The 144,179-nt window shown below is 34.9% G+C and overlaps 1 protein-coding gene and 1 pseudogene across 1 annotated transcript; one reads left to right on the top strand and one right to left on the bottom strand.

The window, feature by feature from the left end:
• The first annotated feature begins 18,085 nt into the window (after positions 1 to 18,085).
• FSIP2 (fibrous sheath interacting protein 2) lies at positions 18,086 to 110,385 on the top strand. The gene is made up of 24 exons (XM_046018219.1): positions 18,086 to 18,184; positions 18,526 to 18,651; positions 21,966 to 22,127; positions 23,132 to 23,221; positions 24,771 to 24,910; positions 26,224 to 26,365; positions 27,083 to 27,193; positions 30,451 to 30,571; positions 33,738 to 33,827; positions 44,291 to 44,403; positions 45,189 to 45,231; positions 46,424 to 46,530; positions 48,831 to 48,894; positions 54,998 to 55,055; positions 59,140 to 59,176; positions 61,435 to 67,829; positions 67,878 to 70,333; positions 72,310 to 81,854; positions 84,544 to 85,038; positions 86,787 to 86,887; positions 100,512 to 100,558; positions 103,715 to 103,758; positions 107,325 to 107,394; positions 110,249 to 110,385. Exons 1-24 carry the CDS (start codon positions 18,086 to 18,088, stop codon positions 110,383 to 110,385), a joined length of 20,793 nt encoding a protein of 6,930 aa, XP_045874175.1.
• Positions 110,386 to 116,797: 6,412 nt separating this feature from the next.
• On the bottom strand, positions 116,798 to 117,595 carry LOC123950946 (annotated as a pseudogene).
• Positions 117,596 to 144,179: the final 26,584 nt, after the last annotated feature.

Raw genomic sequence — 144,179 nt, forward strand, 5'->3', positions numbered from 1 at the left:
ATATAAAGTAGCATGTCATCTGTGAAGAGAAAGAGTTTGACTTCTTCTTTGCCAATTTGAATCCATTTTACTTCTTTTTGTTGTCTGACTGCTGTTGCTAGGACTTCTAGTACTACGTTGAACAACAGTGGTATTGTTAAAATGTCTATATTACATAGAGCAATCTATACTTTCAATGCCATCCTGATCAAAATTCCACCAGCATTTTTCAAAGAGCTGGAACAAACAATCCTAAAATTTGTATGGAACCAGAAGAGACCCCGAATTGCAAAGGAAATGTTGAAAAAGAAAAACAAAACTGGGGGCATCACGTTGCCTGATTTCAAGCTTTACTACAAAGCTGTGATCACCAAGACAGCATGGTACTGGCACAAAAACAGACACATAGACCAGTGGAACAGAGTAGAGAGCCCAGTTATCGACCCTCAATGCTATGGTCAAATGATTTTCGACAAAGCAGGAAAAAATATACAGTGGGAAAAAAACAATCTCTTCAATAAATGGTGCTGGGAAACTTGGACAGAAATGTCTAGAAGAATAAAACTCAGCCATTCTCTTACACCATACACAAAGATAAACTCAAAATGGATAAAAGACCTCAACATGAGGCAGGAATCTATCAAAATCCTAGAAGAGAACATAGGCAGTAACCTCTTTAACATCGGCCACAGCAACTTCTTTCAAGACATGTCTCCAAAGGCAAAGGAAACAAAAGAGAAAATGAACTTTTGGGACTTCATCAAAATCAAAAGCTTCTGTACAGCAAAGGAAACAGTCAACAAAACAAAGAGGCAACCCACGGAATGAGAGAAGATATTCACATATGACACTACAGACAATGAGCTGATATCCAAGATCTATCAAGAACTCCTCAAACTCAACACACACAAAACAGATAATCACATCAAAAAATGAGCAGAAGACACGAACAGACACTTCTCCAAAGAAGACACGCACATGGCTAATAGACACATGAAAAATGTTCATCATCATTAGCCATCAGGGAGATTTAAATCAAAACCACATTGAGATACCACCTTACACCAGTCAGAATGGCCAAAATCAACAAGAAAGTAAACAATAAGTGTTGGAGAGGATGTGGAGAAAGGGAAACCCTCTCACACTGTTGGTGGGAATGCAAGCTGGCGCAGCCACTTTGGAAAACATTGTGGAGATTCCTTAAGAAATTAAAAATAGAGCTACCCTATTGCCCTGCAATTGCACTACTAGGTATTTACCCCACAGATACAGATGGAGTGAAAAGAAGGGCCATCTGTACCCCAATGTTCATAGCAGCAATGGCCACTGTCACCAAACCGTGGAAAGAGCCAAGATGCCCTTCAACAGATGAATGAATAAAGAAGATATGGTCTATATATACATTGGAGTATTATGCCTCCCTCAGAAAGGATGAATACCCAACTTTTGTATCAATAGGGATGGGACTAGAGGAGATTATGTTGAGTGAAATAAGTCAAGCAGAGAAAGTCAATTATCATACAGTCTCACTTACTTGTGGAGCATAAGGAATAACACGGAGGACATCAAGAGATGGAGAAAAAAAGTGAGTTGGGGGAAATTGGAGGAGGAGACAAACCATGAGAGACTGTGGACTCTGAGAAACAAACTGAAGGTTTTGGAGGGGAGGGCAGTGGGGGTTGGATGAGGCTGGTGGTGGGTATTAAGGAGGGCATGTATTACATGGAGCACTGGGTGTGGTGCATAAATGATGAATTCTGGAACACTGAAAACAAAATAAAATTTAATTTAAAAAAATTAAAAAATTACAATACATTTTTTTATTTTTATAGGAATGTAAAAGCTAACTCTAAAATTTATATATAAATGCAAAGATTGTTTTGAAGAAAAAAACAAATCTGGAAATTGTACAATACCAGATAAGTCTACAGTTATTAAGAGTGCGTGGTAAAGGTGCAAGGATAGACAAATAGCTAAAAGAAACAGACAAGCAACACACTGATTTATGTCTTGTCACCTGATTTATACCAAAGGGCCTCTGCACTAAAATGAGAAAAGGTGATCTTTTCAATAAGCAGTGTTGGATCAGTTGGAATCTATGTGAAAAAAGTAGAGTTTTCACCCCCACCACACACAAACATCAATTCCATGTAGATTATAGACATAAATTTGAAAGTGAAAATAAAAAGCTTTTAGAAGCTAACATAGGCAAATATCTTTAAGACCCTAGGATAGGCAACAAACCTCTGAATAAGTATATAAGAAGTAAGGTATTAAAGGAAAGATGGATAAATTTAATGTCAAAAACTAAAAGATTCTGGGGGGAGGTGGGGTTGGGAGAGGGGGAGGGGGTTATGGACATTGGGGAGGGTATGTTCTATCGTGAGTGCTGTGAAGTGTGTAAACCTGGCGATTCACAGACCTGTACCCCTGGGGATAAAAATACATTATATGTTTATAAAAAAAAAAAAATTGGAAGGGGAGGTGAACCATAAGAGACTATGGACTCTGAAAAACAACCTGAGGGTTTTGAAGGGTCAGGGGTGGGAGGTTGGGGGAACAGGTGGTGGGTAATAGGGAGGGCACGTTTTGCATGGAGCACTGGGTGTTGTGCAAAAACAATGAATACTGTTACGCTGAAAAAATAAATAAATTTAAAAACAAACAAACAAACTAAAAGATTCTATTTATCAAAAGACACCTGAGTTAAAATCAAGCTAAAACTGACAGAAGATAATTGCAATACATGAAAACAAGAAAATACATATCCAGTTACACGAAGAACTGCTAAAAATCAATAATTAACAGGAAGATATCCCAGTAAAAATTCAAAAAACCTGAACAAACTCTTCACAAAGGAATATACACAAATGACCAAAAGCATGTGAAAAAATGTGCATCATTAATCATCAAGAAATGAAAATTAGATACCAATGCATGTCTACCAGAAGCCTAAAATAGAACAACTGATTATACCAATTTTGGGTGAGGATGTAGGGAACTAGAACTTTTTATGTTACTGGTGGGAGTGCAGTTTAGAAATCCACCTAGGAAAATAGTTTGCAGTATTTCCTAAAGCTAAAAATACTTGTCTGCTGCTCACCAATTCCATACCAGGAATATATATGTGCATCAAAGAGCGTGTGCCATAATTTTTATAGCATCATTATCTGTAATATCTCTAAACTAGAAAGAACCCAAATGCTCATCAATAATAAAATGGAAAAGTACAGTTTGCTATATTCATACAGTGAAATACCATTCAATGAATTACTCATATATGTATCAACAGGGATTAATTTTACAAACACAATATTGAATAAAATAAGCCAAGCACAAATGATACATACTGTTACACTCCATTTATGTAATATATAAAACATTCAAATTTCATCAATAGTGACAGATGTAGAATATTTTTCTTGGAGAAATCATTGATAGTGGGCTGATAACATTCTATATCTTAATGTAGGTGACAGTTACACAGGTGAGTTAATTTTGTAAAACTCAGAGACATATGCCTAATATTTGTGAATTTTACTAGATACAGAGTACGCTTCAATAGAAAACATTAAGTGAACAATAAGAAATCAAGACCCAGCTTCTGCAGTTTGGTCAGCTTCACTGTAATTTGTAGTTCAGCAAAGATTGACAGCACTAAGTCAGCAGAAATCTTCTATTTATTTTAATAAGTTAAAGAAGCTGTTATAATTCTTTTGAAAATGAGAATCAAAAATGTGAAATGTGAATTGATGTTAATATATAATGCTCAACATTTAACTAAGAAAACATTTTTTTAAAAATTTTGCATCTTACAATTTTAAGATTATCCTATTCATACTCAAAGAAAGACTGCAACTTTGACTGACTTTTATACCCAAGATACAACTACAAATACAGGAGGAAAACCTGGAAAGGAATTACTAGCACAGTATCACATTAAAGTTCTGATCACTTATTATTTGACTATTTTTATTTCATTTTATTATAAGTACATACTGCATCACTTTTCCTAGAAATAAGGCAAAATGCTTATTTGATCAAATATAAAGAAAACATAACTGTGCTAGATTATCTCTTAGCACTTGTCTCTATCAGAAATTTTGGTAAGGATAAGAATTACTATTTCTGGAAGCTTCCCTAAGTGGCTCTAGGTTAGAATTTGCGATGCAAGTAATCTGTGTGAACTATGGAAGGCAGAAGTGAAGAAAAAGCCATTATTTTCAGAGATCAGTTAAGATACTTTAATCAGAGTGACTCAGCAGATGACTTTATAGGCTCACAATGTCCCATTGTGGCAGACTTTTTAAAACTCTCCATGAAATGCCTCTTCATGTCCCTATCTTTTGGCTAAACATATCTCATTTTTGGATTTCCTTTTGCATACTAGCTTTTCCTCACGCTCCAGTACTTTACGCTAAAGTTGTTAGTTATTGTTTCACTGATCTGGAGCATTCCAGATGTTCATACTAGCTCATCCTGCTTTTGTGTAAGCTCTAATTCCTTTTATTAAATCCCTCACTCCCATAAAATTTTAGTGGCTCAGTATTGCCTACTGAGAAACCACTTTGGTATTTCACATATTAAAGTACTCTAACTTTACTGCCACATTTGTGTATTTTTTATTAAGAAAAAGAGAACAGGATAACTTATTGACAGATTATTTAAGTACTTCAAAATAATTTAAAGATATACAACTCAACAATGTATGAATGGTAGCAGGGAAAGAATATTTTCTGTATCCTATATGCCAACTTCAGCTTTCATTATTGTCTACATTTAATAATGCAACAATCTTCCTACTTACAAAAGTGACTTGGGGTGGCACCTGGGTGGCTCAGTTGGGAGTCTGCCTTTGGCTCAGGTCATGATCCCAGGGTCCTGGGATCTATTCCTGCATGGGCTCCTTGCCCAGCAGGGAGCCTGCTTCTTCCTATCCCTACTTTTCCTTCTCCCTCAACCTGCTGCTCCCTCAGCTGGTACTCTCTCTCTCTCTGTCAAATAAATAAATAAAATCCTTAAAACAAAAAGTGAGTTGGTTTCCTTTATCAATCTATCTTTTGCAAACTGCAAACTATAACTGTAACTAAGATGTATTTAGTTTTGTGAAATGCAAAACTATTGATATCCTCTTGCATTCATTGTGGTCTGACAACTTAGTGGAAAATATCTTCTTAGCAAGCATACTTCAACAAAAAACCTACAAACCACAAACTACTACTATCTGGGTATTCTACAACAATGAAGCAATGAAAGGAAGAAATAAGGAAAGAGAATGAGTGGGAGAGGGAGGAGACAGGAAAGGAGAGAGAATGAAAGAGGATAAAAATCAATAATGTGAAAGATTTAGATAATTCAATTTATGGTAACATTGCTATGCTGAAGTAATACACAAAATTTTGCTGTTAATTTGACACTAACCTTCTTCTAAATGTTTAATTCAATGGTACATCACTAAGAGTTCACATTTATTTAATAAGATAAATAATATAAAATAAGATAAATAATATAATATAATATCACATTTCAATTACATTGTTTAATATTACCAACTCAGAGAAATTATAAAATAATTATCACTATTTTTATAATACCAATAATCACCATATTAAGGTATATTTATAATCTACAGTGTTGCAAAGCAAATACATTTTATTACAAAACTAAACCATTTGTGAGATGAAATTATATGTAAAGAAAGTTTTTAAATTGCACATTTTTGATAAAACATAGTGCAAGCATCTGAACATTAAAAGCTAATTTAAGCAAATCAATTGCTTTATGCTTCCTACAACTAAACAAGGAAAAGAAACATATCTGGGGAAATAAGTTTAATAAGCTATTATCCAACACCCTAAAATCTTCCATTGTAAGGATTGTTTTTTAAGACATAATTGTTTCTACATAATTAAGTACCTACAGAAGTAACAGTTTCAATGATTACCAAGGTTACCCAAGGCAAACACAATAAATTTAAAATGAGAACAAATCTGAAACATGTTTCCAATATTTTGATCCATCAGAGACTAATAAAATCATACTTGAAATGAAGTACCTATGTAAACGAGGGCGCATGGAATATTCAATCCATAAATGGCAAACTTCCTCTGAATTTTCTTCTCTTTCTCATTTTAAAAATTTTATTTTCTGTACCTTCAAGATCTTAGCAAGAAACAATGCCTCTAATGGTCTTTTAAATTTGGCCAGAATTTTGAAAGGGCATTATTCCCTTTTCAATATGTACTCCCTGGGCCAGAATGAAAACACTAACAGGACATCTTTATGAGTCCATAATTGAAACTAATTTTACTATTACTATTTATGTAAAAATATCAAAGAAATTAAGAAGCAATATTTACAAAGCAGTAAAGGCCTTTAATAAGGTTTAGCAACAGAGACCAAGTCATCTAAAGAATCTTAGTAAATAGAGCGTAAACTAATTTTACTGATTAAAATGTACATATTATTCATGTTAATGGGTAAAAATGGATTAATCTATTAAATTTTTAAAAAGAAAGTTTTAAACTGTCCACCTCCCCGACACACACAAACCCAACTATTTTCTGAATGTAGGAGACATATCTAAAACAAAATAATTCAAAAATAGGCAATGACAAGCATATACAAACACTAATGATGATATATAAGGAGTGAGCTGCTAACATCAGACAAGGTAGAATTCAGACAGAAAGACTTAAATAAGGGGGAAGAGAAATGTGAGATTTTTTTTTTCTACAGAATGTCTTCTAACGTCATTTTTATCCCCCCTTCATTACTTTTGAAATAATACTAAAAATAAAACATTTCTCAGACTGTTCACTAATTATGTGAAAGAGCTAACCATCCAAACAAACAAAAAAGTCCCATAACTGATAAGTTGCTTCCTGAAATAACCCTGCCATGTTAATATAAATGACCAGCTAGCAGAAGATGAGAAATAAGTAGTAATATTCTTAATTGGCACTTATTCTGAATACTTACAATACCAACTACATCAAAAGGTGAAAATTATTCCACGTTGACAAAAAACAAATTCCTTTTAATTCAATATCAGAAGGATTCAAAAGTAAAGATATATAACCACAATTAGAGGCACTTTATTTAAATGAATATATATTCTTCAAAAAAAAACCTGAAAAAAAAAAAACCCACATTTCCATGGTGATTGCACTCACTGTAAAAATGTGTTTATTGGGAAAAAAACTAACATTAACTTAATGCCAGTTTCAGCCTAATGATTAGAACAGATCCAAAGTTACATGATTAGACAGCAAAAAGTATTATACTCTCTTAAGCTGTATGATTTGATAGTAAATTGACAGAAGACTTGACGTATAACTTAAAGCTCCCATTAATCCAATTTGTAATTTTGGAAGATTTCACTTTACCAATCCCATTTATCCTTACTTATAAAATAAAAGTATTCATTTAAATAATGTCTAATAACATTTTCTGTTCTAGTATTTTGAAGGGTTTTCTTTTTAGAGTCTTTTATTGAAATATAAATGTTCGAAATCAATTATCTTGTGTTACTTTCAAACACTCCTTCCTTAAATTCATAATACACACATTATATAGCTTATATATTTATGTAAGAAAACTATGTTAAGTTTATATCTATAATTAAAACAAATTTTCATAAAGTGATACTCCGATTAAATCTGAAACACTATTTTCTATTATTTTCTCCTTTATATTTAAAAACATTGCCTTGATCCAGAGTTAATTTCACAAGTTACCAATAGTTTTTGTTTCCTCATTTAACAAAATAGCCACATTTATGCCCACCAATAAGCCCAGTACCTTAATCTGCAGATACTGGCAGCTTTTATAACCATCCACGCATGAATGCTGAACAAACACGATTAAAATATTTTGATTCAGTCAAAGAAAGTATGCAACAAAGTTATTACTACAGATTTAATGATGTAGCTACTTTTGAAATAATGAATGAGAGAAAAGAATGACAGGCCATGACACAGATTTTTACTGTTCTATAGCTTATATTCTTAATATTATAGCTTATGTTCTTAACATTATATAGGAAAACAGTAATTCAGGAGTTAAAAATGTGGGATGCTATCTAAAAGGAGGCCATATCAATTAGAAGGATCACCGCTCAGAGACCAATGACTTAAAAAAAGAAAAAGGAACAAAAACAGAGATATTGTGAAGTAAACACTGGCAATGTCTATTTAAGAAGTGATGAAGGAAAAAAAAAGATAAATGATTCATTCGTTTACTGAAGTATTATTTGTTGAATACATACTATTGAGTTTTTTTCTCCTTAATAATAATTACTGGGCACTGTTCTAATTATTGAAGAGTACACTGAAGAAGACAAACAAAAATCTTCCCTAAAGAAATTTCATTTTCTGAGATATACCCATGTCTTCACACAGTTTTCCTTCTGTGTCTGTGTCCTAATATCTTCTTCCCATAAAAATAACAGTTATATTAGATTAACATCCATCTTAATCACCTCATTTTAACTTAAGTAGCTCCTTAAAAACCCTCTCTTCAAATACAGTCAATTCTGAGCCACTGATGGTTACGATTTCCACATATGAATTTCAACTTCAACCTGTAACAATGCCCAAAGTTTTATGGTGGTTGATCATATAAGCACCTGCTGCCTAGTATATACCAAATTTCCAGACTCCCACCCAGAAAGCATACATAAACCATATTGGTCTTATAGGCAGTCTAGGCACAGTGAACCAGTGTTATCAGTTCTTCAACAGTCAACTGCCAAGTTCCCCAATCCCAGTCAAGAGGGAACCTTTCAAGCAGACTTTTTTTAAAAGTACCAATATCAGATCTACTGCATTAACTCTTTTATACATAGTCAGGCTGACAAGTTCAGGGTTATTTTTAATTTGGAATACATTTTAGTCCAAATATATAAATATGTTTTATTACAATTACTAAATTTTGCATTGATTTTTAAAAAAACAATGTTTACATTATTTTGCAAGTTAGTCCATAATAAGCAACCTGGCCACTACTTTCATTTTACTTATCCCATAAGCTTATGTAAGTTTTAAAATAACAGAAAATTATCCAGTGAATTTGCTTAAAGTCAGCAGAGTAATGGTTTCAAAAAAAAAAAAAAAAAAAAAAAAAAAAAACCCAGAGAGGAAAGAATATCTATTGTTTCTGAAACAAAGAACATTAGAAAAACTAATTTTAGCCATTTCTTGAAACCACAATCTATGAGAAAGGTTTATACAGGATAAAAAGAAGCCACTAACAGCAGGCATACACCTTATCAAGTCTCTATTTGTGGGAGGATAAATCAATGTAACTGCTTTGAAGGAAACAACACTATCTATAAGACATTTGGATGAAATCAACACACTTTTAATCCAGAAATCTTTGTGACAGAAAAAATCTAAAAACTCATAAATAGGAGACTAATTTAAAAAACTACAGTAATTACAGCATTAAATAGGACTTTTTGCAGTTCAACTTTTTAATAAAATCAGAATAGGCACAGCACCTGCAGTGCTAGCATCTAAACTAACACAATAAGCAATTACTAAAGCTACAGTGACTGGAAGTTCAATCTTTACATTCAGCAAGTTTAAATCCATTCATATGTGATTTTTGAAACTTTATTTATTCACTGAAAATATTGCTTGCTGACAAAACTTGCTCAAATGCTACTGTTGAATGTCCAAGTTAAGTCACTGAATATGCCAATACAACAAAGATAACCACATGTTTGAAGGCTGCAATGTGCCAGACATTCACTAAAAAAAAAAAAAAATACAACTAAACAAAACTCATGCAACAAACATCTGAGAATCTGGACACTTCTTATCAGTGTTTTTGAAATGTGTCATTAACATCTTTTTTTTTTAAGATTTTATTTATTTATTTGACAGAGATCACAAGTAGGCAGAGAAGTAGGCAGAGAGAGAGAGGAGGAAGCAGGCTGTCCGCAGAGCAGAGAGCCCCATGTAGGGCTTGATCCCAGGACCCTGGGATCATGACCTGAGCTGAAGGCAGAGGCTTTAACCCACTGAGCCACCCAGGTGCCCCTGTGTCATTAACATCTTAAGACAAGTGTATCAAAACCTTGGCATGATTTAATTTCAAGTCGTCAATTTTATTTTTGCCAACATCAGAAAGTTATGGTTACAATGCTAATGCTTGGTCTGCTTAATTAAACTTAAGAGTTTAGTGTAACTTAACATTAAAAGCTCACACTACCCTGAAACTAAGAATTTCACAAATACGGTGACATTCAACATTCAAGTGCCAGTGTTTTTATACTGTCTTTTGGTCAAGTTTCTTTAAACTTTCAAAGAATCACTTTTAGGCTTACAAAAATAAACATTTGTCAAAATATTTAAATTAAATTAAAAAATTAAATCAGTGTACTCATATGGAATGATCTTCAAAATATATCAGTTAAACATGGAACATGTAGAACTCTAAACACTAAATGCTTGATAATATAAATTTGTATATGCTGGGGAGGAAGAATTTCCTCCACTCTTCAAAATCCTTCTAGCTGGACTAAGAATCAAATTGACATGAGACATATTAATAGGGGAAAATCAAATTTAGTAGCGTATATATGGGGAATCCACACAAATATGGAAATTCCAAAGTGGGGCAACATGATGCTTATATGAACTAAAAAGAGGGTAGGGGCCTGAAAATTTAAAGGTGAGAAAGATCATTAGGAAGGTAAAAGGAGATGCTTAGGGGCGCCTGGGTGGCTCAGTGGATTAAGCTGCTGCTTTCGGCTTAGGTCATGATCTCAGGGTCCTGGGATCGAGTCCCGCATCCAGCTCTCTGCTCAGCAGGGAGCCTGCTTCCCTCTCTCTCTCTCTCTCTCTCTGCCTACTTGTGATCTCTCTCTGTCAAATAAATAAATAAAATCTTTAAAAAAAAAATAAAAAAACATTTAAAAAAAAAAAAAAGGAGATGCTGAGAAACCAAAGGTTGACTATTATTCAGATAAAGTTTCTTAGCTAAAGAGGAATCTCTGTTAATAGCTTTCTTCCTGGTGCAGACAGCTGAGGGGGAGGTAAAGAGCTTTTCTTGAATCTGCTGTGTCTTGATTGCTTTTAACTCAAAATAATGTTCATGCCAAAGTGGCCCACTGAGCAGAGGGGCTTCCCTTGGCCCCTACACGTATATATAAAATGATACACAGACTACTGTTGTTTGATTCTAGGTTGAAAGACTTAGCATCTGGCAATAAGGGTAAATTATTTTACTTTATATTGTTTTGATTTTTACCCATACATGTTATTACTTTACCATTATAAAATTCTGCCTCCTGTGCTTCTGAGGAACACCAAAATGATTAATCAATTATTAGAAGGGTAAAATTTGAGGACTTTCATAGAAATCAATATGTCCTACACCTTAAGATAATGTTAAGGGTCAGACTGATAACTCAGATGTACAGGACTCAAACATCTTACTGAAAATCAAGTTTTACTAATAATTCCAAAGATACAGGTAATTATAGGCACAAGTGGAATCAAGAAGTCCAGGACTCCTAGTATAGTTCCCCAAGTTCTATCATATAGCATCAGAAGCATATGTTAACAGATGAGGTTTTTAGAAGATTTGCAGTTACTTAACTTTAGTTTCATATAACCCACTCAGCTTATAAGACACTTATATTTCATATTGAGAGGGTTATATTGATTATGTCACATTTTTCAACCAGGCATTATCCATAATTCCATATATTACAGTTTATCATTAACAATTCTAGACAATTAGGCACATCCTGCTAAAAGAATTCCATATAAAGTCTCTTTTGTTAGCAAAAACCTTTGTTGTTTCTGGGCCAGTAGGACTGTCATCAGTATGTTTATAAGGAGATTACCTCAGCTTACTTGCCGTCTTTCATTCCCTGGAGCACCCCCAGTAAAAGAGGAGATTGTATTACAGACCTGTAACATAACTTCTTTCTTTTCTTATGAGAAGCTACCTTGGACATATATCATCAAATATATTCACATTGGAATGAGAAGAGTGGTGGTTAAATCTTAAGAGCCAAGAAAGAAATTAGAATTTAATCTAATCCAGAAAGTGGTGAATTTACATTCACCTGTATTAAGAACAGAAAATGACTAAAATAGATAAAAGTAAACACAGATTTTGATTAACAGATGTATGGGGTCATAGTAATTTACTGTAGTATAGAGTTTAGAGATTATATCTTTAACAACTGAGATAGAATTAAGAAGAGAAATTGGTACATTAATCCTGCCCCTCAGGTCTTATTCAAGTTCTGTCATGGTCATAACAGTACACAGTATAGATAATGAAGTTAGTACTATGTGGTGGTTTTATTGTTGGTTTTCTATTATTCTCCCTAATTTTATACTAGTGCAGTCCAATGTGAGAAGTACATAAGTGCACAGTTTGTCAAGGTTCAAGGGTAGAGAGAACTGGAGAAAGGTGGTCAAAAGGTACAAAGTTCCAGTTACAAGATAATATAAGATAACCAGGGATATAATATACAACATGATGACTATAGTTAACATTGTGTGTAATATATAGGAAAGTTGCTAAGTAAGTAAATCCTAGAGTTCTCATGACAGGAATTTTTTTTCTTTGTTTCTTTTTCCTTTTTATTGTATCTATATGAGATGATAAATGCTAACTAAACTTACTGCAGTAATCATTTCACAATATATGTAAATCAAACCATCATACTGTATGCCTTAAACTGTTACCATGATATATGTCAATTGTATCTCAATAAAACTGAGGAAAAGATTTAAGACATAAGAAATTATTTAAAAAATGATGAGGAGAAAAATAACTGCTTACTGATTAAGAATTCCTTAGAACAAAGCCAATTTCAAAGTTTTATGATGACAGGCAAATTAATTTTTCCAAGCCCAAATTTCCTCTTTGTAAAATAGAGATTGTAGTAACTGTCTTAGAATGTTGATGAAAGGTTTTCATGATACACACCTTGCTAACTACCTAACACAATGAATGGTACACTGTGAGCATTAGTTATCTATTGTTATGTAACAAATTATTCCCAAATTTAACAGCTTAAAACATCAGACATTTTGTATCTCATAGTTCCTATGCCACAGAAATCTGGGCATAGTTTAACTGTTTACATCTAGTACAAGGTCTCTCAGAGGACTGTAGTCAAACTGTTGGCCAGGGCTGATATTTCAAAAACAAATTTCAGTTACTTGACTAATAGAGTAAAAATATTTATTTTACTGAATAAAACTTTCCAACAATTTCAAAACAATTTCCCCCAAACACCAAATGTATACATCATAATCCCATTAGTAACAGTGATTAAGATTGTGAGGGCAATTGTATTCCAATAATTAAAATGAAAAGAAAAAAATCTTAATAATTGGAGAGTCCAGTCTCTCAATGTCCTCAGTGTCTCTATGATTTTAAGCTAGAAGACAGGGTACTGTGCCTTGTACTACACTGAGCCGGGCAGATTGCCCATTATTAAAATTAATCATGCCCCCATTCACCAAGATCAAGTGGGATTTATCCCTGGGATGCATGGATGATTCAACATATGCAAATCAATCAGTGTGACACATCACGTTGACAGAATGAAATAAAAGAACCAAATGATCAGCTCAATAAACACCTAAAAATCATTCAACAAAATTCAATATCCATTCATGATAAAAACTCAATAAATTAGCCATTGAAGGGATATACCTGACATAATGTTATAAATGTTATCTATGACAAGACCACAGCTAACATTATACTCAATGGCAGAAGGATGAAAGCTTCTCCTCTAAGACCAGGAACAAGACAAGGATGCCCACTCTCACCATTCCTATTCCCCATGGTACCGGAAGTCATAGCTAAAGCAATCAGAAAAGAAAAGGTATCAGAATTGGAAAGAAAGAAACATAAATGTCTCTATTTGCAGGTAACATGATTTTATATATAGAAAATTCTAAAGACTCCACCAAAAAAGTGCTATGTCTAATCAATGAGGTCAATAAATTTGCATTATACAAAATTAATACATAAAAATTAGAGCATTTCTATATACTAACAATGAAATTTCTGAAAAAGTAATTTAACAACTAATATCATTTACGGTAGCAACAAAAACAATAAAATAATTAGGAGAAAATTTAAGTATTATTTACAGTATTATTGTTTACAATATTATTTACAGTATTATTTACAATAGCCAAGACATGGAAACATCCTAAATGTCCATCAATGGATCAATGGATGAATGGATCTCTCTCTCTCACACACACACACAGGAATATTATATAGTCAAAAAAAATGGAAATGCTACCATTTGCAATAGCATGAATACACCTTGAAGGCATTATGCTTAGTGAAATAAGTCAGACAGATAAAGACAAATACTGTATGATCTCTCTTATATGTGCGATCTAAAACAAACAAACAAAAGAAAAAACACAAAACTCATAGAAAAAGAGATCAGCCTTGTAGTTATCAGAGATGGGGATAAGGGGAAAGGGAATTAGAGAAAGGTAGTCAAAAGGTACAAACGTCCAGTTTTAAGATAATAAATACTAAGGATGTAATGTACCACATGATGACTATGGCTAACAATGACAGAGAACACACAGCTAACACTATATAGAAAAGTTGTTAAGACAATTTTCCTAAGAGTTCTTATCACAAGGGGAAATTTTTTCCCCTTTATTCTTTTCTTCCATTTTATTTATTGTATCTATATGAGAAGATAGACATTAGCTGAACCTACTGTGGTAATCATTTCAATCCAATCAAACCATCATACTGTATGCCTTCAATTTATACAGTATTATGTCAATTATTTCTCAATAAAACTGGGGGATATCTTTAAATTAATTAATAATTTCCCTATTAATGATACTCAGTCAACATGATGCTAATAATAAAATTGTCATTGATTGAACATTTCCATAGACCATGCATTTTGCTAAGTGCTTTTATCAATTTAACTCATTGAACAGTCCTATAAAATTTCATTTTTATTTAATATTTCACAATGATTTATTTGTGCTGCCACCAAAAACATATATATTGAGAATATGTGAATAAATATCCCAACCAATATTTAATTTGGTCCCCTTCTTTCTGCATAGTCCACACCATTTAACAAATCAGGAATCTGTATTCAGTGTCAGCTTTTCATCAAGATAAATACGATACTTTCTAAAATAATGCAAATATAAAATATTTAAATGGGTGAAATACTAGCAAAGAGATATACCTTATAATATTAAAAGATATTGTGTGGTCCTTGCCAGATGTTTTGTGTGTGTGTGTGTGTTTGTATGTGGGTGTGGGTGCGTGTGCACGCACTATTTAGCAATGACTAAAAGGTAATCAGGAAGTCAGCCTGAGTGCCTAATAAGCACTGCGCACTGTTGACCCAGGGGATCCAAAAAATGTAACTCCCATCAAAAGCACCTAGAGTCTTATTGGGAGCATAAGACCCAAAGAGAGTCATCAAGTAATGAGGGATAAGAGCCAGGCAATAAAAAATCAGGGGCTAATTTGTTCTGCTGTAAAGGCAGTGCTGTAATAATAATGATAGGGACAAAACTTCTCTTAATAGATTTTTTAATATAAATTTTCATTTTTTCTTTTGGAAAGATGAAAATTACTTTAAAAAATCTAAAACATTAGGGGTGCCTGGGTGGCTCAGTGGGTTAAGCCTCTGCCTTCGGCTCAGGTCATGATCTCAGGGTCCTGGGATGGAGTCCCACATCGGCTTCTCTGCTCAGCGGGGAGCCTGCTTCCTCCTCTCTTTCTGCCTGCCTCTCTGCCTACTTGTGATCTGTCTGTCAAATAAATAAATTAAATCTTAAAAAAAAAATCTAAAACATTAGTAAATAAGATACTTTACAGAAATACAGGAAAAACAGTTAACATTTGATAAGTTATGTATCTTGAGAGGATGGGTTACTTTAGTATTTGAGTCAGGTTTGTCAGCAATATAATAAGTAATGTTTAATCAGAAGCAGTAACTAGTCAGAAGCTAAGTAAGCTTTTACCTGGTAGAAACAGACCACTTCAGAAAGCATATGAGGGTGATACTTATTTATTCTTTTTGCCTACCTTTACTGAATCAATTATGGGAGGTTAGATAATTTTATTCTATCTAAGTTTTGGAATCATTTAGAAATCCATATACATCATGATGACTCTGATATCTATAATTTTTGTTATTTCTAGACAGATTCTTATTTTGAGCCCTCTGTCTAATCAATATCCTAATAAAGCCTTTTTGACATATCAATACATCAAACTTCCTCTATTTGCAGGATGTTCTGTAACTTTTTGTACTTGGTTGAATGATGTCCTCCCCGAAAAGTTAGTCCACTCAGAACCTATGACTATTACCTAGAAATAGAGAATTTGCAGATGTAATCTGGTTAAGATGGGGTCATACTGCATAAGGATACCAATCATTGGCATCCTTAGAAAATGTTACAACTAGTGAAGACTTGAAAAGCACCAAAGAACATCCAAAGTTCATCCCCTCTTGATGCTGGAAACCCCAAGATGTCCATGTAAAAAAAGCATGATCTAAACACCTAGAATATGAAAAGAACATCTGTAGAGAGTGTTCCAGCAATTCCAACCATTACAGCCATCCCAGCTGAGGCCCTGGACATGTGGCTAAAACCATCCTAGATGATCCAGCTCAAGCTGAGTCAACTCTGACTAAAAGAAATGTCAGGGAACCGAAGGTTGTGAGAAATAATCATTATTATTATTATTAGGACAAAAGAGATCAACTGAATGTGGGGGAATAAGGGAAAAAGGAAGTATCCAGTATTATATCACAGTTTCCAGCTTGGGTAGATCCTAAGAGTGCCATTGAGATCGGAAATGCAAGAATAGGACCTTAGTTCTGTACTGTTTTAGTGACAGGTAGGGTGAGATTTGAGTACACTGAATTTGAGATGACTGTGAGAATGCCAGCAGTGGACTACATCCCAAGGACTATATCCCAATTTTAAATTTAGGAGTCCCATGCATATGAGTGCCATTAAAACAAACAGAACAGACGTAAAACTAGTGCACTAAGAAACTGTCTCTGGGGCCATGACTTAATAATAACTGCCATTCTTCTTTAACCTTTGGAAAACAGAGGTCATTACTGGCAAAGCTGTTACAAAGATTCAATGTGGTGAGTGTTGAGGACGGTATCTGCAGTTAGTAAATTCTCAGTGAACAGTAGGCACTACTACTAAATGGCCCAGAAATAAGAAACAACAACAATGGGTTGAATGATATAGAGTCTCAGTCCACATTGCTGACAAATCAGATACATTCAATGCCCTCACTGCCCTATTCCCAGTGCCCCCTTTCAATGACTGGTTCCAAGGAGTCAGGCATTTGATAAATTCTGGCTGGATGGCTGACAGGAGGAGAAAGAGGGATCTAGGAAAAAGCAAGGGAGGCAGAGAGGAGGGAGTAGGAGAAAGAGAAGAGAGCTAGAAAGGAAAGAGGAAAACTACAGGAGGGAGGAGGCCAGGAGAAAGGCAGAGCCCCCAAAGGAAACCAAATACAGTTATGTGGACCTGGAGTGGAAAGAGGGCGTGGGAGCCTGGGGATGGCTGTGATCACAATTTCTATAAGGGGCACATATAAGAAAACCAGGCCTTTGTCCCTCGAATGGGCTCTACAATCACTCCTGAATTTTTAATATTTTTTTTTGCCTCTCCCCCGCCCCCCACCCGGGCCAAACCATAGCTCCTTGGAGGCCAGGAGAAATTAGCCAGCTACCCTCCCGCAAAGGTTTCAAAGTTCGGATTTGGAGTTTGTACGACTGAGAGGAGCTGGTTTCTGAGAGAAATAATATTTCGACTGTGGCCCTCGCAGACCAGGCCCCTAGAGCTGATTTCCCAGTGCAGACCCAGTGCAGGCCCAAGCCCTGGGGACCAGCCCTCGGGAGGGCCCCACCTTTCTGGGGCCCCCAAGTTCGGAGGCTGGAACGCCGCGAGGGTGAGGCCTCGCGGACGCGGGGTACTGGCCATTCCGGGTCCAGTCGCAACGGAGGGACGACGACGGGGAAAGGGGTGCGAGGGAAGGAGACAGGGGCGGGCGGAGGGGGAAAGAAGGGCCCAGGCCGACGATGGAGCTGTACCTCAGCGCCTGTTCCAAGGCTGCCAACGTCGCTGCCACCAAGACGGCCACCAGTAGCCTGGCCTCAGACAGCCAGCAATGCGGAGACGTGAGTGGCAGCTAGCCTGGCGTCGTGGTGCTACGCCTGGCTTCCCGCCCTCTAGGGCCCGGGCAGGGAGAGCAGCAGACGCGTCGCGCGGTTCCTAACCGCCCGCTTTTGGCGCCCTCGTGCGGGCGGCGGGCGGCAGTGCTCTCGGGCTGCTCTGGCCGCAACTGGCCCTGGCGCAGTGGCGAAGCGGGTGACCCGGGAAGCGGGAGGAGGGCTTCAGGGCTGTCTGGAGGGCGGGACCCTTCAGCCCTGACTATATAACTCTTGACTGGAGTAGGAGTACATTGGCCTAATACCTAATACTAAAAGGAAAGGCCAAACTCTCCAATTGCATCTGACAGGGCGTGCACAGAACCCACTTACCAGGGGTCGGAGCGGGTCAACTACTGGATCTGCCTCTTGGGGTCAAGCTGCCTCTGATCCCAGGAAGCAAAACTTTATACTATACTACGAAGTTAAGTGAAAAGGTAAAGTAATTTTTAATGGTCTTATGTTGGTTTTCTTTGCTCTTTCCTACTTGCCGTTATATTGAGGCACTACATCATAGAAAGCCCATTAGGGGAATTTGTGCTACCATACACAGGAAAAAAATAACCGGCCCCTCTCCTCACCTAGGATGGATACCAAGCAACTTCATCTAGTATAGTGTGCACAGTATCTTGGGCTAGAAAGTTTAGATTATTCTGTCTTAATTCATAACTTAACGGAACCACATTAACTTTTCTTTACAATAACTATACCTATTTAGTGAGATTTTGTTAAAAAATATTTGGTTGAAAGGTAAAAGCTGATTGGTGCTAGTTGGGCGTTTAATTGTTATGATTTCAACCAATAATAACTTGGACAAAACCTGCATTACAGAGCACTTTTCTATGATTTTGTTATGACTATTTCATATTTCTATTTCATACATTCAGTGAGAAAACAGTGACATTGAAATAAGTTAACATGTTTAGTATTTAACTAATGACTCCATGATTTGCCCCAACCTCCTCATCCAGCCTTTTCTCTAATCGAGAGCCTTAGTTTCTTCCACCGGGGGTCTCTTATGCCACGTAAGAGACATACCACATTAATATTTCTGTGCCTTTCTTTATCTTGCTTTCCAAACCTGACATATTGTCTCCTCTTCTGCCCAATCTGTGAATCTGAACCATCTTTCAAGGTTCTTTCTGAACTATTACAGCTCCCAGTTAGCTTATATTTCCTTAAAATTTGCATTGCCCTTGGTTTGTGTAATTTTACTCAACACTATAATTTTATAATTTTATAATGTAAATCACACTAGTGTATAGTGTGCCTACCTCAAACTTTCGTGTTTTTAGTCCTCAGCATTACCTCGACCCTTAAACATCCCCAGCCTTTGACTCAGTGCTCATGCTGAAGGAGGTTCAACACATTCTTTTTTTGAGTGGTTGTTTTGATCAATAGTGCAAAAAATTTTACAAGAAAGAATTCCGAATGACCCTTCTGCGCTCCTTCTATCTATGATGTCATCAGAAATTAGCAGGGTCCCTTGGTATTTGATACTTGCCTAATAAATATGATTACTTAAAGTTTTGTTTCTGAGAAATATATAATTCCCCCTTGTTTTACTACAATAGAACAAGCTAACGAAAAATAGGCCACCTCACACTGTTTAGCTTCCAACAAACTAACTTTCCTAAACCATGCTTGAAATCTCTTCAGGGTATAAACTTAGCCCTGTCTTTTGTCTGCTTAGTCAAATATATTTTTTGCTGAATTACCATTTCTGTAAAATATTAATTTACTTGTCAACTACTTTTTAAAAAGATGTTCTCTCTATTTTTTATTACATTTATTCCCCCCTAAACTATCTTCATGTAATCATAATCAAGCACCTGACTATCTCTGTGAAGACTGACTTTGTGAGATCCTTCTTTTTCTTTCAGTACAATCTCAAAAAAGAGATGGTTTATGTTTACACATTAAAGATTTTTAAAAGAGAAACCAACCACTTTAATTGACAATGGGATACACACCCTGGCTCTAACGAATGGATATGTCTAGAAGGTGTTCCTAGTTTACACATCAGTAGCCCAAGTTTGGTCCTGAGAAACATAATGCCCTCACAGCTAAAGTTCAACAGCTAAGAGATGTTGACAGCTAAATGTCAACATCTTTAAAAAAGAAAAACAGTTCATTCTTGAGTCATGATTGTTGATCATTCCCCTTGCAAGAAAGGTATGGGTTTTATATCTGGTCTTACTGAATTCAAGACACTGTCCTAAGAGATTCTTCCCTTTGCCTTCTCAGGGAAGCATTTGGTAATGAGGGAATTCTGTTTTACAATGTATATATTCTTGGAAGATTGGGTTAAGCAAGAAGTCAGAAACTTATCAAGGAATCTTTAAATGGAAAAGGAAAGCTGGCATCCTGTCATATTCCTGCAGTCTGCCCCTTTACCCACATATGAACCATCCTCCCACCTATAGCTTGAGGGAGTTCTTTGGAGGGTCCCACCCATCCAGGCTCCTTAGTGTTCAGAATCCAATGGAAGTGGCTCCTGCCAGACTGAACACAGAGGTCACAAACTGGTACCTGCAGCCGGACCTGGATTAGTGAACAATGCGGAGGGGCTTATCAGGGGAACTGAATGTCTGCCAGCAGGGCAAGTGCTCTCGGGTTTGCCACGTCTTCTGCACATTCCAGTTGTCTTTCCCTTGAGCCGAGTACTGTTTTGACTGTACTTTAGACTAACTTACACTTTTCTGGCCAGGAAAAATTAAAGGAAAGTGAAAAGAAAGAAAAAAAGAAAAGAAAGAACACAAAATATTAGGACAGTTTCCTCACCTACTTCATCCTCCACTTTTTCCCTTTCAGAAGTTCCCAAAAACCCATTATCACTATCCTGCAATTGGAAAATGGGCTGAAACACACACACACATACACACACCACACAAACCCACCTCACTTTGGTAATGTTTTAATTTACAAATGGATGAGATAATTCAGCTGTTTCCTCTAATGTAACAGATAGAGAAACAAGACTATTACCTGCTATTTTCCTTCGTTTACAGGCTAATGACTACTGTATAAGGTTGTATGTGGTCTTTACACATATGAAGAAACCTCAATCCTTATCAATATCTTTTATAATTAGTTCTTCAATATGTTGAACTTTATAATACCGACCTTGATTTTTTTTTTCCCTGACTGTACCACTCTCAGAGACCACTGGGTTTCTTGCCTTAAATAAGACCCTAACACAAAATAACCTTTATTCATTATATTTAATATCTAAGTTTTACTTCTACTTTTTTGGCTAAAGTTTCCATGAATCTCGGTGAAAGACTTTCTTATTTTCTTCATTTTCAAATTATTGATATATAATAATCATAATTATTATTATCCCTTTATCCTTTTAAATCTAGTGAGAACCTTGACCTGGAAGTGGGAAAAGGAAAAGGAAGAATCATAATTTTCACTCTCTTTATACATTAAAACAAATTTCATCCTATTTCCTTTCTTTTCCTTCTTTCTTCTCTGACCCAAGAGCCAGAGACTGATAGTGATCTGGGAGGAATTAATTGAGTGAAGGTAGGTTTTTAGAATAATTCAGGTCAGTGGGGAAAGGAAGTTAGGATAATATAAATTTATGTTGCCTAATGCAAATTTTTCTGTTGCTGTCTCTTCCCCACTTCAAATTCTTCTTGCATGCTTTATTTTCAGTGAACAATCTATCATTTCAATAGATTAACATTTAAAAGTGAAATTCATTAATTTTACCATTATAATATTTTAAAATCTGTGTTTGCAGCTTTTTCAACCTTCTTACGGTTTTAACCTGACTGATCCTTATTGTCGACTTTTGGAAAACCAATATAAAAGTCTTCATGATCCACATTTAAGAGCATACTATAAGCGCAAAGATATCCTGAGAAGATTAAAGAAAGGTGGCTATATCACCAGCAATAATAAAGTGGGTTGAAGATTAATTATTTTTAATCATTATAAACCTCCAAGACTTGACAAAGCTTGCTTCTGTAGCTCACTGGGGGGTCTGTATCACCTCTAACTTGGTCATGAGAAATACTTAATGGGAAATTTTATAAATTACTCAGTATTTGGGTTAAAGGAAAACAGACAATAGTTTTTTCTAAAAGAAACTACTTCTTCCCTCATCTTTTTTCTTTATAATATCAAAAGATGATAACCAAATAATTTGAGGATATAAAGGTAATTTTCCCAGATGTATAGTAGTCCTCTTTCTCTGTCTCTAAGGTCACTGTATGCTTGTCAGGGATTATGTCCCCTAAGCTTTTCAAAAACTTGAGATAAAATAGGAACCTAATAATAGATAGAATCTTGATGAACTATATTCTTATTGGGATAGAACATTATTATTACACTGGGTTTTATTATGTTATGTTAGTCACCATATAGTACATCATTAGTTTTCGATGTAGTGTTCCATGATTCATTGTTTACATTTCTTCTAATAACTCAGTTGTGTGTTCTAAATCCCCTAGCATGGAATAATGCATATTAATAAGGTAATGATAACTGGTTAGAAATTTCCTGTTGAGTAAAAGTTGTAAAGAGTTACTGCTTACAAAATTGTTAGCAATTTATTACTCTTAATACAAAAATATTGTCAAATGGTATGCTATTACAGTTTTTCCTCAGAAAGTAATTGCAGGGTGCCTGGGTGACTCAGTGGGTTAAGCCTCTGCCTTCGGCTCAGGTCATGATCTCAGGGTCCTGGGATCAAGCCCTGCATCAGGCTCTCTGCTCAGCAGGGAGCCTGCTTCCTCCTCTCTCTCTGCCTGCCTCTCTTCCTACTTGTGATCTCTGTCTGTCAAATAAATAAATAAAATATTTTTAAAAATAAATAAATAGATAAAAAGAAAGTAGTTGCTATGATTTTTAAATATTTGTATTTATATATTTTTGTCATTACTATTGTCTTGTTTTATTTTTTAGATTGTATGTACCTTGAGAGAATTGAATAAGTACAGGCAGTATCTTACCAGTTTAAAGTTAGACTTTGAAAGAAACTATATAAGAGATCAAGTAAGTTAAACACTTAAATTTGGTTTCTTTACATAGGGCTTAGAATAAAGTGTTATTTGTATGCAAAATATTTTCACGTAATATTTTTACCTTTAATTTTGACAAACTACTTTTTCAAAATGAAAATTTAGAAGAGGAATAAATAATATTTTGAGATTGCTATATTAAGCCAAGAAAAGAAAAGGGACCAAGTCATCTATTAATAAGCCGATAGTAGTTTGCGTAATTTAGCAATTAAATTACTACTCAGATATGTCATTTCTACCTGAGCTAAGAGCAATAGGACGAGTCTATTGTGGCAGCAAGATTCTTCAGCTGGAGACCCCAAAGCAGCTTTTGTAACAGGAAAGAAGGAGTATGAACAATGACAATGTCCTCTTGGTGACTGGAAGAATATGTACACTGTGCATGCGTACCCACACACATGCAGCTGTGTTCATTCAATAAAAAATGTTCTTTTTTTTTTTTCCATTTTATTTATTTTTTCAGCGTAACAGTATTCATTCTTTTTGCACAACACCCAGTGCTCCATGCAAAACGTGCCCTCCCCATTACCCACCACCTGTTCCCCCAACCTCCCACCCCTGACCCTTCAAAACCCTCAGGTTGTTTTTCAGAGTCCATAGTCTCTTATGGTTCGCCTCCCCTCCCCAATGTCCATAGCCCGCTCCCCCTCTCCCAATCCCACCTCCCCCCAGCAACCCCCAGTTTGTTTTGTGAGATTAAGAGTCATTTATGGTTTGTCTCCCTCCCAATCCCATCTTGTTTCATTTAAATGTTCTTAAATGTGAAGTGGAATGATCTGCTGTAGAGTGGGTATAGACAGTGACTTCCTTTCAATTTTTGACAGTGTGTGCACACATGCACACGTGCATGAGTGAACTCAGGTTTTAAGGTCAAGAGAGTTCGATAAAAATGAGAAATATGTTGTGTGTGTGTATGTTTATAAATGTATGTTCAAAGGTTAAGAGAGTTATAGAGGGGCACCTGGCTGGCTCAGTCAGTTGAGCATCTGACTCTTGGTTTTGGCTCAGGTTATGATCCCATGGGTGGTAGGATTGAGCCCCACTGTGGTCTCCACATTCAGCATTGTGTCTGATTGAGGATTCTCTCCCTTTTTCCCTCCTCCCACTTGTGCACTCATGCTCTTTCCCTCTCTGAAATAAATAAATCTAAAAAAAAGAGAGAGTTGTAGGAAATAATGACTTTCTTACACTATTAAGCTGTCTATATTTTACCCAGTTTCCCCCTTATGTCTAGAGCTTCTCCTCCCCTCCTTCCTTATTATCATTTAATTTGTTCAGAATAGATAGAAAAATAAGATGAAATATTATCCTTTATTTTCAGAGAAAGATCTTTATTTTGGGGTGGCTATCTTGTCTATAATAGCTAAACAGAATTAGCTATTCATGAAGTACAGGAATTTTACTAGCATGTGATAAGACAGTTTTATTTCTGGGAATGTAAAAATAAGATTTTATATATACATAGTCAAATTTACATACATTTATGTTTATGTGTATATATGATAACACAATTTTTTTTATAGGAAATGCTTGCAAAGCAAGTAAATAGACTACAGGAAAACAGTCAAATACCTAGACGTTCTGATGTTGCACGGTTCCAAAATTTTTTGTTACAGGAAGATACCCAATCTATTAAGGATCAGGAAAGATTAATAAGGCACAGGTGAGACTGAAGTTAATGTGTATTGCATTTATATATTGTGGACCCAAATATGTAGGAAGATACTAGGAAGAATTGAAGGTAAGATTTTTAGAGAACTAGACACTACTTAACTCCACTACCGTCCCCACTATGGAGAGGAAAGGAGACCAAGAGGTTGGGAATTGGGAAATAATGGTGGCAAAGCTGAAAAGAGAAATTTTTGCCAGGGAAGACAGGGTTGCTGCGAGTCCAAAAGGTAATCTAAGCTGATAACTGGAAAAGCAAAATTAGATCCAAAGTCCTTCCTATTGTAGGAGATGGAGGAAAATTATCTTTAGCACATGCTTCTACAGTAGCTTCTTATGATCATCTTCAAGGACTGACAGCATTAAGTTTGAATAAATCAGTGAAAAGTCAAAAAATGAAACTTTATCTAATGCCAGTATAAATATGCATCGTCTCTAAACTGTCTTAAGTTCTTTGGATATTACCTATTAACATTCAATCATTACCATTCTGTGATCAAGACCATTTCTTAGGAAGCGAAGGGATATTATTGGTCTTTTTCCTCCTCCTTCATTAAAGTGAGAGATTGGGCTACAGTGCCTGACTTTTTATATTCCATATTTTTATTTCATGGTAGTTCCATAAAATAGATTGACATACCAGAGACCCAGACTATTCATTCAAAGCCTGGTAAATGACAGCAGACCTAGTACATGTCTTTTTCTTAGGAAACTCAGATCTGTTTTTTGTGTTTTTCCAGATTTGAAGTCAGTGTTTCAGTTATTTTAGCTTTCTTTGCAAACCCATATTCCTAAATGTACAAAGTTATGAATACTTACTGTGCAAAATGTTTTTAATAAATTTGCTCCACATTTTATCATTGGTCATGCCATAATAAGAGATCTTTATATACTAGAGAGATTTGTATAAGGAGTAAAGTATGGTGAGTTGGTGGGTCAGGCTGGCTTAAAGGTCCATGAGCAGAGCTGATAGAAAAACTGTAAAAATTCCTGTAATTTAAGAAATAAAAAGCAGGGGCACCTGGGTGGCTCAGTGGGTTAAAGCCTCTGCCTTTGGCTCAGGTCATGATCTCAGGGTCCTGGGATCCACCCCGCTTGGCTCTCTCCTCAGCAGGGAGCCTGCTTCCCTTCCCCTCTCTCTGCCTGCCTCTCTGCCTACCTGTGATCTCTCTTTGTCAAATAAATAAATAAAATATTTAAAAAAAAACAAACAAGCAAGAAGGTGGTTTGGGAGTATCAAAGTGGAGATGATGCCATTATAAGGGACAGAAGCAATTCACCTTTACTTGTGTTTGCACTTTTACTTAGATATTTGGATATGATAAATAGGGAATTAGAACAACTTGAGCACACAGCAGAAGAGCAACGCCTACTTCGGATGGATAGAGAAGAAAGACGACAGAGAGAATACACAAGGAGAAAACTTAGTCTTCGTAGAAAAATTGAAGAGGTAAGATAATAAATTTAAAATATTTAGAGAAAAATTGTATACAGTTGCTTCATTTGTAATTAATTTACTTCTCCATCATACTTCTTGAAGTAATTTCAGGTCTGAATCATTTATCCACATTAATCTTTTTTCCCAGCTGTAATGTACAAGTTGTTAACATAAAATAATGAGGCTGACACCACAAACTATTTATCTGAGCCAACATCTACTATTAAAGAGATGATTGTGAGGGGCGCCTGGGTGGCTCAGTGGACTAAGCCGCTGCTTTCGGCTCAGGTCATGATCTCAGGGTCCTGGGATCGAGCCCCGCATCGGGCTCTCTGCTCAACAGGGAGCCTGCTTCCCTTCCTCTCTCTCTCTGCCTGCCTCTCTGTCTACTTGTAATCTCTCTCTGTCAAATAAATAAATAAAATCTTAAAAAAAATAAAAAATAAAAAAAGATGATTGTGAAAGTCACTAGACACTTTAACTCCCCAAAGTCCTTATTAGAGGGTGGAAAATTCTTTAAATTTAGCTTTAGTAAAAAATAACCACGCCTGCATTTGTAATAGGAGTCTTTAAGAAAAGCCCATCCTAAAGCCAATGTATGACTTTAATTATGCTTGACCAGATTTCTGTTAGGCCCTTTACTTGTTCTAATTTGCTTGTTGGTGGTGGAAAGAATACAAAGGTTTATTGTGAACAGGTACTGAGTACAGTAACATTCACGCTCTCTAGGAATGGAAGAATAAAGAGATGTTACTTCTGACAAGGATTGGAGAAGATGTTAAAAGAGAAGCTAGGATAGAGGACCAACGGCGTAGAAGCAGAGAAGAGAGTGACAGGAAGGTAGGGTGAGCTTTAACCTCTAACTGGGGCTGTTTAAGAAGCTTCTGCCAGCTTTGTTTTTTGGTAGTACAGTTTGTGAGGTAACAAACAGCCAGTTACCCCAAATGATATGCATTACACAAAACTGAAAGTTACGAAGTTCACTATATTTTGTGCTATTATATTCTGACGATAATCTGAAAAGTACTGCCCTATTTGATACAACTGCTTTTAACTTTATCTCACACCATAAACTTTGTTTGTAATTCCTCTAGAAAAAAATGATAAACTGATTTTTCTGACACTCAGAATTTCTCGGAAAAAGTTCTCATATTTCCCTACCAGATAATTTTTTTTAGAATAACTGTTTTTAATTTTAAATACTACATAATATTTTATGATTGTAGAGTGTAAACCATTTAAAGGGAAAGAAAAAAATAATCTGTAATCCCAGCATCACCCTATTATGTGGCATACACACACATTGTGTAATATTTCTATGAAAATTTATTACAATAAATAAATTGTTATTATGCCTTATAGGGTGTTTTGTAGATTGTTTTTTATTTAATAAAATAACACTGATAACTATCCATATCACTTAATGTTGGCCTAAAATTCTAAGTAATTTTAGTAGCTCATTGTTGACAAACCCAGATGTGGCATAAGATACACATACTTCGGTTATATTGATACATACCACTACATAAAATTTTTTTTAATATTTTGAATTTAAAGATGTATGATAAGCTTTTATTCTAATTTTGTTACATATACCTTTTAGTATTGTCAGTGCTGGTATGGTGAGCTCAGCTTATTCCACTCTACCGTAATTTTTATTTTCCAGTATTTACCCCTTTTTTCAGTGAGCGTTCTCTCCATGTTGATTTTTTTTTTTCTTCTAGACATCTCTGGAAGTATCTGATTTGGAGAGAAACAGAATGTCCCATGTGTCCTCTTTTTTATCAAGTCTCTGATACCAATTACTATTCAAGGAGTTCTGGCCAATTTTAGTGGCAACTAATGCAATGGGACAAGTTCTGGCACTGGGAGAGCCCATTAGACATGACCACTGATGTTAGGCCTGGTAACACCACAGGCTGCCTGAGCCAGGTTATTGGCAGAGCTATTTGAATTCTAGATATTTCCAGTGGAGTTATTCTAAATTGTTTCTTTTGAATTGTGTTTTAATACAAGAGGTTAATCTTTTTCACATTGACATGTTGTTTATATATTTATATATATATTTACTCCAAAGTATGCGCTTAAATTACAGTTATCAAAATCTTGAAAAGATTTTGCTTTTGCATCTTTATCAAAAATCAGTTGTATAGACTGATTTCTGGACTCTTTTCTGTTCTTTGACCTATTTGTCTATTATACTGTCTTGATTATTATGCATTTAATAGTTCTTTAAATTAGTAGTGCTGAACTTCTAAGTCTATTCTATTTTAAAGTTGTATTGGCTAAACTAAGCCCTTTACATTTTAATATAAATTTTAGAATCAGCATTTCAATTTCTACAAAGAAATCTTGCCAAGATTTTGATTAGAATTATGTTGATTCTATTGTCAATTTGGGCACTGTTGATGTCTTGATAATATTGAGTGTTCCAACTCATGAAACAAATATCTCTCTCCATTTATTTAGACTTCCTTAATTTTTGCAGTTTACAGGTATTACACATCTTCTGATAGATGCATCCCTAGGTATTTCATAATTTTTATGTTATTATAATTGGTATTTTTACCAATTATTTTAAATTCTGATTATTTGATGTTAGTATATAGAAAAGCATATTTTTATATTCATTTTGTATTTTTCATCGACAAAATCATTTATTCTAGGAATTTATTTCTAGATGCCAATTGATATTCTACATAAATGATTATCTTGTCTTCAAATAAAGGTGGTTTTATTTCTTCCCTTTGGATGTGTATGCATTTTTCATTTATTTTGCCTGACTGCACTGACTATAACCTCTGTTATAACATAGTGTAGAAAAAACAATAATAGACATTATTATCAAATACTTCTTTTGCCCTTTCTCTCTTCTCTATAGGCATATTAGGCTGCTTGATGTTGTTCCACACCCCACTGATACCCTTCATTTTGTAACTTTTTTCTCTCATTGTTTCCTTTTGGATGACTTCTTTTCCTGACTGTGCATTAATTAATCTCTTCTTCTGCAATGTCTATTCTACTATTAATGCATGTCTCATATTATTCACCTCATACATTTAAAAAATTGATTCTGCTCCTTTTTATACCTTCTATGTCTTTTCTTACATTTTAATAGTCTTAACTTTAATTCTAACATTTGTGTCATTATGGGTCAGTTTTGATTGACTGATCAATCATTTTATGGGTTATATTTCTTTGCTTCTTTTTAGGCTTGGTATTTTTTGACTGGATGCCAGATATTGTGAATTTTACATTTTGGTTGCTGAATATTTTCATATTCTTTTAAATATCCTTTAGCTTTTTTCCTTGAATGTAGATAATTTCTTTGGAAACAGTTTGATTATTATAGGTCTTACTTTTTAAGATTTGTTAAGAAGGTCCAGGGCCATGTTTAATCTGACACTAGTTATTCCCCACCACTGAGACAAGACCCATTCTAGAAACCAACACAATGTCCTATGACTTACAAAGTTCTTCCAGAGTGGCTGGTGAAAATAGGCATGACAGATGGGTGCCAAGCACTCTTATCCCTAATGCTTTAGTACTGTTCTTTCTGTGGCCCTACTTAGTTTCCTCACACATCTGTACCAATCCATCTGTTGCTGAATACTCTAGGGAACCCTTTGAGGATCTCTAAGGTTCTTTCTCTGCACAGTTATTTCCTTTCTGAGACATCTAGGGTCAATATTAGCCTGGAGATTCACAAAGGGAAGACACATGTCATGTATTACGTGTATCTCTGGTAGGCCTGGGTGTTTTTGGTTAAGTTACTCAGGAATCCCTCCCACTGAAGATGATTTAGAAATTCCCTGAGCTCTGCAGGATAGCTATGATTAAGAGACCCCACCTCATCTGTGACTGGACCAGTTCCCTGAAGGTGTACATTAGGTAACTGTATCTAAGTGTTCATGTTTGATCACAGATGGAAATTTACCCCTCACGGCCCTCCTAAATTTGTACCATGTAGCTTTACAAGTCACAAGACAGGAGTGACTTTTGATTTCTAATATATACTCTCAAACTTTAAGTATTTCTCTTTCATTTTTAAACAGGAAGCTGATGTTAACTTATATGTATACATATTAATATTTTAGAAACAAGCCCTTCTAGAGAAAAAAATGGCTTATCATTTACAAAAAATGCAAGAAAATGGCTTTAAAGGAGAAGAGATGAGAAATGACACATTTCATTACAGAGGACAAGGTGGAACATATTGTGAATGTAAGAATATTAAAAGCTGATAGAGCTATGTAGAAAATGCTTATTTATATATTTACATAAAAATCTTTTTGTAAAATTCTGTTTGCTTACAATTGCTATCTGCTTTGTGCTAGGCACAGTTCTAGGCATTTCTCTATTATGGTTCAAGCTGAAAAGCAGACATATATGTAAAATCTAAAACAAAGTAAAATAATCTCATCAAGTGGTTCAGTAGACAAGCTTGCTTATACTGCAGTTCTAACCAACTTACATATGCTTAAAAAAGTGTATTTTTAGCATAAAATAATGGACTTTTTAGCATAAAAAATATAAATGAAACTTTAAAAACTTGTGTGTAAGATAATTGCTATTATATAATAACATGGTAATCTACTATGTTGCCAGCCAGAAAGGGCAATACCAGAGGCAAACGGTTGGGGGTTGGGGGCAGGAGGTTGGGGAATAAGGAGAGGAGGAGGTAGAGAAGAAGGGAAAGTAAGGAAGAAAAGAAAAAAGAAGGAAATGAAGAGTTTAAAGGAGGGACATCCAGTCATGACTTCGCCATGCCCAATCTCTACCAGCTTTCCTTTATTTATAACATTATAAAGTATAATGAGTTTATTAAATTAAATAAATTAATGATATTAATTACAATTTCATGGCCAGAATGCAAAAATGTAGACTTGCTTTAGTTATCATGACTATGCTGTCATTTTCCATCCTATCAATCCTATCTCCATCCCATCAATCCTGTTTCTAGGTGAGAGCCTCCTCATGTTTCTCCAGTAGATTACTAACTAGTTTCCATCGGCTCTTTTTTCTACCTACTTCAAATCCATTTTTCATGTTGCTACTAATTAGACTTTAAATCTGTCCTGAGTCTTTCTTCCAGCCCCAAAATGTAAAGATCCCCATTACCTCTTAAATGAAGTTCAGACTTCATTAGTCATTAGTTCATTAGTCAACCATTTATCACCATTGAGAGCCCAACCCAAACCTAACTTTTACACTTCATTTCACACTACCTCCTTGAAGAAGGTAGCTACCACCTAGGGCTGATGTGCTTAGGCTCTGGAGCCAGACTGCCGAATCCCAAGCCCTGCTTTCCCATTATCTAGCCATGTAAATAGCTTGGACAAATTACTTAACCTCTGTGATCTAAGTTTCATCACCTGAAAACAAAAATAATATTCCTAGGGGCACCTGGGTGGCTCAGTGGGTTAAAGCCTCTGCCTTCAGCTCAGGTCATGATCCCAGGGTCCTAGTATCGAGCCCCACATAGGGCTCTCTGCTCAGCCGGGGGCTTGCTTCCTCCTCTCTCTCTCTGCCTGCCTCTCAGCCTTCTTGTGATCTTTGTCAAATAAATAAATAAAATCTTTAAAAAAAGAAAAGAATATTCCTAAATTCTCATAAAAGTCTCAAAAGCACTAGCCCATAATAAGCAGTCAATTTATTTTATTGTCCAATCAAATGAGACTACTGACTATTCCTAAAACACAAGTAACTTTTCTTACTTCTGTGCCTCTCTTCGTCCAATTTTCTTAGCCTGGAGTGCTGTGCTCACTGTCCATCTTACCCTATCCCACAGTTCCTTTAGCTCCACAATAAATGACACTCCACAAAGTCTTTCTTAATAACCCTAATTGGAAGATCCTTCTCTGGGACTCCTAGCTGGCTTAGTTGGTTAAGTGTCTGCCTTCATCTTAGGTCATGATCTCAGGGGTCTGGGATCCAGCCCCACATTGAGTCTCTGCTCAGCAGGAAGGCTGCTTCTCCCTCCGCCTGCCAACCCCCTGCCTGTGCTCTGTCAAATAAATGATCAAAATCTAAAAAAAAAAAAAAAAAGGAAGTTCCTTCTCCTTTAAATCCTTTATAGTACTTTGTATCAGTCTCCATACACTCATTACATACTTTTCGCTATTTTAATCATCCATAATATTCTAACTCCCACTTTTGTGTTCACAGAACAAAGAGTACTATGTGTGTGTGTGTAAAATATATATACGCTAAATGGACTAATTCAACCTATTCAGCTCATTGAGATAATGACAACAATCTCTTGCTTCAGAAAAGAAACCACTTTAGGGGACCCTGGGTGGCTCAGTCAGTTAAGTGTCTGACTTTTGATTTCAGCTCAGGTCATGATCTCCTGGTTGTGGGATCAAGCTGTGCTCGGTGTAGAGTCTGTTTCAGATTCTCTCTCATCCCCCCTCCTCTCTCAAATAAAGAAAATGTTAAAAAAAAAAAAAAACAACTCACTTTAGTAACAATATACATCCTTACATCTTCAACTGTTAACTTTCTCACTTAGTAGGAACAGAATTTCAAGTAGACATTTTAGACATTTGTTACCTCAGAACCCCTCTTCTAAAGAAGATGTAAATGAAATTTAATTTCTATTACCAAGGTGACAGAAGAATATCTATTTTACAAATGAAATTGAATTATACTTCCAAGTAACATTGTCATCTTCCACTAAGTTGACAGTTTCCAGAGATACACAGAGAATGAGAAGAAGGGAATATTAGGTGAATTTTCCCCAATGGGGAGACAGATCACACTCACATTTTACATCTCTAATGAAAACTTCTTTGATGAAAGTGTAATTGAGTACACTTGATGTGAGGAGCTTTTGCCCTCCGTAAATGGTTAGTAAAAGGAAATACGATTACCTTTATCACAAAGGAAGAATATGTATGCAGTTGCTTATGCCAGGCTGGAAGGCACACCCAAGAACCTACAATAGTCACTATGGACTAGTGGGTCTTAAGCCAGTAGCTATGTTGGTATGCATCCCCCGCCACAGACAGGAAATGGTATGTTACACTTGGTCTGTGTGTCACTTTTCTCTGTACAAGAAGAAAATTATGTCTCTCCAAGTATATCTTTTATCTGTGGATAATGTTTAAGAGTAATTGTGTATGTATATAAATATATATAATATATATTAATAATATAATTAATAATATATGTATAATGATAATAATAAAACTGAAGGATAATGTTTCAAGAGTAATTGTCTTCCCATTTCACATCTTTCCATTTTCTCCAATACTTCCCCACAGTGCCATATACAAATTAGCATAAGGCTCACTTCCCCTTGGGCATGAAGAAATAGTCTATCTTGGGTAATTCTGTCATCACTGTTATTAAAAATAAATGTTTTATTACATTTCTTTAGCTTATTCTCCAAAGAAGAAAAAGAAGACTTACAATAATATAGACTTAATTTACACTGTTGGTGACCAGAGAGCAAGAAAAGAAGCATATGGTAATTGCATATTTTGATAAGAAATACTAAGTAGTAATTTGGAGAAAGACTGAGCTTGGATAGCATCTTTTGCTTAAATGCTTTCAATGCTTAAATCTTCTGTTTTTTGTTGCCAAATAACTGATTTAGAGTGATGTGTACCAGTAATGACACAATCTCTATTGCTTTCAGAATCTGATCTCTAGTTACTGATTTAGTGTTCTTTTTTTTTTTTTCCATTTTATTTATTTTTTCAGCGTAACAGTATTCATTCTTTTTGCACAACACCCAGTGCTCCATGCAAAACGTGCCCTCCCCATTACCCACCACCTGTTCCCCCAACCTCCCACCCCTGACCCTTCAAAACCCTCAGGTTGTTTTTCAGAGTCCATAGTCTCTTATGGTTCACCTCCCCTCCCCAATGTCCATAGCCCGCTCCCCCTCTCCCAATCCCACCTCCCCCCAGCAACCCCCAGTTTGTTTTGTGAGATTAAGAGTCATTTATGGTTTGTCTCCCTCCCAATCCCACATTATGTCATCATTTTAGAAAAATCAAATGAGTCTATTGCTGTTAAAGAAGCAGTATATGAAACCTAACAAATTGCAAAATAGTTTTAATAACATTCAAAATGATTTTAGAAAACTCTTAAGTGGGTCAGAAATTAACTCCAAAACCACTGTGAACCCTATTTATTATTTATCTCATACTGTGTTACTTGATATTGTCTAGTAGGCTCATGGATAAAACCAGGAACCCAAATTACAACATAAAACTCCTCTAAATAATACACTATCAAAAATATGAGACTATTAAAAGTTGAACAATATGAACCTCCTCCCACTATCAAGTTTCCAGGGAAAATTTAAGTATAAAAGCTAAAAATCCAGATGGGATCAGGAGGGAGACAAACCATAACAGACTCTTAATCTCAGCAAACAAATAGGGTTGCTAAGGGGTGGGGAGGTAGGGATAGGGTGGTTGTGTTATGAACATTGGGGAGGGTATGTGCTATGGTGAGTGCTGTGTAATGTGCAAGCCTGATGATTCACAGACCTGTACCCCTGGAGCAAATATACATTATATGCTAATAAAAATAATTTATATACATAATTAAATATTTGAACTTTAAAAGAAAAAAAAAAGCTAAAATTCCCTTGGCCTTACAAGTTCAAATCTAAAGAAAAAAAGTCCAAAATCTTTCCTCCCTGATAATGCAATGTGATCAGTCCCATCAAGACTTAGAAACCGGGGAGTGACAAGGTTGCTTTAGTGGAAGCTGTCTTCCACTCAGGACCACTGAGTTAGAGTTAATTCAATATTAAGCTTCATGGGTCCTATTTTTAAAGTTCAATGATTTTTTAAGACACTGTAGTTATTACAATATACAAAATTATGACAACACCAGCCCCACCTCTACTAAATATAGACAATAAAACTAAATTCTCAGTTTCTACAGCAGTTATCTCACATAGAATAATCTTCTAAAACTCTAGTGTTTAATGCAACACAGACTGGTCCTATTGATGGCAAAAATTCTAGTGTTATTAGGAGAGGATGGTAGATGGAAAATATTGTTTTCAGCCTTACCAGGATACCAGTCTGTGACAATTGTTCAGGGATCAAACCTATAAATTTCCTTTTGCTGTCATACCTTCCTCCCTCCCACTAACAACGCTAGGTAACCACTGAGTATTCTTCATCACTATAGTTCTTTTCTCTTTGGAGCAGGTCTTATAAGTAGAATCTTAAAGCAGACATTTCATAATGTCTTCATTCAGTCAGTGTTTGAAATTTACTCAAGTTATTGCATGTATTGATAGTTTCCCCTTTTTGTATCTCTGAATAGTACTCCATTGTATGTATGCACTAGAATTTGTGTATACATTCATTGTGTATACATTCATTAGCTGAAAGAAATTTTGGTTATTTCCAGGTTTTGGTGTTTATGAATAGAAAAATCAGAAGTATTTATAGTCAGCTTTTTGTCTAAACAAGGGATTGTCAAGTCATATGGTAAACATATGTTTATATTTATAAAGAGCTATCCAGCTGCTTTCCAGAATGCCTATAATATTTTGCATTCCCAGGGCACCTGGGTGGCTCAGTGGGTTAAAGCCTCTGCCTTCCACTCAGGTCATGATCTCAGGGTCCTGGGATTGAGCCCTGCATCCAGCTCTCTGCTCAGCGGAGAGCCTGCTTCCTCCTCTCTCTCTGCCTGCCTCTCTGCCTCCTTGGGATCTCTGTCTGTCAAATAAATAAATAAAATCTTAAAAAAAAACTTATAAAAATATTTTGCATCCCCACTAGTAATGCATGAGAGATTCATTTGCTATGCAGTCCTGCAACCATCAGTATTGTCAGCAATTTTTTAAAAAGATTTTATTTATTTGGCAGAGAGAGAAAAAGAGCACACAAGCAGGGGGAGCAGTAGGTAGAGAGTGAAGTCACCCAAAAGACACCACCCAGGTGTCCTAGCAATTTTTTATTTTAGTCATTCGAGTACATGTAGTGGTGTCTCATTGTGATATTCATTTGCATTTCCTTAATGTCTAACGATGATGACCATCGTCTCACATTTGTTTGCCTTTCATAAATTCTGCTTGGTAAACTATCTGTTGAAGCTTTTTGCTCATTTTTAATTTTTGCTCATTTTTAATTTTTGCTCATTTTTAATTTTTGCTCATTTTTAATTGGGTGGTTCTTTTGAGTTTAAGGAGTTATTTATGTATTATGAATACACATCTTTTTCAGATATGTGATTTGCAAATATTTTCTCTCAGTTATTTCTTTTTCATTTTGTTCCTCTGATCAATTTATGCATCTATCTCTTTGCCAGTACTGTGCTATCTTAATTATTGTAGCTTTTTACTGTCTTAAAATCAGGTACATAATTCTACTATCTTTTCCCTCAAAATTTAAGAACTATTTTAATTCATTTGCCTTTTGCATATAAATTTTATGATCAGCTTGTCTGCAAAAAATATCCTGGGATTTTTGAATGAAGTACATTAGATCAATCTACAGATCATTTTGAAGAGAAAAGAAATCCTTAAAGGTTTTGGTCTTCCAGTCTTTAGACAATATCATATCTCTTTCTGTTTCTTTAGGTTGTACTTGAATTCTGTTGTCTTTTTATAGTTTTCAGCATAGAGATCTTATTGTGTTATATTTATATATATATTTATATATATTTATGTTGTGTTATATTTATACGTAAGTACTTCATTTCTTTGGTACTATTATACATGACATTTTTAAAATTTGTTTTTCAATTGTCCGTGACTATTTTTTTTTAAAGATTTATTTATTTTAGAGAGAGAGTGAGTGTGAGCCAGGGGAGGGGCAGAGGGAGAGGGAAGGAGGGAATCTGCCAGGATTCTCCCTGCTGAGTGCCAAGCCAGATGTGGAGCTTGATCTCACCACCCTGAGATCATGACCTGAGCTGCAATCCAGAGTAGGATGCTCAACTGACTGAGCCACCCAGGCACCCCTGTCCATGACTATTGTTTTACTATGTCTCCTTATACAGATTTTTTTTTTTAGTGGTTGGTCCAGTTAACAATATACTTAGCTTTTCACAATCAACTATTAATAGATATTTTACCCTTTAAGGGGAATGTGGAAATTTTGCCATTATATATGGCTCTTTATCCCTCTTCTCTTTGTTACAGTTTGTATTATATCTACATACATAAAACATCCACTCAGACAATAAATTTTTAATCACTAAGTAGAAGACTAGCCTATTATATTCACTCAGAGAGTTACCGTTTTCAATTCCCTTTAATTTCTGATATGCCAAGTTTCTTTCCAGTATCATATTTTTTCAGTCTATAAAATTTCCCTAAGGATCTCTTTTAGAACAGATTTTCTGGCACTGAATCAACCTTAATTTCCCTTCATCTAAAAATTTCTTTATTTTACCTTCATTCCTGAATGATAGTGTTTGTATTTGATATAGAATTGTACATTGACATTTTTTTCCAGAACTTGAAAACTCTTGTTCCATTTCATTGTGTTTCCATGGTTCTGATGAAATATGAGCCATATTTGAATTGTTGATCCTCTGTAAGATGACATTTTTCTTTGGTTACTAAAATTTGGGGGGGTGGGAAATAGTTTTTAGCAACTTCATTATGTCTTGGTATGGATTTATTCTTTTTTTTTTTTTTTCTGTTTTAAGGTTCACTGAATTTCCTTAAGCTGTTAAGTTTGTATCTTTTGCCAAATTTCTTTAAAGCAGATTTCCTTCTCCCACAGAAAGAACTACAAATCTGGTGCAAATCTGGCAATTGTCTAATCATTATTTTTAAAATATGTTTACTACAAACTACATATATACATGCAGACATAGATACTGTTAAAATATTTTAATGTAACTTATATGCTGTTGTATCCAGTCTTATGTGACTTGCTTTTTACACTCAGCATTTCAGAAGTTTTATCTCTGTGCTGCCTCACATTTTTATTTCATTTAACTATTGATCTTATCCCATTATGTGAATATACCACAATTTATACATTTGTTTTTCTGTTGATGAAAGTATCTATTATTCGGACAATATTGCACTAAACATCCATATGTGTGTGTGTGTGTGTGTGTGTGTAAAATCTCATGGTACTCACAGAGAGGAGATTCTTTAGGGGGTATAAGCCTAAATATAGGATTTCTGGGTCATGTTTTCCCTTCTGAGAAGTTAACTTTTCAAATCTTTTGTCCATTTTTCTACTGGGTTTTCTTTTTCCTATGGATTTTTAAAGACAGTTAAAGCCATACTAGACATTTGTCTATTATATACATATATATAGTATAATAAATAACTTCTAATTTCTATTCTTTCCTTTAATCTTTTGATGATAGAAGTTCTGAATTCAATAAGACTGATGTTAATTTTTTTGTCTTATTTATAGCAAATATTTCCAGTCTTAATGACTTTTTTAGCTTTTCTTATTAAACATTTCAAGAATAAATAAAAACCAGCAGTACCCTTAATGTGTCTATCATCAACTTCAACAACGACTCATGAATAATTTTTTGTCTACACACTCAACCTCTCTTCACTGCCTTGTTTTTCCAAAGCACAGCCCATCAATATGTAAATATGTATCTAAAAGATAAGGATTTTTTAATGCATAACAACAAAACCATTATCACATGGCACAAATAATCCTTTAATATAATAAAATATTTAATCCCGATTCAACTTTCCAATGATCTCATAAATGTCACAAAAATAATTTGTTGTTAGTTTGAATGTACATTGACATGCACTGCAATAATTTGTTATGTAACCTAATAGATTCTCCTTTCATATACCCCTCTCTCTCCCTCCCTGCTTCCTTTTATTTTTTTTTTAAGATTTATTTATTTATTTGACAGACAGAGATCCCAAGTAGGCAGAGAGGCAGGCAGAGGGAGAGAGAGGGAACCAGGTTCCCCGCTGAGCAGAGAGCCTGATGTGAGGCTCCATCCCAGGACCCTGAGATCATGACCTGAGCCGAAGGCAGAGGCTAAACCTGGGTAGCACTGAGCCACCCAGGTGCCCCATCCCTGCCTCCTTTTTTAAAATTCATTTGTTGAAGAAACTGAGTTGCTTGTCCTGTGAGTTCCTCACAGACTGGACTTTTGCTGATTGTATCTATATGTAAACAATGTATTTTTTTTCTGTATTTCCTGTAAAGTATTAATTAAATCTATACACTTTGGGGCACCTGGGTGGCTCAGTCGTTAAGTGTCTGCTTTCAGCTCAGGTCATAATCTCAGGGTCCTGGGATTGAACCCTGCATCTGGCTCTCTGCTCAGCGGGGAGCCTGCTTCCCTCTCTCTGCCTGCCTGCCTCTCTGCCTACTTGTGATCTCTCTCTCTCTGTCAAATAAATAAATAAAATCTTTAAAAACATTTTAAAAATTCTATACACTCTCAGATTTTTTTTTATGAGGTGTAAGTGACATATAACATTATCTTAGTTTCAGGTGTACAACATAATGATGTTTGTATATACTACAAAATGATCCCACAATAAGTCTAGTTTCCCCCATCATGATGTAAAGTTACATAATATGCAATACAATATTGTTGACTATAGTCACTGTGCTGTATATTACATTCCCATGACTTACTTATGACTGGACGTTTGTATCTCTTGACCCACTTCTCCCATTCCTCAACCCCAGCCATGCCCTCTCTGGCAACCACCAATGTGTTCTCTGCATCTGTGAGTTTGGTTTCACTTATTTGTTTTATTTTTTAGATTCCGCATATAAGTCATATTCCACATATAAATTCCACATGTAAATCATATGGTATTTGCCTTTATAGATTCCACATATAAATCATATAGTATTTGCCTTTATCTGATTTGTCTCACTTAGTATAATACCTTTTTAAAATATAAAATGGTGTCATTCACAAATAGTGACAGTTTTACTTCTTCCTTTCCAATTTGGATTCCTATTGTTTCTCTTTTTTTGCCTAATTGGCATCCCAGTAAAACTACCATAGATCCTTTAATCTATCTTTTTAAATGTTTGTTTTTTCTTTTTACTGCTGTGTTTGGGTGTGAGTTCCATTGCCCTATATTCCAGATCACTAGCCCTTCCTTCTGTTTCATCCAGTCCGCTGTTGAGTCCCTATAGTGTCCTTTTCATTTCAGATATCGTATTCTTCAACTCTATGACTTACGCTTGACACTTTCATATATTTTCTCTCTCTTTGTTGATCTCTCTGTGTTCATCCATTCTTTTCCCAAGATCCGTGAGCATCTTAAACCGTGACTATTATCTTGAACTCTTTATCAGGAAAATTACTTATCTATTTCATTGAAGTTTTCTTTGGGGGCTTTTCTTGTCTTTAATTTGGAACACATTCCCATTTCCTCAGTTTGATTGATTCTTTGCTTCTATGTATGAGACAAAACATCTCTCTTTTCCAGTCTTAAAAGAGTGGTCAAAAGAAGACTGGGGGTGTGTTTCACCTTTTGTCTGTGCAGCATCCTGCCAAGAACTCTGATTGCTTCAGCCCCAAAGGACTCCAAAACAGAGGGCCCCAGTGATAGGCATTGAAAGGGTGTCCCCTGTAAATTATGTGTACTTGCTGGCTTTGGCAGGGCCACAGGGGAGCGTTGAGGCAGGCAAGTCCGCCCACTGGCTTTCATGGGGCAGGGCCATAGAAGCAGTGCTAACAGGGTTAAGAGAGTTAAAAAATAGTATTTGGCATCGCTAGCACTTAGAAATGTAGGAGAGTATAAAAATGGCACCAACCAGCACCTCCTTCCCTGGAGAGAGTTGGAATAGACCTCTGCCTGTCCAGCAAATGCTTTAAGAATAGCTAGTGGAGGGGCGCCTGGGTGGCTCGGTGGGTTAAAGCCTCTGCTTTCGGCTCAGGTCATGATCCCAGGGTCCTGGGATGGAGCCCCGCATCAGGCTCTTGCTGAACAGGGAGCCTGCTTCCCTTCCTCTCTCTCTGTCTGCCTCTCTGCCTACTTGTGATCTCTGTCAAATAACTAAATAAAATATTAAAAAAAAAAAAAGAATAGCTAGTGGATCTCCTTCACATATGGTCTAAATGCATTTTCAGCCTGCTGCTTTCGTGCTGGATCTCAGGGTAAGTAGTCTGTGCACAAGCCCTTTAGGAACAGAGTTTCAGTTTCTCAATGTCCTTTGAATCTCCTAGACATAAGCCATGTTGACTTTTAAAGACAAATGCTTGAGGGCTCATATTTCCAGTGCAGGTCCCAAGGTTACAGAGCTCAGACTCAGCGATGTGCTCGATATTTGTGAAATCCTTCTAACCTGTGGGTTGCTGCAATAGGGGTGGGGTTCTCAACTAGACCATGTCTCTGCCTCTCCTCTCAACCAAATGTGGCCTTTTTTTATCTCTTTTTCAGAAAGAATTGTTCTAGATGTAGCTGGAGATTTAGTGTGTCTAAGGGAGGAGGTGAGGTCAGGGTCTTCTTATGCAGCCATTCACAGGTTCTGTTTCTCTAACAAGACTGATTCATAGATAGTGGTTAGTCTTTCCATCAGGCAGCATATATAATATCTCCTTTTCTTTCTCCTTGTAATGTTAGCAGCCATTTATGTTCAAGGCCTAGATCCATGAATAAATTACGGGTTGCAAAGTTGGGACATTTTAATTCTATCATTCCTTCCTCATAGATTAACTGTAATACTTGTATAAAATAAACTTTCTCTTAATTACTATTTCGCTTCAATGTGGTGTACAGGATACTTCAGAAAAGCAGATTGATGCTTAATATTTTACCACCATTTATCAGTTTCAAAATAGTTAATTGTTTCAGTAGCATCCTCCAACAGTGAGCAACCAGTTTTGTTTTATGTCATTATGAATTTATAGATTTAAATAAATTTAAAGTGCTTCAATACAGTTCTCCTGCTGTGCTTATTCATGTTGAAAGTTTGATAGCTTTGGTGAGTGGGATCTCCGTTTAAGATAATTCTTGAGTCCTTTGTGACATAACCCTAATGATTTTTTTTTTTACTTTTTCTTTTTTTTTTCCCATTTTATTTACTTTTTCAGCGTAACAGTATTCATTCTTTTTGCACAACACCCAGTGCTCCATGCAAAACGTGACCCTAATGATTTTTGATAGCTTCCTTGCTATCTGGGAAGACAGGATTATTCAACCTTATCTTGTACACATTCAATTGCTTCAGTATCATTGAGTTTTACTGGCATTTTTGCAAAGATAAAGTGAACATATATAGATGATAGATATACAGACAGATCTGTTTGTGGAAATTCTCCTGTTTTATTTATTTGTTCTTATGAGGATACAGTGTTCTTTTAATTACTGTAACTTTATAATAAGTCTTGAAATTGGGCAATTTGAGTTCTCTAACATTCATGGTTCTTTTAGGCTGACTTGCTTATTGTAGGGCCTTTCTATCTCTACATAAATTTTAGACTGAGCTTTCTAGTTTCTACAACATATTCTGCTGGGATGTCTTTGGACTCACTTTTCGTTTTCCTTTTCTCACTGGCTAGCACCTCCATGATAGTGTTGAGTAAAATGATGATTGTGTACAAATTAATCTTGTTCCAAAAACTTAAGGGAAAGGGATCAATATAAATTAGAGTATCATCTTTAGAGATCTGAAGATAACTTTTATCAGAGGAAGGACATATCCTCATATTCTTAGTTCACAAAGACATTTGATCATGAATGGGTATTGAACTTTGTCATATTTTTCCCTGCATCTTTTGAGATAACCATCTAAATTTTCTTTTTTACATTTTAATGTTGTGAATCATTTTGGCTTATTTTTAATGAGTAATGGATTAACTTCATTCATTATGCATTATCTTTATCATATATTGATATATATGATATATATATATGTCAATATCATATATTGTTAGATTTAATTTATTTTATTTATAGTTTTTGTATCTTTGTTAATGGGGGGATGTTGACTGAGGTTTTCTTTCCCTGTAATACCTTTTAGTGATTTTGGTATCAAAGTGATCTTGATCTCAAAGTATGAGCTGGGAAAGAAGTTCATTCCTCTTCAATTTTCTGGAAAAGCCTGTGTGATTTCTTCCTTAGATCTTAGGTATACTTCAGAAATGAAATCATTAGAGCCTGGAGCTTTCTTTCTAGACATGTTTCTAACATATTCAATTGCCTTTGTAGATATGTAGTTCTTCATATCAACTATTCATGAATGAGATTAGTTCGTGTTTTTTAAGGAATTAGTCACTTGTATATGTTGTTAAACTTAACTGCCATACATTTTTCATAATATTCTTTTATTATTATTTTTAGTATTCTCTATAGATTTTTGTTGTGCTGTTATCTCTAATCTTCCTGATGCTGAAAATTTGTCTCCTCTTTTTCCTGGTCAATCTGGCTTATCACTTTTATTGAGGTTTTCAAAGAATCAGCTATTAGGTTCATTACTTTCTCTCTTTTTTTCTATTTCTTTGATTTTCACTTTGATCTTTACTACTTTTCTTTCTTCTGCTTATAAATGTGGGCAAGAATGTGAAAGAATTGAAATTCTGATGCACTGCTGAATGATAAGTAAAATGTATAGCTATTTTGGAAAACAGCGTGGTGTTTCTTAAAAGTTAAACCTATACCTACCATATGATCCAGTCATTCCACTACTAGGTATTTACCCAAGAGAAATAAAAACTTATGTCCACACAGTTGACTCGTACATGAAAGCTCATAAAGGTTTATTTGTGAAAGGCCAAAATGGAAACAACCCAAATAGTAGGTAAGTGGATAAAAAAAACTGTTTTTTATCCATATAATAAAACACTTCTCAAGGGATGAAAAAAATTTTAATGGTATTGTAAAAGTTATTTTGATTGCAATGATAGCCTCAGAGTTGTAGACATATTTTAAAATTTAAAAAAAATTCAATTTAAATAAGTGTGGTTTGTTCTATTTCAATTACACTTCAATAGGTTGTTTTTAAAAAACTATGGTGTGTCTCTCTCATTTACTTTCAGGACCTGAAGCAAATGTTACTTATCAATCTTTAAGTAGTTCAAAGACTGTTGTCAAAAAACCAGCAACTTCAGCTGGCCAGTTAGAAGTGCGAGTTAATGGTACAGAACAAAAGGTATAATATTGTCCCAATCTTTTGAATGATGATTATTTATCTAGTTAATTTTTCACTTCTATGACCTATCTCCTTCACTAGCATGATACTGATTGGCTAAGGATATTATGATCTATTCATGAGGCCAAATCTCTCCTTCCGAGTATTGAGTCACTGTGTAATTTAGCAGAACTAATTCAAACATTTAGCAATTGCAATAATAATAGCCAAAATTTATTGAACATTTATTGTTGACCAAGCCCTCTGCTGAACCAGAAGGAAGGGAAAATGAGGAAATTGGGACACATACGATAAAAAGATGAATAAAACATAATCACTCCCCTTAAGGACCCATTGCTTGATGGGACAGACAGACACAGAAAAAATATCACAATGAAATGATGTTCTCAAAATCAAAATAAAATTTTGGCCAAAATTTTGAGAAATATGTTTGCTAAGCTATAGGCTGGATTGGAATGGATTATATTTAGACAGATTGATGACTCTAAACTTTTTAGAACCAACCACTGAATGGATTACTATGCCTTTAAGCAAAGTATGGAATACTAGAAAAGGAACAATTGTACTTTGCTACATAATGAACTCAATTTTAAACTAATTAAATTTGAGAAACCCTATAGAAGATAATCTAGAAGGTTGTTAATATATATTTTCCCTGAGGCAATTTTCATGTGAAAGTTAGGGGAGAAATAGGGGAAAATTTTTATAAATTTCATTGATTGACAGAGGCAAAATTTTTTTTAGAAGTACAGTTGCTAATGAATGTTTTTCTCTATACCATATAGAAAGATGGAGTAACCAGAAAATCAAGTACTTTTGATGATAGAGGTAAAATGAAAAATAGTCATACTTGTTATTTTGTTAAGTTCATAATCATGGTTTTATCATATGGTTTTTCAAATTGTTCTACCTGATTATAAAAAACCATGGTTATTTTGGAAAGTAAGGCATGGTATAAAATTATTTACGAATATAGATATCATAATTGGCTCATATATTTCAGTGATTTTTTGATGAGATAGCTTTTGTATTTTGCGAACTGTGGAAAAGTTAGGGTCCCTGCTGTGGCTGTTTATCGTGCTACAGCACATCACTGATATACTTGATTCAGTAAGGTACAGCACAGAGAACTTTCTCCAGGAAGGTCCCTGTACTCCACTGCCATCAATTCTCCGTAGATAATACGTCTTATTTCTCATCGCCCCTTCAGTGGACTACACATTAGCTAAATTTTTCTGTGCCTTGTTAGATTTCTGGAAGTCACTAAAAATATTTGCATACACATCCTACATATATATACAGAAAATATTAGACACCTCCATCCAGTGGCCAATGATTGCCTCAAATTCAATAGAATATCAAAGTCATCATCTTCCTGATCTTTCTTCTGTTTTCACCCAGGAACAAGATGTGAGTGATCTTTGACTCTCTTTTTTTGTATCTGCATCCCAAAGTTGCCACTTTCTGTCTAATCTATCTCTTTTTCTTTTGCCCTTTTCTATCTTTTTCATTCCCACAGTTTCTACCCTTGTTTCCTTCATTCTTGACTATTCCAGTAATCTTCCTCCATTCTCCTCCTCCTCTCTTTAATCCACTATAAATTTTACTGTGAAAGCATTCTTCTCTAAAACATAGCTTTGGTTATTCCCCTATCCAAGTAGTGACTGGTCTTCCATTGCAGACTGAATGAAACAGAAACAATTAATTCTGGCAGTGGTCTGTGTTTAATTATAGGCATTAAGCTGGCATAATGTTAAATAAATTAGGATTAGAGGTTAAGGATTTCAGACTTGTCTCTAAAGGCAATGGTGAACCATTGGAAATTTGCAGCCAGTGAACACTTAAAAAGGTCATGTTATTCTTGGAGATACTTCCTTAACTCAAATATATCCCTAATTGTGGTAATTTAGTGATTGTGGTGGCTCAGCAGAGAGCACTGGATAAGATATATTCATTAGCATTCACCCTTGCTCCAGAAATATGATCTTCTCATATGTAAAATTATCTCTTCTTTCTCTAGAGGCTGTATTCACCTCAGCTCAAAATTCAGTTATTTCACCTCAAACTTCACCCACAAGAAATTACACAAGAACTACACAGTCTTACTTGGATCCTCCAAAAGATGAGGTATATAATATTTCTCTTGCTCTAGGGGCGCCTGGGTGGCTCAGTGGTTTAAGTCTCTGCCTTTGGCTCGGGTCATGATCTCAGGGTCCTGGGATCGAGCCCTGCATTGGGCTCTCTGCTCAGTGGGGAGCCTGTTTCTCCCTCTCTCTCTGCCTGCCTCTCTGCCTACTTGTGACCTCTCTCTCTGTCAAATAAATAAATAAAATATTAAAAAAAAATTTCTGTTGCTCTAAATGCAAGTAGAATAAATGAATAAAAATTGTATAAAAATGAATAAAGTTGGTATAAAAATTTTCAATTTTTCAATTTTGGTATGAAGGGACCATACCAAACTGCTTCACTCCCTGAAATTAGTCATATTATAACAAAATTTTAATAGGACTCATAATTTTTCTAAATATAATTCACAGTACATACCTGAGCCTTCAGAGGAAGTATTAATTTGGCCTTTGATTGGGCTTTGACTAATACTGATTGTCAGGGACAATCATGCTATCAGTCCTCTTGGCTCTTGACCAGCCATCAGATTCCTGCTATTGGAAAGTTAACCCCAAAGATTCAGGGTATGTCTTCTGATATAAATTAGATTTTTTTTCCTCTGTGAGTTCCTTACTTATTATAAGAGTCAAAACCACATCATCCATTCCATTAGTAGCAAAGTGTTAACTGTTTAACTGTGCTAAAGAGTTAACATGATTTGAAAATGGCAGTTTATTAAGTTCTTTCCAATGAATTCTACTTGACTTGGGTAGGAAGTGGCATCATTTTCTGTTTCTCCTAACAAATAATAATTGACAGACTACATTACATGTAACTTCTAAGATATGTGTTTATCATAATATGCTTCTCTATAGTGCAGTTTTATTATAAATATTTTATAGTTCAGTGTTCTACTATGTCATTATCCATTTTAAGTATGCTAAGAGTCAAAAAAAATTTCTTATCAACTTCAATATTTAAAATCCTCAATCTGCCCAACAGATTGCAAAAGCTATGTCCTTTACTAAAATACGAATAAACAAACAAAAACTCCTGTAAAAACAGTATTTAAATTTTATTGCTGACCTTTTTTGTTCAATGTGTTTATTATTAAATTTCCCACCTATCTTGATCTCAAAAGTACCAAATGTCCAGAAGTTCCTAATTTATTATGAGAAACAGCGTGGCCATTTTATTATATGAAGTATTACACTCTGCTTCCAACATGTACACAGCCTACCACTGTCAGCAAATGTATTTCTAGCAGCCTATGTTCAGCTCTTAGACCTGGGGTGCAAAAAAGAAGCCTATTTGTTTCACTGGATTTACCTCCCTGAACATGTTGAGTTCTTGAACAAGTCTAGAGAATGACATTCCTCTATATTCAGAGAGCCTGTTCTGTGCTCCAGCTCTACTTAAACGTTTCTCCTATTGTAGCTTTGTTTAAAAACACACCTATTTTTTTGTTCCACAGAGTTGATTGGCTTACTTTCTAATCAGCGCATTCCACAGATGGTTTATTTTAGGATGCCAGCGAATACTACTGTGTAGGAAAGAGTTAACACAGCAGGCTTGAGACTGCTGTCTTTAGAAGGGCCTGCTTTCAAGGTTGCTCTTTGTCTAGTGTTGGGGAGGTTAGTTTTTCTAACAGTCCCTAAGTGATACAGAACTTTCCCTACCTGAATGGATGGTGCATTCTATTGCAAATAATGAGATTTTTGCCGACCATCTGATTTCTTTTTAGGAGGTTAGAATTTTGATATACATTAAGGCAGAGGGTGTCCTTATGACCAGTCTTCAATAAAGACTCAATAAAGACTGAGTGCTAACTTTCTAACTGATTTCTTTGGGCAGAAACACTGTACATGTTACTGCATTTTTTTTTTAATTGTTGGAGAAAAGTATGTCCTCTTAAGTGTGTTCTCTCACAGGAGGAGAGCACATAAGAAAAACTATGCACGGATTTTTCCAGACTCAGCCTATGTCTTTTACCCTTCCTTATCCTATAGGATATCCTTTTACTGTAATAAATCTTAGATGCAAGTATACAACTATATTCTGAGTTCCATGAGCCTTAGCAAATCATCAAATGTGTAGGTGGTCTTGTGGACCTCCCATGATACAACTGTGAACTTTTAACCTCTGTAAATAGATTTAATATAAATATCACAAAATGTGTGCATTTCTTAAAAACTGACATTTAAGAGAGGTTCTCAAAATCTTAAATTTCTGTATTTTAAATATATAAGTAATAGTTGATGCTCAAATGCTGGGGGAAAAACTCCCTTGAGGATGTTTGTTTTGTTGTTTGGATTATGTAGAAGGAGATAAATGCTGATTGGAATGAAAGAACAAACAAGAGATCAAGCTACTTCTGTGAATCAGGTAAACATCAGTAACAGCTATTAATAAGTTATGCAATCTCTTAATTCACTTTTTCAACTAATATTTATTGAACTCCTGCTTTATGCCTAGTATGGTGCTGAATATTCCTTGAATGTTTGGTACAAATCACTGGCAAAATATTTAACTAGTCCTGGCTCTCTTAGTGAGAAAAAATTTAAAGCTACAGATTCGATTAGATTTGAAATTATATATTTTGTTTCTTTTTAAGTTTGTTTTAACCACTATACTTTTCTTATAAATTTATTCATCTAAATTTTCAAATATCTTGGCATAAACGTATCATATATCCTATCCATATGGATCAGATTATCAGAAGGCAGTATAGCATAATAGGAGGAACATATATTCGGGCAAGACTACTTAAATTGAATCCACACTCCAACACTAAAAATTTATCTCTGGCCAAGTTACTTAATTTCTCTGTTCTTCGGTTTTTCAGGAGGCCAGAAATCTGCAGAGAAGCAGACTCTTGTCAGAGGTTTCTGCTTGGCCATAAGATTTTTAAAGGGGCTTAATCAGTTAAGGGAGTGCAGTAGTCTGTGACATGTTTTGATTACCTGGAGACTCAGTGATGCCAGCTACAGTTATTTCAGAGCTCAGAAGCTGTGCAAGAAGTTCTATTTCTTGGGTGTCCAGGGTGGATGTTCTGCAAGAAGGTCTGGTTTCCTGGTATCCAGGGGTTGTGCCAGACTACTCTGTTCCTTCTACAAAGAAGGGCAAGGTCTACAGATGCACAAAGGGAGGTCAGTAAAGTCACTGTGTGACTTTAAAAAACAAAAATAGTTTGCTGAAAGATTTTTGGGCTAATCAGAGCCCAGGTGGCTTCAAACGGGTTTCTGGCCTCTGTGGCCTGGGAGTGCTCTGATCCTTCATTCCCAAGGCCAGTGGTCTGCATATCTCAAAGAAAGTAAATTAGTAATTAGTTCTGTTAGGGATCAAGGACCTTAGATCAGTAAGCAAGGAGTGGGTTGATTTGAAGCAAGTTAACCTTTAAGACTGGCTGGAGTGCTGTTACATGAACAGTAATAATAATACATCATTCATATGATTCCTATAGCAATTCAATACATTAGTATTTGTAAAAGTGCTTAGAATAGTGTGTGGTGATATGTAAGAGATTTTTGAAATGTACTGTAAAATGTAATGTGCAATATTTTCATTTTTTTCTAGATTATATCTAAATTCCAATTTTTGTTACTTTGTATTTATAAATGAGTTTTAAAATTTCAAGTATATTGGATTTCTAGTTTCCTTTTTGTTATTGATTTCCAATTTAATTGCTTTGTGGACTGACATCATGGCCTTTATGGCACCAGATTCTTGAAATATCTGCAGAATTGCTTTATTGGCTTAGCACACATGATTAATTTTGTACATGTTCTGTGTGTTTGAAAATTATAAATATTATTAATTTGGTGGTACCATGTTCTAAATATTTCCATTCAATCAAGCTATTGAATTCTGTAGTTCATATATCTTATATATCATATATATATGTATCATATATACATACTATGTACTTATTTTTATTTACTCTTTATATATATACTATATACTTATTTTTATTTCCTCTGTTCTAAAAATTATAGGGAATGATTAGTTTATCAATTCCTCCATGTAGTTCTGTTCATTTTTTAATTTTTATTTCTTGATCTAGGTTAGCAGGCACATCCAGGACTATCCTGGTGAATTGAGGGGTTATTCACTTTTTAATTTAAATTTCAGTTAGTTAGCATACTGTGTAATATTAGTTTCAGGTGTAAAATTGAGCTTTTTGTTATTATGTATGACTTTTATCATAAGTCATGCTTTTTGTCTCAAATTTAGTAGATCTGATACTAACATAGCTATATCAGCTTTCAGTCTTAGTTTTTATGTGTAGATGTGGCTTTTGTAAACACTCTACATCTGCATCATCTTGTTTTATTTTTATTGAGTCTTGGAATTCGACTTTTATTTGAATTTAAACCATTTACATTTATGTAAATTACAACCTTTGGAAGATTTTTACTGCCTTATTGGTGCTTTTGCTTTGTTCTACTTTTTTATAATTTCCTTTAATTACTCCTTTCTTGCTTTCTTTTAGTGTTAAGCTTATTTTTTTCTTATGTTATGTAAGTCATCATATAGTACATCATTAGTTCTTGATGTAGTATTCCATGATTCATTATTTGCATATAACAACCAGTGTTCATTGCAACACCTGCCCTTATTAATACCCATCACTGGGTATGAAGGGGTATACCATCCCCCCTCCCTCTGAAATCCTCAAATTGTTTCCCAGAGTCCATAGTCTCTCATGATTCATCTCCCCCTATGAATCTTCCCACCTTCAGTTTTCTCTTCCTTCCCCTAAGGTCCTCCATGCTATTCCTTCTGTTCCACATATGAGTGAAACCATATAATTATCTTTCTCTGCATGATTTATTTCACTTAGCATAATCCCCTCCAGTTCCATCCATGTTGATGCAAATGGTGGGTATTCATCCTCTCTGATGGCTGAGTAATATTCCATTGTATATATGAACCACATCTTCTTTATCCATTCATCTGTCAAAGGGCATCTCAGCTCCTTCCACAGTTTGGCTATTGTAGATACTGCTGTTATGAACATTGGGGTGCATGTGCCCCTTCTTTTCACCTTATCTGTATCTTTGGGGTAAATACCCAATAGTCCAATTGCTGGGTCATAGGGTAGCTCTATTTTTAACTTCTTGAGGAACCTCTATTCTGTTTTCCAAAGTGGCAGTAGCAACGTGCATTCTCACTAACAGTGTAAGAGGGTTCCCTTTTCTCCACATCCTCACCAACGTTTGTTGTTTCCTTCCTTGTTAATTTTTGCCATTCTAACTCATGTAAGGTGGAATCTCAATGTGGTTTTGATTTGAATTTCCCTGATGGCTCATGATGTTGAGTATTTTTTCATGTGTCTGTTAGCCATTTGTATGTCTTTGATGGAGAAGTGTCTGTTCATGTCTTCTGCCCATTTTTTTTTTACTTGAGTATTTGTTTTTGGGGTGTTGAGTTTGAGAAGTTCTTTATAGATCTTAGATACCAGCCCTTTATCTATAATGTCATTTGCAAATATCTTCTCCCATTCCATGGGTTGCCTCTTGATTTTGTAGAATGTTTCCTTTGCTGTACAGAAGATTTTTATTTTGATGAAGTCCCAAAAGTTCATTTTTGCTCTTGTTTCCCTTGCCTTTGGACATGTGTCATGAAAGAAGTTGCTGCAGCTGGTGTCAAAAAGGTTACTGTCTATGTGTTCCTCTATGATTTTGATGGATTCTTGTCTCACATTGAGGTCTCTCATCCATTTTGAGTTTATCTTTGTGTATCATGTAAGAGAATGGTCAAGTTTCATTCTTCTGTATATAGTTGTACAATTCTGCCAGCACTATTTATTGAAGAGACTGTTTTTTTCCATTGGATATTTTTTCCCGATTTGTTGAAGATTAATTGACCATATAGTTGAGGTCCATTTTTGGACTTTATTTATCATTTTTAATTATCTTCTTTCTTCTAAAACTTCAGTTATGTATATTTAGATCTTTTTTCTTTTATATCATTTAACAACCATCGTATTTTCCATTTCTCTGTGCTGCATTCTGGTTAATTTATTCAAATTTGTCCTCCATATCTCCAATTCTTTCTTTAGCTTATCTAATTTACTATTTTATCAATTCAATATATTTTGAAATTTCTCTGATTAAGCATTATATATATGCATACACACACACACACACACACAAAATTCCTGAACAATTATTTTTCAAATTTAACTGGACTTTTTTGATAAGTTCTTATTCTATTCCTGTGTTTTCCAATCCCTTCTTTAACTATTTAAACATATAAGACATACTTTTTGAATATTCTATATCTGGTAATTCAAATATCTGAAATCACTGATGTCTAATTCTAATGCTTTTTCCTCCCGTTAACAGTCATGGGGATTTGTTTCTTCATATTTCTCTCTCTCTCTCTCTCTCTCTCTCTCTCTCTCTGTGTGTGTGTGTGTGTGTGTGTGTGTGTAGGGGCATTATTGTTATATGTGAGCTCATTTTTGACAGATCATTGAGAATTCTATATTTCGATAGTATGTGTTGTTCTATAGAAACTCAAATTCAATCCATTAAATATGTAGAGCTCTTTGAATACCAATTAAACTTCTATAAAGCTGTTTAAAAATTTTCCATATGCTGGGGCACCTGAGTGGCTCAGTGGGTTAAAGCCTCTGCATTCGCCTCAGGTCATGATCTCAGGGTCCTGGGATCGAGCGCTGCGTCAGGCTCTCTGTTCAGCAGAGAACCTGCTTCCCCCTCTCTCTCTGCCTGCCCCTCTGCCTACTTGTGATCTCTCTCTCTGTCAAATAAATAAATAAAATCTTTAAAAAAAAATTTCCATATGCTTCTGCTAGGCTCCAAGAAGTATAAATACAGGTTCATTTAAAAATAATTTCTCACTTGGAGTTTTATGACCATGCAGTAGATTTGAACCTCAAAGTCATACAGGAATTCATAATTACAGATTATCTCTTAAGAGATATTTTAATTTTTCTCCTCTTCTTCCTTTATCCACAGCTGAAGCCAAGGCATAGTTTATTTCTGCTTCTACCTCTGTGACATGAGTTTTGTTTGTTTTTTTCTTTTTTGTTAAGACAACTCTTCAACCAATCTATAGCTCTTTGGCATCCAGTATATTTTTAGAGGCTCTTACTCAGTTTTGATTCCCCATTTCGTTTGTAGTTATTGCCAATGCTCATAGAGCAAGCATCAGCTGCAAAAGTTGCTTACCACTCTAGATTTGTGCTATTTTTACTCTGAAAGATTTTTCTTAATATGTTTAAAAGCTTAGCTGCTTTTAAGAGGGTGGTTTTAATGATTATATAGAATTCTAGACAAATATTTTAGATATTTACTCTAACATATTAATGGAAACAGAAACCTTTTTATTTATTACTTTACTTTTAAAAGAGTATTGGCTTCACACTTAATTTCTGAGATCTGTGCACTCTTAATTCTAGTTACTTCTACCAAACTGTACAGAAAAACATATCTACAAAAAAACACAAACAAACAAAAACAAACAAACAAAAAACTCAAAAAGGTTCACAGTGTTTAAGTAAGACTTTTTATATACATCATTAGTACCTATTCGTTACTCATTTGCTGGAAGATACAAGAATTACCATCTAAACTTAACTTTGAACTAGTTCTAATTACTAAAACCACTTTCTGAAATTAGGGCAATCTTTTTGTCTAAAACTTTTATTCATTTTTGTTTTTGCATAATTGACATACACCGATTCAGTATGCCTGTAGAGATGTACTGCAGAAAGACTTCCTATGTCACTTCAATCCCAAGTATTTCCCAAAACTCAGCAATAGAATCTTGCTGGATTATATATAAAGTTAGATAATATCCAAGTAGGAGGAGATTAATGGCAGCAAATCAATCAATAAATGTTTAGGAACATATTAATTAAATAATGGATTCTACAAACAAACATTACTGGATACTTACTATGTGTTAAGTGCTGAGGATATAGTGGTAAATTTATGTCATAGTCAGGAACACAGAAGAGTAATCATTTAATTATGATATAATGAGTTTTATAATAGAAACATGTAGAATGCTTCAGGAGCACTAAAGAAGGATATTTATTTACTTAGGCAAAGCTTTCTAGAGGAATTAATACAAACTGAGTGAAGCCTAAAAGAAGAGAAATTACAAAGAAGGAATAGGATACTCCAGACTAAGGAAATGGCAAAAACAAAGGCCCAGTGGCATGAAAAACATAATACATTTAGCAAATTATGTCATTCTGTGTCTATGGACCATAGAATATATATGAATGGATAGAGATTAGCCAGAATAGACACTGCAGAGGTGAGAACATCAGATTATATGGTATATTTTATGCCTTCTTAAGGAATTTAGGCTTCATTGTGGAGAATCTCTGGAGGCCTTTAAACAAGATAGCACCAAAGAATAAACATCTACTAGATGATATTAATTTCCACTTTACAAGTTGCTGGGGAAGTATATAAACTAATTATAATTTTATTTTTCTAATAAATAGGACCTCGGGTTCATGCCACAGCCCAGGGTTCTCTCCCTTCTCATGCTTTCTCAAATACGTAAGTATCTATGAAAATTAATGTATAAATATAAATTAATATTTTAATAATTATATGAGTGCTATTCAAAAGCAAATGATTACATGGAATCCTCTAGTAGTTCTACTTGGATTTAGTGAGACTTCTGTCTTTTGCAAACTCTCAGCACTAAGCTTAAATTGTAAAGCAGACAAAGAGAATGTTTTTCCTCTTCTGTTTCCTTATCCCCACTGTGGTTCTATCTTCCCCTCACTTCAGAGTTTTCATACCACGTTTGAATATATCCAACAATAATCCCTCCTCTTCAGGAGCTTTCCAGCATCTGGACCTTATTCCTTTGCTTTTATCTCCTTTGAAACATGTATCATTTATTAGGCCTTTTGAGATTTTTGTCTTCCCAAGAATGGTAAATTAGTTTACTGCAAATATTGATGACATAATCAATTATTCTCCTCCTAAAGGGTATTTGCAATATAATCCCAAATCCTCTGCTGATGGAAATTGCAAGTCTCTGGAGAAGAAACTTGGGGGGCCTCAGGGATTTTCATTCCTCAAACCTCAATGGCCACCTATTATGGTGATTAGGTGTGGTTTTCTAAACTCTAGGGGGAAAAAAAGAAACCCATTATTTTAGACCCAATATCATCACCTTCTTAAAAAGATAATATGCCAAATAATGTTCAGGAGATATTTTAGAAACCCCAAACCCCTATGAAAATGGTAGGTCAAAGTTAAGTGATGTATGGTGATAAAGGGTATCAAAATATTCAGATCAAACTTCCTTGGAGGAAGTATCACGATGCGGTCAATTTATTTATTTATTTATTTATTTATTTATTTATTTATTTTTAAAGATTTTATTTATTTATTTGACAGAGAGAGATCACAAGTAGATAGAGAGGCAGGCAGAGAGAGAGAGAGAGGGAAGCAGGCTCCCTGCTAAGCAGAGAGCCCGATGCAGGACTCGATCCCAGGATCCTGAGATCATGACCCGAACCGAAGGCAGCGGCTTAATCCACTGAGCCACCCAGGCACCCATGATGCTGTCAATTTAACTGACTACTGAGAATTCATAGGATATGTAGCATTGTAATAGATGCAGAAGGAAGAAAACTGACAAGTTCAGTTTAAAGCACAAAATGGAGGAATGATGATCACGTGTAAATAATGACGATATTTATTTTACTTGTTGAATAACTATAATATAAATATTAGTATAAATATTTGCCTCCTCCTTAAACAGGTTAGAAGAGACTCCTAATGAAGTCTTAATTCCTGCCTCTTCATTTTCTCCCACCCAAGATTACAGAGCTACAGAGTCAATTCATAGTAAATATTTTGGCTCCTCTTTCATTAATAATCTTGGCTCAGCTAAGATTATTAACTCTAGGCATGGTCTGGGGCTCTTTCACCAGTCCCTCCCAAACTAACAGGAATAAGATACATTTAGCTTCATGAACCCATCCCAACCTCAGGTCAGAGTACAAATAAAGCAAAACTAACAATACTTTCCAGTCTGGCTCTGACCATCATACACATATCACATTCCTCTTGTTCTGATTTAACTCCAGATTTCATAAGACTCTGTGAAGAATCATCACATCCTATCTACTGTCCACCTCATCTTCCCTCTCTTTCCTCTATTATTTAGTTCTATCTTTTTCTAATGTTAATATAAAAGGAACACAGAAAGGTTTATAAAATAGACATGGAAATTCAGGACCAAAAGAATGAAGACAAAGCAAATACCATAGCAGTAGGGGTAAACGGAATTGCAGTAATTATGTACTGCAATTAGATAATGAGTAAGTTGATATTACTGGGATGGAAGACATAAAGAATAACAGAGTAAAGAAGAAGTAAGTCTGCAGCTGTGCAGATTGTGGTCAGGAATTTGTAGTTTACTTAATGGGTAGCACTCCGATGGTTTGGAGGGGGAATGTAGTGGTCATATTGGCATTCATGATAGACAATCTGTCAGAATATATAAGAAAAACTGAAGGTAAGAAACCAGGAACCAGTTCTAGAAGTCCATTAGTGACCTGCATGAAGGCTTCATTTTGTAATTGGAGAGTAGGCTTAGATCCAAAAGACTTTAAATGAGAATTTATCAAACACTTATTAAGAAATTTCTATGTTCAAAACATAATGCTAAGTGTTAAGCAGATACCACAACGAACAAAGCCATGCCCCTGTGACTGGAAGGTGTTGTTTTTCAAGGATACTGTGGAGCTGGAGAAAGGGGATAGAAATAGAGCAAGTTAAAACACCACAAAGCTGTTTTTATCTAGATCAACTATTTTTCTTGAATAAACATTCTCTGGAATGCTAAAAGTCTTTGGTTAATTTTCAGAGTTCTGAAAACTGAAAAAAATGACTATAAAATCATTTAAGATGAAATTATTTTAAAAAAAACTTTTTTGGGGTGTCTGGATGGCTCAGTCATTAAGCGTCTGCCTTCAGCTCAGGTCATGATCCCAGGGTCCTGGGATCGAGCCCCGCATCAGGCTCCCTGCTCCTTGCAGGAAGCCTTTTTCTCCCTCTCCCAATCCCCCTGCTTGTGTTCCCCCTCTCACTGTGTCTCTCTCTGTCAAATAAATAAAAATCTTTAAAAAAAAAATTTTTTTTTTTTTTGCCAGTTTTCCCATTGCTTTTATGGAGGAGTAAGTTTTCAGAGATCCTTATTCTGTCTTTTTCACTGATGTCATACTTTATCTGATTATTATAATTGTTCAAAGTGGTTTTCATTAAAGCTTTCTGTTATTTGGTCAATTTTATTCTTAGGTCTTTGCTTTTTGGATCTATATGCATGCCTTTGGGGGAGAGAGCCTGTTGAGAACAGTTATCAGTTAATAGGTTGGATTCCATGAGTTCTGTTTGGTACCTACAGTATAATGTGAGGAGAATAGAAAAATGAATCTGGGAGAGTTAGATTGCAGAATGACTAAAAAACAAAAATTATGCTTAGGTTGACCTGAGAAACCAGATCCTGAAAAAATAAAGAAGGCCAAAAGATAGAAAACATGTCACTGATAGATATCAGCTTTCATGCTCCAGGTTCCATCCTGCAAAAAGGTTTTAGTCTAAATATGTCTAATTTCTGAGCTGAAACCAGTGAAGATGGGTTTTTTGGTTGTTGTTTTTTTTTTTAATTATTATTTTGTTTAGTTTTGTTTTGTTTTCCTCCCAAGATTTAGGATGTAATTCCCAGTCTTGCTGTTTCTTGTGATTGAATTTTAGACTTTAGGAAAAACTGAATGTTATAATGTATAGCACAGGCCTACAAAAATGAAAAAAGAATGTCAATTTTCTTTTAAGGAAACAGAAAAAGAATTGAAATATATGAGAGTATCATATATCTGATTATAAGAAAAGAGCCCACGTTGAAATTTATGAAAGTATCATATGGTCTTTGATCTATCTGGTTTTATTAACTATTTATTTTTTCTATCATTTTCATTATTTGTTACAATTCAGAGTTTTTTTTTATTTCATTAGTGTGTGTTGATAAATAATTCTAATTAGAACACATGACAGAATATTTTCATATGAAGAAAAGGTCTCCCTCTAAATTAGTACTGCATATGGCTAGGAAGTATTGTTTTAACCCACAGTTACTGAATAATCATTCACATATTCCTTTCCTGCTGTTTGGTGAAAGGGTAGGTGGGACCATGGGATTTAGAAGAGTAAGTAAAGGATTACCAGAAAGCTCTGATCAAATACTTTAATTCTTTTTGCCTTTTACCAGACAGAAAGGACTAGCCCACCCTCTACCTCCAATTCAGTGTCGTCCCCCAGAGAAGCACAAAGCAGTCATGGCCAAGGTGGCTCAGAAGTAGACTTTCAGATAGATATATTGTTTATGCAGCAGCCACAATTCTATTCTTCTAAGCAATAAAGTATGTGGTTATCAAAGGAGCAGGATAAATTGAGGGGGGGTGGGAACAAAACAAAGTTTATTCCACCTTTTGAATTTCTGTAGAAAACCCTGAGATAAAAGGAGAAGAAACAGATGATTCAATGATTAGAAACTTTGGAAAAAGCTATGTGAATTCTTAACCCTAGGTAATAACTAAATGCTCAACCTTTCTTAACTTTACAGAGAACAGAACCTCCTACAAAACTGCTTGCAAGAGAAAGTATGTATCATAAAATCAATTGATAAGGCAACGTATTTAAAAACTGTGAATCAAATAATGAGTAATCACCTATCGATACTGGTCTATCTCTTTGACCTTTTTTTTCTTTAAAGTTTTCTTTCAATTAATTCTTAAATTTTGCAGTGATTTAAAGTTCTTATCAAAAGATAACACTGGCCCTTCAGGAAGAAGTCTCATGGGCATAGAAGTGTATGGAATGACATTAAAGGACCTAGCCATCATAACAGCATCAAATACCACAAACTAATTTTATCATGGAAAGCCATTAGGTGACACAGCTTTGCAGACTTGGCTGGTGAGCTGGAATGCATGGGTCTGGCTCTAGCCATTTTAGTGAGAAGTGACCTGGTCACCTGAGTCACTAAAAAAGGTAACCTGGTCACCTGGTCACATAAAAAAGCACCTGGTCACCTATGAGCTGAGCCTTGGAAGAGGCAGATAAGATTGTTCAACTTAAAAAGCCCAACTCTGAAACTAGTCAGACCAGTCAGGAAAGACAAAGTTATTAGAGAACAACACATACTCTGATATACTTTTTCACACTGACTCTTACTCAAGTCATAGAATGTGTAGCAAATACAAAAGCTCTGATTCAAGGGAATATTTCTCAGTTTAATATTAAAACGGAAAGCAACTTAAAACTACGTTCTAATTAATAAATTTCAATACATAGAAAACTTCAGGAATATCTCTCTCTCATATCAAAGTTGGAAACTTTGACAACTAGCCTAGGAGTAACAATGTAGATTTTTTTTTTTTAGTATTTCTGGTAATAAGAAAAATAATATATATTGAATGTCTTAGTTTATATGTGCTAGAGTTGATTAGAACAATTGCTTTTTCTGTTAAAACCTGATTTAGGATGCCATTATATAAAACAAGTATTTTACAACATAAGCTGCCATCCAAAATGTGTTTTCAAACCACTAGCCATTGTACAGTAAAGTAAAAATTACATTAGGAGATTCATGTATTACAGCAAGATAGAATTGCTTTTCCTAAGGTGCCTCCAAACACTTTCAAATGTGTCAGACAAGAGTATGTTACACAGGTGTTAAATTTTCTTTGAATGTTTGCCTGAACTGTGTATATTTCCATGTTAATCTAAGGTAATACTTTGGTTATGAACAGCCCCATTGTAGGAATCATACTGTTTAACCTGGTGTCTATGTACCAGCCTTCTAGTCTTCGCTGCCAACTACTCAAATTTACGGCCTTTATGTCTTAAGAGTAATAAGAATTTAAAAACAGACTACTCATTTATGATAGGCAAAAGGATTTTTGCAAGCCTAAAATTCATTTTCAGTAATTAAGAAGTGGTTTATAGAATTCTACAGATGCATTGTTTCTACTTTTGGTCCATTTTAAGCTGTGACATTACCACTGACTACTAAGAAAATGGTTTTCCAAGTCTGGTCCCCAGGTTTCTATTTCTGGCTCAAAAAGGAATTCAATTTCCCTACCCTTGTTCCTCTCCTGGCTCTTTCAGACCCCAGTCTAAGGGGAACCCTCTGCTTCTACCTTAACTAGTTTGTTCCCTCATTGCACCATCTTTTCTCAGCCTTCCTACCTAAAACGGTTTGCTCTGATACTCTTTCGTTGAATACAAAGCCAGTCATCTCCATAGGCATTAACTTTTCTGTTGCCTATCAAATAACTTTTAATAGTTAGCTGCACTCATTTCCATATATACAAATCATAGGGTCACCTCTGCAGCAGAGAATGGGAAGAAATGGCTTATTTTTAATCCTTATATCTTAGCTAAACAGATGTCTCTGAAAGCACCCAAATGTTTTGACCACATCTGTTTTGAAAAATACTTTGTAATAAATAATCTGGAATATTATTAAATAATACCATTGGATTGTAGACAATGTTTTTTCTTGCCAAAACTCGTATGTTATTTGGGAGAGAGCAATTTGGTGATTTTTTTTTCTATTTTTACCATAAAGTCATTTATCTCAACAACAAATGTTGGGGGAAAACAACAAAAAACTTGGAGGGAATGTGAATCAAATAGAAACTTATAAAAAAAAATTTACTATAGTACAGAGTAAGCCAACTTGAAAGTTATCTGAAAGTCTAAATAAATTCTTTATGATGTTCTTTTTATAACCATGATGGTATCCTGCTAGGAACTCTTTGATATAAAAAAAAAATTAAATGTTACCCTCTGTCCCAGAATGGAATAAGTTGTTACATGATTTTCTCTTCATTCCTGCTTGCCTCTTTTCCAGATAACTTCTGAAGAACTGAATAGTATAATTCAGAATATAATGACCTGGGTTGTAGCTACAGTGACCAGTATATTATACCCAGCCATCACGAAGTATGAAGAAAGGTTGCGAACTAAGGCATATCCAGTGTCTGATGAATCTATCCTCTCATCAGACAGTTCAAGTTTCTGTAGCACATGCAGTGAAGAGTTTACATATAGAAGCTACACATCTGCTACAACTAAAACATTTCAGGGAGAACCCTGTACGTTTACCGTTGACCTATCAATAAAGCGACCAACCACACCTTTAAAACCACCTTCTGCCCATGTGGAAAGAACAACTTCGGGTAAAACATATCACGTGGAAGGACAATCTAAAGCATCTGAACTCAAATATAATAAAACCAGTATGACATATGCATATCCTAAGCTCAGAACTTGTAAATCTGATAGTCACCTTTTAGCATCATTTGAAACAAGCACAAAAAAATCTAAGGATGCCACCACTGAAACAGATGGCTTAGAGGGTCCACTGTTTCCTGATCAAAAAGCAAAAGCCATGAATGAAATGAAGAATTTAAAGAATGTTTTTGTTAACTTTAAATGTCACTTAAAAGGGGAAACTGAATTGATTTTAGAAAGTATTTTTCAAGAAATAATGTCTGATTTAACACAGGCTATTCCTTCTATTTCTTCTGTTACTGCTGAGGTTTTTGTTGAGCAAAATGAACCTGAAAAAAGAGACTTGCTTTCCAATGTTGATATCTGCTCAGCAGCTTCAGAGATTGTGGAGAATATGCTTGAGAAGCTACAGTCTGCAGTTGAGAAAAAATGTGTTGAGATATTTTCACAAGAAGATTTGTCAGTTGACATTAAACCAAGCTTGCCACCCAGTAGAAAATATCTCAGTCCATCAAATAGAAAATCTGTAAAGGCTTCACAGCCTTACAATTTGGAACCCATGTGTGATATTGCTGAGGATATGGTACATGCTATTTTAGAAAAGCTGATGACTTTTGCATCTTGTAAAAAAAATGAACTTCCATATCTTGAAGATGCAATTAAACTTTCTGATCAGCAACCTATGACAGACCCAACATACATGTCCCTCGAAAGAGACAACAAAATGAAACATAGTCCTGAACCTGATTCAGCTAATTTAATTGATAAAGATCAAATACAAAATTTAATGTCAACTATTTTTTCCCAGTCCTCTTTGGTTGGATATATAGAGGAAGCAATCAGCACTATACTAGAATATGTACAAACTGAACTTAATAATGAGAGACTTACTGCATCTGAAGAAACAGTAGTGTTCCTTCAGCTTCTTGATGATATCTTCACTCAGCTACATCAAGAGCAAGTAAAAGCAGATACTCAAAAATGCAGACACTCTAGACCAAGAAATCTTCCTGACACTGAAGAAAAGTACAGACTTACTGGCACTAGATTATCTAATGGTCCTAAATCTAGAAGATTATTTCCACCTATTAATGTTCCTGGCATGGTCCTTTATTCTGAAGATGATAATGAAGAAATAGACAAAATTGTGAAAAATGTGCTTGATTCATCTTTCAAAGATGAAAAGCCAAAATCACAGAAACAAGTTCCTGAGAATTGGTTTACAAAAGGAAACACCAGTTTTGAATATAAAAGAAATAGCAAACCACCTACAAATGCTGCTTCTCAAAGAAGCAAAGTTGCATTTTGTGATGGGGGATTAAAAACTGAGCTACCATCTTTTAATAATAAAGAAATTTTAAAGGGAAAACCCTGTTTGAATACAGACATCTTGATTTTCAGCCAAGATCAAAAGCATCACATACAAAAAGCTTCAGAAAACATAGTTAAAAGTATTTTAACAGATATGCTCAAGGACCTATCTTCTGTTCCTCCTGGTCCCTTAGACAATAAAACTGGCAAAGAAGCTTCAGTTCTTGTTTCAGAAAAATCTCAGCAACTATCACATCAAGAATGGATGGACCAGATGTTCTCTGTGTCAGAAATTAGTGCAGTGTCTCAAGAAATAACAGATGCTGTGTTAAATATACTTCATAAGGCTTCAAGATGCATTCCCAATACAACCAAAAGTTCCATTTCATCATCAGTTCAAACTTCTCTAGGTATTTCTGATACTCCACACATGGTCAAAGAAGCACCAAGTAAAAAGTCACTAAAAGTATGGTTTGACAGTGAAAAGAAAGTGAAATATTTATCTTCATTCAATGTAGATCCTGCAAAACCTTCTGTGTCAGAATCTGAAAAAAGTGAAGCTCAATCTATAGATGACATTATTGATAAGATCATTAATACAGTTTTTAAAAGGCTGAAGTTATTCATTTGTCCAAAATTGCAAATGGGCTTCAAACCTTCAGTTGTGGAGAAATCTTCCTTACAATCTCAACTTTGTACTTATACAACTAAAGTGGTAAACATTGTTTTGCGTGCTATCCAGAATGAACTAGACCTCAGTAAGAAAAGCCCAAATCATAGGGAAAGAGACCATCCCAAATCCCTTACAGGTAAAGGATTTTTTGCTGACACTGATAAATCAGTATCTCCTGTCTCAATTATGGAATCTCCATTATTAACTTGTATTTGTGAACTGTTATCAAGTGGACATTCTGATCAAAGCAATATATCACTCCCTTCCGATGAGCCCAAGCCTGCAACTTCATATGGATCTGACAATACTGATAAACAAAATATTTTGCCAAGTAGGCAGGATAAAAAATCTTTTTACAAATATTTGGCTACTCCATGTGCTCTCCATAGTGTTGTAAATGAAAAAGATACCAAAGACAATGCTAGATTGCAAGTGTTAGACAGTATTGGGGAAATATTATATGAAATGTTACTTAAGCTCATAGGAGCCCATCCACACCATCAGCCACCTAATAGTAAACTAAACAGAAAAAAGAATGAAAATCCTGAAATGGCTACTCCATTGCAGTCTAATATTCAGCTCATTTCCAAAACAATTTTGGAATACATCCTTACAAAATTATGTAGTGTTGATATGGATACCAGTTTTGCAAGTTCTGGATTTAAAGCTATCTCAGAGTCTTTTGATATCGACAACCTATCATTTGCTTCAATTATTGAGGAAATAGCTAAATGCACTGACATAATCTCCAGCATCATTTCCAGGATGATTCAGGAGGGTAATAAAGATGTGACAAAAAATAAAGAAAAAACTATTGCTCTTGTGTCTTCCAAAACAGGGAGCACAAAAGAAATACATTCAAATGAACTGAAAGCTTTAGCTTCAGATATTCTAAATGTGGTTTTTGCTAAACTGGAAGGGTTCGCTAATGGAAATTTAGATACTCTCAGTTCTACTAACAATGGAAATGAAGAAAACAATAAGACAAACTTGGAATATGAAAGTCCCAGTATTTTCACAGACACACATGAGGAACTATTGCAGTCTGCTTTATACATGAATGCAAAGAAGATATCAAGTACTATTTTGAAAGCTATTCAAACAGAATTAAATATGAACTCATTAGATTTGAGGACAAGTATAAATACCCCACCACCTGAGAAACAAATGTTTAAGAATTTAGTCAATTTAATTTTAGATGCAGTATCCTCAGATACGTTTAATGAAACTGAATCTGAAGAGGGGAGCATTGAAACTTATCGATACAGGCCATCCTATGGAAATTTTCTTCCTGGAGGAGCTGAATCAGATTCATTTCTAGAAGATGTCTCATATACAGAGAAAGAATTCACTGGGGAGAGAATATTACTAAGAGAAGAAGCTAAATCAGATTCTCTTAAACAATGGGTTCTAGAAAGAACGTTAAACAAAATCGAAGTTAAACTCAAAGAACCACAGAAATCTCCAATTGTTCCCATTATAAGAAATATTTTGAATGAAATTTTTCAAAATGCTTTGGTCAACCAACTAAATGTGCTTTCTCTCTCCCACTCTCATTTAAACAGCATCATTCACAATGTTGATGGGCCAGTTCCTCAAACATCTGTTCAATTTGTAGATAAAATCATAGGCCCTTTAGTATCTGAAGCAGATGTAATCGTAGTGGCAGATGATGTTGTTAGAACGGTATTTCATAAACTTTACTCAGCTGCTATGCCGGAAAGAAATACAAGTGAAAATAGGTATAAAACCATCACCTTTAGAGCAAATGTTTCTTTACAAGAACACACCAGATTCAGTGTTGACAAACAGGCCAAAGTAAATGTAGTTGAAGATATTGTACAGGCAATATTAACAAATTTAGAGACTTTTGCTACTTCCAAAGTAAAATCTCTCTTCTGTCCCCAGATCAGCTTCACCGTTCCAATGGCTTTACCTTTTCAGCAGGATAAAAGTGCATTAAGCAAAGCATTATCAGCCAAAGATTTGTATTCTGATGATCACTTGTCCTCTTGCTCAGTGGGTCATATTACATCAGAAAAGACCAACTCAGTGTGCCAACTCTCTCTGAATAAATTAAATACGTATGCAACAGAAGTGGCTAGAAAAATTTTACAAGGAATCAAACATGAGTTAGATAAAGAAAGGGAAAGTCCTTTCTCAACTCATAACATTATGGTTTCTGAAAGTATTGCAAGCCAAGTTGTTAACACAGTATTAAATATCGTATCATCAAAAGGCATATGTGACGAAAACAATTCTGAGAAAGAGATTAATTCAGATCAACAAGAAGGTATTATTGAAAAGCTGTTTAATAAGACAGAATATAGAAAAGGACTTCAGTTTCAAATACAAGATATCATTGAAGGTATCTTATGTGATATTTATGAAAAAACACTGTATCAAAATAATCTATCATGTGCCACACCCACTCTGAAATGTAGCATAACTGGAAAACATTCCAGAGAAAATTCTGAAATATTCATCAAGGATGCAAATAAAATTATTCCAAAACTTTCAGTTCCTAAATCAGATGTCATTTTCATATCTAATGATATAGTGGATATTGTTCTTCATAATCTCAGTTCTGCTGTCCAGCTTAGCATAAATGCAAAAAATCCTACATCTGCAAGATTGCCCCTGACCTTTTGTGACACATTTTCAAAAGCAGAGTGTCAACAGCCTCCTCTTATGGGGTCAAAAAGTGAAATAAAGACAGAGTGTTTGCCATCCTCAAGAAATCTGAAATCAGCTTATGCTGATGATTGTCAGATAACTACAGTAGAGAAAGAAGGTGCCAAGAAACCTGCTCCTGACCCATGTGAGGAAAATGCTAACTTCATTACTAAAACTATTTTCAATCGGTTAGAAGCTTTTGCCACAGAAAGAATAGACTCATTAATTACTCTTGCTTTCCAGTCTAAAGAAAAGTCAATTGCTAGCCTGGAACAGGAAAATTATAAACAAGAAGATAGCCTCTTTCATGAATCAAGCCAAGAGGAATCAAATGTGAATACCCTGAAAATATCCACTAAAACAATCCTCAGCCAAGAGCTCACAGATTCCACTTTTGTAAGTTACAAAGAAAATGTTCGGTCCACAATTCATCTCTCAGGAGCTAGTCTTAAGGAATATGCGGACATCATTGCCAGTGCCATCTTGAAGCTTATTAAAAATGACTTAGACTTAGAAATTCAAAAGATGTATCCATATCCAAACAACATTTCATTCCAAGAAAATATCATTGTGAGTGGAATTGTCAGTAGTATCTTAAATAGTTTATATGAGAAAAGATCTGCAAAGGAAATAAGTGTTTACTCAAAAGACAATCCTAAATTATTTTCACAACTAACAGCATCAAATGAAATATTGCTGGGACAAAGAGAGCAGGTAAAAAACAAATTATCTCCACTTTCAAAATATCCATTGGAACAAAACCAAATAACATTGGAAAAAGAAAGCCAGAGAACTGTTTTGGAAGAAATATTTATGAGAAATGGAGAATCGAAACAAAAAGAAAAGACTGCATTGCTCAGTGGAGTGCAAGAAGTTTTAACTAAATTGCATCAAAGAATAATGGATATCATAGGTCATTTGCCTCCATTTAATGATATCTCCCATTTAACATCTAACTCTAAAATTAAAACATCAGACATAACACAAAAAAATTTCTTTCAATCACAGATTAACAGGGTAGCAAATGACATAGTTGAAAGTGTTTTGGGGAAAATGTACCCTATAGTTGTTACATCATTAAATGAAAGTAACAAAAAAGTAGAAGCATCTGACAACAAAGATACCTTGTCTAAGAAAGCAACCTGCATCAAAGAAACTAAACAAGCAGGAAAAGGAAGTAATCTCCCTAAATATGTGACACCACAAGGTTATTCTTATGCAGGCAGTCAAAATGTCTCTCTGTTAGAAGACAAATTTTTGCAGTATTCACCACTGCAATTGGGGAAGGACTTAGTCGAAATGGTTCTTAATAAGATCATAAATTTTGCCTCAATTCATCTAGAAGAGACTTTGTCCCCTGAAAGTTGTTCTGATGAGTTGCAACCTGTAAAGTCACACAGTTCTAAAGTGAGCTCTAAGAGCAGCTCTAAACCAGATTTTAAAACAGGTTTAAAATCAAGATCAAAAGTTACTCCTTTGCCTAAATTTAGAACAAAATCACACCTAGGACCTAGTGGTGCTAAGGTCAAAAGCAAGACCAAGTTAGGTCCTGGAGAGAAGACTCCAAGAGACAGCCAGTCCAAGACTACCACTGGGCTGCCACACGCACTATCAACAGGAGATGCCAAAAACTTACTGGAAATGAGATTGCCCAATTCAGAACTAAGAATGTATGCCAAGGATATAGTAAGTAGTATTCTGGAATTAACTGTGAAAGAATTTGAAAAGGTGAAGCAAACTAGAGCAATGATAAATGTTAAAGCTTTACCATCTGATCAAATCATGGCAGCAAATAAAATAGTTAATGCAGTTTTGCAAGGATTATATGCTACAAGTAACCACAATTTGGCTTATCCAATCAAATTCTCAAATGTGGATGATCTCAAACTTTCACAGGGGAATTCAGATGCAGAGTATCTTGCCAAACCACAAGCATGTTTTTACCTGGAAAATGTTTCTTCACAGCTCGAACAGATTTTTCCTAAAGAAGGTATATTTAAAAAAATGTTTGACAAATGGCAAGCAGAATCAAATGATATGGAAAATGAAAAGTGTAAGCTAATGATGGTAGCTGAAAATGTTTTGACTGAAATTCCAATAAAAGCAAAAGAATTAGAATATTCTCTTTCAATTTTAAATTTGCATCAACTTGAGGATTGTGAAAGCAGGTGTTATAATCATTTCAAAGGAGCTTCTACTAGAGTTGAAGATACAAAAGCACAAATTAACATGTTTGGAAGAGAAATCGTTGAAATGCTATTTGAAAAATTGCAGCTGTGTTTTTTGTCCCAGGTACCCTCCCCAGATAGGAAAGGAACTCTAGGAAATAGGAAAGAATATATTGGTACTAAAAGTAAATATGATTTGCCAGTCAAGGACATCCTCAGCAGTGTACCAATATATAACACAAAGACAGTAGACCAAATTTCTTTGGGTTCCAGCAACCAAATTGTTCGAGATATTGTAGAAAGAGTTTTAAATATTTTAGAGTCATTTGTAGACTTGCAGTTTAAATATATCTCTAAATATGATTTTTCTGAAATAGTGAAAATGCCTATAGAAAACTTTTTTCCTCTCCAACAAGGACTATTAAGCAAAAAGATGTTGCCAAAATTACAACTACTAAAAAAGTTTCCTGACGAATCTAATTCAAATACTATTATTTCCAAAGAAAACATACAGAACGCCATCCTACAGATTCACTCATTCCATTCAGAATTAGTTACATATGCTATTAATATTGTCAGTGACATGCTCAGTATAATTAAGGACAAGCTTGACAAAGAAATAAGCCAAGTGGAACCATCTTCAATTAGCACATTGAAAGAGACCATTATAGCAAGTGAGATCATTGGCACACTGATGGACCACTGTACTCATATCAATAACCTTCCAAAGAAAAGTTTGTTCCAAGGAGCAGAAAACACCTATATTGTTAATCAAGTTGAATTAGCAACTTATATGAAAATGCCCACATCAAAGTTAAAGGAAGTTAGTTCTGGGAATAATCCTTCACAAATCAGTGTACCTGGTTTTGTGTGTTACTCAGAGGAAAGCATGAAAAAAAAGTATAAGCCTTCATCAAAATTACCCTCACATGCCAGAGCCTCTGTAGAAGATACAATTAAAAGCTCAGAGCCAATGGAAAGGCTTGAATCAGAAAATGTACCATCATGCTTTAAAAATGAAGTACAAGACTATAGTCAGAGGGAATCAAACTTTGGCCATTTTGACCAATTAATGCAAGGAAATAACTCTCTCCCCGAAGGCAGTGTCTTACAAAAACTGTTTAAGAAAGCAAATGAGTCCACAGAAGAAGCATTAAAGCAAGTCATGTCATTCATAGAAATAGGAAAAGGTGAAAATCCAAGAGTATTTCATTTTGAAACTCTAAAACCAGTTGAGCCAAACCAAATTCAGACAACTGTTTCTCCACTCAAAATATGTTTAGCTGCAGAAAATATTGTCAATACTGTGCTGTCAAGCTATGGCTTTCCAAGTCAACCACACATTAATGAAAACAAGGAAACAAGGAAACCATTTTTCCTATCAAAGCAAAACCCTTTGTCTGTAATATCTGGAGGACAAAAGAATGTGGAGAAAAGTTTGCTTCGAATGTGGGATAAAAAAATAAGCTATATACCTGAAGAAGAAAATAAAAAACCTGAAGCCAGTAGGGAAGATTTTTCTTTATTGCAAAAATGGGAAAGTAAGAGATCCCCAAATGGAAAGGCTCTGAAGGAAGTTAAAGTAATTGCTTTTGCTGATCATGAACTGGGTCCAAAGGAAATTCATTTGGTAGCAAGACATATCTCCACATCTGTGGTCACATATTTCAAGAATTTTGAAACTAGAGGTAAGCAAGAAATAACCTACTTTAAAAGTTGGCATAACAGAAAAAAACAGGTATTTTTAAAGCAATTTACTGGCTTCTTTTTTCTTTTTTTTCTGAAAATAACATTGGAAATGGAGTATTTAATTACTTCTCAGTATATTAGGATACCAGAAAAAAAAAAAAAGTTTGACATTCACGTGGTTTGAATCTGAACAAGTCTGCTGTTCAGTTTTCCATAACTACAGATAAGAGAAAATGGCATTACTTTAAAGCAGAGGATTGTGGCTGAGTATGAGATAGAAGCTCCAAAAAGTTTTTAAAGTTTTTATGCATGACTTCTTTATGATCATGCCAACTATACATGTAATTGATTGAAGGTTAGTGATTCATTTTTTCAAGGTAAACAGTTGAACTCTTTGCCATTATTAGTCACAATGTATAAGAACAGTGTATTAACCATTTATTTTGTTTGTATTCCAGTATTCTTAAATTCTTTAAAATCTGAACATCTCCTAACAAAGTCATTTTCACTCTTTTTCTAAGAGGTTGAATCAGATGTAAGAGCCATTTTTTGAATATCAAAACTTGCTGATTATTGGCAATTTCTTTACTGGCAATATTCCAATAATTCATAGTACCCCTGAACTGGATCAATAATTCCAGTTACCAGTAACTAGTTGCTACAATACCAGTTCAGATACATCACTTGCCAATCATTCAAACAGGAAAACACATCATACCAGTCCTACCCACCTGCATGGGGGTTCATTTCCCATCCTTAAAACTGTCATTCTTTCAAGATGGATGCTGTGTGTCTGCAATTTCAAGCTCATAAATATACTTTCTCCAAACACAGCCTAACTAAACTAGAGAATTATAAAGAAAAACAAAACAAGAGAAGATCCATGATTTCATCCCACTGGTATTTTTCTCTACCAAATCTATTCTCTATTTTAGGACACGTTCAGGGCCTTCCAGTGATTTTACTCCTGCTCCTTATTCCTTTTGGAATACTCTTTCCTCACTTTCTTCATCTCAGCATAGCCAAAGCCTGCCTAGCAGTCAAAGCTCAGCTCTAAGCTTCCCATCTCCACAGTTTTGCCTTATATTACATGCAGAGATGTAACAGATGATTAAGCTTTGAGGAAGTTTTGAGAAAAAAAATAGTGTGTTTCTCTGGCTGCCACTAGAAGAAGTTGGCCATCCCAGGTAGGTATATGATTTTCAATAAATACTCTTTGGAATAGGAAAAAAGAGGTGTGACACACTAAAATCTAAGGGTTAAAATACTACTGACACTGCAACCTATCCCTAACCCTTCTGGAGTTTAGCACATTTTCATTTCAATCAAGTCATTGTTGCAACACATCTCTGTAGCTCCCTAAAAGTAATAGAGGGATGCCTGCATGGCTCAGTCTCAGGTTATGTGTCCGGCTCTTGGTTCCGGCTCAGGTTATGATCTCACAGTTGTGGGATCAAGTCCCCAGTTTGCTCTGTGTGCAGCGTGGAGCCTTCTTGTCCCTCCCTCTCTGCTCCTTCCCCCACCCAAACAAATAAATAAATAAATTCTTTTTAAAAAACTAACAGGTAACCTAACACTAAATATTTTCACTAAAAAATAAATTTTAAATAATTACATGAACTCTCTAGAGATCACTGCAGACAAGCTAAACTGTAACATCAAACTTGGAAATCAGTTTTCTGCTCTATGATTTTCAGCATTTTAGAGCTCTTAACCCATCTAAGCAAGATAGATATCAGCACTTAACTGAGAGATTTGAATTCTTTAGGGTTATTTTCTCAATTTTCTGGTGAAAATTAAGATTCCACAGGTGGGTAATAAATGTCTGAAGAAAACCCAATTTCTTTCTTGACTATATTTTTCTTTTTCTTTAGGGAGATATTCCATAGGTGAAATTCAAATGTAAATAATTATCAATATATTGAATTTACATATTTCTCTTTATGAATGCTAAAAGTGGTAATTTTTTTTCCAGTTTCCAGTGAGGAGACGGTTTCTATTATTTCTACGTTGTCAAGGAAAAAATGTGAATCAAAACAGCCTCTAAGAAGTATCTACAATGATTCTTCACTTAATCAACTTTGTGAACATCTGACTGAGTCTATCATTTGCCATTTAACTTCAAGCATTTCTGGTAACACCAAAGATAGTAGAGAAAGGGAGAAAATACTGGAAAGCCAAAATGTAGGATTTAACAAGATTATTTCTATTGATTCTCAAACGTTTGAAAGCAGGTCAATTTCTGTTGGAGAACTTGCTTTAAGTATTTCTGATGTCATTACTGAAATCCTTTTTAACAGGAACATTATAGAGGTTGACATTGCACAGCAAATGTTTCCATTAAAAACAAAGTACATTTACTGCCCAAGAGAAGCTTCTGCTGACTTTGATAATCTCTTTCAGGATCTCTTAACAGGAGTGATTCATGTAATGTCCAAAGAAATAGGAATAAACCATCATCTTGAAAGCAATGGAAGAGAAAAATCATTTTCCATGTTTAGAAGAAATAGTGTGACCATTTGCAATGAAACAAACACCATGGAAAGACAGAAAGTCTCCAGAGATTGGAAATCATCTAGTTACCAAACTGATCATCTCCTTCAAAAAAGTAAATTAAATTATCTGGCATATAAGTTAGACAATCTGATTGGTACCCTAAAAACTCGTGAATCCAAAGAAGTAGTCAATAAAGTTTTTAATATTGTTTTAGATTTATTTTTACCAGATGAACATCCAAGTGAAGCCATGAATTCTGATAAAAAAGCAGGAACATTTTTTCCATCCTCAGATGATCAGCAAAGTAATATCCTACTTGGAAATAACTTTGGCCTCACCCCCAAATCAGTTTTTCTTCTCAACATTGTGTGTGAGAAACTTATCAGAACACTTTTGGAAAAATGCACAAACACTGTTTTACTTGATAATAACCCTCTTTCCAATGAAATATCAGCAGAAGAATGTAAACTTTTAAAAACACTGCAAAGTGTAGAAGATGAAGAATTTGATTACTGTAAGGGAGAAATGGACTGTGAACAATTTCAAGGAGATTATATATCAGACTTTTTAGAAAATCTGGCAGAAATGGATCAAGATTTATTATCATCAGACTCTATGCTTACTGTTATTTCCCACAGCTTGGTTAAATCATTGATGGACAAACTATGTCACAGTGTACAACTCCCCCAAAGCCCACCTTTTGCAAACAAGCCTTTGAAGTATACAAGAAAAGAAATACAGTCTAGTTTCATAAATGCAAAAGGGCCAGAATTAACAGAATTAGGACAAGGTAAAGCCTTTTTAGGATTCATGAGTTACAATGGTAATGCTTTGACAGGATCCCTGAATAATCCCAGTGGGGTTAGCTCTGAAGCAAAAGCACCATTTGGCAAGAAATGTTCAGTAGATTCCACCTCTGTGTCACCTCTCAAAAGACAGGGAAAAAAAGATGTGGATTCAATACCCATCCATAATAAGCTCTATCCAGGAGATATAAATACAGGTGTGTACTCAGCCACGTTTTTGGAGGAAATAATTTCAGAACTGTTTTTTAATCTCTCTACTTCACTGTGGGACAAAAACAAAAATATCACTGAGGACTGGCTCTATGAGATGAATACAATATTTGTCAACAATGTAGTCAGTGAGTTTAATAAGGCACAAGTTACCGTTTTACGGAATGTTGAAGAAAGGCTGTGTTTTCCACCAATCCATAAAGAAACTATTAGTAGAATTGTTGACTCAGTTTATTATGATGTTTTACAGCAATATAAAGTGAAAGTGACCTGTGATGATAATCAAGCATGTGACAATACCTCAATAGCAGAACAAATAACTAATGGCATATTGTCAGAGATTTTAGACTACCAGCTCCCATCTTGCTTCAGAGGAAAGCTCATTCCAAATTCCTATTACCCTCTCCAAGCTGAAATTATATTGCAGAAACTTCAAAATAACATGAGAAAATTTACTTCCCAGTTCAGTTCTTCGACAAGCTACAGCACCATGTTGTCCCACTCATTTTTGGAAGATATCATCCGAAGACTTTTATCTCAACTCATTCCTTCACCCAACAAGGCATCCCCTTTGGGGAACAAATATTTCATGAGTTCTGATTTCAATGAAATGTCTACCTGTATAATAAATAAGGTTATATCAGCCATTTCAAAACATAAAATTTGGTTCACTATATATGATAATCAGTATCTTTGTACTGGAAAAAACCTCCAGAAGATGGTGGACTCTGTTTATAGTAACATTTTGCAAATGTCTGAGTCTCTTGTTTCAATACAGAAAAGTATAGTCAGCCGAAGCCCAATTATGACTGATCGAATAGCCAGTTTTATTATCCAAGAGATTATTGAAAATCATCTTCAGCCATTTTTGTGTGGAGAAGGTTTACCTCGTCCAAAGACTCCATTAGATGCAGTATCAAATATGGTTAAGCAGGTTCTTAATGAAGTTATAGAGTCACACAGATTCCAGACACTATCACCCTTAAGTATTTATCCTGAGACATTTGTAGGGGAAATTGTTGCCAGACTTTTATCAAAGATTTTTAGTCCAAAGCATGACACTGAAATTGAACTGGAAAACATGACCCAAAAAATAGTAAACTCAATAAATAGCCATTTTAACAAAGCTAAAATTCACTTTCTATATGATGACAAAGAACAATCTTACACCTCTGTAAATATGGATATCGTGGATGAACTTGTCACCTCAATTTATAGAAATGTTTTAAAACAGCATGGGCTAGACCCTGAAGTTGATAAAGAGTCTAAAGACAGTGATATTTTTGTGGAAAATATTACCAATTTAATTATAGCAGCTATTTCAGATTACCTTATTCATCCACTCTTTTCTGGCGATTTGTCATCATCTTCTCATTCAATTTCAATGGCTGAGAATATTGTTCAGGACATTCTTGGTAACATCAGTAAATCTGCCAAGCCAAGTCAGAGTTTATCTCCGTATAACACTTTGCTTCCATACACGTTTTTAGAAGACATGATAAGAGTACTATTATCTAGAATCTTTCCTTCTGCATCTAGCGTTGTTCCAGACAGAGAAACTCCAAAAGACAGATCCAGAGCGAATTTCAATGAAATTGCTTCAAAGATAATCAGTGATATTAGGATGAAAATTTCCCAACATGAAATTCGGTTTTCCAAAAATGAAGAAGAAACCAAGTTTGCTTATTCAGAAGATGATGTTCAGCATCTCGTTGACTCAGTATTCAAAAATATTTCACAAAACTCTGAGTCTCAAGAACAATTTGAGCAAAATATCACAAGCAGTAGTGATATTTTTATTGATAGAATAGCAGGGTTTATCATTAAACATATCTGTCAACAACATCTTCAGCCATTTGTGGAAGGAAATTTATTACCTTCTTCATCATACACATATTTGGACAATAAGAAAAAGCAGTGGTTTTATGCCACTGTTTATTCCTCAACTTTTTTGGAAGATGTAGTCTCTGGAGTTTTAAGCAAAATACTCCACAGGGTATTAGGCATTGTACAAACAAAACCAGTAAGAGATTCAGAAGATGAACTGTTTGATAAAGCTGAGAAACTCATACATTTGATTGCAGAGGAATTCTCAAACTTTGAAGTTAGCATTCTAGAAAATGCTGAGGAACAATTGTGTTTGCCTCCAGTGGAGAGAGAGAGAGTCAAGAACATTATTGATAAGGTGTACAGCAAACTTCTGCAAGAATATGAGATGGAAATAACACCTGACAAAGATTTTCTAAATGACACAAAGACATTAGCTGCAAGGATAACCAAAATCATCCTTGCTGAAACTTTTGATTCCCAAATTCATCCAAACCTTGTAAGAAAGCTTCCTTTAAAGTCACACTCCAAACTCAATACTAATGTTTTGATGAAGAGGGTTCAATATAACATTACCAAATCAAGATTTCAAAGGCAGACATCAACAACATATACTACCATGTTATCACATACTCATTTGGAAAAAATTGTCACTCAGCTTATATCTCAGATGAGTCCATTGGCCTCCAGAACAGAACACCCAACTACTTCTCAATCAGATCTAAGTAATACAGTCATAAAACTGATAAATGAAATTATGTCAATAATTTCAAAACATGCAATATGTATTATTAAACATGGAAATGAAAAACAAAGTATGATTTCAGAAAAAGATGTCCAGTCTATGGTTGATTCCATTTATGCTGATCTTTCATATTCGAATTTATACCAATCTCTTACAAAAGATAAAAAAAGTATAAGTAACATACCTGTTTCAAAAATAGCAAGTTGTATAATAAAAGAAATCTTTAACCACCATCTTCAGTCATTTTTATCTGGAGATAAAACTCTTGTTTCATCTGCAGTTGATCAAACATATAAACAGAATGTAGCAGATCCTAAACAAAGAGAATTGTCCTTCATTGTGAACTCAGCTTTCTTTTTGGAGGAAGTAATTTCTGAGCTTTTATGTAAACTCCTTTATGCATTCTCACATAATTTCTTGGCTGCTGAAAACCCAGATACAGTAAAAACCAAAATTGCCAGCATTGTTACAACCTTAGTAAACTCAATTATTCAGGAGTTTACCACATCAGAGATTTTAGTTGCAGATAACTTTGATGATGATATGCGTTTTTCAGAAGGATATAAAGAAATTGTTCAAAAAACAGTCAACCTTATTTATGAAAAAATTTTAGATGAATATAAATCTCTGATTCAAGTATACAGGGCTATACAAAGTGACACTGTTTGTTTTGGAAGAAAAATATATTATTTGCTATTAGAGGAAATTTATGATTATCAAGTTCAATCATTAGTTTCAGGAGAATTAGTGTCTTCTTCCTATTCTTCCCCCCAAGCTGATAATATCATCAGAAATGTGCTCAATGTAATCACAAGTGATAGCCATACCTTGCCATCATGTATTACTGTGCTGCCTCGTTCTCTTCTGGAAGATATGATTTATAAGCTGCTAGTGCATATCTTCCCTTCACCTGACACTGAAAGTGAACTAAAAGAGGAAGAAGTTACCTCAGATTATGAGTTTGTAGATGCAACTTCAAAGCTGACAGATGAAATTATCAAAGAAATTTCTGAACATGAGATCCGTCTTGCCACAGCAGAAGAGAATGCAGAAACTATGCAATTAGAAATGATTGAGAATTTGGTTGACTCTATATGTAATAATATTTTGAAAAAATCTGAATTTCAAGCTGAAGTACAGAAAGGTGCAGAGAAAAAAGGAGGCTCATTCCTCAGTAAAATAGCTGGATTCATCATGAAGGAAATCATGGATCATCATCTGCAGCCATTTTTACATAGTGAAGAATCTTCCAGTGATGTATCTGATTATGGGCAAAAGTCTGTACTTAGTAAACCTGGTAAGGAAAAGACACAGCCTGCTCTATATTCAGCTACATTTTTGGAAGATGTAATTGTTGACCTTGTTCATAAATTTTATTCTCTTCCAAGTATTACTGAAGATTCTAAGAAAAAAGAAATCCTAGAGCCAGACATTGTGGGCTTAGCTATAAAATTTGCAAATTCTCTGATAGGAGAATTTAGGAAAAGTAAAATTAAAGTTCTACCAAATGCTGAGGAAATGTTTTCTTTTCCACCAATTGATAAAGAAACAGTTGACAAGATATCCAATTTTGTGTATGATCAGTTCATAGAAAAATATGGCTCTAGTGATATTCAGAAGGATGACGAAGGTAACGTGGTAGCAGAAATGATTGCTGCTTTAGCTCAGAAGGCAATCTCTGCTTTCAAGATTCAACCACTTTTTTCAGGAGACTGGTCTTCCACCTTCTTTTCATTTCTAAATCCGGATAACATCACCCAAAGGGTTCAGCACCTACCACAGCAAACCTCTACACAGATAAACAGATGCTTGAAAGGGAATGAACTTGCTTTACCAAAACAATCATATAAATACACTTCTGTAACCACAGGCCAGAAAAATGTGTCAGACACTTTGGAAATAGATAGCGGTACAATAAGTAGAAAGAAAAGTTTCAAAACTGAAGAGACATCAATGAAAAAAGGTGACATCCAAGATCCAGTAGTTACCTCTATAACTACAATTATGAAAAGCAACATGAATAACATGTTATCAGTGCCAGCTGCAAATGTGACAAATGAAAATAAAGAGACAGAAAATAAAACGGAAATTTCAATAAAATACGAGAATGTATCAGGAGTCACTTGCCCAACTACCAGTGTGAAACATAAAGACAGGCAGGAACCAGATTTGAGGGTAACTCTTAAAAATAATGAAATTGAGAAGATAAGCATATCAGCTTCAAAGGATGAGAGGAGACAAGGTAATAAGTTAGACACACAATCTCCAGTAGTTACTGATGTTACAGTATATGAGGAGGAAATACCTGGGCCAAATTTTGAAATAAACAATGAAAAGAAGATTGACAAAACAAGAGAAAATACATCAAAAGAGGAAGACAAGCCCTTTCAGTTATCCTTGACATCCAAAGTGAGGAATACAGAGACCACAACAGAAAATACTTTGAAAACAGTTATCCAAAAGCCAAATAAAGAGGATGAAAAAGACCTTCTATCTCAAACAGATATAAATGAGAAACCGTACTCAGATTATGAATATGTTCAAAATGTCATTGAAAACATTTATGACAATATTTTAGAATTATATCCTTCTCCAGAATCAGCAGATTATTCAAAACCCCAAACTCCTCTAAATGATACAACATCACATGTAATTCAGGAAGTTCGCCAAGATTTTACACAGTCTGTTTCAACAAAAGATTCATCCCTCTCAATTAACAAAAAACTTCCAATCAAAGAGAAAGAAGAAAAAGAGAAAGTGAGAAGTATAGAAAGAAGGAAAGAGACAGAGAGAGAGAAAGAAAAAGAGAAAGAGAGTAAGAGAGGGAAAAAATCAGAAAATGTGAAAAATAAGGAGATTAAAAATGAACCTAGTAAATCAGACAGTCCTCACTACCCATCAAAAAGTAAACCTGGAATTGTTCCTGCTAAATTTTTAGAAGATGTTATCATCGAGATGGTTAACAAATTGCTCTTTTCTTCATCATCAGAAACACAAATAGGTGACAGATGTCAAAATATAGGTGATGATGGTAAAAATCAAGCTGAACTTTATGATACTGCTATGAAATTTATGGAGTCACTGTTGAAGGAATTTTCAGATGCTCAAATTAAGGTATTTAGGCCACATAAGGGAAATCAGTTTTTTCCACCTGTTGATAAAGTGTCATCAGTTCCTAAAGCACTTCCCAGGCATAAAGAAACAACTGCAGATGAAACATCATCCAACATTAACAAAAAAATAACTGTGGATAAAATGCCACTTATGCAAAAAATGAATGAAACACTGTCATCAAATAAGATACCCTTCCTAGATAAAATACAAGTAACTGATAAAACATTGGTCAACAAAGTTGTCCATTCTTCTGTGTGCAATATTTTGAAGGAATATAAATCTCAAGACTCGATTTGTAAGAATATTAAAAATAATGGGGAAAATTTAGCACGAAGACTAACCAGTGCAGTGATAAATGAAATTTTTCAACATCAGCTTAATTTCATATTTTGCGATGAGGTTCCATCTTCAGCATGCTTGCCTCTGGAATCTAAGGATGTTGTTAGAAAGGTCCAAAAGGTGGTACAAACAGCCAGCAAAGAATGTCAACCATTATCACCATATACTATCATGCTGCCTCATGAATTTTTGGAAAATGTGATTTCTGCTCTTTTAGCCAAAATTTTTTCAACAGTATCCAACACTGAAGTAGAAACATCTGAGTACAATTGGTTCACAGAACTGGATTTCCTTCAAATGAAATTATTAAATACAGTTACAATTGCAATCTCCAAAGATAAAGATATGACCATACAATATGTGGAACCTTTACATCCCAATGATGATGAAATTATTCAATTAGTGACTCATTCTGTTTATAATAATCTCTTGTCACAGTATGGATCACAAGAGATAATACAAAATTGTGTAGCCAGCGGATGCAGAATCATTTCAGAAACCATAGTTGACTTAGTCCTGAAAGAAGTGACTGGCAGTCAATTGCAAAACTATTTTTCTGGAGAGCTAACTCCACATCAGTGTGCAGAAGTTGACAGTGTTGTTGAAAATATTCTTAGAGATGTTATCCAAACTCCTGATGCTCTCCAGCCTCAACCATCACACGTTCATATACTGCCTTATAATATAATAGAAGAAACTGCTGTAAAATTTTTATCAAAGCTTTTATCTGTGTTTCCAAAAGTGGATAAGGAAAAAACCGAATCTCTAGAAACTGACATGCAAAAAATAAGCTCAAAAATATTAAATTCAATACAAGAATTTATCTCCAAAAGTAAGATTAAACTTGTATCACCAGCCAAGGAATTGCCTACTGTACCTTTACCTAACAACGAAACTATTGAAAAAGTAGTTAATTCTGTTTATGCGAGTGTTTTAAAGCACTCTGGCTCACACACTTCTGTATTTAAAGATTTAATGGGTAAAAGTAATGTTCTCTCTGATATAATAGGTCTTTTAATGGTGAAGGAAATTTCCAATTCTGAATTTCAACCTCAAGTAGAGGACAAAGTATCAAGTTCAGGATTAGTTCTGGAAGCTGTCAAAATTATGGAAAAAGTGCTCAAAACTGCTGATGAATTTAAGTCCCAGGAAAAGTCTTCATCCAAAAAAGGTTCTATGTTAGATGCCAGGTTTTTAGAGGAAGCACTGGCCTTGTTTTTGGCTAAGATAGTAAAGTTGCCAAGTACCTCAAGCAAAGATGCAAAAAATTTATCAAAGCCCGAGTTAAATAAAATTGCATCTCAACTGACGAAATCTGTGACAGCTGAAATTTCCCAAAGTAATATTAATCTTGTTGCTGCTAATCCTGAAGAACACCTTTTAAATCCAGAAAGTATAGAAATGATTTCTCAGGTTATTGATTCTGTTTATAGTAATGTGCTCCAACAGTCTGGAACCCAGGAAGAATTTTACGATGATATAAAATGTACAAACACTGTTTTCCCTAGAAAAGTGGCTAGTTTAATTATTAGTGGAGTTTCACAATTTCCATTAGATACAGTTAGCAGAAAGAATTCAAATGCTAATCTCTTTGGAAATCTAGATGTTGATAGAATTATTCAAAAGGCCCAAAAGCATGCTGTTATTGATATAACACATGAGTTAGAGGAAGAAGAGTCATATCAAGATTCAACTGGAAATTTTCCAATTAAAATAGTTCCTCATTTTGGGAATAAAGCCATCAAAATAGATCCAGAAATTATCTCAGAACACTTAGCAGTAATTTCTGTAAAAACTCAACCTCTTGAGAAACTCAAGATGGAGTGTTTAACAAAAACCGGACATAGTATAACAGAACTGAGAAAAGCATCAATAAATGGGAGAAGCTACTCCTTACCAGATACATCTAATGTAGAAAAGATAAAGCGAGAAAGACGTTCCTCATTGAATAAGTTGGGACGACTGGATGTAAAACCCTTTGAGGTAAGTGCAAAGCAATAGTAAAAACATAAGTGAGTAGTGAGAAATGGTGGTTCTGTGATTCCCTTCCTCCAAAAGGCATATGGCAATTCATTTTTGTTGTTACTGTCAAGCCCTATAGGAGAACTGGTTGCATGGGTTCATCCATATAGTCGTATAATTTACTGGGACTTCCCATATCAGCTTAGGGGCTCACTCTAAAGGTCTCGGGCAAGTTTTCTTATGAAAATCAGTTCAGAGTGTTGTTTTTTTTTTTAAGAACAAAAAGGCAGGGACCCACCCTTAACAGTAAAATAAGGCTGACTGTATTTATAATCTTCAATTGCCAATTCAGAAGAGACACAATCCTGCATAGCTCCTGTAAGTTCTTTATTGTGGATATCAAAAGCAGTTTTAAAACGGGTTAATAGAGTATCGGGATATATGAGGTTTCAAAAACTATCCAAAAAAGTTTTAAATAGTTTAATTTCTCAAACTTATAGCTTATACAGTGGTAATCTTTTTACTTTTAGCAACATTTATTAATAAACATTCCACTAAAAATCCTAGATTATACTGGTTTCTTATTATTTCATTTCAATTATATTAGCTTCTTCAAATTTTTCTATACTCTCAGTAAGTGCCCAGTTTTCTCTTTTGCCCGTATTCTAGACCTAGGGCAGCTACCCTAATGCTGCCATTTTGATGAACCAATTTCCTCTTGCTATGGACCTAGTTCTGCCTTAAAGCTCCATAGTAGGGCCCCAAATATATTAAACTAAGTAGGACTTTAAAATACCAAAACTATGTCCTTGTAACATGGAAACTATACCACTGAGGACAGAGGGATTGTCTGGCCTATACATTTACACTGACCTACACATTTTGATTTTTGTCAAATCCCCTTATATTGATGGTGTTCACTCAGAAGACTGAGTGTACTTAGGGAAATAATCTATGGCCTGGAGCAAAGTTTTATAGACCTTTTCTCCCTGGAGCATAAACTTGAATTTTTTTTCCAATGCTGTTCTGCAACACACTGAACTAAGTCTTAGGGCTGGTAAATTAGTTAGTAATTAGCTGGTAAATTAATTAGTGCTTTATGTTTTCATACTCAAATACTGAGATCATCATGAGCTGAGGTATAATTTAATCTTCCTTGCCCTAAACTTTTTGGATCAGAGGACAGTCCTTTTCACCCTTAAGTTTTGTTCTTATATATGTGTTCTCATCACTCTATTAGCATATTACTTAGCAATCTTCATTTATATACAAGTAATCCCTGGGGGTTTAATTTGTGTGAACAGACTGTAGAATAACATTACTCAAAATTGGTTTTTAATTATCTGTAGAATTTTCTGTCACAAATCTTACTTTTAGTCATTGCCTCTCTTTAAGTCATTTATAGACCACACCAAGCAGGAAAGAGAATATTTAATAAACCAAAACAATCACCTGTGTCTTTTTAAGGGGAAGAAAATCCATCCTAAAAATAAAAAAAAAAAGTATATTAAAGAAATAGATACAGAGAAGTCTATTAAGACACATGATTTTTACCAATCTGGGTATCAACACTGTCTATCTCTAGCATAGGGACAGAGAAGAGATAAAAGAAAGGTAGATTGGATCAAAGAACCTAGACATTTGATGGCTCTATGACAGGGCTTTGTTTTCTGTTTTGAGTAGTATAAATTCCCAACACACTGGGCATATACATATCAAAATTATGTACAGTAATAAATTAAAAAAACATATGGGATGATTTTTGATTTTCTAAACCACTAATTCCCCTTACTGACACAGAACTTCAAAATTGATTGTGTTTTAATTTCTTTAAAAAGCTGTTTCTATACTTTTCCACAGAAGATATTCTTTTAGAACACCATTGTCTGAAAAACTGGCTTGCAGTATTACAAAGGATGTTGAGTTTTATGATTATTAAGTCAGTTTGGAGGTTCTGTGGCATCATCAACAACAACAGAAATTAGAGAAATTCTGCTATCTATAATTGTCTTTTATTTGATTAGTCTTTAGACATTGGAAATGGAAAGTAAGACTTAACTTTCTAGAAGGGTAAAAACTAGAAGGGTAAAAAAAATTAAGACTTGTTTTGACAATTCTTTTGGAAAATATAACCAAACGTTCAGGAGTGGAAGAATAAGGATTAAAGAGTTAAAGACCTTCACAAGTCTGGTTATTCATCATTTTTAAAAGCCAAGATCAGACAATATTTTGATTTTTTGTTGTTGTTGACTATATGTACATTTAGGATTCTCTATTTGCCTATCTAGAATTTTAGAATAATAGATTATAGTGTCTATTCTGTCTCAAAACTTTGAAGGTCAATGAAAAAAAAAACTAAATTATGAAACAACAAAATATAAAGTTTAAGCAAAAAAAAAAAAAAAGAAGAAAGAAAGAAAGAAAAGAAAAGAAACCAGTGTTAGATGTTCCTCTACACTTTGGAGTAAGTTCTGATAGATTAATATGATCTCTGGAATATAAAATAAATGCTAGACACCAACAAATATTTTTCATAACTTTCATTTGTTTCTTCTTTTTAAAATATTGTTAATATACAAATAGTGGCATTTGAAGATAATACTCCTTAAACTGAAGCTATAAATCATATTAAAGTAGTTAAATTACAATAGAACCACAGGAGATTGACTGAGGCATTTGTTTTTAATATTCAATGTACCTTCAATTCCAGGCTGTTTGCAGAAATTCATTTCAGAATATAAGAAAGCCTGATATCACCAAGGTAGAGCTTTTAAAAGATGTTCAGAACAAAAAAGATCTTATCATTCGCTTAGTAGCTCATGATATTGATCAAGAAGATTCAGCAAGTACCATAGAAGAGGAACTAATGTCTGAAGATGAAGTTGTTTTAAAAGAGATTGTACAAGAAGAATGCTTAAGAGAACAATTTGAAGACCAAGTGAAAGAAACCATGAAGCCAGTAGAAAGCAAAGTTGTCTCTCCCAAGCCAACAATAAGCACAAGCAGCCTGAAAAAGTTTTTGTCTCTAAGCAAATGTTGTCAGCCCACATCCAGTGTAAATATTGAAAATACTGAAGCAACCTCAAATCATATAATAGAACCAAAAGAGAGAAAAGTTAAAAGAGCTATTGCTGAGATTGACATGGCCACATGCTCAGCAACCATGACTGAAACAGGCTCTCAGGGGAGAAAGCCACAGAATAAGGTGAATGAGAAACATAGCTGTCAGTGACCGATATCAATGGAAAGAATAGAGAACTTCAGAAATTCTGTCTGAGAATGTATCTTAATTAGCCATAAAAGAATACTAAAATGATTCCAGTCTCCTCCTAAGCCTAGTAATATTTATGGTATGAAAGAAATCATTAACAGATGAACCCATTAAACTCAATGGAGGGAAAGCAGATATTGGAAAGAGACCTAGATTAGTTAGATTCCCAAGGAAAACATAAAATAGAAACCATTGAAAAGAAATGCAAGCTAATTATTTAAATCTATAATTTAATAAATTTCAGTCCCTTTGTATTTTGGCTCGTAAATATCCATTGAATATTTTGTGTAAAGAAAACTTATACAGGTAGGATAGGACTAGACATTGGGACAATGTAGGAAGAAGTAAAAAAAAAAAAAAAGATTCATATAAATTTAGATTGTCTGAGTCTAAATCCTGACTCTCACTTAATATCTATGTGTGCTTTGGGCAAGCTACATAGCCAGCTTATTTAGTTACTTAGCCAACATGCCCAAAATTAACAAGCTAATCAAAATATTTTAAATTAAACCCTTATAACCAGCCCATAAGCTCCACTATCATCATGGGGTATAGCTCTTGTCCCTAATATCATACCCCTGAAATGATGGTATGGATTTCAGTGATCACTGGGGTATGGCCCTTTCCAAAACTGGTACTAAAACATGTTTTTGGAAAGGGTATATGATTTAGGATTTCCTGGTGAGAAAATTCTATTGAGTATCCACTTGACATGATTCCTGGGTATGTACAAAAGCTGAGATGAACTAGAGAACAAGAAAGAGATACAACTTTGTTCAATTCAGAAGCTTAACAGGTAAATTATCTTAGTGCATATTCTGATCTATCTGTTGGGAAGCTATGTGTGATTTCATGACCAGATAAAGTCTTCAGAATAATTTTCTTGAGCCTCATAGTCAGAAATGTTGGCTTCATAGATAACTAAAGAAATATTATAGCATAACATTTGCAAAACTTAAAATGGAGAGATGCCTGGGTGGCTCAGTGGGTTAAGTGTCTGCTTTCAATTTAGGTCATGATCTCAGAGTCCTGGAATCGAGCCCTGTGTTGGGCTCTCTGCTCAGCAGGGATCCTGATTCTCTCCATCTCTCTGCCCCTCCATCTGCTCGTGCTCTCTCTTTCTCTTTCAAATAAAATCTTAAAAAAAAAAAAACCTCAAAATGGATTATATTATAATGGATTATATTATTAGGATTATAATCCCAATAATAGTAGTTTGGGGGATTTTAAGAAATATCACAATAAAGATATTCTCGTAAAAAATATGGCCATGAAATCACATGACTTCCCAACAAACAGAGTACATATTAAGATGGTTGACTTGAAAAACTTCTGAATTGACCAGAGTTATGTCTTTGTTCTTTTTCTTTTTGTACTCAGTAAAATAGGATTAAAATATTTGTAAAGTGCAGAAATGGAAAACTATATTCTTCAAACACTGTTTAAATGTATATTAAAAACTATTCAAACTCCAATATAAAATATAGATCATCAGCACTGAGTCAATTCAAAAAAAAAAATTTGGAAAGAGACCTTTTCATTAGAATTAAGAGATTCATCTTTTAAGTAATCTCTAGAATTTTTTTTCATTATAGTGTAGATTCGAGTGCAAAGTATGCCAGTAAGTGAGAAAGTGCATGTCAAACTCGACTTTATGTGACACATGTTTTTCACTTCTCCAGAAAGAAAAAAGGAATCCTAGTACTGAACCAACATATTACTTCATACATAGAATTATGAGTTCATCTTCATACAACCAAGAAGATCTGATTTCATCTACCAGGTATATGAAATTAAAGCAAAACAAAAATAGAAATCTGAGATGAAAATAATACTTATGGGAAGAATAGGGTCCCTGGTAAAACTATGGTTGGGCAAGTATTCAGCCTTGGACTTTACCTCACTCCTTATTCTTCCCTCCTATTCCTTCTCACTGTGGAGGATTCCTGAGGCAGTCCCCTTTCTACCTGATCCCTCATTTTCACTTACCTGGTTTCTACATCTTTTATAGTATAGCAGTGTCTTGGATCAAGAATTTGCTAGTGTATTTGATTTTGGTTTTGGTTTTTAACCTGGTAGATAGGCACAATGATATCTGCACTATCACCCCAAGGAGTTCCTGCTCAACCCTCTTCAGTAGCTAAATGTTCCAGTGTATATAAATGCCTGTTAGAAGAATTCAAAGATGAACGGGGGCATTGTAAGGTAGAGCATTCAGAGATGAAGTCTGGAAAACAATGGAGTTTGATATGGGCCTCTAAGTATAGAGAGCATTTATATAAGAAGATAATTCTGGTTTGGGCAACTATAGGAACAAAGTCGGGAGTGTGTGGCAATTACAGAGGACAGAAACAATAAAGTATACTGTAGACTTGAAATCTAATAACTATATCTAGGAGAGTTAAAACTTGTTTAAAATTGTTAAGTTTATGAATATTCTTATATTCATATATTCATAACCCAGAAGAGGTAGCATTTTCAATTATAGGAGAAGGAATGGGTATAAAGAGAAAAATCTGCCTGGTTACATTTCTTTCCACACAGCATGAAGGAGTTGTTTCTTTTTGACACTGACTTTGACATTATTCTGGGGATACGCATCATTGCCTCTCTTTCCTGCATAATGGTTATTTTAAAATACATTATTAATGTGAGCACCTCTCTATTGTTTATATCAATGATGAAGACAGAGGGCATAGATGATATCAAATAAAAGTCAATTTAGAGCAAGATGGCAGACCAGGAAACTACAGGCCCTTGTCTCCTCAGGAAAACAAACAAACAAACAAACAAAAACTACAGGCTGATAAAATAACCTTATATGAGCTCTGATAAACAGTCAAATATTTGCAGTAATCAAGTGAATGTGTAATCAAGGTAAAGCCACATTCAAAATGGTAGGAAATTCCAGATTTTTGCTTGCCTTTGCACAATCCCCTCTGCAACATGACAAGACACAGTTGGGAAGAAATGGCCCAATTCCCAGTTCCCTCCCTTGGGATGGAAAAAGCAGACTGGAACTTGTTTGCACTGTTCTGCTAGCTGTGGGCTGGCTAAGGGAATGTTTCTGTTTCACCTAAATAGACTGAGACAGTGGCATAGTTTGGAACTATGCCTGGAAATCACAGAAGGCAGCTGATGGGTCCCACAGTGCATGAAAATCACAGAGGACTACAAGATGCACCTGAGAGCAAGAGACTACTGGCGAAAGAATACAATGAATATTGAAGGCCCTGAAAAGAAGCATGATGGGAAGCATTTTAAAAGAAGATCTGACAAAAGGGAGTCCTTGAAGTTCAGCTGAGAAGTTGGCAGAAGGAGGACCCAAAGCTCACCTTGTCCCCTGGATACAACTAGCTAACATCCATGCCAGTGTAAATAACCCAGGAAATGACCTGAAGACTGGGACAAGAAACTCCACAACTAAAGGCAAAGAAGAGGCCACATCAAAAAAGGTAGGAAGGGTAAAAAGGGGTCTGGGAACAAAATGGACAATGGCCTTCCGCAGGAAGGAGGGAGCCAATGGCATAGAGAAAGGCCAAAGACAGACTTTTCACACTGGGAAACTCACAAATAGGGAGCTTGAATCTACATAATATTTGCCTTTAAAAGTGAGAGGGGCTGAATTTCATGAGTTCTTAAAACCAGCAGGACTTAAAGTCTATTATTTTAAAAAATCAGCAGGCTTGGCTGTGGTAGAGCCCAGAGGTGTTAAGAAGTGGAGTCCCTGCCCTTAAAAAGATAGCATGACAAACAGCCCATGCAGATACAGCATAGAACCAGCAGTTTGAAAAATGCAAGGGATAGACAGGAGGGAGACTAATCTGTTCATATCAGTGTACAGCCCAGAGAGACAGGGATCATGGGGAGGCCCCTCCTGGAGCAAAGGAGCCAGCAGGTACCATTTCCCTCCCTCCCTCCCCAGCATAAACAATGGCCACCTGTGGGAACCAGTGCAGCACCAACATTCCTTACCTCCCCCCTACACACACACATACTTCAACAGATCTACCCTTCTCAGTCATGCTGACCTCAGTACTGGTACTGCAGGCCCCTCCCCCAGAAGACCAGCTCAAACCCTGTCAACATCACATCACTTGACCCCTGAGTATTTTGCAGGACCTCAGTTCCAGCAGGAGAGGAAGCACTGCACACCTTGCTGCCCACAATAGGCAAAGATAGCCTCTGCAAACAAGTGGACTAAAGAAAAAAGAAACCAAGACTCAACAGCAGAGCACACACAACACACATAAGAAATACTCCCTGAATGCCAAGCCCTGGGGAACAGGAAATATGGTGCTGCAGGGCACTACAGGACATCTTCTTCATAAGGCTATTATCATTAAGAGCAAGTGAGTAGCTAACTTTTCCTAACACATAGAAATAGACACAAAAAGTCACACAAAATGAGGAAAGAGACAAACATCTCCCAAATGAAAGAATAGGACCAAACCATGGCAAGAGACCAAAGTTAAATGGAAACAAATAATATGCCTGATAGAGAATTTAAAGTAATGATGACAAAGATACTCACTGGACTACAAAAAACAAACAAACAAAAGAAAAATACTGTGGACACTGGGGGCACCTGTGTGGTTCATTCAGTTGGGCATCTAACTCTTGATTTTAGCTCAGGACATGATCTCAGGGTCATGAGACCAAGCTCTGTGTCAGACTCCATGCTCAGTGTGGAGCCTGCTTAAGATTCACTCTCTCCCTCTACCCACCTCCTTCTCTCACTTGTTCTCTCTCTCAAAAAAAAAAAAAAAAATGGCATACATCAGTGAGATATTTAATACAGAGATAAAAAAGAACCAATCAGAGATCAAGAACACAATAAATGGGGGTGCCTGAGTGGCTCAGTGGGTTAAGACTCTGCCTTCGGCTCAGGTCATGATTCCAGGGTCCTATGATCAAACCCTGCATCATGCTCTCTGCTCAGCAGGGAGCCTGCTTCCTTCTCTCTCTCTGCATGCCTCTGCCTATTTGTGATCTCTCTCTCTTTCTGTCAAATAAATAAATAAAATCTTTAAAAAAAAAAGAACACAATAAATGAAGTTTAAAATACACTCAATGAAATAAATAGCAGGCTAGGTGAAACAGAGGAACAAATTAATGATCTAGAAGACAGAGAATGGAAAGTAATCTAGTTGACAAAAGGAAAGGAAAAAATATGCAAATTGAGAATAGTCTTAGGGAACTCAATGACTCCATCAAGCTTAGTAACATCCACATTCTTGGGCTCTCAGAAGAAGGAGAGACAGAAGGCAGCAGAAAAATTTATTTGAAGGAATAATAGCTAAAAACTTCCCTAATTTGGGGAAAGAAACAAATATCCAGATCCAAGAGTCACAGAGATCCCCTCAAAAGTACAACATAGAGGTCCACACCAAAACACTTACTAATTAAAATGGCAAAAGTTTTGATAAAATATTTTAAAAGTAGCAAGAGAAAAGAAGACTACATACAAGCGGAAAACCCCATTAGGCTATCAGTGGACTTTTTAGCAGGAACTTGCAAGCCAAAAGAAAGTGGCATCATATGTTCAGAATGCTGAAAAGAAAACATCTGCAGCCAAGAATACTTTTCCAGCAAGATTATCATTCAGAACAAAAGAAGAGTAAAGAGTTTCTCAAACAGAAACTGAAGGAAGTCATGCTAAGCCAGCCCTACAAGAAATATTAAAAAGTACTCTGTGAGTGGAAAGAAAGACTATAAGTAAGAGTAGGAAAAGTAAAAAAAACACCAAAGCAGTAACAATAAATATTTCTATACAATCAAGGGATTCATTAAAAATAAAAATGTAAAATATAACACCATATACCAAAAATCTGGGAGGAAGAGGAATAAAAAAATGGATTTAAACTTAAGCAAACATCAACTTAGTATACACTGCTCTTTACATAAAATGTCATATGTAAAACTGATGATAACCATAAATCAAAAACCAGTAATAGACATGTAAAGAATAAAGAGAAGGGGATCCAAGTACATCACTAAGGAAAGCCAACAAACAATGAAAGAAAGCAAAAGAAGAAAGGATCAGAGAAAATCTTTTTTTTTTAAAAAAGATTTTATTTATTTATTTGACAGCTCAAGCAGGGGGACCAGCAGGCAGAGGGAGAGGAAGAAGCAGCCTCCCCGTTGAGCAGAGAGCCCAAGGCAGGACTCAGACCCAGGACCCTGGGATCATGACCTCAGTTGAAGACAGATGCTTAACCAACTGAGCCACCCAGTCACTCCAGGATCAGAGAAAATCTATAGAAACAACCATAAAACAAGTGAAAAAATGGTAATACATACTTATCAATAATTACTTTAAATGCAACTGGACTAAATGTTCCAATCAAAAGACATAGGGTGTCAGAATGGATTAAAAACTCATATGCTGCCTACAGAGACTCAAGACAAAAAGACACCTGCAGACTGAAAGTGAGTGGATGGAGAAACATTAATAATTTAAAAAAAAAAAAAAGCTGGGGTAGCAATACTATATCTGACAAAGAAGCCTTTAAAACAAAGACTGTAACAAGAGGCTAAGAAGGATACTATATAAAGGGGACAATCCAACAAGAGGATATCACAATTGTAAATATTTATGTATTCAATATGGAAGCACCCAAATACATAAAGCAAAAATAAAATAAAAATTTTGTTAATAATAAACATAAAAGAAAATAAAAGAAATACTTGAGAGTAATACAGTAATAGTAAGGGATTTTAATACCCCATTTACATTGACAGATCATCCAAACAAAAAATCAACAAGGAAACAGTGGCTTTGAATAACATACTGGACCAGATGGATTTAATAGACATATTCAGAACATTCCATCCCGATACAGCAAAATATACATTCTTTTCAAGTGCACATGGAACACATTCCAGAATAGATCACACATTAGGCCACAAAACAAGCCTCAACAAATTAAAAAAAAAAAAAAATTGAAGTAATAGCATGCATCTTCTCTGACACCACTGCAAAACTACAAATCAACCCCAAGAAAAAATCTAGAAAGACCACAAATACATGAAGGTTAAATAATATGCTATTAAACAATGAATGGGTGAATCAAGAAATTAAAGAAATTAAAAATTACATGGAAATGAGAAACAAATGAAAATGAAAACACAATGGTCCAAAAGCTTTGACACGCAGCAAAACTTGTTCTAAGATAGAAGTTTGTAGGAACACAGGCCTACCTTAAGAAATAAGGAAAATCTCAAATAGCAACCTAAACTTACACCTATAGGAGTTTGAAAAAACAAACAAACAAACAAAACCTAAACCCTGGAGCACAACAGAAGGAAGGAAATAATAAAATGTAGAGCAGAAATAAGTGATATAGAAACTGAAAAAAGAAAAAAAAAGAACCAATCAAATGAAATCAGGAACTTGTTCTTTGAAAAAATCAACAAAATTCATAAACCTCTAGCAAGGAAAAAACAAAAAACAAAAATGAGAGAGAGAGAGAACCCAAAGAAATAAAATTAATAATGAAAGAGGATAAATAACAACCAACACCAGAGAAATACAAACAATGGTAACAGAATATTATGGAAACTTATATGCCAACAAATTGGACAACTTAGAAGAAACATAATATTAGAAACATATAACCTACCAAAACTAAAGCTGGAAGAAATAGAAAAATTTGAACAGAACAATTGTCAGCAATGAAACTGAATCAGTAATTAAAAAACAAAACAAAACAAAACAATCCAAAAATAAAGGTCTAAGACCAGACAGCTTCACAGGCAAATTCTACTGAACATTTAAAGAAGAATTAGTACCTGTTCTTCTCAAACTACTTCAAGAAAATACAAAAGGAAGGAAAAATTCCCAGTTCATTCTATGAGACCAGTATAACCCTGATACTAAAAGCAGATAAAGACCATACACACACACACACACACACACACACACACACACAGAGAGAGAGAGAGAGAACTGCAGAAAGATATCTCTCATGAATATGGATGTAAAAATACTCAACAAAATCATTTCAATGGGTGCAAAAAAAAAAAGCATTTGACAGAGTACAAAATACATTCATGATAAAAACCCTCTGCAAAGTAGGTCTAGAGGGAACACAGCTCAGCATAATAAAGACCTTATATGAAAATCCCACAGTAAACATCATACTCAATGATGAAAAACTGAGGGCTTTCCCTTAAGGTCAGGAACAACACAAGGATTTCCACCACCATCACTTTTATTCAATAATGTACTAGAACTCCTAGCCATAGTGATTGGACAAGAAAAAGAAATAGGAGCTGGGGCGCCTGGGTGGCTCAGTGGGTTAAAGCCTCTGCCTTCTGCTCGGGTCATGATCCCCAGGTCCTAGGATCGAGCCCCACATCGGGCTCTCTGCTCAGCGGGGAGCCTGCTTCCACCTCTCTATCTGCCTTCCTCTCTGCCTACTTGTGATCACTGCCTGTCAAAAAATTAAATCTAAAAAAAAAAAAAAAAAAAGAAAGAAGAGCTATCCAAAACTGGTAAGAAAGAAGTAAAACTCTCATTGCAGATGACATGATAATACATATAGTAAACCCTCAAGGCTCCACCAAAAAACAACTAGAATTGATAAATGAATTCAGTAAAGTTGCAGGATACAAAATTAATGTACGGAAATATGTTGCGTTCCTAAACACTAATAATGAAACAGCAGAAAATAAAATTAAGAAAACAATCCCAGGGGTGCCTGGGTGGCTCAGATGGCTAAGCATCTGCCTTCCACTCAGGTCATGATCTCCAGTTCCTGGGATTGAGCCTCACATTGGGCTCCCAGCTCAGCAGGGAGTCCGCTTCTCCCTCTCTCTCTGCCTCTCCCTCTGCTTGTGCTCTCTTTGTCTCTCTCTCAAATGAATAAATAAAATATTTTTTTAAAAAAAGAAAGAAAACCCATTTATAACTGCCTCAAAAACAATATTATATCTAGGAATAAATTTACCCAAAGAGGTGAAAGACCTGTACTCTGAATACTATGAAACACTGATGAAAGAAATTCAAAATAATGCAAAGAAATGGCAAAACATTCCATGATTGTGGGTTGAAAGAACAAAGGTTAAATTATCTATACTACCCAAAGCAATCTACAAATTTAATATAATCCCTATCAAAATACAAACAGCATTTTTTCAACGGAACTAGAACAAACAATCCTAAAAGTTGTATGGCACCACAAAAGATCTAAAATAGCCAAAGTAATCTTAAAAAAGAAAAACAGAACTGGAGATATGACAATTCCAAATTTCAAGTTCTATTACAAAGTGGTGGTAATTAAAAGAGCACGTACTGGCATAAAAATATACACATCAGTGGGATAGAGCAGAAAACCCAAAAATAAATCTACAATTATACAATCAATTTATCTTTAACAAAGGAGGAATGAATATCCAATGGGAAAAAAGACAGTGTCTTCAACAAATGGTGCTGGGGAAACTGTACAGCTGAGGAAAGAAAAAAGAGAAAAAGAGAGGAAAGAAAGAGAGAGAAACAAACTGGATGGACCACTTTCTTTCATCATACACAAAAATAAACTCAAAGTGGATTAAAGACCTGAAACCACAAAAATCCTTCAAGAGAGCACAGGCAGTAATCTCTTTGACATCAGCCATAGCAATATTTTTTCTAGATATGTCTCCTGAGGCAAGGGTAATAAAAGCAAAAATAAACTACTGGGACTACATCAAAATAAAAGGTTTCTGCACAGCCAAGGAAAGAACCAACAAAACTAAAAGGCAACCTACTAAATGAGAGAACATATTTACAAACAACATATCTGATAAAGGGTTAGTATGCAAAATATATAAAGAACTGATACAACTCAACACCCAAAACACAAAAATTCAATTAAGTATGGGCAGAAGACATGAACAGATATTCTCCAAAGAACACATACAGATGGCCAACAGGCAGATGAAAAGATGCTCAACATTACTTATCATCAGGGAGATGAAAATCAAAACCTCAATGAGAATATCACCTCATAACTGTTAGAATGGTTAAAATAAAAAAAAAAAACAACAACAAGAAACAAGTGTTGGCAAGGATGTGGGAAAAAAGGAACTCTCTTGCACTGTTTGTGGGAATGCAAACTGGTGTAGCCATCGTGGAAAACTTTTTGTAGGTTAATCAAAAATTAAAATAAAACCACTCTACAACCCAGGAATTGAAATACTGGGTATTTACCCCAAAAGTACAGAAACACTAATTCAGAGGGATACATGCACCCATATTTTTACTGCAGCATTATTTACAGTAGCCAAACTGTGGAAGCACACCAAGTGTCCACCAATAAATGGGTGGATAAAAAAGAGGTGAGATATATATCTCACACACACACACGCACACACACACACACACACACACAGTGGAATATTATTCAGACATAAAAATTGTAAGTAATCCTGCCATTTGCAGTAACATGAACAGGGGCACCTGGCTAGCTCAATCATTAGAGCATGAAACTCTTGGGGCACCTGGGTGGCTCAGTGGGTTAAAGCCTCTGCCTTCGGCTCAGGTCATGGATCCAGGGTCCTGGGATCAAGCCCCGAATTGAGCCCCGCATCGGGCGCTCTGCTCAGCAGGGAGCCTGCTTCCCTCTCTCTCAGCTTGCCTCTCTGCCTACTTGTGATCTGTCTGTCAAATAAATAAAATCTTTAAAAAAAAAAAAAAGAGCATGAAACTCTTGATCTTAGGTTCATGAGTTTGAGCCCCATGTTGGTCCTAGAGCTTACTTTAAAAAAAGAGAGAGAAAGAGAAAAGAAAGAAAAAAATAAATAAAAAGAAAGACTCATGCAATAACATGAGTAGAGCTAGAGAGTATAATGCTGAGTGAAATAAGTCAGCCAGAAAAAGACAAATCATATTATCTTCTTCATATCTGGAATTTAAGAAATAAATGACCAAAGGTGGGAAAAAAGAAAGAGAGAAAAACCAAGAAACAGACTCTTAACTATAGAGCATGAAAACTGATGATTATCAGATGAGAGGTGGTTGTGGGAATGTGAGAAATATGAGATGGTGATTAAAGAGTACACTTATGATGAAACAAAATAAGATGATTTTTAAAATAAGCAATAAAATGAAAACAAAAAACAAACCAACAAAAAGCAACCAACAAACAAAAAACAGACCCAGAACAGACAATTTATAATGGTTTTATCAGGATTTATCAGGATGACCCCATCATAAGTCTGTATATACTGTTTTTAAGAGACTCACTTTAGATAGAAGGACACACATAGGTTGAAAGTTAAAGGACAGGAAAAGATACCCTATGCAAACAGAAACTAAAAGAGAACAGAGTTAGCTATACTAATATCAAGGAAAAGAGACTCTGAGTGAAAAACAAGAGACAAAGAACATTATTATAATGACAAAAGGGATCATTCGCCAAAAAGATGTAACAATTATAAACACATATGGAACAAACTTGAAAGCTCCAAAATATATGAAGCAAACACCGACAAAATTGAAGAGAGAAATAGACAGCTCTAGCTCTCCAACAGTAAGAGATGTCTTTAATAAACTACTTTCAGTAGTAGACAGAAGAACCAGATGGAATGTCTGGAGGACTTCAATAAGATGATAGATCAATTGGAACTAACAAACCTATACAGAACACACACCATCCAACAACAGCAGAATATTTTTCTCAAGTGTATATGGAACATTCTCCAGGAGATACCATATGTAGATCACAAAACAAGGGTTCATAAATTCTAAAATATTAAATTCATACATTGCATCCTTTCCAATCACAATGGAATGAGATTTGAATATGTAATACAATATATTTTCCAGAAGAAAAACTAGAAAAATTCACAGATATGTAAAAATTAATGTATTCTTAAACAACCAATGGATCAAAGAACAAATCACAGAGGAAATCAGAAAATATCTGAGACAAATGAAAATGAAAATATACTTAAACTTATGAGGTGCAGTGAAAGTAGTACTAAGAGAGAAATTTATAGCTGTAAATTCTTAATAAAGATCTTAGTGGCCCCTGGGTGGCTCAGTGGGTTAAAGCCTCTGCCTTTGGCTCAGGTCATGATCTCAGGGTCCTGGAATTGAGCCCAACATCGGACTCTCTGCTCAGTGGGGAACCTGCTTCCCTCTCTCTCTCTCTGCCTGCCTCTCTGCCTACTTGTGATCTCTGTCAAGTGAATAAACAAAATCTTTAAAAAAAAAAAAAGATCTTATAACAACAACTTACCTTTATACCTTAAATAACTAAAAGAAGAAAAACAAACTCAAAACTAGTATAAGGAAGGAAATAACAAGCAGAGATAAACAATATACAAAATAGAAAAATAATAGATAAAACCAATGAAACATAGAGTTGGTTCTTCAAAAAGACCAGCAAAATTGACAAAATTATTGTAAGATTGTCTATGGAAAAAAGAGAAGATTCAAAAAACTAAAACTATAAATGAGAAACAGAAACATCACAACAGATTTTACAGAAATGAAAGGATTAGAAGAAAGTATTATGAACAGTTATATGTCAACAATTTGGATAACTCAGATGAAATGGATAAATTCCCAGAAACGCATGGCTACCAAAATTGAATTATGAAAAAAATAGAAAATCTGAGCAGACTTATAACTAGTAAGGAGACTGAATCAGTAATCAAACACCTAACAAAGAAAATTTCAGGACCAGATGGTTTCACTAGTGAATTCTAGCAAAAATTTAAGGGTGAATTTACATGAATCCTGCTCAAACTCTTTCAAAAAACTGGATAGGATGGAATATCTCCAAACTCATGAGCCAGCATTTCTTTGATACCAAAAGCTAGAAAAAGGCACTGCAAGTAAACTGCAGATTAATATCCCTGATGAATGTTGATGGAAAAATCTTCGGCAAATTACTGGCAAACAGAATTCAACAGCCCATTAAAATATTTTACTATGACTCAGGTGGGATTATCCCAGGAGTACAAGGGAGGTTCAATATATAAAAAATATAATACAACATATTATCAAGATGAAGAAAACACACACACATTCTCATCTAAATTAATGCAGAAAAACCATTTAACAATACTCAACACCTTTTCAAAATAATAAAACCCAACAAGCTAAAAATAGAAATTACTTCAAAATAATAAAAGCCATATATGGGAAAAACTACAACTAATACTGTACTCAGAGTGAAAGCCTATAGGATTTTTCTCTAAGATCAGAAATAACTGCCCACTCTTACCACTTCTACTCAACATGCTGGAAGTCCTGGTCAGAGCAGTTAAACAAAAATAAAAGGCATCTAAATTGTAAGACAAGAAGTATAATGTCCTCTATTCACAAATAATATTATCTTATATGTAGAAAATTCCTAAAGATGCCACACAAAAAAACACAAAAATTTTAGAATAAATGAATTCATCAAAGTTGTTAGATACAAAATCAACACAGAAAAATCAATTGCATTTCTATACAATGACCATAAAGAATCCAAAATGGAAAACTAAAAACTATACAACATACCTGAAGGAAATTGAAGGAGACAAAAATTAATGGGAAAATTATGTTACATGAAGTAAGACTGAGAAAGAAAAAATACCATATGATTTTACTCATAAGCGGAATCTAAAAAAAAATGAACAAGAAGCAGACCTATAAATATAATACAGAGAACCAACTGATCCTTGCTAAAGGAGAAGGAAGTAAAGATAAGTGGGAAATATACACTTTCAGTTATGGAATAACTAAGTCACAGAAATAAAAGGCACAGCATAAGGAATATAATCAATGATATTATAATAGCATTGCATGGGGTCAGATGGTAGCTACACTTGTGGTAAACACAGCATAATGCATAAACTTGTCAAATAACTAGGTTGTACAACTGAAACTAATGTAACATTGCTGCCAACTATACTCAAATTTAAAAAATTTAAAAAGCCATTAAAAAATTCATGGGTTAGAAGATTTGCTATTGTTAAGATATCAATAATTACACAAAGTATTCTACAGATTAGTATTTTTATAAGAACTACATTTGATAGCATTTTTTACAGAAATAGAAAAAATTTATTCCAAAATTTATAGTCTTTCAAGGGACTCCTAATAACCAAAACAACATTGACAAGGAAGAACAAAGTTAGACTTACTGATTTTAAAACTTACTGTGAAGATACAGTAATGAAAACACTGTGGTACTGACATAAAGACAGATATATAAAAAAATGAAATAAAATAAAAGGCCTATAAATAACTCTCCCATATATGGCCAAATGATTTTTGATAAGCATGCAAAGGCCACTTGGCTTCAAAGGGCAGAGTGAAAAGAATTGGAGAAAATACTTGCAAATCATATATCTATAAGGGATTACTACCCAGAATATATAATAACTCTTACAACTCAGTAACAATAAAATAATCAAAAACCGATTAAAAATTGAGTAAAGGACTTGAATAGGTATTTTTTCAAAGAAGATATATAAATGGGCAATAAATACATGAAAAGATACTCAATATCATTAATCATTAGGGAAGTGCACATCAAAACCACAATAAAATGTTATTTCACACCCATCAGAATAGCTGTTATCAAAATAGAAAACAAACCAACCAGAAACAGAAAATAACAAATGTTGGCAAGAAAGTGAAGAAATTACAATCCTTGTACATTGCTGTTGGGTATTGAAAATGGTGCAGTTGCTATGGGAAACAGTATGACAGTTTATCAAAAAATAGAGTTACCATATGATCCAGCAATTACACTTCTGGATATATACCCAAAAGATGTGAAAACAGTCACTCAGATATTCATACACTCATATTGATAAGCAGCATTATTAACAACAGCTAAATCCTGGAAGCAATTCAAGAGCCATTCGAGAGAATGGTTAAGCAAAATGTAATATATACATTCAGTAGAATATTATTAAGCCTTTAAAAGGAAATTGTGACACATGCGAACCTTGAAGACATTATACTAAATGAAATAATCCAGTTCCAAAAGGACAAATATTACATGATTCCACTTATATGAGATACCTCAGGTAGTCCAATCGTGGAAGCATAATGTAAAATAGTGGTCCCTGGGAACAGAGAGAGAGAGGGTAATGTGGTGTTACCCTCATTTGGGGAAGATGAATAATTCTGGAGAATAGATAGTGGTGATGGTTGCACAACAATGAGAATGTCCTCAAGTACAGAACTTAAAAATGGTTAAGGTGGCAAATTTCATGTTATGTATATTTAACCAAAATTAAAAGTGAAAAGTCAGTTTAGAAATCATTTTCATTTGATTTTGGAACTGAGTGATAAATTATTCCAGGTTTACTTCCATACGAAGAATAACTGACGATTGTTCTTTTGCTTAACCAGTAATTTCTTCATTCAATAAATACACAGAAAATGAAATGTTCTCTTTCTTTTGTTTTAGTGAGACTGAAGATTTTACCTCAGATTCACGTGACAAATTATTAGAAGGTTGGATTTATTATTTTTCTTAAATTAGAAAGCATTCAAAAGACTGCTTTACTGCTTTAATGAACTTTTCAGCTATTGCTTTTTGTTTGTTTACTGCTTTGATGATATTTTTAGTTATCAGACCTGAGGTTGATAGGTTTTTTCCCCTGGGAATTTACCTATTTTTTGGAAAATAATCCAGTACTATATCACTCAAGTGTTAAAATGAATCAACTAGTTTGCCTTTGCTGAATTGCTATCAAGATTTTATTAATAATTTTGATCAAGAAAATGGTGTGATGTTATGAATTCACATTTACTATGCTCCTGTGAAAAATATTCATAAAATAAGGATGCACCATACAATAGCTTTTATCTGGGCCAGAACCCTTTATACTAGGATTTAATGATTTCTTATCCTTCCTTTGTGCTTAGTCCTACCAAAATGTACAAAAAGTGTGTGGGGGGAAGGGAGTTTTTAGACCTAAATTTGTTTGCTCACATTAATATCTGACTAGTATAGACTTCAGTATTTTTAAAATAGTACCTACTCCTTAGAACATTTAAGACCTTTTTGGTTCTCTATTTTTTCAAACCTCAGAGGATCAATGTGGTTCCAACAATGACCATATGTACAAGAGGTAGAGTGTCATGTTGACTGTAAAGTGGCTTTAAAACTCAAACCACAGGTTTACCCTTGGCTATTTCAGACACACAACCCACTCAAGGAATTACTTTAAAAACAAATTGTCTCAACTTGGAAGTGAAATTATTTTAATTAAGATGATTCCTAGAATAGCAATAAATGTGCCAGAATTCCATAAACATACCATAATCAGAAGATGTCACAATAATCACTGATCATACTGGTAGTATGGAATCATGGGCTACTAGAGGGAGACAAAAACCATTCTATACAAACCCCTTCATGTTTTCATGAGGAAACACAAGCTAAGGATGATGAAGAAGTTCTGCCAATGTTACTCTGAGTCTGAGGCAGAGCCAACTCTGGATCCTAAGTCTCCTGACCATAAAAGCAGTATTGTTGTTATTGTTATTTTCCTTTCCAATTTTGTGCAATGACCATGCTTAATTTTTACATCCTTCAGTAATATTTCACTTGCCCAGTTCAATCCTTATTCATTCATTTATTTACTGAGCATTTCCTTTGTGTTCCAGAATCCCACAACACTGACAAAATCCTTAATCTCATAGAATTTACACTGTAACCTGGGGTGGGCATCAAAGGGTAAGGACATAAACAAGATAATTCCAGATATTGATAGGTATTCCCCATCTCATCTGGGACAAAAGCCAAAGAAACCACGAGAGCTTGCAGAACCCTACATCATCTGGACATCACCTCCCCCGCCTTACTTAACTTCCTCAATCTCTTTCTGGCTCTCTGCTCCAGCCTCATGGGCCATGCTGTTCCTTAAACATTCCAGGCATTGAGGGCCTTTGCTCTTGTGGATCCTTGTGTAAGAACTCCTCCCCCTACATCTGCATTGCTCGTCCCTCACCTTCAGGTCTTTGCTCAAATTTCACCTTCTCCGTGATGTCTTCTTTGACCATACTCTGACACTGTAGCCTCATTCCCACCATGGCACTAACTATTCTGCATCTGTGCTTATTTTTCTCACTGGCACTTAAAATTATCTGACAGACCATTAATTGTTTTTTCACTCTCTCCTTCTAGAATGTGAGGTCCATGAAGATTACAGCTGTATTCCCAAGAACCTAAAATAGGCACTATAATAAGATGAGCATTTAGTAAAATAAGAGGGACAATGGGACTAACGAATGAGAGGCACAAGAATTCTGTTTTGGTTATGCTGAGCTTGAGGTACCCATGAGATATTCAAGTTGAGGTATCACATAAGAAATAGGATAGTTAAGACTGGAGTTTAATGGAGAGATTAGGACTAGAAAATTAGATTCTTTGTTTCATGTAGATATACAATAAAATAACTTAAATCTGAATACCTGAGTCCCTCAAATATCAGGGGTTTTTTTCTTTGACTTTTCATCAAAACAAATTCCCAGTATATCCTGGGAAGTTGATAGTCATTTAGCCTAGAAACTTAAAAACCTAGCATTTGGAATGACAGCCGTGGAAGTAAACCCAACACCCTCAGTCATTTAAAAGCAAAAGTCAGTTCAATTATGTGCAATATAGAGTCAGGCAGTTTAAAAAGATTATCAACCCACAATAAAATTTTACCAATATTGTCAGATAAGTGCAATAATCAGTCCCTCTCGTATCTGAGTTAATTGAAATTCTACTACAACTCTTCTCCCCAAAACCTACATTGATCCAAAGGATAATGCAGAGAATGACCACATATTGGCCCTTGATGATTACATTTCTATAAAATGTGCAATATTTTTATATAAGATATCTCATTGCATCCTTTTGTGAGACAGCCAGAGAAGACAATCTCATTCACATTCTACATAATGAAGAAACAGAGTCAAATAAGTTAAATTCAATTTGCCAATGTTCATACAGCTCTAAGAAATGAAGCTAAGACTCAGACTCAGATTTTCTGCCTCCCTAGTAGATGGTCTTTGTAAAAATTTTCTCATCATTTCTAACTCCTTAGGCTAAGTTTGTTTTACAGGCTTACTAACCTCTCCTGGAACTTGGGCAATTTTTGGTTCTGTAGCAATTCCTCCAGATTTCCTCTTCGTATTGCTTCAAAATTCTCCTGGTTCTCACTCAAATTATTTCATAAGACCAGCACTTTCCTGTTAGTGCCAATTATCTGCTTTTAATTAGCTATGTAGAATCAAAGACTGTTAGAGCTGCAAGGCCCCTTGGAATCATCTATGAGGTAATCTCTCATTTTACATGTAAACAAATGAGCCTATAGAGACTGAGTAGCTGTGCATGAATATGTGGCTGTGAAGATATGGAGGCTGCCTCTCCTACCAAATCATATTTCATCTTTCATAATTCCAAAAGGAAGATCTAAGACATGCCCCAGAATTCTAGGGATCTTACCTATTTCCATGTTCTTCTCACTGTCTATACACTGAAAGTAATAATAATTTTTTCTACCTGCCTAAATTCTAGAACTTTCTGGTGAAAAATAATAAGACCAGGTTTGTCTCAGTATTATTCATGCCTCCAAAAAAATACTATTTTCCTTTTTTTTCCCCCCTTCCCAACAGGAACTTCCCAAGAGCAAACACCAGAGAGTTCAAACAGTGTCAAGGTAAATATTTTTCAATAAACTATAAATGGTATACATGGGGTCCAGTTGAATATAGCTCAGTTTTCAAGGTCAAATCAGGGCTTGGGTGGTACGATCTAAGGAACATCAGGAAGAGTACCCCTACACACAGTTTCTTATTGCTCAGGTATCTCCCTCTGGCTGCGACCCGTGCATGGTACTGGAAAAATCCCCTAATCAAAATTCTCACTTTACAATTAAATTATTCCTTGCATATGTGCACAGAATAGGCCACTGTTCTTCCCTAGCACCTATGTACAATTCCATTCCTAAACTCTGTTACTGCAGTCTCTGAAGAAAACCCTACAGAGAGTCACTCCATCCAGTCTAGGGCAGGTAGACTTCAAGTGCAGAACTTGGAGGAAGCAGGGAGGGAATAGAAGCTTCAAAAACAGAGGAAATGGGATTGCAGAAAATTCATGCAGATTCCACCTATTTTTCTGTGTTTCTAAAGACTGTTTAAAAGCAGCTTTCCAAAAGGCCTGCTACTCTCCACCATAAACTCAGGAAATTTCCTCTTCCTTAACCCTTTTTGGAAATTTCCAATAGAGTAGTTTTCAGAACCAAATCTTACAATTCTTACTCATGCCAAATCCTGAAGATGCTGAGCTAGTTCCTCATTCAACCTAATGCTCATTTATGAATATAAACGTCTATTTGACAACCTCGGGCTTCATTTAGACCATATTTTCCAAGTAAAATCATTTGGGAATAACAGAGAATCTCTAGACTGACAAGCTGATTACAGACTATTTCTTGTGCCAGGCTGAATCCCTGGCTAATCTGGACCCTTTTGGCTCTTTGCCCTTCCTCTCACTTGCAGCCTTTACCGTGGTGAAACATGGTTGAAATTGGTATATCCAACTCCGTTCAAAGTAAGATGGAGTAAGCATATTCTACCTCCTCTCTCTCATTTTACAACTGAAAACGCTGGACAACTACTGAGGATGCTGAAAAATAATAGCTGGAGTTTGAGAAAGGGAGTTAAAAACTCAAAGAATCACCAATACCCTTATGAGTTTTCTGCAGTCCTCTGCCCCCATATCTCCTAGTTTAGTTAGATCCAGAGCAGTTCAAATCCTGGAATTACTTAGAAAGAATAGGCAGGGGCGCCTGGGTGGCTCAGTGGGTTAAAGCCTCTGCCTTCGGCTCAGGTCATGATCCCAGGGTCCTGGGATGGAGCCCCGCGTCGGGCTCTCTGCTCAGCAGGGAGCCTGCTTCCTCCTCTCTCTCTGCCTGCCTCTCTGCCTACTTGTAATTTCTGTCTTTCAAATAAATAAATAAAATCTTTAAAAAAAAAAAAAAGAAAGAAAGAATAGGCAGAATAAATCTTCAGGAGAAACCATTGCTCTCCTATGAAAATTAGGAACAAGTTCCTGTGGACTGGGAAGTAGAAGAAGTTCACTTTTTCCCCACTTTTCCCGCCTCCCTTGGTTCTGCCTCAAGGCAAGTTTCAGACATGAAGCTACACAGCAATGGCAGCAGATGCTGCTGAGGCACTTAAAACTCACAGAAAATCCTTCCCTCTGACCAGAATAGGAAAAGTCTCCAGTAACCTGAAGAATATTAGAAGGAAATCTACTTTTTTCTCTGCTGTCTTCTGTCATTTCACCCTAGACAGGGATGCAGTTATGGGATGTGTGAGATAGCACACAGGGAGGGTAGTCACAGCATTTAGCCATAGAACCAGAAAAGGGGACTTATGAGTGTTAGAGATATCAAAAAAAAAAAAAAAAAAATCAGAGAGGATCATCAAAAAATGATCCCCTAAAAATCTACTGAAAAGTCTCTCCTGAGCTGTGCATGTATGGAACTGACATGAACTTGTATAAACAAAAGGCTTTGAGAACTTGAACTATAGCTTTAATAGTGGTGCATACACAGAGATTATAAAAAAAGTACTGCTGAGGCTTTGGAAATTGAATTTACATTGGAAACACTGCCATAGAAGGCAGGGTAGGATACGTGGTCTAAATCTAAGTGGGTTAGCTACCTAGTTAAGCAAAACAAACAAACAAACAAAAAAACCCGAAACAAACAAACAAACAAAAAAACAGACAAAAAACTCAACCATCTCCAGAGGATACTAACAGTTCTTGGAATCTCACAAATTATTTTAAATGCCCAAGATAGAATCCAAAATTACTTAACATGTAAAGAAATAAGACAATGTCTACAACTTCTAAGAGAAAGGACATGAGATGCCAAGTGCAATGCAGCCAAGATTTTGGAATTTTCAGAAAGAAATTTAAAGTAGTGATAATAACAGTGTTCCATCACGAAATGGCATATACTCTTAAACCTAATGCAAAGATTCATGTTTCCATCAGAATTTACATGTAATTACTCATCTGAGACACTTGGTAGTATCTGCCCTCTGCTTTTAGATTAGGGATTCTCAAGTCAGTCTCACACATGTGGACATTTTTTTTAAAGATATCGATATATGCCTCATCCTCAGAAATTTAAATTCAATTGGAGATGTGGGACCCAGGGATTCATATTAAAAAAAAAAAAATTCCACATGTAACGATTGTAAGCCAATACTGAGAATCAGTGCTTTACATAGTCTCAGCTCCAGTTTATTCCTCAGCTATCCAGCAATACATTAATAAATAAGTTGCCTCAAGTTCCCATGGAGGAACTATGATAAAACTCATAATATCTGATGGTCCAGGGGCGCCTTGATGGCTCAGTTGTTAAGCGTCTACTTTCAGCTCAGGTCATAATCCCAGAGTCCTGGGATTGAGCCTCACATCAGGCTCCCTGCTCAGCGGGAAGCCTGCTTCTCCCTTTCCCACTCCCCCTGCTTCTAGTCCCTCTCTCGCTGTGTCTCTCTGTCAAATAAATAAATAAAATCTTTATAATATCTGATGGTCTTTACATAATCTATACATAACACATTTTATGTTTCATATATTTAGGCCTTGATTCATTTCTCTTCATCGATTTCCTTATTTAATAACTAGTATTATAAAATATTTGCAGTGAAGCCCAGCAACCTATCTCAGGTTATTTTATACATTTCTGAGAAGATTGCTGCTGCTATATTCAAAGAGGTGATGTAGGTCTACAGAGTAAAACTAGTATCAGCCATGTTCCCTGACTAGATCCCCATCACCACTTCATTGCTCCAGACCCCAAAATGCCTAAGATTTCCATAACAGGAAACTGGAGTTACATAGTGAACATCCATTTTCCTTCCCAACTTACCATTACCTCTAGCATCCGAAAAGAATTTATAATCTGTTGTTTATTTCAATCCACCCAAAAGAGTGAGGGGGCAGACAGAGCCGGTATTTTTTTGTGACGTAAGATGCCTGGTCATCATTTAATGGTGGCTAAGGCCCACATCTATGACAAGGGTCAATCCTATGTGCCCTAATTGGCAAAAATTATGAGCCTAAGACTCAGAGAATAATTCTAGGGCTTCAGAGCATAGATGCTATTTATGTAGTGGTTGTACTACATCTTTGGGGGATTTCTAGGTATCTCTAGAGTATAGTGTCCAAAACACACTAACTATATAATTTGCTTTGTCTTGGCAGTTTATCACCGTCTTTGAAGGAAACAAGAATATTACTGACAGTGCATATTCCTCAAAAGAATTTGTTTCAGGTACAAATGTGCTATACTTTAGCATTCCTCATGGAATGACTGGCTTCTCCCTTCTAGTACTCAACCTGAGATTGAGTAATGAGATTGAAATAATATACTTAACTATGTATATGTATGTGTGTATAGCCATTTTCAGTTTATTATGTTTATTATGTAGTTCTTTTACTTTAACCTCAAACCACAGTAACAAATAATGGAGCTAATATTTATTAGGTACCAGTTATCTCCATTTTATTAAAGAGGAAAGTGAGAGTCATTGAAGAGGAAAGCAAGAGTAGGTTACTCAAGATCACCTCATAGCTAATAAGCTGGGATTCAAACACAGATCCGCCCAACTTCAAAGCTTAAGCACATTCAATATGACGATAATTTATACACTCAAATACCACAGGAGCCAGACAGTTACTATAAACAAGAGAAGTAGGTTGAGCAGGGGTGTGGATCCACTGGAGATGGGGTGTCCCATCTAAAGGAGGAGATGATAATCCAATCATTGACATACTGGGTTGTTGCTTGCTTTTCCAGTTCAAGTCTTAGCCTTTTTCAAAAGAAGCTGGAGATGAAAGTTTTATGTGAAAATTCCCGATTTTTAAATTTTATTAGATCATTCAAAGCTTTGTGAAATGTTTTGCAGACAAAACTAAACTTGTCTATATATCCCCTATACCATACTACTCTCCCTCTGTCAATCATAAAGCCTAATTTACAAAACAGAAAATGAAGGTAATAATCACCTGAGTTTACACAGTCAACAAATGGAGAACTTTTAAGGCCCAAAACAGATCTTCTGACTTTGATCCTCCATTTTTGCTTGCCTCCATAATGTGGTTCTATATTGTTGCCACTGCATCCCAGAATGAGCCCCATGTTGGGTATGATCAAAGATAGTCTATAGTTTTGCTACAAAAAGAACTATTAAAGGACAAACACAGGGTCCACTACTCTCTGTAGGGATGAACTTCATGTATGTTATTAACCTATGATACTAGCCAGTGTTGGTCTTGAGCAAGGTACAAGGAATCTAGAATGGATGCATATTTGAAGCAGTATCCTCAGTGTGTTTTCAGGAACTGCTTTGCATTAGAATCACTCAGTGTATTTTTTTAACAATGCAGATTCCTGGGCCATCTCTTAGACTGCCCAAGTTAACATCTCTGAGTAATGGTGCCCAGGAATCTGAATTTTGAATAAGAACACCAATTTTTTAACTTCTCCAATGAGAGAATTTCAAAAGACTTGCAACAATGTCTCAATCACGTTAGTAAAAATTTATCTTACTTTTTCAGAATGTACATCTTTCTCTTTCAATCCATGCTTTTGTGTCTTATCCACTGCAGATTTTGACTGTTTCCTTTTAAATTCTTAGGTTATTTTTTAAAATAATATTTATATTATTACTATTATTATTGTATATTATGGATATAATTTGTGTATTATATTATGTATGTTATATTATGTATAATATTAATATTATTATTATAATTAATAACTATGTAGTTAAAAACCTAAATATGCTTTTTTGTTCTTCATAGTTAAATTTACTATAGGCTATCTTAGCTTTAATCATAGAATATTATCTTTCAAAAAAGATATCTCTAAGTAACTGCAAGAGCTACAGTCATGAACTTTGGCATGCATTAGAATTAAGAAAATGTTGGTTTTTACTGTCATGTGTATTTTTATGCCCTATCATTAAGTTTCAAAAAAGTACATAAATGTTCACTTTTGTCTTTACATGTCTACATGTAAAAATGTCATTTTGTGATAATTAAAATATGATATTCTTTTTTTTTTTTTTTTAGATTTTATTTATTTATTTGACAGACAGAGATCACAAGTAGGCAGAGAGGCAGGCAGAGAGAGAGGAGGAAGCAGGCTCCCCGCGGAACAGAGAGCCCGATGCGGGGCTCGATCCCAGGACCCTGAGATCATGACCTGAGTCGAAGGCAGCGGCTTAATCCACTGAGCCACCCAGGCACCCCAAAATATGATATTCTTTAAGACCCCATGTGTTGAATAAGTTATGTAGAAAAATGAATCTAAATGAAAAATATTTTATTATCTATACAGTCTTACTTCACATAACAAAAAAAAAAAAATCACTTAAAGTTAGCTAACCGAAAATTCACCCAAAGGAGGTGAGAAATTATACCAATTTTAATGCACTTGTACTCGCACATAAGCACTCTGAAATTGATACTCTTACTGCATAGAGTTGAAAGTTACTTACCCATGTAAGTTTAGCTCATCAGGCATTTTCTAAGAGTGTTCTGCTAGGTAAAGTAAGACATTCTTTGCATACCTGACTACAGAACCATCAGAATACAGTAGGTGTAACTATGCTATATAGAGTCAGAAAGCTGGATCCTATTCCCAGTGTGGCCATTTTCCACTCATATGACCTTATGCTAGGTATTTGACCTTGCCAAGATTCAGTATTCAAAAAAGGAGAATTTCCTATTTCCTTCCGATTTACCCGGAAGACTGTTAGCAGGGCCAAATCAAAAGAGTCTTTGTGAATTTTTGTTTGTTTGTTTTTTAAGATTTTATTTATTTATTTGACAGAGATCACAAGTAGGCATAGAGGCAGAGAGTGAGGAGGAAGCAGGCTCCCTGCCAAGCAGAGAGCCCAAGGCAGAACTCGATCCCAGGACCCTGAGATCATGACCTGAGCCGAAGGCAGAGGCTTAACCCACTGAGCCACCCAGGTGTCCCTGTTTTTGGGTTTTTTTTTTAATCCCATAAAGTATTGTATAAATGTCTCTTTCTGAATTCTAAATCAATTCTGTAATATAGCTTCTCTCAATTAAAATATCTAATAAATATCCATATTACTTTTTTGCTTTATCCACAGAAACTCTCAAGCCTAGTATTTCCAAACAAGGATCTAAAATGCTGGCAAAGGTATCTTCAGCTCTGTCAAAGGTGTTTTCTCGAACTAACACCAATATTTCCAAATCTTCCTCACCACCTCACCAGGATGAGCACTGAAGTTTTTTATACCTGATATAACTAGGCTTACTTTCCTTGAGAAATAAAATGGTTTTAAAAGCATAACATACTGTTCTATATGATGATTTTTATAAAACTGAGCGAAATTTTAAGAGCCAAAGAAAGTCCAATAGAGAACTGGGTAAGAGAAAGTTTTAATGAATGCTTTTCATAAGCATTTTGGTATGAGAAGGGTATTAGTATTACCTGTGTGTCATTAGGATAAAGAGACAAAAAGTGTACAAAGTAACCAGTTAGCACTTAAGCAACCACCAACAAATGCTCTTGGATGTTTCCTGTTAAGTTTTTGGAGGTATTTTCAACAAAATAGTTAGAAAATTGAGATAACACTCAAATGAATTCTGTAACACAGCTATGAAACTGATTAGTTCACTCTAAAGGTATATTTGGAGGTTCAAATTAAAGTATACCAGATGTAAGAAATCAGACTTTCCCATCTGCAGATAATGTTTCATCAGTTTATAAAATATCTCCCAAGCAAAAAGATCCAACTATAGATAAAGCACCATCTAGAAGAAATTAATTACTGTGGATAAAATGCATAAAATGACTCCTGTCACTTGAAAAAAATTTGCAGGAAAGACAAAGGTATTTTGTGGATAAATTACCATCAATAAGTAAATTATTGTCAGTGGTCATTAAATCCTCAAATAAATATCTTTTCATGAATATAAATAAAGGTTCTATTTGTAAGAACATAAAAAGTAATGAAAATTTAACAAAAGGAATAGCTAGTACACTGACAAAAGAAACTTCAAAATCAGTTAATGTGCTACTTCATGATATGGATCCAACTTCAGCATGTTTGCCCCTGGAATCCAAAGATCTTGTTTAAAAAATCCCAAACACCTGTACCCCTGGGACTAATAATACATTATATGTTAATAAAAAATTAATTTTAAAAAAAATTAGAAAATAAAATAATAAAATAAAAAATCCAAAACAGCAAAGAGTGTCAATCATCACCACTATCTATCCTAATGCTGATTCATGAATTTTTGGAGAGTGTGACATTTTCTCTTTTATCTAAAATTTTCTTGACAGCAGCCAGTACTAAAGTAGAAAAATCTGAGAAAATGTTGTTTTACAAAATTGGATTTTAATAAAGTTAGTGAGGTCATCAGGGAGCTCCAGAGGAAAAAAATGTGATTATAAGGTGGAATTTCTACATTCTAATGATAATGAAGTGATTCAATTAGTTATTTAGTCTATTTATAATAACCTCAAATTATTTGATCTCAAAGATCACACAAAATCATGAAACTTACAGATGCAGAGCTTTTCAAAAATGTTGGTTGATGAGGGGCTGCCTGGGTGGCTCAGTGGATTAAGGCCTTTGCCTTCAGCTCAGGTCATGATCCTAGAGTTCTGGGATCCAGCCCCGCATAGGGCTCTCTGCTCAGCAGGGAGCCTGCTTCCCTTCCTCTCTCTGCCTGCTTCTCTGTCTACTGTCTACTTGTAATCTCTTTCTGTCGAATAAATAAAATCTTTAAAAAAAAATGTTAGTTGATGAGAAATGACTGGCAGTCCAGTTCAAAACTATTTTCAGAAGTATTCTACCACTGGGCTTAAATCAGTAAGTATTAAGTTGAAAGTATCCTTACAGATGTCATCAAAACCACATATGTTCTATATGTTTTTAAGCTATCTTTTATAACATAACAGAAGAGTTTGCTGTAAAATTTTTTATCAAAGCTTTTATCCATCTTTTTAAAAGTTGATATAGGAATAAGCAAATTTCTCACAGCTGAAATTCACTCTGATTTCAAGGCACTCCGATTCACATAGTTCTATAGCTAAATATTTAATGTATAAGAATAATGTACTCATAGGAAGTTTTGTGGGTTTTTTTTTTTTTTAAGATTTATTCATTTGAGAGAGAGAATGAGCAGTGGGGAGGGGCAGAGGGAGAGAGAGAGGCAGACTCCCCACGTGAGCAGGATCATGAGATCATGGCCTGAGCTGAAGGCAGATACTAAACCAACTGAGCCACTCAGGTGCTCTTTATGAAGCCTTTTTTTTTTTAATGGTAAAGGATACTTCCAATTTTCTCCAACTCAAGTAGAAGAAGAAGTATCAAGTTAAGAATACTTGTTAAAGTTGTCAAAATTATGAAAAATGTGGCTAAAACTATGGATAAATTTAAGTTCGAGGAAAAGCCTTAATCCAAAAAAAAAAAAAAAAAGGCTCTGTGTTAAATGTCATGTGTTAAATGAAACTTTGGGCATGTTTGGCTAACCTAGTGAAAAAGATGCTAAAAGTATCAAAGATTAAATTGAGGAAAAAAGCGTAACACCTGATAAATTTTTTGGTAGCTGAAATTTCTAGAAGTAACATTCTTTGAGCTGTAGATCCTAAAGAATGTCTTTTCAGTCCATAAGACATCTTAGGTTGTTGATTCTGTTTATGTTGTGCTAAAACAGAAGTTGGCAAACTTTTTATATAAAGGCCTAGACAATAGATACCATAGGTTTACAGAGTATATGAATTCTTTCAAAGCTATTCCATTGGGCCTTTGTAGCACAAAAGCAGCCACAGAAAATATATAAGCAAATAATGGAACCAATGAAAATTTATTTATAAAGAGTGAAATCTGAACTTTAATTTTCACATCACAAAATACCATTCTTCTGATTTTTTTTCAGAAAATTTGTAAAACCACTCTTTGTTTTCAAGCTGGTCAAAAATAGATGGCAGGTAGATTGATGCCATTGGTGGTAGTTTTCCAGAAAAATTTGGGACCCATAAATTAGTTGAGTAGGATGTGAAGGACACAGAATAATTCTAAAAATAGTAAACTTTACTAGGGAAGTACATTAGAAAAAATGAGTGATTACAAAAAAATCACTACATAAATTTAAAACATTCATCTCTTTAGTACTTTAGTTATTGAATATATTGCCAAGAAGGCACATGAGTATTCTGTTAAAATACACTTTGAATTAGAAAAAGAAAAGTTCAATCAACTTTAGTTTGGCACTGAATTTCTAGTAAAAATTACTACTTTTCTTGAGAATAGCCAACCAAAATGGATCCAGACATAATTTCAGACACTTGTTAGTCATATTTATAAAATAAACAAACAAACAAACACAAAACAAAACAAAAAACTCCTCATTAGCATCCAATGCAGCAAAAGAAAGAAAGGAGCTCCAAGTTCTCATCTCCCACAGAAACAGTGACAAAAAAGCAAAAACTATCAAAATTAACTCTTTCAGAATTCTGGAAAATAGTCAAAGGTTTACAGCAAAGAACTGAACATGAAAAGAGGTAACTTTAAAGTGGTAGCAAAGATTTGTGGTGTATTTACTTGTCCTTGCTCTAACTTCCTCAGCACAGTAGCAGTCTTGGAAAAGAAACCTGCAACCGAAGTATAAGTCCTTGGTCCCTAGTTTCATAGAGAGCATAGCAAACCTTATAGGAAAATTACTATATATGAATGTCCATCTCAAACCGTCTGGGAGACACTTGAATAAGGGATGCAAGACACTTTATGTTTCACATGACTAGAAACTCTGACCAGAAAAGCAGGGGACCTTGCTCAAAAAAGGGGCAAGCCAAGGGACATGGGTGGCTCAGTGGGTCAAATGTCTGGCTCTTGATTTTGGCATATGTGTGTTTTAGTTCCTGGTGCTCAAGGAAATCTCTATGAAAACTAGCTTAACATGAAGATAAGAGACTTCAGTGACCATAAAAGACAAGCAACATAGCCTTTAAGAAATAGTTTGGGAAAGTCAGTAAACAAATGGACTAGTACAGCTTTCAACAGTCAAAAAACAAGCCTGGAAAAGAGGGAGATCTGATTTCCAAAGTTACCATGTTGTAATATTTAAATGTATGATTTTCAACAAAATAACTCATGCAATACAAAAAACAGGAAATTATGGCACATTTAGAGGAACAAAAGATTAAGAAATCATGAGGAAATCCAGACTTTGGGTTAATTATATAAAGAGTACAAAACAATTTTATTAAATATGTTCAAAAAGCTAAAGGAAAATTAGACAAAAAGTGAAGGAAATCAGAAAAACAATGTATAAACTAAATGAGAATATCCATAAAGAAGTAGAGATCATTAAAGGAATCAAAAAGCCACTGTGGAAAATTTGGCATTTCCTCAGAAAAATATTTCTTAGCCTTTAAAAGAAATAAAATTCTGATACATACTACAACATGTATGAAATTTGAAAACATTATGCCAAGTGAAATAAACCAGACACAGAGGAGTATTATATAATTCTACTTACATAGAAAAGGAAAATTCATAGAGAAAGAAGAATAAAATTTTTTTTTTAAGATTTTATTTATTTATTTGAAAGACAGAAATTACAAGTAGGCAGAGAGGCAGGCAGAGAGAGAGAGGAGGAAGCAGGCTCCCTGCCGAGCAAAGAGCCCAATGCGGGGCTCGATCCCAGGACCCTGGGATCATGACCTGAGCCGAAGGCAGAGGCTTTAACCCACTGAGCCACCCAGGTGCCCCGAAAGAAGAATAAATTTTAACAAGAACTGGAAACAGTGTGGAATGGGAAATTATTATTTAATGGATGCAATCTTACTGTTTGGGAGGATGGACAAATTCTGGAAATGAATAGAAGTGATGGTTGTACAACATTTGTAAATGTACTTAATTACTGAGTATACATTTTTAAAAGGTTAAATGGTTATCTTTTGTTAAAATTGTTACTTTTACCATAATAACTTTAAAAATGGCTTTAAAAAGGAAACACAAATTCTGGAGGTGAAGAGTAAAATAACTAAAAATTTACTAGAGGGGCTCAACAGCAGAATTAAACAAGGAGCAGAAATAATCAGTGAACTTGAAGCTAAGACAACTGAAGTTAGTTCGAGGATTAGAAAAAAAAAAGAATGAAGAAAAAATAAATTCTAAAGGACCTATATGAGACGCCATGAAGCAGACCAAAATATGCATTATGCAAATCCCAGAAAAAAAGACAGAAAGAATATCTAAAGTACATCCTCATATATACCACAATTCTTTCTTCTTTTACCCTGTCCTAAAGCCAGATGTCCTAAAATTGCTAATTTTATACACCAGTTTTAATTTAGGAGCTTAGTTGGTCAACAGTTTTAAAATCATACTCTATTTTGGGGAAAGCACAGATTTCATGACCAAATGCAATGTGCAATTTTCCTCTGCAGCATGGTCAGAAATGCATATAGAAACAGAAGGAAATTTTAAAGCATTGCTTTCTTAATTTATATCAAATTATTCTTTGCCTGATACCTGACTTGCATTTTTTCCTAAAGAAAGAAGACCAATTATTGAACCAACATATTACTGCATAAATAGGATTATGAGTTCACACTCAAGTATCTAAGAAAATATGATTTCATTTGCTGGTTACATTCAATTAAAGCAATTAAAAAATATAATTCTGAGATATAATTTATGTGTTTGGTAAAATAAGGCCCTTGATAAAACTGACTACTTGACCATTCCCCAACTCCCTATTAAGGTCAGTTCCTAGACCTCCCTTTTCCATTTTGCTTCCCCATTCCTGTTTCCCTAATTTCTACTTAGTTTTCTTGAGACTTACTTTGTTGTACAATGATGCAATGGATAAAATTTTTGCTAATGTGTTATATTCTTAAACTGGGAGACAGGTACTTAGTCAACAATAGGGCCTTCATACTCTAGGCCCTGATTTTATATTTCTGTTTTTAGTGTTCAATTTATCCAGCTTATAAATCTAAGTCTTCTTAAACTTGTAAAGACAACTTATAATCTGTCACTTACAATGGTTATTTATAAATACAGTAATTTGTGTTAAAATTAAAAGCACCACTTTTACTCATGTCCTTTGTTCAATACTCAATTATTCTATCATTTTGGCAGTGCAGAATTACATTAAGCACAACAGTTTACAAATTTCACTATGTAAATTCCCTAAGATATTTCAAGGTACCTGAAAAAAATTAGTCTACTTTTCTTAAACATTCAAAATACCTACATCTCAATCTAGAAAACAAATGTTTCCTATTATTTACAAAACTTTTAAGTTTAATAAATTATATTTTTAAATTTGAAAAAATTCAAACATAATGCATTTCAAATAAAGCTTAAAGAAAAGCAAAATGATTATAAAAATTGTCAAGTACACCCATACACATATATACAGAGATAAATATTACCAAAAACAAGGTTTTAGGTAATGGATTTCATTGGTGGATATCTAATATCAGAGTGCTTGGAATGACTGAAGTCTGCCAGAAATAATTCAGGGGTCACCATTCTAAGGACCATAATCTAAGAGCAGTGATCATAAAGGAAACCCAAATAATATTTACTCAAATGAAGCAAAGTCATCTTCAATAGACTATTTGTTCTCTGACACATTGTTTAAATTGACTGAATATACCCAAAAGAGACTTTTTTTTCATCCAACAAGAAGCCATAACTTTATTAATGATAGAAACAGTACAAATTTCAAACCAAGCTGCAGTTATTCTTTTGAAACACCAAAAAAAGTCCTCGTTTTCAGATGGTTACATTGTTAATTCCATTGTAGCATTTACAATATCATTACTGTTGTTCTTCAGGGCTCGGACTGCCTTTGCTCTTGACATACTTGCTTGTGACATGACCAATTCTATGTCCTTAACCTCTACACCGGTTTCATCAACCTCTTCCTCTTCACTCTCCTCTTGTACAGTTGGAGTCTGTGTGTTTTCAGAATGTTTGACACAGCTTCACCTTGAACTTTGAATTTCTCAGCAGCTGCCAGTTGTGCTTGCTGAGATAAATCCTCCATCTTGGCTTCCCCAAAAACTATGTAGGTATCTGAAGCTGGGCTCTTGTAGACATCTGGTTTTGTGATGACAAAGAGGATATTCTTAGATTTCCAGATAGTGACTCTTGTAACCCCTGTAACCTGTCGAAGACCCAGTTTGGACACAGCCTTCCGTGACTTCTTTTCACTCCGGCTCTGTTTTGCTTTACTGATCGGTTCTTCGTCAATTTCAGTAGCTGCTGCCAGCTGGACTTGTTGTGTGGTTGCCTGTGTGGAATCCTGTTCCTCAAGCTCTGGTACTGATTCATCACTGTCAGATTCTGTTCCAGACCCTGTCTCAGCCTGGGACTGTGGCAACTCCTGCTCTGTAGCAGGGGCGGTTTCTGTGGCTTCACCAGGCATTTTGTGCGGGGGACGTGGAACCAAGATGGCGGCAGAAAGAGGAGACTTTTTTTTTTTTTTTTGCAGCCCCAGAAGTGACCATTAAGATACCAGGCTAAAAAATAAATAACTAGGATGAAAATACAAGGACAAATATATCTAGATACATTCTTTGAGGCGATAGATTTGGCAGCTTAATCCAGAAAAGCTACCAAAAAAATTTTAAAAATAAAGAAGGACCCAGATTTGCCTATCTTACCTAAAATGTACAGTTGTCAATAACATTAGAGACCATGCAAATAATCAGGAAACTGTGACCAATACTATGAAAGGAAAGCAGGCAACATTAAGTGGACTTTAAGAGGACCCAGTTGTTGGATTTAGAAGACAAAGATTTCAACCATTATAAAAATGTTTAAAAAATTAAGATAGGATAAAATGACTCAGGAAATTGGCTATCTTTCTGTTATTTTTAGTTTAATTCCATTGTGGACTGAGAGGAGACATTATATGATTTATATTATTTTGACTTTATACTTTATGGCCTAGAATGAGGTCTATTTTGGTGAATATTTCCTGTATGCTTAAAAAGATCCTACTGTTGTTGGATAAAGTAGTCTGTAGATGTCAATTAATTATCCAGTTGATTGCCCTTATTGATTTTATGCCTGCTAAACCTATCCATTTATAATAGAGGGGTAATGAAGTCTCCAATTACCATAATGGATTTATCTATTTCTTCTTGGCAATTTTATTAGTTTTTGCCTCATGTAGTTTGTCACTCTGTTATTAGATGCATACATGTTTAAGATCATTACATCTTGGAGAGCTGACCCCTTTATCATTCTATAATATCTGTCTTTGTCTCTGGTATATTTCCTTGCTTTTAATTATCCTCTAAAATTAATATAGCTAATTCTGCTTTCTTTTCAATAGTGTCACCATGGTAAATTTTTCTTCATCCACTTATCCTTAATATATATGTTATCTTTATATTAAATTAAGTTTCTTGTAGACAACAAACACATAATTTTTTTACCCACTCTGACAATCTTTCAGTTGGTGTATTGATTTTCAAAGTAATTATTACCCATAAAGGAAATTAAAGATCGAAACCCAATAATCTTAGCAATTTTATAGATAATTTTTTATCACATTAATGTCAGAGCCTCTACTGGCAAATGAACTGGTACAAATATTGCCATATTATAAATTAAATCAATCATCTGAAGTTCTCAGAAACACTAAATTATAAATTTTCCAATATCACATTGAAAAAAATGTGCTCTCAAATATTTCTATGCTGTACCACTTAAAAAATTAAGGATACTATTTAAGCTTTCAAAAGTTGAAAAGTATAATGATATATTTTTGAGAGGAAGGTTCTTTTATGATACAGTATATTTGATAACTAGTCTTTACTTTGAATAAAATCACAGTTGAAATTTCTAAGAAATCTTAACTCAAAAGTTCTTACTTTTAGAAAGTTATAGCAAAGAGGTAACTTGGGGAAAATGGAAGAGTTATGATAATTAAATGATTTATAATGCATAAAGCACTTAAGATAGCCTGAAACAGTAAATTTAACATACCCACAAATGTGTTATCACTCAGAATTCATGGAATTTTATAATTTTAATGGATTCTTTTACATAAATTAGAACTAAAAAATTTGACAAAACAAATACATAAAACATTAAGACAAAGATGTGCATGGTGCTATAATTTTAAATAGAAAAAATGAACTATTGTTAATTTTCAATATATGAGTTTAAATAAATTATAATCCAATCACCTAAATCAATTCCATTAAAAACATGGAAGAACAAGTTCGTAATAGGCAAAGTAACATCATTATAACTAAAGTCTACTAGACTATCAAAATATCTTGACCCAATACATTAGATGAAGTCTTTCTGTTTTTTAGAATTTGGTTTTGTAAATTCTTAAAATAATTATATTGATCTTTCTTTTTTCTACCTTTTTTAAATTAAACCTTTATTTATTATTGTATATTCCTTCTATTATGAAATGCATGTCCAAAAACATGACTTTTGGTCAATCCACATCTAAGCATTATAATATGGTGAATAATAATGCAGAGTTGGGAAACAAATATACAGAGGTGCATACTTCCTCTCTGTCATCTATGACTTTTTTTTATCTCAGAAAGGTTACATACTCTCACTGAAATACTAAGAATTCTTATTTTATAGAGATGTTATCACAAAATATGGAGACATGCAGATAATGTTGAGTTATTATTGTTACTTTGAATTATTACCAACTACCAATCTTGTTCAGCAATTTCATTTTACAGATGAGAAAATTTGATCCAGAAAAGTTAATAGGCTTACACAAGGTCATAGATTGTAAAGTTTAAAGCTAGCTTTACAACTATTTATTCTAAGTAACAATTGCTTTGCTACACAACATGTTAATAGACTTTAGTTAAATTTACCATTCCCTCAATTTTTTTTTCTAAAATTCATGAATTAAGACTTGTAAAATTCATGGATAGTTTTCACTCAGATCAGATATCCTCATTGTCATAACTTAGAACAATGCCCTAATGTTTCTTCATAGGCTACAAATATTCACTCTGTCATTGAGTTTTCTGCAGAAGTTTCATACTCATAGAAATATGAGGAGAAGGCAAAAATTCCACCCAACCCCACTGCATATCCATATACCTTTCTTGTACTACGTTGACAAAATGGTTTCCAGACTCTTCTTGTTTGCTTTTCTTTTCTCAAAGGATCAAAGGCTTACACTGTATTTTGTCCAATGTCTGAAAACAATATTTCATATATTTTTGTCTGATTTTAGATTTTACTTTTGCATAAGGAGAGGGTAAATCCAGACCACTACTCTGTTAGTGATGTAAAGAGAAGTTATTGTTTTATTTTTACTTTCCTTTAAAAAAATTTTTTTTTTTACAAATCATTAGGTAATTTTAGTTGGAAACTTTCTACCTTGTTCAAGTCAGTCGGTATGCTAAAATATTTCATACTGTAGGTTTTTTTTTTTTTCAATTTAAGTATTTTATATGCTAGTGTTTTATCAGTTCAGTTTATGTTCAAGAGGGTTATATACATTTCTTGTTGAATTCCCTCTGAGTCTAAATATACCTGCCTTGGAAAACCAAGATTATATGAGTTTACTTTTTAATTGACTGAGAAGCCTGCTTTATATAAATCGTTTGTTGATGTTCTAAACTGCTTCATCCTCCATCATATCATTCAGGAAAACATATTCTGTGTTTTCACTTTTCACATTGCTAATATGTGCCAGGTTCTGATATACTTAAATATATTTATAAAATTTTATATCTGATTGTGTAGATGATTACACAGAAGACTTAATTTTCTTTAAAAACTTGAATTTTCTTTAAAAACTTGAAATATGGGTCTTTTTTGCCTTAACTAGGAAATAAAAGTTTCAAAATAATACTACAACACACTAAGAATAATTGATCATTATCAATATCTTTTGATTTAAATTTTATATTCATTTTCTGAAAATTACATATTTCTAACTTGCTGACAGCCCATTTTAAGCACCGAATAAACTATTTTACTCTCTAATGTATTTCTCTTATGATTTATTTTTTATTGTAATATAAGGAAAAAGAAAGCAGCTGCATTCTCCAGCTGTGACAAAGTGTTTCAATAAATGAGGCAAGCAACATCAGTAATAAATAAAGCAATTTACTTCTTTACAAAAATGACTATCTCTATTTAATATCAAAGCTGTAGCTAGTAGTACAGCCTAGCAGCTGGTATGGCTGAAGTGAATACTCACTGGAAAATTAGGTTGCCATTATGTCAGCTATATTATACTGACAAGGCCATACTAACATTCCTGTGGGAAACATTTAAAAGCTTTCCTTTTGAATTCAGTACCAAGAAAATATCTCATTTCACTTAGGTCACTGATACTGGTTGAGTGACAGAATGCAGTCTGTTGCTGCTATTGCAAAGCAATTAACTTCTACTTCTCACTATAAGCACAGAGTCCAGAGTGCTCTTTAATGATAAGTAGGAAGAAATATACTAAATCCATAAAATTGATGAAAAAACTATCTTGCTTTTCCAGAGATTGTTATGTTTCTAGAACAGCTAGAGGTTGTAGAAATAGAGCATGTTCCAATGTGAAGCTCTTAGGTAATTCATCATTTTCTGAACACACATACACACATACAATACACTTACCCTAGTTGTCAACTATCACAAATTACACTATATAACAAAATTAAAATTTCCCAAAGTAGCTTCAGAACTAATTACGTTTTCTAGTAACCACTAAATTTATGAGGATTTATAGATGACTTCTGTAAGGCTCACTGGAGAAACCACACAACTACTCAACAGTTATTAAACACCTCTTAACCTGAATCCCTATTATCAAACTAGTATTGGGATATTAGAGATCAAGGCATCACCTATTCATGGAACCAGGTATGTGTCTTGAATGTACATATATAAATGACCAAGGACTAGCATTATTCATTGAAATATATTTTTTTAAGATTTTATTTATTTATTTGACAGAGAGAGATCACAAGTAGACAGAGAGGCAGGCAGAGAGAGAGAGAGAGAGGGAAGCAGGCTCCCTGCTGAGCAGAGAGCCTCATGCGGGACTCGATCCCAGACCCTGAGAACATGACCTGAGCTTAAGGCAGCAGCTTAACCCAATGAGCCACCCAGGCGCCCGAATGGCCATTTTTTTAAAAAGTGTGATGAGCACTGGGTGTTATGAATCATTGAACACTACATCAAAAAGTAATGTACTATATGTTGGCTAACTGAACTTAATAAGAAAGATTTTTAATTAATTAATTTTAAAAGAGTGTTAAGGCGCCTGGGTGACTCAGTCAGTTGGGTGTCTACCTTCAGTTCAGGTCACAATCCCAGGTACCTGGGGTCAAGTCCCATGCTGTGCTCCCTGCCCAGCAGGGAGCCTGCTTGTCCCTCTCTCTGCCTGCTTCTCTGCCTACTTGTGATCTCTGTCTGTCAAATAAATAAAATCCTTAAATAAAAAAAAAAATCCTGATTTCAATTTTCTTTGGATATATACTGAAGTGAATTGCTGGATTATATGGTAGTTTTATTTTTAAGCCCTTTTTAATGCATTTCCCATAACTTTTGTACCATTTAACATCAACAGGGTATGAATTCCAATTTTCCACTTTCCACCAACACTTATTTTTTTTATTTTATTTTATTTTTTTTTAAAGATTTTATTTATTTATTTGACAGACAGAGAGATCACAAGTAGGCAGAGAGGCAGGCAGAGAGAGAGGAAGAAGCAGGCTCCCCGCGGAGCAAAGAGCCCGATTCGGGGCTTGATCCCAGAACCCTGGGATCATGACTTGAGCCAAAGGCAGAGGCCTTAACCCACTGAGCCACCCCGGCGCCCCTGAAATCAGGATCTCGAAGAAATATCTGCTCTCCTATGTTCACTGCAGCATCATACACAATAGTCAAGATATAAAACAACCTGTGTCCATGTACAGAAGAATGATTAAAGAAAATGTGGTATACACATATAATGGAATATTATTCAGCCTTAAAAAGAAATCTTGCCATGTACAACAACATAGATGAACCTAAAGAAAATTATACTAAGTGAAATAAACCAGTCACAGAAGGATAAATATTGCATGATTCCATTCATATGAGATATCTAAAATAGTCAAATTCATAAAAGCAGAGAATACAATAGTGTTTTCCAGGGGCTGGGGATGAAGAAAATGGGGAATTGTTATTCAATAGGTATAAAGTTTCAATTATGATAGATGAATCATTATATGGTACATATAGTACATACATACATACAACATAGTACCTATTGTTAACAATATATTATTATGCACTTCAAAGTCTGCTAGAGGGTAGATCTCATGTTAAGTGTTCTTTTTTTTCATGTTAAGTGTTCTTACCATAAAAACAGATACACAGATGAAGATAGATAGATAGATAGACAGACAGATGATAGACAGATACAAACAATTAAGAAAACTCTGGGAGGGGCGCCTGGGTGGCTCAGTGGGTTAAAGCCTCTGCCTTCAGCTCAGGTCATGATCCCAGGGTCCTGGGATCGAGCCCCACATTGGGCTCTCTGCTCAGCAGGGAGCCTGCTTTCCCCTCTCACCCTCTGCCTGCCTCTCTGCCTACTTGTGATCTCTGTCTGTCAAATAAATAAATAAAAAAAATTAAAAAAAAAAGAAAACTCTGGGAGTTGTTGAATACGTATATTACCTTGATTGTGGTGATGGTATCATGGGTGTTGGCATATGTCTAAACTCATAAAATAAACTCACTAAGTATGTGTGGTTCTTTGCATATAAATTATACTTCAATAAATCTATTAAAAATAATAGGTATCTTCCTCAACCTGGTAAAATAAATGTAAAAAACATTTACCAGCCTAAATCTTCTTTAATAAAGGAAATTTGAATCTTTTCTGTGTGTAATCCGGAAAAGAATGATTCTCATTTCCAACATTCCTATTTAACACTGTTCTAAAGATCTTAGTCTTTGCAATAAAGAAAATAATAAATAAAAGACATAAAGACTGGTAGGTGACTCAGTGGCTCAGTCAGTTAAGCATCTGCCTTCAGCTCCAGTCATGATCCCAGAGTCCTGGGATCCAGACCAGAGTCTGGAGCAGGGAGCCTGCTTCTCCTTTTCCTTCTGCCATTCCCCCTGCTTAAACTCTCTGGCTCTCTCTCTGTCAAATAAATAAATAAAATCTTAAAAAAAAAAAAAAGATAAAAGCTGAATAGGAAGAAGTAAACTTTTCATAGATAGTGCAATCATTTAAACAGAGAATTTCATGGAATCTACAAGAAAATTACTGAAATTTATGAACAAACATGGAAAAGATTAAGAAAAAAATTTACAGTACCAAAATCAGTTGTTTTTTCATTAAATAGTGGCAATAACTATAAACATTTCCAGGGACACTTGGGTGACTCAATCAGTTAAGCATCTGCCTTTGTTCAGGTCATGATCCCAGGGTCCTGGGACTGAGCCCCACATCACACTCCCTGATCAGCAGGGAGCCTGCTTCTCCCTCACCTACTGCCCCTCCCCCCCCACTCCTGTACATGCTCCCTCTCTCTCTCTCTCTCACTCAAATAAATAAAATCTTCAAAAAAAGAAAACATTTCCATTTCCTATACACAAGACATAAAATACCTAAGGAAAAAAATCTAACAAAAGGTGCATATATGTATACTATAAACTATAAATAATGATAAAAAATTTTTTCAAAAACCTAGCTAAATGGAAAGATAATAATATTCAATGACTAAATCACTCAGTATTTTAGGTTAGCAACCCTCTTCCATTTAAACTGTGCATTAAATGTAACTCCAATTACACAAAGTGACAAGTTGATTCTAAAAGCATTTCAAATAAAAAAAAAGATTTATTCCACCTAATTTCAATAGTAAAGCTATGAAAATCAAAAGTGGTATTAGTGAAAAGATAGATGTATAGATCAGTGTAACAAAATAAAGCACCCAGAAACAGGCCCATATATATTGGGTCATTTTATTTTTGACAAAGCAATTAAATTTAATCTGTATCGGAAAAGGCTGAGCATTCTTCCTTTCCTTATGTCCTACATAAAAGTAATTCAAAATGAAAAGCATACCTAGGGACACCTGGGTGGCTCAGTCAGTTAAGCCACTGCCTTCAGCTCATGTCATGATCTCAGGATCCCTGGGATAGAGTCTCACGTTGGGCTCCTTGCTCAGAGGGGAGCCTGCTTTTCTCTCAGCCTCTGACTGCAACTCTGACTGCTTGTGCTCACTCTCACTCTCTGACAAATAAATAAAATCTTTTTTTTTTAAAAAAGGAAAGAAAAGCATATCTAAATTTGTTCAACCAAAAGCTATAAAATTTCGTAAAGAAAATACAGTTTATTTATGATCTTGCAAAGATTTCTTAGATAACCGAAGCAAAACATGAAACATAAAATAATGATGAATTGGGACTTCATTTTTAAAAAATGCTCTTCATTTATACAAATTAAAAGAAAAGCTATTGAGCTGCCAGGTATCAAAGTGATAAATTAGGACAATGAGCCAAACCAGAAGTAATAATCAAGCTTTTATTCACTTACATGCATATTAGTTTGCTAGGGCTGCCATAACAAAGTACCACACACTGGGTGCTTTACCCTCAGTTTTGGAGGTTGAAAGTCTGAGATTCAAATGTTGGCAGGATTGTTTCTTCTTGAGGCTTCTCTCCTGGGCTTGTAGGTAGCCCTCTTCCCCCTATGTCTTCACATGGTCTCCCTTCTGCATATTTCTGTCCTAAAATACTCCCGTACAAAGACACCAGTCATTGGATTAGGGTCCATTCCAATGACCTCATTTAACTTTAATTACATCTTTAAAGTCTGTACTTAACATCCTGAGGTACCAGGGGTTAGGACTTCAAAGTATAAATTGTGTAGGGACAAAATTCAGCTCATAGTACTGGGATAGAACAGGCAAGAGGCAAAGGAAAAGAGAAGTGCAGGCTGATCATGTTCCATAAAATGGTACAGAGAATCAGTCAGATGCCAGGGACCATGGTGAAAAAAAACCCTCCAGACTCATATACCCAAGTGGCCAAGAAGAACAGGTCAGGGATGTGCTAAGTCTGAAAAAGCATTGAGTCCAGAATGGTAAAAAGTTCTGTAGTGAGGAGGTTTCAGCTGAGGTACCTAAATTGCACCTAGGCTAGGAATGCTGAGATGCATATAACCATGCCTGCCCAGGAGTGGGGGGGCTGTGTCCTTGACTCCCACTCCTTCCCTGCTAAAACTCCCAAAACTGGATGCTCATGAACACAATGTATAAATAAATGAAAGTCTACATTTTTAATATAATACAGAAATGTACAATCTAGAAGCAATTAAAATAAATTTAAATTGTCAGTGTACTAATAAAAAAACTGTGGAAACAAGTGACGACTACCCAAATGAGAATGAGCAAAGGCTATTTATTCAGAGCTTGCCATAACAAGGGAGTCAGCCATCAACACTTTTGTTTGGCAGATATTCAAAGGCAGGCAGATGAATGGGAAAGTTCTATATGGAAAAAAGGGGAAGACTTCAAGTATCCTCTGATTGGAGGCTGTTGCCATGGAGAAGCTGTAAGTGGACTAACTAATAGCAGAGCATCCAGTTTGATTGGTTATGGGAGTGTATCTGGCTTTCTGTGGTTGGTCCTAAGTTGGAAGCAGGGGCAAAAATTAAGGAAGCTGTCAGTTATTGTTCAAGTCCTGGCTGTTTTGGGCCAATGGCTACTGAGGCTATTGTTCAACTTCCTGGACTGATTGTGGCAGGGTGAGGGTCAGAATTCCACTTTTATATATGGTCTGGCTTTCATCCATTTTTTATTCACTCTCTCAGTAAGAAAGCAGTAAAACATTAGCACAGAATTTTATGACCAAATTATATTGTCAGTTTCTGAATAAAGCCCAAGTAATATATATTCTTTTACATTTTTTCCCTGAAAACTAGAGTTTATATGTGGAATTGAAAATAACACTAACATGTCATATATAATTAGAATTAAAATTATATTGTAAAGTAGGAAAAGTGTTCACAAAGCACAAAATTAAGTGCAATAAGCATGAATGTACTATAAAACACTTAGGAGGAAAAATAAAAGCCAGAAGTTCTCCCAGAGGACAGGAATGCAATGCAAATCACAAATAAGGCATAACACAAAATCAGCAGATTATAGATCTTAAAGGCAAATATTAATTTTTTAATTCACCACATTGTTTTCCAGAAAAAAAAAATACCATGTTAGAGAAGGCATATATTCCAAGGCATTGATAAAATTATTGATAACCAAATCTTAAGCTGTCCCTCAGCCAGGGTGAAAATAAACCTCAAATGCATTCGCTCTCTATATTTAAAAGAATGAAGAACACCAAAACCTCAAAAAAGAGAAAGTAATGTTTTATTTTGAATATTATGAGAAATTTCTCATAGTCTGGTAGTTTGATATGATGATTAACAGTGTAGTCTCTGAAATCAGACTACCTAAGGTCAAATCTTACCTCTGCCACTTACAAACTGGTCATTTCTCTGGATAACATGGGATTCTTGTCAGGATAATATAACATATATTTAAACCGCTTAATATAACACCTGGCATGTAGGTTAATATCTCTTCTTTAGCTATAAATACATTGTTCACATAAGAAATAAATACCGAGCCTAATACTTTCCAGTCACTGTTTTAAAAATGGGTTACAGGGGCACCTGGGTGGCTTAGTGGGTTAAGCCTCTGCCTTCCTCTCAAGTCATGATCTCAGGGTCCTGGGATCAAGCCCCGCATCCGGGGAGCCTGCTTCCCCCTCTCTCTCTGCCTGCCTCTCTGCCTACTTGTGATCTCTCTCTCTGTCAAATAAATAAATAAAATCTTTAAAAAATAAAAATAAAATAAATAAAATAAAATAAAAACGGGTTACAGTAGTAAACCAAACAGACACAGTTCTTGGTTTTGTGGCGGCACTGTGGAGCAATATAAATGCTGGAAACAAGATAAGAGCAAAGCAACAGCTAGAGAGGAGTGCTCTACATAGAACAGGCCAGGATGAACTCTTCAACAAAGGAAACTTTGAGAAGAGACCTGAAAGAAGAGAGGGAAAGCCACACAGAAGTAGAAGATGTATTTGATAGAAGCAGCTCTGGAGGATCAAGTATACCTCAGTGCATTCTTAGTATGTCCTGAGAAAAACAAGGCCATATTGGTAGAATGGAAACTATGGAGTATTTTGAGCTAAGCAATGACTTGACTCTATTTTCCAAAGATTATACTGGAGGGCAAAGAAAAGATTATTATCTTTGTCGGTGTCTCCACATCCCTCCCCCCTTCCCTCCTCCTCCGGGCATCCCTTTATCTCTTCTCTTTCATGTTTACTGCTTAATTAATCTTCAATTTAATGAGCAAATTTTCCGTAAACATCTAACACTGTTTACAAACTTGATTGTATAAGTGCTTCAAGATATTTCAAACTATATCTGAGAACTGAATCTATTTCTCTCAACCATTTGAAATACCTATTTCCAAATGTAGCCACCTTCTTAATGTTTCAAAAATTCATTTATATCTAATAAGTGAACTCAATTTTTTAAAATCCAATTAGGTGCTTCAAACAAGCATATAAATAAACAGTGATTTTAACCCTTGTCACTATACCTGATAAATGAAATTTAAACCAAAGTATTAATGTTACAGATTTTGATAAAAAATAAGCACACAAACTCTTGTATGCACACATATGCATAAATATAGATAATTAGGAGCACAGAGGACAGCAATAAAAATAAATACATCGACTAAACACTAGTCCACTCATAGACATCTACTTTCTCTCATTCTCACATCCATCCACTCTAATATCACATTCAAATCATTCATACATGCCCATAGGAAGACCCATACATGCAAAAGCACACACAGACTTACACTGACATACACACATATAAATATAACTAGAATTATAATATTATAAATATTGTAATAATACCAACCCTACAATAATCTTATATATTAATATATACTGATACTTTAAATACACATGTGAAATAATGAACAATATCAAAATGCTTGTAAGAGCTGAATTGCTTCAGGTCAGTGTTGCAATACATTCACATAATAATTCTTGTGGCGGGACGCCTGGGTGGCTCAGTTGGTTAAGCGGCTACCTTCCGCTCAGGTCATGATCCCAGCGTCCTGGGATCAAGTCCCACATCGGGCTCCGTGCTCCCCAGGGAGCCTGCTTCTCTCTCTGTCTCTGCCTGCCACTCTGTCTGCCTGTGCTCGCTCTTTCTCTCTCTCTCTCTGACAAATAAATAAATAAAAATCTTTAAAAAAAAAAAAAATTCTTGTGGCGTTGACAATATAGTATATCTGTTTCTTTTTGTTTAAGATACATTTCTTAAAGATTTGCTCTATATTGCTAAGGAGTCAATTTTCATCCTCCATGTGAAGGTCATAAAGAATAGAATATTTTTGTATAGTCTGTTTCTTTAGATGTCATCACTTATTTCAGCCATTTTGTGATGACTTTAGGCTTTGTAAAAGCATTTGACCCGGCCATCAGCATTCATGCTGCAACTTTGGAACAAACATTACCAAGACATGTAGTTGGTATTCAATGACTAGCTGAGAATGGTCCTTATGAAATACTACCTGAGTATGTACTCAGCAGTAATGGAATTTGCAAAATGAAGCAAAAAACAAATCAAAACAAAACAATTTAAAAACTAACTTATTCCATTAAGACTGGATTTTAAAATAGAAGAGATAAATTTTTGTAGTAAATGGTTGATTTATTTCTCAAAATACAAAACTCCTATTAATTATCTTCTGAATAAAAATATTTTTGTATTCTGTATATATGAACATAAAGCTTTAATCCTTTAAAATATATGTAGATTTCAGAAACTGATCTAAAGATACAACATATTTAAGTATATTTTAATATTAATGTTGAATAGGTTATAATTTTCATCAATAAGTTTATTTTTGGTTTCAGTGTGATTCATAATGAGATCAACCATGGTTTGAACATAGTTTATGTCCGCAACCAAGAAAGTAAATTTTCTGCATAATTGAATCATAAATTTTACCCATTATACCTGGACTTTACATCTATATCCTTCAGAAGAGCTCTAACATCCTTAATTGCATCCTGTATTATTTTTGTAAAATAGCTTTGTTTTGTAGATTTATTGCACAATTATTTCAGAACAATATGAGGACACAGAGAAATCACATTCATTTTTATAAGCATATTTTCCCATTATGTTTTATGGCTATGTAAGGAACTGTAGTTATGTATTTTGTATTTTATTTGAACACTGGATTTGACATTAATTGAAATTTTAAAAACTTATAGTATTCCATAATAAAGAGACATTATAGTATATGGGTATTCTACCTGAAGCCCATACTAGCAGGAGCAGCAATTGTGACCATTTAAAAATTCAAATTTTTGGCCAATTTCAGAGCTACTGATCACATACTCTGGGAGTGACTATCAGCAATTTCTGCATGATTCTAATGGATGCTGAAGTTTGAGAACCACTGCTCTCCATAATCCTTCCCTCTATCTCTTCCCATTACAAACATGAATCTCTAATAAATGTCTTACAGCCCAATTGTTTCACGGCATCAGCTTACTGGGAACCTGACCTGTGACAAATTTGTTGTACCAGTACCTACATGAATCAAGGCTCTCACTATCAACCTGAAAATAGATATACATAACATTTAGGCACTCCGGTCTCTAGTATATGGTCTTGTCTTCCTGATAATACCATCTATTCCCTTTAGGTCCCCACTGAAAGGAAGATGGGAGCTTTTATAGCTTTGATTCTCTGGTCCCCTTAGCATCCCTTTTATCCTCTTTTAGACTTGATCCATGAAAACAGCAGCCTGCATTTAATCTGTGTTTTGTTTTACTGGACCATGACTTATAAAGAATTTTTTCTTTGAACTGGGGGAGGAGTGGTCAATTCTCAGACAGGAACCTTCAGTGTATGAAGGTGGAGACACGATGTGAAAATATGTGGTAGCATGAGGGCACAAGCCAAGTCTTATGAGAAGTCCTATACTGGAAAATCAACTTAAAAAGACCCGCATATTTAACAAAACCACATTTTAAGTACTGCAATGTTCTTTTTCATAGTGCATGCACATATAAAACAACAGCTATAAAGTTAAAAAAAAAAAAAGGTAACCACTAGATCTGATTAGAATCTGCTAAATTTTAACTTAAAACATATACATATATCAATCAAAGGTCTGTAGTTTCCCCTTTAAGATATGAAGTATGATAGATGTTTTATAAAAACCTTGAGATTGAAGACAATATTTAATTCTAAATCACTAATGGGATGCAGTTATATAAAACTATTGCAGTATGCCATCTTGAAGATACTCCCACCCCAGAGTCCTACAGCCCCCAATCCCAGAGACCCATGCCTGTTAGAAATCAAGCCCTTGTGTAATACCCTACCACTGAATGTAGGCTGAACTTACTGACTCAATTCTAGTGAGAATATAGCAGAAATGAAGAGAGGTCACTTCTAATCAAGTCCTCAAAAGACTACAGCTTTAGTCTTTAGCATTCTCTCTTGCTCTGCCTTAGATTACCTGCTCAGACAAAAACCAGCGGGCATGATCTGAGGCAGCCCTATGGAGAGGTCCACGTCACTATGCCTAGAAGCAGATCTTCTGAAACATGCCAAGGATCATGAGAGTAAGCTAGCACATGAATTCTACTTGAGCTGAAATTCTACTTCAGCTGACACCTTGAGTGCAGTCTCTTCAGTCTCAAGATTAGGCAGAAAAAAACAGCAAATCTGACTTCTGGACCCACAGAGACTGTGAAAAAATAAATGTCTGCTGTTTACAATCACTAAGTTTTGGAGTAATTTATTAGGCACAATAAATTACTAATACAGATTTTGGTGTCTGGATGGAAGACTGCCATCACAAAGACTTCACAGGTGGAAATGACTCTGAAATGAAGCAGTGAACCTTGAGAAGGGTGTTAGTGAAGACTTCAAGTGCCTCAAACTCACTATTGGCGGGATTTTGAACTTTGAGCATGCTGAGGGTGAGGACCTATCGAAAAGGAAAGAAATCTCTTTGAAAACTGGAAGAAGGGGAATCCTTGTTAGTTAATGGCAAAAGGATCAGCAACACTCAACTGGATTGTGTACAAAGTAGAAAATATACCTGAGTTATCTCCCAAAAGAGATGTCTAAGAAAAGTTTTGAAGATGAGGTCTGGCTTTATACGTGTTGGTAATAGTGAAATGTGAGAGAAAAGAGATAAATGCAAAGAAAGACTTAAAAAAAAAAAAGCCAGGGCTTGATCATTTAAGTCTTCAGCCTTTCCAGACTGCACATATCTAAAATTAAGCTAGTACCAAACAAGAGGAGGCTTTTGTACTTGCAGGAAGCAGACTACTACATCTGCTTAGCTGAGAAGAAGAAGAAAAAAAAAGTCCTAACTTTTATGTAAATGGAAATGACTCCCAGAGTGAAACCAGGAGCCCAAGGAGAAGACATGAGTGCTATGGAGAATTTTTCCTGGGCCTTGGGATAGAATCAAGGAGCTTCCAACATGTGGATAGATTTTACAATTCCTAAGAGAAAGTGACTATTCTGTACCTCTCATTTCCCCCCTTAACAACCACAGTGTCTATAGCAATTATCTTATGCCCAGCTCACTACTAATGTTAGTTAGATATATTGAGAGCAAATAACATTCCTTTCTGGCTTCTTGGTTCTACAGATTGAGAGGAACTATAATTGAAGAGCTGTACTAAGTAAACATATCTGAAGGGCTTCATCCAAGCATGAACCTGATTTAGATCATGAGATTCCTGGCTTTAAGCTGATTCACTAATGAAATAAAGAGCTTTAAGGAGAAATAGATGATTCATGTCAGAGAATGAAATTATTTTGAAATGGGAAAGAATTTCAAAAACTACCCAAACTCATTACTGAGAAGATAAAGTAAATTTTTATAAGACTTTGAAATTAAGTAAAAAGTTAATTTTTAATCCAAAGTCAGAAAAAATAAAATGAAAAACAAGTTGAAAGTCCACTACTATTCTTTTTTTTTTTTTTTAAGATTTTATTTATTTATTTGACAGAGATCACAAGTAGGCAGAGGCAAGCAGAGAGAGTGAGAGGGAAGCAGGCTCCCCGCCGAGCAGAGAGCCCAATGCGGGACTCGATCCCAGGACCCTGAGATCATGACCCAAGCCAAAGGCAGTGGCCCAAACCACTGAGCCACCCAGGCGCCCCTCCACTACTATTCTTAAACATAATTTCTTGGAAAGTTTGAAAAATAAATCATTTTTATTTTATTCCTAAAATTATCAGTTCTAAATGTCTCAAATGTGGTGATTTAATTCAGAATAGAGTTAATGGAAAATATAAATAAAGATAGTGTGGAAAATTTCAAAGAAAAATTACTTAGAGATTATTGGTGCATATTATAAAAACCTTAGTGTTTCATTTAGAAGTAAAATGAGGGGGCTCCTGGGTCGCTCATTTGGTTAAGTGTCCAACTCTTGGTCTCAGCTCAGGTCTTGATCTTGGGGTCATGAATTCAAGCCCTACACACTTAAAAAATAAAATTTTAAAAGTAAAATGGAAATTAAAGATATTTAGCAAAATAAAAAAGGTATTTCTCCTTAAAAGTATACAGTTGTATATAACATACTGTTAATATAAACATATTTTTTAAAGTCAGGGAACAATAAAGCTTCCCAACGCTAATCATTTTCCTTAAATGAGTTATGAAGTTTTCCTTAAACTAAACTTACAAACTGAGGTCTAGAAGATATAAAGACAGCATCACAAAACTCTGTTTAAATAATAATCTGTCTACCAGACAACAAATAAACAAACAAAAAGAACAACTTTGGGGGATATTGGGTATTTTGCATGCAAGAACAACATGAATCACTGGAGATCAGAGGGTATACTTGGATCGGTGCCTCTATGATGGCCCCCAACATTCATCATCTCTTGGTATTCAAACTCTTGTGTAATATCCTAACTTTGTGTATGTGCTGAACTTACTGACTCACTTCTAATGAACAGAATATGACAAAACTAATGGGATATCATTCTGAAATTATGTTATTAAAAGGGTTTTGTGGGGCAAAAGGGTTTTGTGGGGCACCTGGGTGGCTCAGTCAGTTGAGTATCCAACTCTTGATTTCAGCTCAGGTCATGATCTCATGGGTCCTGAGATCCTGCCCCACCTCTCAGCAGGGAGTCTGCTTGAAATTTTCTCCCTCTGCCCTTTCCCCTAGTCACTCTATCTCAAATAAATAAATCTTAAAATAAGTAAATAATAAATAAATAAATAGGTAGGTAGGTAAGCAAATGAATAAATAAATAATGTGGTTTTTGTCTGGGGCACTCACCTGCCATCTACTGAGGCAGCCAGTTTGAGAGAAGTCCCTGTCACTGAGACTGCAGGTAGATCTGGGGCTTTCAGCAGCCTTCCAAATAAATTTGAAATCTAATCCATGTCCACCTGAGCTTTAACATGGGGGAAACCTTTGTCTATACCTTGACTGCAGTCTTATGAGAGACTCTGCCATAGGAAAATATAACTAACTCCTCCCAGATTCTTAGCCACAGACAGTGTGAGGTCATAAACATTTCTTTCAGGGGCTGTTAAGTCTTGGAATAATGCAGTGTACAACATTTGATAAGTCTTAAGGCAACCCATAGAATGGTAGAAAATATTTTCAAAACTCAATAACAAGAACATAATCTTTTCCTCATTTTTATTAAATTATGTTCTTGTTATTACTGGGCTACAATGTTCTTTATATATCTATGTACAAGTCCTTTATCTGATATATGTTTTGAAATTATTTCTTCCATTCTATGACTTGCTTTTGTATTTGCTTACAGTGACTTTTGAAGAGCATCGTAATTTTAAGTTTGATAAAGTCCCATTTATCAGTTGTTTTTAATTTTTAGTTCATAATTTTCATGTCCAGTCTACGAATCTAACCCAAGGTCACAGGATTTTTTTGCCTTTGTTTTATTCTAGAAACTTCCCAATTTTAGTTTTTACATTTATGTCAATAATCAATGTTAAGTATTGTAAGTGGTATAAACTAAGATTTTTTTTTAGAACTATGTAAACTAAGTTTTTAAGTTCATTTTTTCCCATGTGGATCTTCAAGTTTCCCATCTCTATTTCTTAAAACTATTCTTTCTACACTGAATTTCTTTGCCACATATGTCAATATGAAGTTGATCATATCCACATAGGTTTATTTCTGAGCTCTCTATTCTGTGCCAACAGTATATATGTATATGTATATTGACATAATACCGTACTAACTTAATTATTGTAGCTTTATGGCAAATCTTAAAATCAGGCAATTTAGATTCTTAAACTTTACTCTTCTTTTTCTAAATTGCTTTAGCTTTTCTAGGTTCTTCACATTTTCTTACCAATTTTAGAATTAGCTTGGCAATTTCTGAGAAAAACTCCCAGTACAGTTTTTATAAAATCTAGTGTTTACAGTGTTTTACATATGGCTGTTTGCTTAAGATTAGTAGAATTCACAAGAAAATAACTTAGCTTTGAAAACTGCTTACCCTAGGAAAATATAAATTATTAATTAGACACTAATATGGAAAAATATCTTGGTGAATTGGTTTGTAATCAATAAATAATTTTCTTCATTAAAATACATGAATTCAGCAGTAGTTTTTAATGTAAGAAATACAATATTGTCTAACTACCTTTCTGTATCTAACTTTACATCATTAAAATGTCCTCCTCACTCAATTACAGGTGAAAATTAAAATGCTGGTGCAAATTAACAAGACTTGCTATAATAAGCATAGTGTAGACCTTTCTTAATGTTCTTAATATTCATTAATGTGACATCAACACATTTTATTTATATATTACTATTTTTCATTAGAAACATAATTAGCACTCTTATTCTCAGATACACCACTTAATTAGTTTGATGATACAATTCTCAAGAGAGCAATATATAGTTCTGCATGGCTAAAAGCAAAGTTTTCCTTAAGTTTGTCTTAAAAGTAACTGACTTAAAAGTGCATATAGTTCTCATACATGTTTAAATAACAGGATATCAGTTTAATATTACACATCCAAAAATGTTTAGACGTAAGTAGTATATCTATAAATAGTCACAACATCTATCATCTCTTTTGGTCCACATTTATAATACATAGACTTGATAGAGAGGCATCACTAGACATGTGCGCCTTTATTGGTTGGAATGGCAACAGGAAAGCATGGAATCTTGGAGAAATATGTTTAGGTAGTCTGCCCTCTGGGCAGCAAAGGTTCTGAAATATCTCAACCTGATTTTCCCCACAGCTGAAAAGGGTGAGCTGAAAAGGGCAGGCAAGGGTCCCCAGTATTCACAGGTATGTTAGGTTATCTGTTACTCGGTTTCTCTGGATAGTCAGTATGGGATAGTCAAGTAGCTAATCATATTTCACAGTTAGTATGTTTAGACTGATCCATATGTCTGAAACACTGACCATTTTTTACTACATCCACTGCTACTAACCTGTATCACCACCATTTCTCAGCCAGATCATTATAACAGATTCCTAACTGGTGTTTCCTTGCATTTCTACTGTCCATTTTTTTTAATTCAAAAGCCAGCGGTAGTTTCCTAAATCATCACTCAGATCATCTCATTCTATTGTCCAAAACTACTCAGTTGGCTGTCCATTTCACTCGAAACAAAAGCCAAAGTTTTCACAATGATCTTTTCTAAGATCTGTGATTGTCAGTAAATTTAGGTCTCTACTTTCAAGACAGTACTAAAGGCCACAAGAATAAGCCAACACAATTCTACAATCAGACATTTTTCTTCTCAGTTCTCTAAACTTCCAAACTCTGGAGGCATATGATATATGCCCTCACCAACAAACACAAATAGACTGACAAATTCCCACTTGTTAATGGAAGAATATTCACATCCATTTAATGTCACCAAACATTTCATACTTTAAATCCTGTCAGATGTAACATTCTACTTCCAAATATTAGATACTATTCTTTCTTTCTTTTTTTTTCTTTTTTCTTTCTTTCTTTCTTTCTTTTTTTTTTTTTTTTAAGTAAACTCTATACCCAGCATGGGCGGGAACTTACCAGTCTGAGATCAAGAGTTGCATGCTCCACTGATTCAGCCAGCCAGACACCCTTTAGGATGCTTTTGACTACATGTACTTGTACACCACGAAGTAGCCTAATATAAGAAAATATAGCGCCGGGAAGCCTGGGTGGCTCAGTCGTTAAGCATCTGCCTTCAGCTCAGGTCATGTTCCCGGAGTGCTGGGATCCAGCCCCACATCTGGCTGGCTCCCTGCTCAGTGGGAAGCCTGCTTCTCCCTCTCCAACTCCCCCTGCTTGTATTCTCTCTCTTGCTGTGTCTCTCTCTGTCAAATGAATGAATAAAATCTTAAAAAAAGAAAGAAAGAAAGCAAAGGAAAGAAGAAATACAACGCCCATCTTTTTTTTTAAGATTTTATTTATTTATTTCAGAGACAGAGAATACATGCAAGTGGGGGGAAGAACAGATGGAGAGGGACAAGCAGACTCTGTGCTGAGCATGAAGCCCAACATAAGGCTCAATCCCACAATGCTGAGATCATGACCTGAGCCAAAATGAGTCAAAGGCTTAACCCACTAAGCCACCCAGGCACCCCAATGTAGTGCCTACCTTAAAGGAGAATTTGAAGAGGGGAATTGAATTCAGGCCTCTCTTTTCCTATTGATTTCATGTTGCTTTCTACTGTGTGGGTTTCTTTTCAGGAGCTCCACAGATGGGCTTGCAGATGAGACGATGACCAGAGGCCCTCATGTTACCTTTAGCAGATTTAGAGGGATATTTTTTTGTTACTTAAAATCAATGTTTGAGAATGTACTTCAGTAGTGCTCTTTAGATTATATGCCCTCCGCCTCTTTTTTTGACAAACATTGCTAAAGAAGGAAAGAGAAACGTTATTTGGCCTAATCTTGATCACTGTTCCTCTAAAACCTGGATGTTTGGACTGTTGCAGCGCCTCACTAGAGTGACTCGATGTGTAAGAAAGAGTGAATCCTCAAAGAAAAGGATGCTACATATTCCCTAAGTGTGGCTGAGAAGAGGAAAATTCTGATTTGTTTGCTGTAACACAGAGTGTCTGGACTTAAGTGAAAAGATATGGAAGTTAGTAACATTTGCCACTTGCAAATTATGTATCTTTGACTATTAACAAGGATTTTTATCCTGAATAAAAACGTAACATTTTCTTAAAAGAAAATCAATTATCAGTATTGAATTTTTGCTCTCAAGAAACTTTACGAATCTATCAGTGAATAGTAAGGGAGCTACTATGCTGCCTTTGAAAATATATGATTTTAAAGCCATACAAGGATAAGCCCTCAAATAGTTTCAATTCCATTACTGAAACAAACTGCTATAATTATTAACAAAAAGAAGAAACCTTTTTGGATCTAAGAACTTTTAATCTGATGGTATTTTTCAATATAAAACTCAACCAATTATAACATGATAGCAAAAAAACCAAAAAAATGGATCTTATGTAATAAAGATATATATAAAAACTTTATGCATAATTTAAAAACTATTGAAGAACATAAAGACACCTACATGATATATATATACCATGATATATACCATGATATATACCATGTTCATAGAATGATAAAAATATCAATATTGTAAGGAAGCCAGTCTCTCCAAAACGATCTATAAAATTAAATCAATACAAACCAAAGTATGAAATTATATAAAGGGCTCTTAAAATTCACATGGGAAAATAAATCCCCACAGTGAACGAAAGCAATTAAAAAGAACACACATTGGGGCGCCTGGGTGGCTCAGTGGGTTAAAGCCTCTGCCTTCCCAGGATTGTGGGATCGAGCCCCGCATTGGGCTCTCTGCTCGGCGGGCAGCGTCCTTCCTCCTCTCTCTCTGCCTGCTTCTATGCCTACCTGTGATCTCTATCAAATGAATAAATAAAATCTTAAAAAAAAAAGAACACACATATGAGAAGCCAAGGAAAATGTACCCTAACAGATATTAAGTGATCTAATGCCATTGCAATTAAAACAATGAATAACTGATATAGACAGACCAGAGTTCAGAAATCATTATGATTTATATAGAAGCATCTCACAAATAAATTGGAAAGTAATAGAATTTTCAATAAATTATTTTGGGATATTTGATTCACTTTATTTAAAAAAATAGAATTTTGTCATTATTACTAATTCACATCATGTATGAAAATCTATGTTCCCAGATGGATTAAAAAACCCAATATGATGGGCAAAATTATAAAGCACAGGAAGAAAAAGCTAAAGATGACTTTATGGAGTGGGAAGGATTTCTAACACAGGACGAAAAAACATATTCTAAGGTACATTTTTGATTAATTTAACTACAAAATATAATAAGAAATGCATGTTCATTTAGCTACTGTAACTTTGATCTAAACAATCTCTATATTCAATATAAATTCATCAATAATTATTATGTAATTAACAAGTTAAAATTTAAAAGTGCCAAACTTAAAAGTGTTATTGGAAATACAAAAAGTAAATAAAACAAAAATTCCTGTTTTTAAGAAAGTGAAATGTGCATTAGTAATAACGATAATTCTAGGTAGAATTTGATAGATTCTTTTAAAGATTTTATTTATTTGACAGAGAGAGAGTGAGAACTAGCAGCAGGAGAGGGAGAGGGGAAGCAAACCCCTTGCTGAGCAGGGACCCCAATGCCAGGGTCCATCCCAGGACCCTGGGACCATGCCCTCAGCAGAAGACAGACACTTAACTGACAAGTGACTGAGTCACCCTGGCACCACAGAATTTGATAGATTTTTTAAAATAACTCAAATTACTAATTATTTTTTTCTATCTTATATCTTTTAAACACAATTTGTAGAAAATATGTTATCTTCTATTTCAGATAATACAGCATGAAAGATACATTTAATAATTTTATATGAGGGGCGCCTGGGTGGCTCAGTCATTAAGCATCTGCCTTTGGCTCAGGTCATGATCCCAGAGTCCTGGGATCCAACCCTGCATCTGTCTCCCTACTCAGTGGGAAGCCTGTTTCTCCCTCTCCCACTCGCGCTGCTTGTGTTCCCTCTCTTGCTGTGTCTCTCTCTGTCAAATAAATAAATAAAATCTTAAAATGATAATGTTAATAATTTTATATAAATTCTTATTTATGATACTACCAGTCAAACTTACTAATATGTTTGCAAAGCTGCTTCAGATTTTTATTTCTACTTAATTTTAAGCTAACCTAAAACTTTAAGTATTATGTAAAAAGTATCTAGGCTTCCTGCACCCCACCATGACTGTATTATGAAAATTTCTCTATAACCATTATACCATATGGACCAGACAAAAGAAAATTCATTCAATATACTGCAAAAGGATGTACACCTCTCTTTAATTAGGACTTTAATGCCAACAAATTAAATCACATTAACCACTGCATCCCAAGCTAGCCATAAAATTATTAACTCTAATGCTTAGATTTAATTAAACATTTTGTCATCCTTTTCAACCTGGCAAAGATGTGTACCTTTTCCCATGTCTACTTATAAGAAAATAATGATAAATAGCTAACAAATTATAATTTGTTTTATTATTTTTATATCCAGAAAAATTAGGTAATTAGTATGCACTTTAGCTTATCTGGAATAACCTAAAAGTGATATCAAGATATAACCAAGTAACATTGTGCTATTCATTCTGTTATACTCAGTTATAAAGTGTTGAATGACCAACATTTACCAAAACGCACAACATAATGTATTATATATTGTAAATGTTCAGTAAATATCCATTTATTTTCTATTGTCCTTTCTCTTAAGAGAAAGATAACAGATACTCATTTATGGAATACTGTAGTAATCTCCTAACTATGCTCTTCACCACCAGCTTCTCTCCTTTGAATCACTCCTAAATAGTGGCTGCTTCCTTATTTTTTCAAAAGCACCCTCAAATGATGTCTCTGTCCAAGAGTCATCAATTCTCCACTGCCTGTAAGAAAAAGTCTATATTCATTACTTAATATCTTTTATAATCTTGCACAGTTTTTCAACTATATCAACTAATACCCCATAGAGCATATGCATTTAAAGATTAAGTGTCTACTTACAGTCAATAACTAACTTGTAATTTACTCAAATCTGAAGTACCTAAGATGCATTAGATATCATTTAAGTCACCTTTGTTCATCTAGTGTAAATCACATGACATCCTCTGCTTATTCAAATTATAAAAAGTCTATGTGTCTTTCGTGTCCCGGAACAGACCCCATCCATACCATGAAAACTTTCTGAACTCAGTCATCTCTACGTGAGCCCAGAATTTACTATATTCTATACAGTCAGAAATACTGACATAACATGTTTCTCTGTGGTGTAGTGCATATTTTGTCATATTGTTTGATGTTTTGAAATTTTTTGGTTTGTTTTACTATAATTCATATGTATATGTCTTGAAGAAAAAGATTATCAGTTCCCTTAGTACAGAAACAAATACAGAATATGAATTAAAAATTCTTCCTGTGTTCAAGGGCTTTTAGGTCCAAAATAGGCAACAGATAACCACTCAAATATTTTCCTCTTCTATATGGCTCATTGGGGATATAGTCTATCAATACACACACACACACACACACACACACACACACACACACACACAGCTGTTATACTAATTCAAGATATACTTCTCCATAATTTACTTATATTTTCCTCTTTCACTCACTCTTCAACTACCTTTAATTACTCTCTTTTGTTCTCTTTTCAAAACTCTAATATCTTTCTTCTTCCTCACTCTCTGTTGATGACCTTGGCTTCTATTTCATTGATTAAAACAAAGAAACAAGACTCCCAGCTTTTTGTCTACTTATCTATCTGAATCTATTCCTATATACTCAGCTCTCCCGTTACTATGGTTAACTTGTTCTAGGTCTTGTATCAGGCCAAACACTCCACTTGTGCCCTGAATCTAAGGTTATCATACATCTTTAAGTTTCCCAAGATAGTCTTGGTTTATAGATGTATTTCTTCTGTAATTACCAGTAGTATGATTATATACATAAAGTACAATAAAAGAAAATTTCATTGTCAGGACTTCTTTTTAGGCTATTATTATTTGCTTTTCTTTTACATGGGTATAACTGAAAATGATTTCTTTGTATAGAGGAATAAAGTGTTGAGAAATGATCTATTCTTGGTGTTGAATACATTAAGTATGCTACTGTCTCCATGTAGATAAATCCAATGATCAATTTCCTCTTGTCCACCTATCAGTAAAGCTAACAAAGCTGATCACATTCTCCTCCTTGAAACTTCTTTCCCTTAGGACATCATTCTCTTAAGTGTTTCTCCCCCTCATCAACCACCACTTTTTAGTTTTTCCTCTTTTCCTGGTATGCCTTCATCTATCTGAACTCTAACTGTTGGAGGCTCACCTCAGATTTTATCTTATCTATGCCAATGCTTATTCCCAAACTTATCTCATTCAGAATCAAAGTTCTTAATAAAGTATAATCTCAAAAATGTTCAAATTATGACTCTGAATTAGTTATTAAAATAGACAAATTTCTAGACAGACTCATCAGGCTAAGAAGGGGAATATAAACAAATTGCAGAATAGCAATATAAGGACTAGTAGAGGGGCTCTCACTACAAATGCTGTAGATATTAAAGGGTAATAAAATATTATCTAAAAAACTATGTCCTGGGGCACCTGGGTGGTCCAGTTGGTTGAACATCTGCCTTGGGCTTGGGTCATGATCCCAGGGTCCTGGGATTGAGTCCCATGTGGGGCTCCCTGCTCAGCGGGGAGCCTACTTCTCCCTCTCTCTCTGCCTGCCACTCTCCATGCTTGTGCACGCTTTCTCTCTCTCTGTGTGTCAAATAAGTCAATAAAATCTTTAAAAAATAAAAAACATCAGCTCCTTGATGGATTTAAGGCACAGCATATTATATATATATATATATATATATATATATATATATATATATACATACATATATGTATATATATATTTTTTAATTTTGTCTGGTCCTTTCTCATTGTTAGAAAGGCAATGATGTTCTCTTACAGCTTTTGACTAGAGCACAAACAGAACTTCCAGGCACTTGTTAAATTATATATATTTTTAGAATGCCTGAATTGCTTAACATTTACAATTGCTCTTATTTTAAAATTTAGCTTTTGCTGTTGCATTCTTCTTATTTGCAGTTTTATTGAGATTTCAATAATTTACCAAGAAAAACCCCACCATATCTAGTGTATATAATTTGATAATTTTGGACACATTTGAATATCCATGGTGATGCCACCATCACCAAAATCAAGATAATAAACATATTCATCATCTCCCTGAATATTCTTGTGTCCCTTTGCTTTGTGCATGTGTGTAGGTGTGTATGTGTGTATAAGAACAGTTAACATGAGATCAACCCTCTCAACAAATTTTTAAATGCACATACTATATTTCCAACTATAAGCACTGCATTATATAGCAGGTCTCCAAAACTTATTCATCTTGTATAACTTTGACTTTATATGCATTGAACAACTTCCCATTTTCCCCTATCCTAAGCCCCTAACAACAACCATCATTCTACTTTCTGCTTCATCTATGTGTCTTTCTGTGACTTATTTATTTCACCCAGCATGTCTTCCAGGTCTATTCGTGTTGTTACAAATGGCAAGATTTCCTTCTTTTTAGAAGCTGAGTAACATTCCATTATATGTATATACTGTATTTTATCCTTTTGACTGTTAATGGATATGTGAATTGCTTTCATGTCTTGACTACTGTGAATAATGCTGTAATGGTCAGGGAGTGCAGATATCTTTATGAGATCCTGATTTTAATTCCTTTGGATATATATCCAGGAATAAGATTACTGGATCATATTATAGTTCTATTTTTAATTTTTGGAGGAATCTCCATACTATTTTCCATAGTGAATACACCAGTCTGCACTCCCACCAACAGTGTACAAGGGTTTTTC

This window comes from Meles meles, chromosome 9 (genome assembly GCF_922984935.1).
Source record: "Meles meles chromosome 9, mMelMel3.1 paternal haplotype, whole genome shotgun sequence".
In the NCBI taxonomy this organism is placed as follows: Eukaryota; Metazoa; Chordata; class Mammalia; order Carnivora; family Mustelidae; genus Meles; species Meles meles.

What these genes read in the sequence shown, in the direction of transcription:
- FSIP2 (XM_046018219.1), top strand. Translation starts at nt 18,086, where the DNA reads ATGGAGCTGTACCTCAGCGCCTGTTCCAAGGCTGCCAACGTCGCTGCC. An exon ending in ATTCATCTAGAAGAGACTTT is followed by an intron (nt 67,830 to 67,877) that starts GTCCCCTGAAAG and finishes AAAGTCACACAG; the next exon opens with TTCTAAAGTGAGCTCTAAGA. An exon ending in AGAGTTCAAACAGTGTCAAG is followed by an intron (nt 103,759 to 107,324) that starts GTAAATATTTTT and finishes TTGTCTTGGCAG; the next exon opens with TTTATCACCGTCTTTGAAGG.